Raw genomic sequence first — 144179 nt, 5'->3', positions numbered from 1 at the left:
TTGCAGCAGGAAATCAATCCATCGAGCTGTTAATGTGGGCCAGGTTAGCCCTATGCATATGTTACAGACTGCACAGTGAGTTACAATTGCATTTCTGATTGCTTTAGGTGATTGGATTGGACTAATTCCTTCTAGGGTAACACAGAGATGTACTACTATTGGGGGAGGAAGTAGTATGATTCCTGAATCACTGCTTGGTTTTAAATGGGCATTTAATTATGTTTTGGTCAGACATAATGTGAAATGCATTAGTTGTAATGTAACTTTTTTGGATAAGATTGAGGAAGGGAAACAAGTTGATTTACATGCAAATAAGTCCCCAGACTATATTCAAGCGGCATAGTTTTTGTCTTCTCAAAAATCTTTTTGAGAATGATATGCATATACATATAGATTGCATTAATAATAAAAAATTATATGTTGTGCGTAACTCATGCATTTCTATGCAGTCATAACAAACTCATCTGAAACTAAAGAGCTTTCCACTGTTTATAATCCACAGTACTTGTCCCCTGCCTGCCCTTCTAATCCCCTGGCATGTGTTAGTGACATCACATGGCCGCTGACTCCAAGTTCTCGTCCCCCTGCAACTGTCATTAACTCTGTGAACAAATGAAAAATGACTGGGAGACTCAATGACTCCCACCACTGACCTTGGGTATTATTAGAGTGACCTCTCTTTAGCTTGACCAAAAAACCTTTTTGATATCATTGCTGGAAGTACACACTACGAGTGATGGCCTGTCTGCCAGTGGGGGAAACAGAACATTACACAGGGGGACTGAGCCAGGCTGAGAAACCAATGTAATGTAAACGTATACCTTGCTTCCATTGCTACTTCATGAATACTTTATTAGGGGATATAACCTGAACTACTGTGCTCACAAGTTTCTTGACCTTCTTTACCAACAATGGACAATATTTGGGTTTAACATTGCGACAGATTCAGATGAAATTTTATACTGTAAAGCATTGTCATTTGGGAATTGTGTCACTGTTGGCGGTTTGATATCATCTCTGCTGCTAAAGAAGAAAAAACAGTCAGGCATGGTCATGAGAGGCTTCTCCACATGTGGTATTATGCCCCAGATTTAACCAGACGAAGAGATGCACTAAGTTCGTTAAAAGGGCAGTACATGAACAAGGCAGAAAAGCATCAGGGCATTGTTGTGTGAGATACAGAATCTGGCTCAGTGGTTGACTGTCTAGGAGGAATCACGGGGGTCACAGGGTATGGGTGGGAACCCTCCTCACAGAGCGGATGTTTTCAGCACTGTGAGGGGGTGCACAACATTAGTGCCAGCTTTTAGACACCTCCCACCTCACTGGACCATTGTTTATGTTCAGTGAGCTTCCTACATTTTAAAACAGAACAACAACTATCACAATAATTTCAAGCTGAAATAAAGGTATATTCATTATGACTCAATATGTATATTATAGAAAAGAAAGAAAGAATGAAATTCAGAGAGAATGGGGTCTTAGAATCCCCCCCCTCAAAATATGAAGTATATCAAAGACAGACGATTGTTAGCACTGGCTGATGACATCATCTCCACGGATTTGCAGGGAGGAGTCTCCCGCACTTGCACTCCACATCTCTGCGGGATGGGGCCATAGCATGTCAAGAGGAGGAGAGCCATGAACCAGAAACACACTGGCACACACAGACACACACTCATCACTCATTATAGGCTAAGTCTACTCTGATTCCATTAATATAATGGCATCCAAACGTTAATGTCAGAAGATAGAATAATACATTTGCATAGTATCAGGTCGTAAACAGCTCTCATGCGTTTAAAAAAACATATACGTCTTATAAAGACGATAAAAGTAAAGATGGAAAGACAAATTGGTGACCTGGGGAAGAAAGGGTCAACGGAGACGGGTGCAGACTAAAGGTTGTCCCGCGTTCTCATCTTCTGACAGTTTGAAATAGATCTGATGCCCTCTGGACTTTCAACTCTTTGCAGAAAAAAAGCAATTTTTTACAGGTTATGGCAGGCTGAGGAGGGACACAGGGTGCACGGGGATATTACAAGTGGAATAGAAATGCCCTAGATATTTAGGAAGCAGACCGAAGAGGACTGGAGATTTCATGACAGGTAGAGACGAGATTCTCTGATGTAATCAGTGCTTTAAGACGGTGGGTTTTCCATCATTACTATCTAGTGGGGTAGATTGGTATAAACGTCGCAAGTAGTACATTGACAAACTCAACCCGAGCCGAGCCGAGCCAACACGCCATCTTCTTGCTTGCTCCTGATATTGATCCATATCGAGATATCCCGATACAATGTTTTAGAATTGAGGCCTATTCGTTGAGTGGTCATGATGATGCCTGTAGGCATAACTGGTGGAGAGAAATGGCAGGTCCTCTCTCACATCTATCTGCACCTCGCTCGCTCACATGCACATGCGATTATGACGCAGAAATCGATAGGATATACAAAAGGTCTCTAACCCAAGGCAGTAGTGTTGGTTTATTTCGAGTGGGACCAAGGATCATGTGAGGGTCAATTAATCCGCTATTACCGAGCACCAATTAGCCGTTTTGTTTGGTCCCTTCTACCCTTTAGATGCCCTTCGATAAGGGGAACACGTCTGTCAAATATGAAGGTTAATGCTGAATCGATTTTATTCCGTTATTTTAATTATCATTAGCACAGTAACAAACATAGTGATATTGTCCTGTACATTCCTATATGTATTTCCTGTAAAGGTTGATGGATGCATTAATGCATTTTTCATCACAGATGTAGTGAGAATTTCTCAGTCTATCTCGACGTAACAGCCAATTAGACAGGTCATCTGCTTCCTGTTTCTTGAGGCAGGTGGATCTCGCCTGACAACTCCATTCTCTCCAAACGGGTGGTGTCAATGGGACAGGACACGTATGACACAAACAATGAGGCCATTGGGGATAAATAACAAACGGTGCACATTCACTAAGATAGCTATGGGTATAGTTTACTAGTCCACTTCCGGAAAATGTGTGACCATTTCGTGTTAAATACCATAAGCTATAGCACATCTCTATTTAGAATAATTCCACATTGCGTTTGGGCTTTTTGCCTTGACATGCAAGGTTATTTGCCCAGGCCTACTTAACTACTAGAATTAAGCTAAGCCTCTGTTGATGAGAGTACAGTTATAAATACATTTACAATATTCTTTAAATACAACAGTCCAACGCAGTTATTATTATTATTATTATTTTTAAATGTTGTTGCCAAATTTCACTATTTTGGGGTTCATGAAGACATTGGTCTTTGTTTAAAGGGCAAACCGATCAGAGTGACTCAGTCGATGTTTTCCAACCTCTTTAACTCCCTCTCTCCTTTCCTTCATGATTCTCAATTTGTCCTTTATTGAACCTTCGTCTCCGGTGCATCTGCTTGCAGTTAATTAAAATTTGAAGGGGTCACTGTTCTGAGTTCAGGCTGCTTGCCGCCAAGTGAAGAGTGCTTTCTCTCCTGCAGTCTCCACATTAGGAAACTTCACAGGTGTAATACTGTGTGTAACAGATGTTCGGGGACCCTTTAACCACCTTTAAGTACAAGGGACGGAGAGTGGAACACCTTCGCTTTCTTTTTACTCTCAACTGCGCAGCCTTTCATATAAACCCGCCACAATGTTAATAAACACACAGTTCATGCTTATAACCCTGCGTAGTTCACACATTTTCTAATATTATGTTGGTTATACTATGCAGAACATAACCATTGTTTGAAACAGATTCACATTGGGTTATAACAAACACATATTAATGAATGCATTATTTTATAATAACAACAAAAATAATAATTAATTTGAATAATAACAATAATAACAACAACATCAATAATATTTACAATAATAATATAGTAATATCTATCTTATATAGTGCAAACTTTATTTTAGATACAAAGGTATAGTGTATGACAGAAGATTAGTCAAATGAGCTATTTCGACGAATAGCATGTAGATCCCCAGAGATTAAATGTAGGTGTCGTCGGAAATTCTAGGATGAAAGGAAATTCGAGCCTAGTTATCGTCGGCCATCGTGCCCGAGTGCCGCGTGACAATTTTCGGAGAAAAATCGAACAGACAGAGCAACTGGAGAAAATTATAGAATGGGTACTAACACATAGTCAAAGTAATTCAATGCTATGCTTGTTAAATACATGCTTTTAGATGCTTGCAGCTGTACAACGATGGCAAGCTACACGACATATCTAGAAATGATCAATAATGTCAAATATAGAGCACAGGAAGATACCAAACGCTTTAGATTCATTTCTAACCACTTTTGTTAATTTGTCTTTCCAGTAGGAGCTATATACTATACATTTTCTATTCATGTCTGTTGTGAAATGGGGATGCATCTTCTTTTGGGTAGTTTTGTGTAATACCCCTGTTATAAAGACATACAGACAGAAACGTGTATGATATAGCCCACTGATAATGCCTTCTTTTGTTATTCTTTCGTTTTTGAAGCAGGCAGGGCGCTACGTATTATTTTGATATTTCCATCATTGTGCTTGTTTCGATGCTTGTAGTTTTTCTTACTTTGTGATTGATTAATCTACATATTACTGTAAAATGAATTTAAATGGCCTGAAAATAAAAGCATGTGGTGACCAATAGCCTTCAAGAACGATGCATAATATTATGGAGATTTTTTTCCTATAAACTGAATCACTGTAATAAAATAATTACAATAACTGCAATAAATTGACTCAAATACATTTTATAATGTATTATTAGAGTGAGAATAAAGCTTGTATGTCATGCATTTCAAACGATTGTTTTGATAACGTCACGTTTTAATTCCTATAAATAGGTAGTCATCATGGGAGTAGCCTATCATGGTCTTGTATCTACATCCAGCGAGTGAGTGCGTCTCTTTTTTATAAAACATAAGTCTCAGAGGCCTCTGTAATGGTACTTTGCCTGTGTAGTTAATGATTGTGTGATCCTGTAACAGCTCCATATGAATATACTCTGGCTAACAAAACGTTTCATGTTAATTCAGCAGACACTACTGTACTACACTATATACAGGTTGGTGATGATATTTTCAACAAGCATCATGATCTTACCTATTTCACTATGTTAAGATATATTAACAGATTGATATCAGTTTACCTTTCTAGAAAAGTAATCAATGTATCCAATTTAAAAGAGGATGGCTACTAAGGTGGTCAAGGTGATAAAAACTCTTGATCACCAGTAGAATAGTAATTATTGTGTGTGACTGCCTTGCCAAAAAGACAGTAATTGAATCATCTCTACAATTTTGCTGGATAGAGCAGGGAGAGATGGCTTGGATGACAGAGGGAGCTCTGAAAGCAGTGATGGATACTATTGTGCCAAATTTGACCCTCTATTAACACCGCTTTCCAGCATCTGGATCCTGTCACCAATTCCAGACATGGAGGCAGACAGGGCAACTCATTTTCTGAACATACCAAATCCCTCTCCTTTTTAAGTGTATCCCCAGCGCCACTAAATGGATGGAGAGGGCGACCCAGGCCCCCATTCTCTTCCTTCATCTCTTTCCACATTATCAGCCCTCCACTGGACCTATTGTTTAGCAGGGGCCTCCAATTTGCTTCTTATCTTGCCAACATTTGTGCAGCTTCATTTTCCTTATGTTAATGCTAATGCTCGTGGACTACCCCCTGAAAATGTGTCACGTTTTCTAAATTAAAATAAAGTAAACACAAACAGATAAGGCACTCATTTACTACTTAGACTATATTTCATAGAATAATAGAATATTGGCGTATTGGGAAAAGAGAGGGGTGTGGCTTTGTGTGATAGACGCAGGTCGGAGGTGGTATTTTATTGTAAGCTTCTTGGTGAAAAGGAAGAAAGCAATGGACCAGTCAATTTAACACAGAGACCAAGAGAGCAAGAGTGTTGCTAAGAGACAGGGATGCTGCAAAACTTCCACCAGGAGCTAGGTTCTGACCTTATGCAAATAGGGTTCTGATTAATCTTTTGTTGAAAGAGTGAAAATACCACTCACTCACTTTTACTAATACCTGCATTGAGAGACTTTGTACAATCCATTCTTAACTTAAAATAAATAGAAGGGGTATATGCAGTACAACAATTTAGTAATCATGTATTTTCCATTATTTTACAGCCATTACATGATAGTGCTATATACTGAAAATATCAAATAACAAATGACAGTATTTTGGGGTGCAGCTTGACTATCCTTCTCATATTTAGTAATATTCCACATCACTTTCACCATTAAGCGAAACAAGCTTTGAAAACAGGAACAATGAAGATAATATACTCATGCAGTGTGATAAAGCCAAGGTGATGTGATGGTGTCACACAGTGTAGATATGGCAGGCCTCGGGCCATCAGGGCCTTCTCTGGTCTCCAGTGGGCTTTGTTACATCAGTCCACACAACCCGCAACACTGTTTGAGCTCTGCAGCTGAGGTTCAGGGGTTATTTGTATCTAAAGTCCCAACACTACACAAACAAGACACTGCTAACCCTATCTAGTCAGACTCCTTTCTGTCCAACAAGCCCCTAGAGAGACCTGTAGGTGACTACACAGGTTAGAGCTGTGGAGCAGCTCACAAACATCAAAGGTAAGAAGTTGCTGCCTGATCTGCATTTCATTTACACTTAAATAAGACAGGAATGACAATGACAGAAAGAGTGGAGAGGGAGAAGGAGAGAGAGAGAGGGAGAGAGATGTTAAATAATGATGGCCAGAGGGGGCATGGAGGTTACAACCTCCTGAAAAGGTTGTATCGGGTTGTATCAGGTTATCTGAAGTGGTCACTGATAATAGCCCTTCACAAATGCCATGTTTGAACCCTTTCAGCAGCTAAGAAAGTGAGGTAATCAATAACGTGAGTGGCTCAGTGATATGAGGTTACTGTATGGCCAGCTTGGAAGTTGCCAAGCATGATCAGCAAACTGGCTAATTGAGACTTGTCTTTTCACTGGATCATCCATTTATCAACATGTACGTGTCAGAGCACAATCTATGTCATTCTTGAAATCCAAAATAACTGATCACAAAGTCCTGTCAGTTAAAGCTAATCCTCTGTGGTAACATTTTGTAAGAATATCTGTAAATCTCAATTAAACACAATAATTCCTACAGCAAATGATCAAAGTGAAAACAATAGGTCTACAGTGGGAATATATGTCTTCCCCAGATAATATTTCTTAGTACCTAAAGTTCAATCAATTATCCTAATGTTGTCATTCTGAAGTATTTAAACCCTGATCCATCTATAATTTGATATGAAAATTGTCATTTTCTACTGTATGCCTACTAAAGCTGTTTCTCCATTATTGGTTCTCGGTTTTTATACTCACTTTTTCAGTATGGTTCCCACATTGCCCACATATCACATTAGAGAGCGAGCGAGAGAGAAAGAGAGCAAGAGAGAGAGAGTCAGGGACTAATACACCATCATCATGTTCAAAGCCAACCTTGTCAATAGTGCTCACAGTAGGCAAGGGAGTGTAATAGCACTTTCCTGATTCTGCATTGATATCATATAATCCAGTGTGCCCTGTTTCAGTATCATATTTATCTAACCTGCTGGGGGACAGAGCAGGGGGGACAGTGTCCCTGCTGCTAGGAGCAGACACATTACACACTGCCCTGTGTATTCTTATTGATTACTCCCACCTCACGGACCATGGACCATAATTTAACTCAGCAGGCTCTACAGTAATACTGGAATTCAAACATTCCATCTACACTTCAAGAGGGAAAAAACAATTGACACATCACAAAAAGTGCAGCGCCTTTCTTAAAGGGAGGGATTTCCTCTTCCTGCACTATGGCTCCTCCACTTCTCTACATCCTATCAGTGCAGTTCACCATGTATGTTTATTCCACCAAATATGCTAGCAAAAGCACTTAAAAAGCAGAGTGCATTACACACTGATAAATTCACTCATGTAATATGCATCAAACTGAGTTTCTTTGATGGGTATGATAGCAGAAAGATGTCTTTGAGCAATATGCTTTTTCTTCTTGCAATGACCAGGTACCAAGTGCAGGAGTGAGGAAAATTGCTGATGAGGGGCACACCTGTCTAGGCCTATATCTATTTCATAGGAATAAACATAAAAACACAAGAAGAGAGAGTATGTGGCGGACATTGTAAGACATGCAATCAATAAAACCTATGTGTCATTCACAGGGGAAATAACACTGATATTGTTGCATGGATTTGAGGTTTTGTTTGATGCAGAATGTTTTATTTGGGATACATTTTGCCAGAGCGAGCCCCGACTGACATCAACAATTGCACAATCCAGGCTTCAAAGGAATTGGTATATTAATTCATAAATGTCTCTCAGTACCAACTGGTTAATAGTAATCTATCAAAATATGACTAGTTTGTTTGTAAAACACCTTTTCCATCACCTTGCTACATAATGCTACATCAGGTGCTACGGCAGTTATGGGAGGATATGGAGGATGTGGGCTGACTTCTTGTTTTTTAGTCAGGATCCTAACAGTATCAAATCAAAATCAAATCAAATTGTATTGGTCACATACACATATTTAGCAGATGTTATTGCAGGTGTAGCGAAAGTGCTTGTGTTCTTAGCTCCAACAGTGCAGTAATATCTGACAATTTACAACAATACACACAAATCTAAAAGTAAAATAATGGAATTAAGAAATATATAAATATTAGAATGAGCAATGTCGGAATGGCATTGACAAAAATACAGTAGAATAGAATACAGTATACAGTATATGAAATGAGTAAAGCATTATGTCAAAATTATTAAAGGGACTAGTGTTCCATTGTTAAAGTGACCAGTGCTTCCATGTCTATGTATATAGGGCAGCAGCCTCTAAGGTGCAGGGTTGAGTAACCGGGTGGTAGCCGGCTAGTGATGGCTATTTAACAGTCTGATGGCCTTGAGATAGACTGTTTTTCAGTCTCTCGGTCCCAGCTTTGATGCAGCTGTACTGACCTTGCCTTCTGGATGATAGCGGGATGAACAAGCTGTGGCTCAGGTGGTTGATGTCCTTGATGATCTTTTTGGCCTTTCTGTGACATCGGGTGCTGTAGATGTCACGGAGGGCAGGCTATGTGCCCCCGGTGATGCGTTGGGCATACCGCACCACCCTCTGGAGAGCCCTGCGGTTGCGGGCAGTGCAGTTTGCCATATCAGGTGGTGATACAGCCCGACAGGATGCTTTCAATTGTAAATCTGTAAAAGTTTGTGAGGGTCATAGGGGCCAGGCCAAATTTCTTCAGCCTCCTGAGGTTGAAGAGGCACTGTTGTGCCTTCTTCACCACACTGTCTGTGTGGGTGGACCATTTCAGATCTTCAGTGATGTGTACCGCGAGGAACTTGAAGCTTTCCACCTTCTCCACTGCGGTCCCGTCAATGTGGATAGAGGCGTGCTCCCTCAGCTGTCTCCTGAAGTCCACGATCAGCTCCTTCATTTTGTTGACGTTGAGGGAGAGGTTATTTTCCTGGCACCACTCCACCAGGGCCCTCACCTCCTCCCTGTAGGCTGTCTCGTCATTGTTGGTAATCAAATCAAATCAAACTTTATTTGTCTCATGCGCCGAATACAACAAGTGTAGACTTTTACAGTGAAATGCTTACTTATAAGCCCTTAACCAACAGTGTAGTTCAAGGAGAGTTAAGAAAATATTTACCAAGTAGACTAAAATAAAAAGTAATAATAAAAAGTAAAACAATAAGAATAACAATAACTAGGCTATATACAGGGGACACCGGTACCGAGTCAGTGTGCGGGGGTACAAGTTAGTTGAAGTTATTTGTACATGTAGGTGGGGGTGAAGTGACTTGGGGGGTCAATGTAAATTGTCCAGTGGCGATTTTATTAATTGTTCAGCGGTCTTATGGCTTGGAGGTAGAAGCTGTTGAGGAGCCTTTTGGTCCTAGACTTGGTGCTCCGATACCGCTTGCCGTGCGCTAGCAGAGAAAACAGTCTGGAGTCTCTGACAATTTTATGGGCTTTCCTCTGACACCGCCTATTGTATAGGTCCTGGATGGCTTTGAAGCTTGGCCGCAGTGATGTACTGGGCCGTTTGGACCACCCTCTGTAGCGCCTAACGGTCAGATGCCGAACAGTTGCCATACCAGGCGGTGAGGCAACCAATCAGAATGCTCTCGATGGTGCAGCTGTAGAACCTTTTGAGGATCTGGGGACCCATGCCAAAGCTTTTCAGCCTCCTGCGGGGGAAAAGGTTTTGTTGTGCCCTCTTCACAACTGTCTTGGTATGTTTGGACCATGATAGTTCATTGGTGATGTCGACAACAAGGAACTTGAAACTCTCGACCCGCTCCACTACAGCTCTGTCCATGTTAATGGGGGCCTGTTCGGCCCGCCTTTTCCTGTAGACGACGATCAGCTCCTATGTCTTGCTCACATTGAGGGAGAGGTGCTGTATACTTCTGGCCCTTCTTTGGACACCATGTTAACAAACCTCCAGACAAGCTTCAATGCCATACAATACTCCTTCCATGGCCTAAAACTGCTCTTAAATGCAAGTAAACCTAAATGCATGCTCTTCAACCGATCGCTGCCCGCACCTGCCCGCTCGTCTAGCATCACTACTCTGGACGGTTCTGACTTGGAATATGTGGACAACTACAAATACCTAGGTGACTGGTTAGACTTTAAACTCTCCTTCCAGACTCACATTAAGCATACCCAATCCAAAATTAAATCTAGAATTGGCTTCCTTTTTCAACATAGCATCCTTCACTCATGCTGCCAAACATACCCTCGTAAAACTGACCATCCTACCAATCCTCGACTTTGGCGATGTAATTTACAAAATAGACTCAAACACTCTACTCAGCAAATTGGATGTAGTCTATCACAGTGCCATCCGTTTTGTCACCAAAGCCCCATATACTACTCACCACTGTGACCTGTATGCTCTCGTTGGCTGGCCCTCGCTTCATATTCGTCACCAAACCCCTGGCTCCAGGTCATCTATAAGTCTTTGCTACGTAAAGCCCCGCCTTATCTCAGCTCACTGGTCACCATAGCAGCACCCACCCGTAGTAAGTGCTCCAGCAGGTATATTTCACTGGGCATCCCCAAAGCCAACTCATCCCTTGGCCACCTTTCCTTCCAGTTCTCTGCTGCCAATGACTGGGACAAATAGCAAAAATCACTGGAGTCTTATATCTCCCTCACTAACTTTAAGCATCAGCTGTCAGAGCAGCTTACTGATCAATGCACCTGTACACTGCCCATCTGTAAATAGCCCACCTGTCATGCCCTGACCTGAGATATCTCTGTTTTATTTATATTTTGGTTAGGTCAGGGATTGACTAGGGTGGATATGCTAGTTTTTGTATTGTCTAGGGGTTTTGTACTGTCTAGGGGTTTTGTATGTCTAGGGTTTTGTAGGTCTAGATATTTGTATGTTGATGGTGGCCTGATATGGTTCCCAATCAGAGGCAGCTGTTTATCGTTGTCTCTGATTGGGGATCATATTTAGGTAGCCATTTCCCCTTTGCCTTTTGTGGGTGCTTGTTCTATGTTTAGTTGCCTGTCTGCACTATCTATTATAGCTTCACGGTTCGTTTTGTTGTTTTGTTAGTTTGTTCAGTGTTCATTCTTAAATTAGAATGTACGCATACCACACTGCGCCACAAAAGGACCAAGCAGTGGAGGAAAGAGTGGAGGACATCCTGGTAATGGCAGGGGACAAGACCCTGCCATGGAAGTAGGTAGAGATAGCGCAGGAGGAACGTCGACTAAATGAGAGGACACGGTTAGCACGGAAGCCCGAGCGTGTGACTGGTCAGGCACTGTGTTATGCAGAGATGCGCATGGTGTCTCCAGTTCACATTCAAAGCCTGGTGCGCTCTATTCCAGCTCCTCGCATTTGCCAGGCTAGAATGGGCATCCAACCAGGACGGATGGTGCCGGCTCAGCGCTCCTGGTCTCCAGTACACCTCCTTGGACCTGGATATCCTGCGCCGGCTCTGCAAACTGTGTCTCCGGTGCGTCTGCTCAGCCCAGTGCGTCCTGTGCTAGCGCCCCGCACTTTCCGGTCTCAAGTGAGCATCCAGCAAGGACGCATTGTGCCAGCTCTACGCTCCAGATCTCCAGTGCATCTCCACAGTCCAGTACGGTCTGTTCCTGCTTCTCGCACTCGTCCTGAGGTGCGTGTCACCAGCCCGGTACCACTAGTGCCGGCACCACGCACCAGACCTCCAGTGCGCCTCCACAGTCCAGTACGTCCTGTGCCTCCTCCCCGCACTCACCCTGAGGTGCCTGTCTTCAGCCCGGTGCCACCTGTGCCAGTCCCACGCACCAGGCCTCCAGTGCGCCTCCAGAGTCAAGTACGTCCTGTGCCTGCTCCTCGCACTCGCCCTGAGGTGCATGTCTTCAGCCCGATGCCACCTGTACCGGTTCCACGCACCAGGCCTCCAGTGCGCCTCCACAGTCCAGTACATCCTGTGCCTGCTCACCGCACTCGCCCTGAGATGCAGTTCCCAGTCCAGAGCTTCCGGCGACAGTACCCAGTCAGCTCGGGGACTTGAAACACCAGGTTACCCTGTCTAGGGGGATTTTGTCTAGGGTTTTTGTATGTCTAGGGTTTTGTAGGTCTAGGTATTTGTATGTTTATGGTGGCCTGATATGGTTCCCAATCAGAGGCAGCTGTTTATCATTGTGTCTGATTGGGGATCATATTTAGGTAGCCATTTCCCCTTTGGTGTTTGTGGGTTCTTATTCTATGTTTAGTTGCCTGTCTGCACTACTCATATTAGCTTCACGGTTCGTTTTGTTATTTTGTTCGTTTGTTCAGTGTTCATTCTTATAATAAAGAAGAATATACGCATACCACGCTGCACCTTGGTCCGATTATAATGACGAACGAGACACCACCCAACTACCTCTTCCCCATATCGTTATTTTTTTGTTGCATCCCAGTATCTCTAACTTGCACATTCATCTTCTGCACATCTATCACTCCAGTGTTTAATTGCTAAATTGTAATTATTTTGCCACTATTGCATATTTATTGCCTTACCTACCTAATCTTACTACATTTGCACACTCGTATATAGATTTTTCTTTTGCGTGGTTGACTGTACGTTTGTTTATCCCATGTGTAACTCTGAGTTGTTTATGTCACATTGCTTTGCTTTCTCTTGGCCAGGTCGCAGTTGTAAATGAGAACTTGTTCTCAACTGGCCTACCTGGTTAAATAAAGGTTAAATATATATATTTTTAAATAAAGGTTGTTGTCCTGGCACCACAATGCCAGTTCTCTGACCTCCTCCCTATAGTCTCATCGTTGTCAGTGATCAGGCCTACCACTGTTGTGTCGTCAGCAAACTTAATGATGGTGTTGGAGTTGTGTTTGGCCACGCAGTAGTGAGTGAACAGGGAGTACAGGACTATGTACACACTAAGTACACACCCCTGAGGGGCCCCAGTGTTGAGGATCATTGTGACAGACGTGTTGTCTACTCTTACCACCTGGGGGCGTCCCGTCAGGATGTCCAGGATCCAGTTGCAGAGGAAAGTGTTTAGTCCCAGAGTCTTTAGCTTAGTGATGAGCTTCGTGGGCACTATGGTGTTGAACTCTGAGCTGTGGTCAATGAACAGCATTCTCACATAGGTGTTCCATTTGTCCAGGTGAGAAAGGAGTGGAGTGTGGAGTGCAATTGAGATCGTTATCTGTGGATTTATTGGGGCGGTATGCGAATTGGAGAGGGTCTAGCGTGTCCGGGAGGATGCTGTTGATGTGAGTCATGACCAGCCTTTCAAAGCACTTCATGGCTACCAATGTGAGTGCCACGGGGTGGTAATCATTTAGGCAGGTTACCTTCGCTTCCTTTGGCACAGGGACTATGGTGATCTGCTTGAAACATGCAGGTATTACAGACTCGGTCAGGGAGAGGTTGAACATGTCAGTGAAGACACTTGACAGTTGGTCCGCGCATGCTTTGAGTATACGTCTTGGTAATCCGTCTGGTCCAGCGGCTTTGTGAATGTTGACCTGTTTAAAGGTTTTGTTCACATCGGCTACCGAGAGCGTTATCACACAGTTATCCAGAACAGCTGGTGCTCTCGTGCATGCTTCAGCATTGCTTGCCCCGAAGCAAACATAAAAGGCATAAAGCTTGTCTGGTAGGCTAATGTCACTGGGGAGCTCGCGTCTGGGTTTCCCTTTGTAATCCGTAATAGTTTTCAAGCCCTGCCACATCCGACGAGCATCAGAGCCAGTCTAGTAGGATTCAATCTTAATCCTGTATTGACGTGTTGCTTGTTTGATGGTTCATCAGAGGCCATAGCGGGATTTCTTACAAGTGTACAGATTAGTCTTCCGCTCCTTGAAAGCCGCAGCTCTAGCCTTTAGCTCAATGCGGATGTTGCCTGTAATCCATGGCTTCTGGTTGGGATATGTACGTACAGTCACTGTGTGGACGACGTCGTCGATGCACTTATTGATGAAGCCGATGAATGAGGTGGTGTACTCTGCAATGCCATTGAATGAATCCCGGAACATATTATAGTCTTTGACAGCAAAATAATCCTGTAGTTTAGCATTCACGTCATCTGACCACTTCCGCATTGATCAGGCCTTATATGGTTGTGTTGGAGGAGTGTGTATTTGTAGAGATGTACAATTACTATTTCAAAGTTGCAAAATATTCCAGTATTGTGGTTATTTATTTTTACCTCACATTCATCCATTGTTTTCAAAATTCCAACTCAAGCAAGTGCTTGAACTATTTTCAACAATTAATAATCAAATAAACTGAAAAGGAATGAAGAAAAACAATAAATTCCATGAACCTTAAAAAACCTTAGCCACACAATCCTATGGATTTCTTGTTTAACTTCTCATTGCCAGCAAACTGACCTACTGATAGGGACCAGGCGTGAGGGCAGATATCCTTTCAAAGCACGCTTTTGGTAGCTACCTTTTCATTTTCACTTGACGTCAATGTTTTGTTGATCATTCACAGACTTGATATCAGCAAGATAACGATACAAGAGAGTATCATAATTTGCCCTTTAGCTTAGTTAGTGCATATCACTGCGGATGACACACAGCTGTACATTTCAATGAAACATGGTGAAGCCCCAAAATTGCCCTCGCTAGAAGCATGTGTTTCAGACATAAGGAAGTGGATGGCTGCAAACTTTCTACTATTAAACTCGGACAAAACAGAGATGCTTGTTCTAGGTCCCAAGAAACAAAGAGATCTTCTGTTGAATCTGACAATTAATCTTAATGGTTGTACAGTCGTCTCAAATAAAACTGTGAAGGACATTGACCCTGATCTCTCTTTTGAAGAACATATCAAGACCATTTCGAGGACAGCTTTTTTCCATCTACGTAACATTGCAAAAATCAGAAACTTTCTGTCCAAAAATGATGCAGAAAAATTAATCCATGCTTTTGTCACTTCTAGGTTAGACTACTGCAATGCTCTATTTTCCGGCTACCCGGATAAAGCACTAAATAAACTTCAGTTAGTGCTAAATACGGCTGCTAGAATCCTGACTAGAACCAAAAAATTTGATCATATTACTCCAGTGCTAGCCTCTCTACACTGGCTTCCTGTCAAAGCAAGGGCTGATTTCAAGGTTTTACTGCTAACCTACAAAGCATTACATGGGCTTGCTCCTACCTACCTCTCTGATTTGGTCCTGCCGTACATACCTACACGTACGCTACGGTCACAAGACGCAGGCCTCCTAATTGTCCCTAGAATTTCTAAGCAAACAGCTGGAGGCAGGGCTTTCTCCTATAGAGCTCCATTTTTATGGAACGGTCTGCCTACCCATGTCAGAGACGCAAACTCGGTCTCAACCTTTAAGTCTTTACTGAAGACTCATCTCTTCAGTGGGTCATATGATTGAGTGTAGTCTGGCCCAGGAGTGGGAAGGTGAACGGAAAGGCTCTGGAGCAACGAACCGCCCTTGCTGTCTCTGCCTGGCCGGTTCCCCTCTTTCCACTGGGATTCTCTGCCTCTAACCCTGTTACGGGGCTGAGTCACTGGCTTGCTGGGGCTCTCTCGTGCCGTCCCTGGGGGGGTGCGTCACCTGGGTGGGTTGATTCACTGTTGTGGTCGGCCTGGCTGGGTTGCCCCCCTTGGGTTGTACCGTGGCGGAGATCTTTGTGGGCTATACCGGCCTTGTCTCAGGATGGTAAGTTGGTGGTTGAAGATATCCCTCTAGTGGTGTGGGGGATGTGCTTTGGCAAAGTGGGTGGGGTTATATCCTTCCTGTTTGGCCCTGTCCGGGGGTGTCCTCGGATGGGGCCACAGTGTCTCCTGACCCCTCCTGTCTCAGCCTCCAGTATTTATGCTGCAGTAGTTTATGTGTCGGGGGGCTAGGGTCAGTTTGTTATATCTGGAGTACTTCTCCTGTCCTATTCGGTGTCCTGTGTGAATCTAAGTGTGCGTTCTCTAATTCTCTCCTTCTCTCTTTCTTTCTCTCTCTCGGAGGACCTGAGCCCTAGGACCATGTCCCAGGACTACCTGACATGAGGACTCCTTGCTGTCCCCAGTCCACCTGGCCATGCTCCTGCTCCAGTTTCAACTGACCTGAGCCCTAGGACCGTGCCCCAGGACTACCTGACATGAAGGCTCCTTGCTGTCCCCAGTCCACCTGACTGTGCTGCTGCTCCAGTTTCAACTGTTCTGCCTTATTATTATTCACCATGCTGGTCATTTATGAACATTTGAACATCTTGGTCATGTTCTGTTATAATCTCTACCCGGCACAGCCAGAAGAGGACTGGCCACCCCACATAGCCCGGTTCCTCTCTAGGTTTCTTCCTAGGTTTTGGCCTTTCTAGGGAGTTTTTCCTAGCCACCGTGCTTTTACACCTGCATTGTTTGCTGTTTGGGGTTTTAGGCTGGGTTTCTGTACAGCACTTTGAGATATCAGCTGATGTACGAAGGGCTATATAAATAAATTGGATTTGATTTGATTTGACTTTAAAGATGACCCTGGTCTTGTTTGCCATGTAGAAGGTCTGTTTGCTTCCATATGTCACCAGAGAATATAATGTGTTGGTTTGGCTATCCAGAAAGGGCCACATTCATGAAACACAGACCAGGGCAAGCAGAATAGCCCTGACACAACCTTACACCTCATTCCAAGCAAGAGAATAAGATTGACAAGGCAAACTGTTTGACATCATACTTTAGAAAGAATAGTCAGGAAAGATAGCTGTGAGTTATAATGAAGCCTTAATGATGGCACTATGTTTTACTATTACAATGCTCATAACGCTCAAATTGGCTTCATAAGGAAGGGATCACTGCCGCTAACTCACTTCCAACGAAGGTGCATGAATTGAGGAGCAAACTGAGCTAGAGAGGAGATTCAGCTCTTGGATGACAATGGAATTACATTTTAAAAAGCTTCTTTATTGTTAAATAAACATTGCCTTCGTACATAGAAAGTGTTAACCAACATTGTGTGGCACAATTCGTCAGCGAGAGTTATTTTGCCACCCACCCTTCCTTCCTCTAAACTCGCCCTCCACAGGTGAATCAGAATCTCTTAGCTTCCTGTATCACTGGTGATGTCTGAGGAGCAGAAGCTCTGATTAAGCCCCCTGTTTAATTAGCTCAGCAGACGATCAACCAAAAGGCTGACCAAATGTTTCACATTGAGGCCCCTGTGTGTGGTGCTGACAAATTCAGGCAACGCTCAAACTTGCATGTTTGAAATTAACGATTTTGAAGTCCAACCAGCCATGCTACGTTTTTTTTACGCTAAAATGAGCATTGGTGGGGATTAATATGCATTAATTAAATTGACTCTGTTTCTTTTAATGAGGGGGAAAGGATTTGATGTTAATGCCGCTGATCTCACGGAGGCTTCAACCTACTTAATTAACTGGTATTTCAAACTAAAATAATCAATAAAAATATATTTCATTCATACCAGTTTTTACTACCATCTTAAAAGCAACAAGTAAATATGTATAATTTTTTTGCCCTGGTAATTAAGGACAAATTTGCTATAAAAGTCCTCATACTCCATCCATTCTTTCCTTTGCCTTCTACTGGTATCGAAAATGTCACTGACCCTTTGTCATGTGTGAAAAAGGCAACAGAAAGAGTGAACACAATTTGTGCAATCCATCAATTTGTGCAATCCAAAGATTTATTATTAAAACACTATAATAGTTAAATAACTAACAACTGGCCTCCCGGGTGGCGCAGTGGTTAAGGGCGCTCTACTGCCACCAGAGACTCTGGGTTCGCGCCCAGGCTCTGTCGTAACCGGCCACGACCGGGAGGTCCATGGGTCGATGCACAATTGGCCTAGCGTCGTCCGGGTTAGGGAGGGTTTGGCCGGTAGGGATATCCTTGTCTCATCGTGCACCAGCGACTCCTGTGGCGGGCCGGACGCAGTGCACGCTTACCAAGGTTGCCAGGTGCACGGTGTTTCCTCCAACACATTGGTGCAGCCTGCTCCCGGGTTGGATGCACGCTGTGTTGGTTGGGTTGTGTATCGGAGGACGCATTACTTTCAACCTTCGTCTCTCCCATGCCCGTACGGGAGTTGTAGCGAAGATATTAGCTACTAACAATTGGATACCATGAAATTGGGAAGAAAAACTAAATTAACAACTACTTGTGGTGCGAGCTAGTTCATTGTCTGACTCATCAACTGTAGCTGGATGACACAGAAAATAGTCTAAAATGTATATAGTCTTATAAATGACTTGTATGTTCTTTTCTCTATCTATTTAGCATGAACATTTATTTTCCATATTTCCATATTTTTGTCACACTTTTATTATGTGAGTGCTGTGGGAACGTTGGCTGAGAAACCATGCACCTGTGTGCTGTTCTAAAGATAGGGTGGCTGTGGAGTGCCAGGGAGCAGACTCCAGAGGAACCATCCATCTCAATCTGAGGCTGCAGCTGACACCTTACAAAGAGGTACAATTAATAAGGACATTATCCGCCAGTAGGCAACAATGGAGTCTTAACGCAGAGACAGCAACCCCGGGAGACCCAGGGAGGACAGGGAGAGGGGAGGAGAGGGGGGCTTGCAGAGCAACCCTCATTAGGACCAATTTCTTCTGAAAAGGAAATACTATCCCATAATAGATGTATCTTTTAAAACCATTATCAGGTGCACTGTTTAGATGGGTAATTCTCAGGGATCAATCCTACATTCATCAGGCGCTCACTGACTACATGTTGATGAGCTTTGTTTCAGCCCTAAAGAAAATAATGTGAGATGAAAATTTTTCAAGTTGAGAGAGATACTCACTAGGTCCAATTTTGATAAATGTAAAGAAAAATATCTCTGAACCAGAAGTTGTTAGTCCAGCATTATTTCAAATGTCTTCAATAAAAATATATGGAAAACCTAATGCTGTCATTTCTTATGTTAGTGCTTGATTTATTAATGTATTTTAAAGAGGAGCAACAGGACAATTGACAAGAAATCAGACAGTCCTGATAAAAGGGGTGTCATGAAAGCCTTCCATTTGTGCAGGTTGAGCGCAGCCCTATGGTTCATATGGGATAGGGCGGAGACACCACTGCACTGACATTTACAGCAATCCAGGAGTTGTTTGTGGTCATTGGACTGGAGACAAATGTTGAACCCCAGAGGTGAAAGGTTAGGGCTAAATTTAATCCACAGAGGTGACTCAGTTGGAAAATAAAAACAGAAAAGACAGAGAGAGGTGAGGGGCTGTTGCTGTCATTCGGGAAAATCATACCGTTCAATGGATTCTCACCTCACACGTGCACTCCAACCCAGTATCACAGATTATTCTGAATTATACACACATTTTTGCGTGCAGTACACACTTTCATATACAGTGAATTACAATCAGGTCACTTAAAACAGAAATAATAGCAGGGAGGTTGTTTGGGGGAAATGGTTGGGTGTATAACATGAAAGGCTAGCAACCCAAAGGTTGTGTGTTTGAATCTCATCACGGGCAACTTTAGCATTTTACCTAATTAGCAATTTTTCAACTACTTACTACTTTTGAACTACTTTGTAACCATTTAGCATGTTAGCTAACCCTTACCCTAACCTTAATCCTTTAACCTAACTCCTAACCCTAACCTTAACCCTTTAACCTAAATCCTAATCCTAACCTTAACCTTTTAAGTACTTAGCTAGCATGTTACCTAACCCTAACCTTAACTCTAACCCCTAAACCTTAACCCCTCACCTTAACACCTAGCCTAGCTAATGTCAGCCACCTAGCTAGCCTAGCTAATGTTAGCCACACCATATTGGAATTTGTGTAATGTACAGGAATGTGCTATGAAGAAAGAAAATTGTGAGATACACACAAAATGTGTTGTGATGAAAATCGTGTGAAGCACATGAAAAAGTGGACTTTTCGGGTGCCCTAATTGGTGTCTATTTCACAATAAGCGGTGATAGTGTGTTGGTGCACTCACACATAAAAACACCAAGCAGTCATACAGTTACAGAGTTACAATGTTTAAGTGGATGAATAGAATACCACTACACAAACAAGCACAAACAAACCTACTCTGAAAATCCACAGGATTTTCTGGTCTGCCATGGTAAATCAAGGTCAGAATGTGCAAATGACTGACTCACAGTAGCAATGGTATGGGAGTATATTCTTAAACAATGAGCTCTAATCACTCCTAACTCTGTCCCACTTATTTTTAAAGTCAAGAGTTCCTACCCAATGATCTATTTTATTTTCCTGCTTGTTCCACGGGGAAGGGATGAGCTTGGTTATGGATTAACCGTGTGATCAATAGTGAGATAGGAGTGGTTCTCTAAACTGAGGAAAATTAATTCGAAATGCAGTCAAACCCTTATCGACCCAGAGCCAGGATTTGCTTTCATTGCAGGCGGTTGATAACCCACCAATATTGTGATGAGCAGCTAATCTCTCATTTTATATAACCTTCACCCCTCACATCCTCTGCTAGGAATGGCCGTCTTATTTGTTGTCCCAGTACTTTATTTGTTCTCCATATAGCTTTTATACGCTTAGTTTATATTTGTTTGAAACTCGGTTCAGTGAAAAATATTGTCTGGCCTGAAGCATATTCTTAATCTCAAAGTTTACAGTAAATTATTTTGGTAGATACTTCAGTTTTAATCATGGTCAGGAGTGTAAACCAGAGTTGTGAATATCAGACTTTAATATAAACTCATTAGTTTACAGTAAACCCAGTGAAGATCTGGAGCACTGGGGATGGCATAACTCATCATATCAAAGACTACATTCATGTATCAAATATAGAGCTGGCAATGCATTCATTACCTCCCAACAGACTGACTTTAGAGGACTACTAGCCTATACAACATGTGTACACTTACATAACCTTATATTACATTACCTTGCCACTTACGTACCAAGCAAAAAAAATGTCTAACTATGACTGTGAACAGCACATTGTGTTAACAATTCCTTTATAGGCTAATTGTTAAAAAAACATGTGGCTTTATAAAAACAAAAGTTTAAGATATACAACCTTCTGGTACTTTCTACACAGGTAGCTATATTTTTACCCATGCTACTTTGGTATAAAGCAAAACTTTTCTCCAAATCAAATCAATGCACAAAACCACATTGTATCACTTCCATCATCCAAAGATACAAATTGCAGGCTTGGAAAAGGGTCCTGGAAGGTGGATTCTATTCAAGTCATTAATCTACCACATAGTATTCTTAAAACTCACCTCACGCCTGGCAAATCCCATAATTATTTCTGGAAAGTGGTGATTAAAAGCAATTTAGAGAATGAATATGTAAAACAAAGCGAATACCGAGCTAATGGATTTATTATTATTAAAAGAGCAAGTCTAGTGTATAATTTGTGTATGATTAAGATGCATTTACTTTGAAAGACTGCATCAGAAAACATATAGCTTTCAAATCTCTGTAAAGATGCCATAACAGTTCACCTGTCAGGTCATCTTATGTAAAAGACTATTGTGTACTGAACAAAAATATAAATGCAACATGCACAATGAAAAATATTTTACTGAGTTACAATTCAAATAAGGAAATCAGTCGACTGAAATTAATTCATTAGGCCCTAATCTATGGATGTCTCATGACTGGGAATACAGGTATGCATCTGTTGGTACCTTTAAAAAAAAGTATAGTGTGGATCAGAAATCAGTCAGTATCTGGTGTGAACACCATTTGCCTCATGCAATGTGACACATCTCCTACAGATAGGTTTTGATCAGACTGTTGATCGTGGCCTGTGGAATGTTGTCCCACTCCTCTTCAATGGCTGTGCGAAGTTGCTGGATTTTGGCGGGAACTGGAACATGCTGTCATACACGTTGATCGAGAGCATCCCAAACATGCTCAATGGGTGACATGTCTGGTGAGTATGCAGGCCATGGAAGAACTGGGACATTTTCAGCTTCCAGGAATTGTGAACAGATCCTTCCGACATGGGGCTGTGCATTATCATGCGGAAACATGAGGTGATGGCGGCAGATGACTGTCACAACAATGGGTCTCAGGATCTCGTCAAGGTATCTCTGTGCATTCAAATTGCTATCGTTAAAATGCAATTGTGTTCTTTGTCCGTAGCTTATGCCTGCTCATACCGTAACCCCACTGCCACCATGGGGCACTCTGTTCACAACATTGACGTCAGGAAACCGCATGCCCAGACAACGCCATATGGTCTGTAGTCGTGATGCCGGTTGGATGTACATGCCAAATTCTCTAAAACGACATTGGAGGTGGCTTATGGTAGAGAAATTAACATTCAATTATCTGGCAATAGCTCTGGTGGACATTCCTGCAGTAAGCTTGCCAATTGCACACTCCCTTAAAACTTGAAACATCTGTGACACTGTGTTGTGTGACAAAACTGCACATTTTTAGATTGGCTTTTTATTGTCCCCAGCACAAGGTGCACCTGTTTAATTATCTTGCTGTTTAATCAGCTTCTTGATATGCCACACCTGTCAGGTGGATGGATTATCTCGGCAAAGGAGAAATGCTCACTAACAGGAATGTAAACAAATTTGTGCACACAATTTGAGAGAAATAAGCTTTTTGTGCATATGGAAAATTTCAGGGATCTTTTATTTCAGCTTATGAAACATGGGACTGAGGACACTGTCATTTAATTTCATCCTGACCATCGTGTAGTATATTTCAGTGATTTGAACAGCCATTACTCATTGCCATTGAATGTTATTAGCAGGAAGTAAGTGCTTCTCTGCTTCCTTTCTAACATCTTTGCTGTGCAGTTCCAAATGGAGGGTCTTCCACAAGGATAGGTCAATATCCTGAAGGATGGGACACCAGAGAGGGCGATTGATCTCTCCATATCTATTTCTAATGCTCTGATTCAGGTCAGATGATGGAAGCTATGGTGTCTACCCCTGTTATGTTCAAAAGGCTGCTCTCTCTCTCGCTCTACAAAGGCTCAAGTGTCATTGGCCTGAAATCAAATCAAAAGTAATTGCAGCCACATTACAAAGTTGTTGTATCATACAAGACACAGATTACCATGGATTTATGTTCTATTTGCTAACATAGAGCCACACATTGTCCATAAACCTTGTCATTCAGGAGCAGAGTAAAGCCAGTGTTCTAGAAGGCCTTAATCAGAAGGGAAACAAATCAGGTTAATTGGTGATCAACAGAGTGTTTCTGACTTTAATGAGGCCCTGTTGCCCATGGCAAGGCCCAGATCAGGATAAGGGACTTTCTCCTGCCTGCTTTGCCTCCTTTGATCTTGTTTGCTTTTCCACTGCTGGGATTCTCATTGTTGTTTTTAATTACTTCACCACCAAATGGTACAAATGAAAGATAGGTGTCAATTAATAACATTTCCATAAATTAGAATCGCTAACCACTCTCATTAGTAGCTAGAGGCTTTTGTTTTGACTAAAGTCTCATGTAATCTTTTTTCAACTCTAACTATAGAGACTGATATTTCACAGAGCAAGAAACCGCTTGATATTCACCATATTTTCTGGTAATCAAATTTCACTGTAGGTAATTAGATACAAAACACGTTTGAATGATTGGGGTCAACCTGTAAATGCCAATTGCTATATTAAACCTTAATAAAATTGGTAAGTCTATTCAATTAGTCAGCTCAGAGAAACACTTTGTGTCACCGAGCGGTTTTCACTCAGGCACAAAGACATGATCAAATAGTCGTACAACACTACATCTGTAGCATGTAATGAGGGTCAGGCTAGTTTACTTTATCTTGATGCTTTTCATTGGAGTTGCCGTTTTGTGTTTTTGATGGTGGTCAATATGTTAATAGGAGAGACATTCTTTTCACCAAGAGGAGGTGACATTGTATGTAAACTAAAGGAAAGAGAGGCATTCTGTCAGTACTCCTTAGACACTATGGATCATAAGGAACTACATTATTATTTTTCACTGTCCTCGTTTATATCATGTTGTTGCATAGATTCTGTGTCTCCAAATTCACAGACACCGAAAATATCACCTGTGGTTTGTAATGACCTATGATTAACAAGACACACTATTTATCTTATTATTAGCAAGTATTATTTTGTGCTATAATTTGTCATTTACCTTGAAACATATTATCATTATTATTTTCTTACATTGTTGTGTCTCAATGGGCCACTAGGCTATAAATAGGAGCAGGTCACTATGAAGAAGATGTCAGCTTGACTCTGAAATGTCAGTCACCGGTTCACATACTGTACAATTGTTGAGTGCTCCAACTCCTTTCTACCTTGAATTAGTCCCTTTGGAAGTTTTTCTTGGTAAGACCTTCTCAGGGTTTTTGTTCCCATTTCAATGAATAACTCAACTATAGGAGGGGATACAATTGTAGGTACTTTCTTTGAAAAACACCTGTCACCCTGGTAATAACATGTAACCCCCAGATTTGTCTGTAGTGCACTGCAGCTCATGCTTGAAATTGTATATTTCCTTCATGTATAGCATGTACAATGGCCTAACATATTTCCTACATCAAATGGATGTCTGCTGGCTGGTCCTCAGGGCTTACAATTGACCATTTAGTGGGCCATGTAACGCTAATATGGGGGGGGATCAAATATTATAATGTAAGCAGAAGAATATATACTCGGTATATGATATCAAATATATTTAGGATGATTTTTGAATAAATATAATATCAAATATAATATAAAAACATTATTTTACATTTAGAACTCAACGTTGATTGCATTGAAATAGCACAGCAATTTGAGAAATAGTTGGCAACCATTCATGCATTACTGTGTCCCACAAAAAAAAGAGATGATTTGAGAGGAAGTTTGAGAGGAATGACTCCTTCATCAATGTAATATATTCTGATTACAGTCCAGACCAGGTCACATAGAGAGATTCTACTCTTTGTTACTTTGAGACAGAGCACTATAATCTGCCAGAGGACAGCCTGTCATTACTAGAGAGTATGGTAATAGACAAACATTGATGCTATGGGGAACAATTGGTTTTACTGCATCAAACAGATCACATAGAAACTGAGCTAAATGATTAGGGAGAAGAGGCTTGTTTTCTGTCCCCCACATCATCATAAACGATAGCAAGAAGGTATCCGTACCTGAAGCATCTAAATGGATGGGCATCCAACATTTCAGCATCAGTGCACCAATCTCTACCAATATGTTAATATGCAAAAATAGACTATCAGAACATGTTCTACACCTGCTTCCATTGACATTCTTATACATATGTATGTTTGTGTGTCTTTATGAGTAAGTTTATCACCCTACTACTAAAACTATCCCATCAGAGTCATTACGTGGAGTGGACCCTGCTAAAATGAATTCATTCAATTATCTAATTTAATTAATGTCATCCTCTCTATTTTCAAGTTTTCAAACCGCCCCACTGACGTGACTATACTGTTAATAGACTAGTGGTTGTGCCAACACTGTAACAAAATGTCGAACCCAAATGACTATTAGTATTACTACTGGTCAGATTATGTTGCAAATGACTACTTTTGACTAACAAAACTAAATATGTAGAACTATAAGAATAATCATATTGTACATACCCCTATTAGAAAGTCGTATTTAACCAAAAACTGTCCCTCCACAATAAACAAGTACACAATTACAGGATTAACAATCTAACAGTATATTCTTCTCTGGACTTATGTATTTATGTAGTCCTTCTGGTCCTTCTGTAGCTCAGTTGGTAGAGCATGGCGCTTGTAACGCCAGGGTAGTGGGTTCAATTCCCGGGACCACCCATACGTAGAATGTATGCACACATGACTGTAAGTCGCTTTGGATAAAAGCGTCCGCTAAATGGCATATATTATATTATATTATGTACTTATGTATCCCTCACCAACTTCAAACATCAGCTATCTGAGCAGCTAACCGATCGCTGCAGCTGTACATAATCTATTGGTAAATAGCCCACCCATTTTCACCTACCTCATCCCCACAGTTTTTATTTATTTACTTTTCTGCTCTTTTGCACACCAATATCTCCACCTGTACATGATCATCTGATCATTTATCACTCCAGTGTTAATCTGCAATATTGTAATTATTCCCCTACCTCCTCATGCCTTTTGCACACATTGTATATAGACTCCCATTTTTTTCAACTGTGTTATTGACTTGTTAATTGTTTACTCCATGTGTAACTCTGTGTTGTCTGTTCACACTGCTATGCTTTATCTTGGCCAGGTCGCAGTTGCAAATGAGAACTTGTTCTCAACTAGCCTACCTGGTTAAATAAAGGTGAAATAAAATAAAATAAATAAAAATTTTGAACTCCCCCACATCCCCAGTTAGTAAGATGTCTTATTCAACCCTAAAATGGAAGGGTCCCACCTGTCAATGTGTGGCCTGATTAAAAAAGGGCAGGGGAAAGGCTTTGGCTGGCCAATAGGGGAGGTCAAGGACAGAGGAGGCAGTTCCACTCCCCCACCACATCATTTTTGTATGACAGCACCACCCCTAGGTTGAAGTTCACTGAAGCTTTTCATGAACACAGTGCTTAACGTCAAACACAAGATTAAAGCAGGGGTGTCGCATCTTGGCAGGCCCAAATGAAAATACCAAGAGCTAAGCCAGCCTCTGCAAAGCCAGGGGACAGGTAACTCATATTAGAGAGAAGGCCTAGTTAGTAGACTGCCTACTGCTTTCCATGTTCTCAGTGGTGGTCAAAAGGCCATGCTGGCTCTGGAGCTGCTTTATTGGTAAAATATATTACAGTAGAGGCCTGCAGAGCTGCCTTATTAAGAGGTGGGGGCAGAGAAGAGATGCCCTCATGACACATTTAGCTGGAACTGAAGACATCTCCATATTACTGAATAAATTACAAGCCACGATTGTATTTCATTGGCAGATAATATTAGGGTTATAAGGCATGTCAATATTGGATTAATTTGAACTAAGATTACATAGATGTTCATTGTTTAAAAAAATTAACTACATAATGAAATGTGGGAAAATATGAACAATTACAGCATACAGCAATACAGCTTTGGAAATGCTATAGATATACATGGTTTATAACATCTAAAGGGAGATGTACATTTATTCATACATCACATCAGTATTTCAGCATCAGTCAGCAGCAGCATACTAACACAAATTGTGCAATTTTCCTTACAACCATGACAATTCAACAATAGTGCTATCAACTGTTCTCAACTGATGCTTTCTAAAATCTCTTGTTTTTTCTCTCCATTTCAGTTCTTAGTGATGCAATTGCGTTTTAATGCTGAACAGATGCCACCCGGATATCCCTTACTGTCTATTTTAACAGGCTCCCTGCGTGAGCTGATGGAAAAAGCAGAGGGTAGCTTTGAGGAGAGTAGCTAAAGCTCATTAATAACTCTGAAGATCAGACAGCAAATGAAACCCAGTGCTGGGGTTAATAAAGAGATACTTGGGGTCACAAATATTGATGCAGATATTACAATCATGGCAGCATATAAAAAACAAGGCCTGAAAGACTAATAAGTAGTCAAAAGTTTATTTTGGTAGATTGCATAATGTGTTTTTATCAATAAATAATGGTTACATGATAGAGTTACATTGGCATATTTGCTTCAAATGCTTCAAATGTGCATGCGTATTCAATCAATATGTGGCTGATATGAATATCATCAACAGTTTGTTATATTAAAGTAACATATAATTCAACTTTTCCCCCTTAGGAAATGCACTTTCATCTATGAATTCCAAAAGCTTTCACAATGAGATCCTAACCTTGACAGCCACCCACACAGAGACACAGCATAACCTACGGTGGAAGGAGGTGGGGTAACAACAGTCATACCTTTTAATCAGTCCAAACCTCAGACAAATCTCATTGTCTGCACCAGATGTTGCTGCTATCTGGTATGACATGTGCACCAATCACGTTGCCCTACCCCTTTGGTAGATAACGGCAACGATAATGCCAGAAGCCATTCTCCCTAATCGTATTGCCCACATTGCCCACCCAGAAATTACAGGACATCAAAGAAAACATTTGCTGTCCAAAAATGTAAAACAACAGTTCTGGCACACCAGCTCTGATGGAGACTTCAGTTTAATGGACTTCAATTAACCATCAGAAATGGATGAGTAGCCTATGGGTACCATGCAGAGTTGAGCATTCAGAAATATTGCCCTGGGCATCCTGTTAACCATATTACTACCTCTTTTTTCTGGTATTGAAATGTTTTGCTTGAAAGACGCTAAGCTGGGATGGAGTGTTTTTTCCGGGCATCTATAATGAGCCAAGAAATCTACCACGGTGTCCCATGTTTGGAGAAGTGATAGGATTTTCACTCTAAATACCTCTGAGAGAGGTGGACAGTTCAGGGATGAGAAAGAAATGCTTATTTCCTCTTAAGAAGCTTATTTAAGTGATTTGAGACTACAAGAAGTTGCTACACAGTATAACTTTGGTGAGATTGTTGACAATAAACATTAGCTGGACTATGTTGGGACTGCCATGTTCTAAACCCGATTTGAAACCCCAAAACAACATTGTGTTCCCCTGACATAAAGTCCGTTGTTTCAGCATGTATTTGTGTAGCTATTGACAGGTCTTCAGTTCTAAGCATATTCAGTAACAGCATAATGGGGTTCAGGGAGAGTGATTGTGTTGCTTTAGGGTATCAACAACGCTGTTGCAACTGTCATTAAGACAAATCACCTGTATCCCATGTAATATACATTTAAAATCAGCACCAACTGGAATTGGCCCTCTTATTGTGTCTAAAAGCATCATTGGTTGAAACAGATTATTTGTCCAGGCATACTAGAAGACATCCATGCCAGCCTGGTTATGTAGTGTGTACATACTGTAGAATAATTTTAATGAACATGTCTAAGAGCGAAGCCATTTTGTAGCACAAAGATGACTTGCTTCTTTTCCCTCCTGTATAGCAACAGAAGCTGGTGCTTCAGATCTCTAAGAGGCTTGGGAAGCTTAAAAGGGGCTTAGCTGCCCTTCTCATCCCCTCCCAGCCATACACTGGCTGAAAACTCTTTAGAAAGAAACTGAAGAGAGGGAGAGGACTACAACTATAAGACCATTCTGGTAGTGTAAGCAGTTCCTACTTCTGTAAATTCAGTTGAAAACCATAGCTAGGAACAATTGGAAATTACATTCTGAATTAAATTAAAATACTAATGTTTTGTAGTTTACACAGTGCCAAAATAATGCAAATATATAGAATTCCTCAAACAAGTTAATATGGAATAAAAAAAAGTCTTATATAATCAATTGAATTATAAGCAATAACCCAGTTTTGCACAGTTTATTCTCATTCCTTTGTTTAGGAGTGATGTCTACCATTTTGGTAGCAGATGACAATTTATGATCAAAACTCCATGAAGGCATGAAGCTGATCTTTAAGCCTCTTCTCTAATCCCTACCATGGATGCAGTCTTAACTGGGAGACTAGTTTGTGATGGGCTCACCCAACAGCACAATGTTGCATGGGACACTACATTCAGCTTAAGCCAATTTATCATCTACATTCAAAGCACATTCATTGAGCTATTTGGATGGACTTTTTTTGCAGATCTATTAAACATACTCTTATCTGTATTTAGCATATGCTGTGTATGTCAGTGTTGGCAGCTTTAGACGGATTCACACTCAAAACACCTCAAGCCATTCTTGAGCTGAAACTACTGATAACATTCTAAAACTTCCTGAGACGAGCAGGTTTTCACGTCTAGATAAATTCATTCAGTATCCTGTTGTATCATTTTATTTATTTATTGTCATTTTAGTGTCTACAGTGCAGGATTTGGAATGCCATTTAAATGACTTTGTTGCTTTTCCAAACAGAAAGTATTCATTTTCAGAATACATTTTGCCGCTTGCCTCACAGTGAGAATGCAGAAAAAGCATGTAGTAAGTAACAAGGCTTTGGCTTCTTTAGTGTAGAAACACTACAGTGTTGTACTGATATCTTTAATTGGTGAAAAAGTCCACTGATTTGTCAATGATTTCAAAAATATTGTGAGGGAGTTATATCTATATAGTTATTTTTTAAATATTTATTTTACATAGAACCCTACAATGAAATTAACAAAGTAATGTTCTTACACTCCTTCGTGCACAGTTTGTTCGGAACATATCTTAGATGCCAGAATATTTTTGTGGTCAACTTGAGGGTGTAAAACCACCCCTCAAAAAACAGAAGCTTTTATGTTGCCCGGCAGAGACTGAGTCACACCACCACTAGAGAATCTGGAACAGGTCCAGGAGTAAGGCTGTCTGCAGACCACAGCGCGACATCATTCACAGTGAGATGTGTTCTAGCTGAAGTGCTGGGGTCGGGTGTTTAAAATGATGCATTCCACTCACATTTTCATAATCAGACTGTCCAAGCAGCTATCATCAAAAATGAAAATCAATGTCAGTGGTTTTGTGAGCAGACTATATCAGAGGTAAAAAAAAAGAAAAAAAAGTAGAAGTGACACATACAATTGTAATTTACCTAGGTATCCATTTTATAATTCTGTCCTCTGATAATTTTTATCACGTTTGGAGTTAAATCATGATAGACTCTTACTTCCAAAAGTAAGCTCATATTCACTTAAAACACATTTTGTATATCATGTGTACTTTGACATAATGGTCAAACATCTCTTTTCAGTTTGCATTGATGATTACTGCCTTATACTGTATTGTCTTGGTATGCTGTACGTCCGTACATTTGAAAATTGTCTGGTAAAATGTTTATTTAATTCTGCTCTCCACATGATATTAGCACAGAGGCTTTGCTTGTGAAGCAGTTGTGAAAGAGCACTGTGATATTTTTGCAGCAGTACTCAGTGCTTCTCATACCTGTTGAGAAGCCTTTCATCCTTAATGGGCTCATTAGCCACATTGTTAATTGAGTGCTATTCAGGGCAACATCAACGCAAATAATAAGAGTGTTCAGTTCCTTTATTTCTTTAATATCAAAATAGAGACAGAACAGTGCACTAATGTTGCTTTCATGGGGGGTGTATGCCTAAGGAGGCTTATTCATTTTAGGTTTATTGTTCACCATTACAGTAGGAACGTTGGCCACAATAACATTATCACCACTGAAGGCATTCTACATGGCAGCATCAACTCCACTTCAGAGAACTTCACTTCCATCTTTCCATTATAGAAAGCCTCTTCACCATGGGATTCCAGAGCATTGCCACGCAGCAGGACTTTTTGTGCTCTCTGTGCAGCTAATTCCAAAGAGTTGTTAGACATTTTATGAGTGCATTCAAGCTGGGTGGTTTAGACATTAAATACATAGGCACTCAAACTGACAAATGCATCAAAGACTAAACAATAATGAGGAAGATGGTGAAAAAGGACGATGCCTCATGTCTGTGCTGAAAAGGGTGATGTCAATATCTCTGGAGCCTATGTTGTTCCTGGTGTTATATGGATTGGTTTATGTTATGTCATTTACTTCACTCTTTAAATAACTAACGAACCAACTTACATCGACAATGATACTACTGCTACTACTACTATTACTACCATTACTACTAATACTCTTACTAGTACTACTAATCATAATATTAAACGTAAATAATTACATTTAGTTCATTATTCAAGTAAGATTTCACAAGGGTAAAAATAAAGTTAGTTGTTTTCTAAAACAGTTACTGTCTTGTCTTTCCTATCATATGCAAATTTAACAACACAAAAATCATTTTTGTCTGTTTTAAAATTCTATACCAGCTAAGTGGTCTTCTCCCCCATGATGCAATATTAGTGGGTAATGGGATCCGAAAATGGAAGCTAACTCATTGGAATTAAATGTATCAGCATGTGCTCAGAGGTAATAAGCTGTCGGTTATAAAATGAAGATTTGTATTTAGATATATGATAGGAAAGAATAATGAATAGGCAAAATAGATGAAGCTGCTTTACAACTAAATGAGTTATTTGGAACCAACAGACAAAGAAAATAATCATGATGACAATGATTATCGCAGATAATATGTTCAGTATGAAGGTGAAATTGGTGAATATGAAATCATATTGCTGTGCAGAACCATAAAGAGTTAACAAGAGGTAATATTTGTAGATATATTTAAAGAGAAGCAACCAAATCAAGTGCAATCATCAAACTTTTTAATGAAGGAAATCTAATTAGGATAAAGGGAGGCATCGCTCCATGGAGCATTGATCAAACCCAGACCCTGTGAACTGGAATCCCGGGGGGAAGGGGGGGCTACGGGGTGTGGGAGAAAGCAAAAGGATGACAGTAAAGTGTTATGTTCTTTTATTTTTAACATTATTATTAATAATAATAATATTGTTGTTGTTTATATTATCATTCACCTACTCAGGTTGGTAAATTACAGCAATGTACTCTGTCTGTCTTTCTTACGCATATCTGAGTGGCATTGAAGTCCATAAAACAACACAACACAAGAAACTAATATTGAATAAATAATGAATGTTGTTCCAGCAGTTATTTAATGATACATGGTGTTATCACTTTGTGCTATTTCTAAGTTGGGATTCTCATTTTCTGTGAATTTAATGCTGTTCCGAGGGGTACAGATGACTTTGCATTATTGATATGAAGAGGAACAAGGTGACTGCTGGAGTCAGTTTTAGTGAAGCTTAATTGAGGCAATTGAAATTTCGATTACTTTGATACTTATTAATATCATATATATATATATATATATATATATATATATATATATATATATATATATATATATATATATATGTGTGTGTGTGTGTGTATATATATGATGAAAGTGTTTCTATATGACACTAAAGGTGAAACATTGGAAAGAAAGTAATCTCTGTTATATGACTGAGTACATTAAAAGTGACAGGTACCAGATCATTAAATCAGATGAGAGTCATGAATTGCTATGGAGGAAATATGATTACACTATCTTGTCAAAATCACAACTTAAACAAAAACTGATAGCACACGTTCTATTTTTAGCAGAACTTCACAAATTCATTATACTGTATTGTTACCTTCTGGTTTGTTGCATTTTACAAAGAAACAACAAACCTTACTGAGTCGTTATATAGGTTATTCTGTGGTTATTCCATTTGTAATAAAAAAGTCATTGCACTGCCCAATATTAGTGTATTGTCAAATTATATATATTGATATATCTTTCAGTGTATTTAGGGATTCTACATACTGTATAAGATTGGTTGTTATTTGATAAATAGACTGTTTCATAAAGTTCAATGTGTCTTACTTGAACTGTGAAGAAAGTAAAAAACACAATATTGAGAAATGAGTGTTTGGCAGTCCAGAAAACCATCTAAACATTCGGAATATAATGCTATCTCAAGCTGTTTATAATAACACTAAGCACTTAGCAGATGGAATACAATAGTAATGTCCATGCATTAAAATGTTTATTATGAGTAGGAATAGCAACACATTGACATCACAGACCGTGCCGCGACGCCAGGTTTTAATATATATATATATATATATATATCACATTCAGAGAGGGAGATGGGAGCAGATATGTTGATTCTTCTGAACTGCTTGGTGTAAACAGGCAATGACATGAAGAAAAGTATATTAAAAAAGACTAGCGTGTCTGCAGGACTGTCGTCTGATGCCTGTCAAATCATTCAAAAGGAGAGGTGTCGTTATCAATTGCAGTTGATCAGTGATAGTGGTGGCACATGGCAGTGATGGGGGTATGTCTTCCACAGGGGCACTCTAGGGGCCTTTTGTGAATTCATAAAGTGAGATAAAATCAGCTTCATATTTCTCCACCAAATCGCCTGATGAAAGCAGGCTGGGAGAGAGAATTACATGGCAGGAGTTTTGTCACTAACCCCATAGGCTTTATGGGTTGGGAATGGAATAGGTAATGAGAAAAGCCAAGCCGCAGGTTTGCTCTTTTTAATAAGTCATCATGCCACTATCTATGGTTACCTGCAGCGTGCCCACCAACATAGTAATATAAATACACTTCATTCAGTCTAACTGCAGGCCTATGAATGGTTATAATGTTACTAACACGTTTGAGCAACCAAGCAGTTAGCCCCCCTCTTCTCCACCACAGACACCATTACACAGACTTCTGTGATGTGAATCATCTGAACAAAGTCGACAGAATGAGACTGTACTCTGGTGTTCTCTCTTCTCCAGAAATGTGTGATCGCAATTAAGATAAGACTCTTAATCTTAAACACAAAATGAAAATTAGTGGAATCTGGGACATAATAATTACTTACAGAACTTGCAAGTAAAATGCTTCCCCTAGATCGCGCAAACACACGCACATGCACACGCACACACACAAACGCAGAAATTCTCAGGCGGGCAGCATGATAAAAAGCTAAATTGTCCTGTCTTCAGGATAATAAGAATGATACTTTGGCACCAGTATTTTATTCTCATCTCATAACTCATCAAACACATTTCCTACATCTCAGTGAGTCCTTTCTTCTTTTCCCTGGGTTTCATTCTCCCAGTAAACTCTGTATGTACAGAAATATTCCTGCCTGAAGGAAAATGGTTTTTAATGTGAGCGGATGATGAATGGCCAAACTGATTCCCTGGCAGGAGTTAAAGCTTTGTGAAGACACTTGGCACAGATTTGATGAAGGCAGTTAAAACAAAGAGAAAAAAAGAAAGAAAAATATCCCAAATAAAAACTTTAAGTGCTACCTCTGACAGTTCTGGTCATGTGCTCAGTATGTACAGCTGAGAAACACAGAACCGAGGCATGTTGTACATTTGACAGCAGAATGCAAGCCCATTAAACATCCATTGTAATTAGCTGTCTTTCAAAGTATCCACTATAGCATTATTACCATGGTTTAGCATTCTCAGCTTGAATGGTAACAATTTTACCATTCCATCTCCTAACATGGGCAGATCTGTTTTAACAGACAGGCGAGTCACATGCTCAGATCAGCCATCCTCACTCAGAGGGATCTTTGGAGCGTGTGGAGTTTTAACATGGAAATTGGCTTTGAACCCCATCTGCACAGGTCGGCACATCTTTGGGTGAGGCACTGCTACTGCTGACAGGGAAAATGAACCATCAATTCCTTATAATGTGGCCTGATTATCATCCTACTTACCCCCTGCAAATTCAAACTTAGAGCATTTCACCACCATCTAGGAAATGACGTAACCTCAGAGAATCTGGTGTCCTGTGTCGATTTAAAATAATAAAAAAATAAAAACCAATATCTCCAAGTTACCAAACTCAAACGAATAACATACCTTTAACATATTGACAGGTCTGGAATGAGCTCTCCCTAAGAATATGCTGTTTTGAAGAGAAACAAATTCAAAATCCCATTCATCATTAGACATCTGGTACAATAACCAATATTTACAATACAGAAAATATTCTAAATCCTCAATTGAGTCCATTTGATGCACCTAGGGCTATTTCTTAGTCTATTGACACAAAAGACAGCAAGGTAAGTTGATCACTAGACCAGTTTTTGTATTTCAAAGAAGGAAGTAAAGGACTAGGTAAAACTACAGCACTAAACAAAGTAAAAGTTAAAACATGGTTCCTACCTTGGTAGCCCTGTTGTGTTCACCAAGTTAGCTATGATTTTTTATAAAGTTATCAAGGAAGAAAGAAGTCAAAACAACAACAAAACTACTGACCACTAGATTACATCAAACAGGACTCTGATGTAGAGCACAAATCGGACCAAAGAGCAAAGTTTCAATGTGTGTGATGTGAGTGTTCAGCAACTTTGGGATGGGGGGGATCTGTAGATGTCCGATGTGGGATGTCTTTATTTGACAGGATTGGTTTAGTTATTTCTCGGGCAGGCCTGTCCAGCCCGCTGGTGTCCCTTTCCCCCGTTAAGGCAGCTGGGGCCTGACCCTGCAGATCTGCCCCTCAGAGCAGGGCTCCTTTCAGCCCCCTGTGGGGACCCTCCCTGTCCCCTCCCACCAGCAACATCCCATTCACTCCCAGAGATAACTTTATTCATCTTGTGCATCATTGTATCCAATTGAATGAGGGAACTATGCAGACACTCTAGTGAATTGAACTAGTGTGCGAGTGTGTGTCCGGGGGGGAGTGATGTCTTAATTTCGTTCATTTAAATTGGGCGAAGAAATCCGTTTGTGCCTTCGAACAGAACTTTTCTCTCTCACTCTACTATAATCTCACACTGTGCTGAATTCTGCAATGCACTTCGTGTCCCTCACTCTTTTGTTTGCCAAGAATACAACTATTCTAAATTTCTTTAGAGACTTGTATTCCCCATATAAATGCTGTTTATTATTTCCATGTATCTAAAATGTAATACCTGTGGAATAACAACATCCAAGTCATATCATAACAAAAGCAAACATGCATTTTTTGTCATTATTCCGTAACACATGACTACATGAGACTTTATGTAAGAATGATTGCAACCATGACTATCCCTTCTAGAGTTTCTGGTAATGTTAGAATTTTGTTTAGCATATTTCCACATAGATTTCTCATCAGAGAGTGTTTCACTTTCTGATGAAGTTCCTATCACTGCATTTGATTTGACTGCTGAGCAGCTGGCAGGGACAGTGTGGCTGATTTTCACCTGCCTCCACCCACCCTAGCAGTGAAGACCACCCTGCTCTTCTCTCATCATTCATATTCAAGCCAGGGCCTCTTGACAAGTCTGCTGATCTCACTCAATGTTTTGTAATATGGACAATACGTTTTTTTTTCTGTGGAGAAAAATGCTGAGGCCATCACACTTCTGGGGGCCTGATTCAACTGAGGCAGAAGCAGTGGATTACTCCCCTCTGTGAGAGTCCTGCTTGGAGCAGAGCACGGCTCACCCAAAACCAAGTCAAACACTATCTAATGATGCACATAGAGAAAAGGTAACTGCCTCCTCAGTGTGTCTCCCTCATATCCTCTATATCAACACAACATCTGGCGCAGAGAGTAAAACAACAGGTGCAGCGGAGAACTCAAAAATCCACTGCACTTCAGGTTGCAATAGATACTGTATTTTCTGATGGTTCTCAATAAAATTTTACTGTGATGTATGGAATGGTAGGCTTTATGTTTATGTCTTGTGAATTACTAAACTGAACAAAAATATAAACACAAAATGTAAAGTGTTGGTCGTGTGTTTCATAAGCTGAAATAAAATATAAAAGATTCTGAATATATTTATATTGTCACATACACCAGATGGGTGCAGTGAAATGTTTTACGGGGTTAAGTGCCTTGCTCAAGGGCACATTGACAGCTTTTATTTTTCACCTTGTCTGCTCTGGTATTCAAACCAGTTACCTTTCAGTACTGGCTGTACGCTATTACCGCTAGGCTACCCGCCGCCCTTTAGAGTCTTTGGTAATCAATAATTTTCCTACTCAGAATTCAAAATGATAAAGATTTGGCTTTAGATTTGGCACACAAAAAGCTTATTTCTCTCAATTTTGAGCCCAAATTTGTTTTACACCCTTGTTAGTGAGCATTTCTCCTTTGTCAAGATAATCCATCCACCTGACAGGTGTGGCATATTAAGAAGCTGATTAAACAGCATGAACATTACACAGGTGCACCTTGTGCTGGGGACAATAAAAGGCCACTCTAAAATCTGCAGTTTTGTCACACAACACAATGCCACCGATGTCTCAAGTTTTGAGGGAGCATGCAATTGGCATGCAGCCTGCAGGAATGTCCACTAGAGCTGTTGCCAGATATTTTAATGTTAATTGCTCTACCATAACATGCTGACCACATCGCTCGCGTCACAAGTGTGAGCGTTGCAAAATAAATGTACACATACATGTTATTCAATCATTGCACCCACACCGCTCGCTAGCATCAGTGAGCGTCTGCGTGGCCAGGTGCTGAAAGAGAAATGTATATATATTATATTATATTATATTATATTTGTGACGGTCAACACACTGAAAGTCCGGCGTCTCCCATCTCCTCATTGGTTTTTAGGAGCACATACCTACGTGGGTGATTGAAAGATGAACTTAGGTCCACACTCTGGCAGGTTGTAGTAATGTTGTAAAGTTGGTTTGCCAACCTCCATATAATGCCCAAAGACGAAAAAGAAGCCTTAAAGGAAGGAGGAGACAAATTTGTACCATTTTATCTGTGGATTAATTGACAGAGTTGTGGACTTTATACATTTGAGGACCTTGTACAAAATAACAACCCAATATTTATATACCAGGACAAATTAGCTAGCAACAGCAAGCTAGCTAGCTAAATTGCCATAAATGATTAATGATTTTTGACCTGTCACCAAATTAACATATTTGGTTCAGAGTTTGTTGTGATATTTCAACCTGCGTGTCCTGATCGCTTCTGTTGTGGGTGAACAAAATCAACGTACGTGAATGCGATGGCGCACGCGTGCGTCCGGTTTGGTCCACATGTAAGTGTCATTCAACGTTGTTAAAGAGAATTTGGCAGTATGTCCAACCGGCCTCACACCGCAGACCACGTGTATGACATTGTGTGGGCAAGTGGGTTGCTGATGTCAACGTTGTGAACAGAATGCACCATGGTGACGTGGGGTTATGGTATGGGCAGGCATAAGCTATGGACAATGAACACAATTGCATTTTACGAGATCCTGAGACCCATTTATGCCAGCAGCATAGCACCCTGCAGCCCACTGCTGGCTTGCTTCTGAAACTAAGCAGGGTTGGTCCTGGTCAGCCACTGGATGGGAGATCAGATACTGCTGGAAGTGGTGTTGGAGGGCCAGTAGGAGGCACCCTTTCCTCTGGTCTAAAAGCCCCAGGGCAATGATTGGGGACATTTCCTTGTGTAGGGTTCTGTCTTTTGGGTGGGATGTTAAATGGGTGTCCTGGCCCTCTGTGGTCACGAGAGATCCTATGGCACTTATCGTAAGAGTAGGGGTGTTAACCCCGGTGTCCTGGCTAAATTCCCAATCTGTTCCTCATACCATCATGGCCACCTAATCATCCCCAGCTTCCAATTGTCTCATTTGTCCCCCTCCGCTCCCCTGTAACTATTCCCCAGGTCGTTGCTGCAAATGAGAATGTGTTCTCAGTTAACTTACCTGGTTAAATAAGATAAAATAGAAATTGTTGTGCCATTCATCTGCTGCCATTACCTCATATTTCAGGATGATAATACACGGCTCCATGTTGCAATGATCTGTACACAATTCCGGGAAGCTGTCCCAGTTCTTGCAGGGCCTGCATTCCCACCAGACATGTCACCCATTGAGCATGTTTGGGATGCTCTGGATCAACGTGTTCCAATTCATGCCAATATCCACAACTTTGCACAGCCGTTGAAAAGGAGTGGGAACATATTTCAAAGTGGCACAAAAACAGCCTGATCAATGAGCGAGATGTGTCGCACTGCATGAGGCAATTGGTGATCACACCAGAAACTGACTGGTTTTCAGATCCACGCCCATAACTTATTTGTTAAATATATCTGTGACCAACATATCTGTATTCCCTGTCTTATGAAATCCATAGATTTGGGCCTAGGGAATTTATTTCAATTGACTGATTTCCTTATATGAACTATAACTCAGTAGAATCTTTTAAATTGTTGCATGTTGCATTTATATTTTTGTTCACATTAAGTACAATGTATTATCAAGTAGTGAGTAATATGTGTTATTGGTGTGATCTTTGTCAAATACAGCGAACATAGTAAAGACCATCTATTTGGTTGATTTGTGTGTTTATTTAATTACAAAAAAGGGATACTTGACATTATCATTGGCATAAAACACCACAGCAAAAGACAATGTATGACGTGGAAGTGGAATTAGCTACACTGCTGCCTTTACTCCGGACCAAATTACAATCAGTCAGTCACTGTTTGGGAAGAGGAATCAGCAGAAACTCTAGGTGATAGTAGATTTTAGATTTTTCATATACCAGTTTAAATGTTTGTGTAGTAACCATTGGTAACATCCTTTTGCGGGGCTTTGGGATATCTACAAGAGAGAAGTTTATACATTAACGCTGTAGTTGCAAAACACTGTTGATATTCTAATGATTATTGTGCAAAATCTGGGATAAGCTTCAGTGTGAGAGCCCTTCTAAGTGCCTACAACTATTGCTAATTCCCCTCTCCATTGTGGGCTGCACAAAGGCCTTAATCCCATTTCACTTCTGCAGAAAGCTGGGACTATTTTCCCTCTCATAAACCAACAACACTCCCCCTGGCTGGAGCTGAGAGGCTCTAAGAAAGGAGCCAGTGTGTGTATACTTCAAGGCTTTTTTGTGTTACTTGGCCGGTGCTCTGCATAAACTTTTAAGTGGTCCCAGTAGGCCTCAAACACCTTTCGGCAGAAAAATAAGCCATCATAGACTGTAAAAAAGGAAACCAAACACTCTCTTAACCTAGACGATCTAAAATAAAATATATGAAGGCTTATAGAACTGAAATTGCGTTTGGAATGTAAAGAGTTAACTTGTCTTCTTCTTTTCTGGCGGTGAATTCATGCACTAGTAGGGGAACTTTCATTCTGTTGAAAAGCAGAGCTATTTCTATGCATTGTAAATCCTTTAATACATTATTTATAACTTGGTGGTCCACTATCAAAGCAACTGAAGTAGGACAGGATTCAATCCCCCTGCTTTGTAGTTTGGCAGAGGCTTGCAAGAGAAAAATACGACTCTCTCTTTACTTATTTAGACATCATATTTTCCTTTGTTATTAGCACAATTCTATTCTCCCTAAACTTTCCCATGTGTGGTTTACTTCCAACAGGGAATAGTTTCAAGGCCATTTCTCATCTAACTGGCATGACTTAAAATGTGTTTTATTGGAAATGTTAATACTGTGTAGAAGTTAGATCATTACTGTCATTGAAATTTAAAAAAGCAAATATTGCCTTTTTTATCTCCAAGGACAGCCTCTTGATTTTCTCAAATGTTCTGTGATTTTAATCAAAGCCATACCTTGACGATGAATTATACTTCAACAGAACAATACACCCCCAATAGCTGAAACACTCAACATTGTATTTTTTATTTCAGTTTGGTGATAACAATAGCAGCAGAAGCTCTTTGGCAGATAGATAGGAGGTCTCTTATGTGGCTAGGGAATTGAAAAAGCTCCCTGGTCTGGTTCTGAGATTATTCAATATAGAGCTATGCCACGCTGTGACAAACCCATCCTTTAATAAGTAAGTGATGGCTTTATTCAGTGGCTGTGTCATGTGGTGCATGTGAACATACACCAGCATGTGGCCTGTGTTCCTTCATGTTACAGGTGTGTGAATCGGGGGTCCACTTTTCTTAAAAAGAAGGGGCGTATTGTTCAGTAAACAGAGATCAGCTGGAAACTGACAATTGTTGGATTAGCTTTCTTCTTCTAATAGCCTTGTTAGTGTTCCTGTCAATCAGACCTCCAGAATTCCAGTTCACATTTCACTTCACAGTATACCACAGTGATATGAAAGATTAAACAATGTTATCTCTTTATTTATAAAGTAGTTCTGACACAGTTAAACCGTGACAGTTGGGGCTTTTGGTGGCAGTACAACTTTTATATTTCATATAATAATAATAATAATAATACATGGTATTTAAAGTGCATTTTAAGAAACCAAAGGACACTGTACAGCAAGAGAATAAAAAAAACAAGGATAAAACAATAGAATTCTTCAACTGCTCCATGCCTTTCCCCCCCTTTGTTCTGCTCTTGTGTGCCCTTTGTTTTATTCAAGTGCTAAAATGTTTCTCCACTAGCTTATTGAATGCCAAGAGTCATTGGAAGGATATACTCTCTCCACACATTTCATATAAGGGCCACTACTCTGAATGACATATTTTCAACTCCTATATTGTAGATACAGATAACTGCCAAAATACTTTGTATCCCTCATTTACTCCAGTCTGTCCATTATTTTGGTAGTTACCTGCATATATACCAATCAGAATGGACATATTCCCTGAGATTACACTTATGCATCTACATTTAATTTATTTCTAAACATTTAATAAATTGGTAGAAAAATAAATTGTGTCCATCCTTACAGAGCAATCGGCCTACTCTTGCCATAGGATCTGTATTGGCTTGGCTCGGTCTGTCCAGATTGTGAATATAAGTTCTCTCAAAGGTAAACTTTCTTTGCTATGAAAATAATTCTAATCTACCAATTAACCGGAAATGTCTGGTACAGCATAACATTTTTAAAGCAGGACATATTTGTACTTCATTATCCCGAAAGGTCAAACAGAGCATTTATTATATATATTTGTATTGTTTGTTTGTTAAAGTGGTTTTGCATTATCAAACAGCCATGTATTGTTGAACAACAAAAATGGTTGAATCTCCAACATCCATTTCAACTCCACTAGTGTAACCAACACTTATCCCATCTACTCCCCAATAACAACTTTACATTTCAATTCAGTTTTATTGTACAATAATGCTACAGTGTGTGACGGCAATATACTTACATTGGATTTCTGATTGACATGCAACCACAGTTCTCTATTATAAATGAAATCAAGTAGCCTCTAACAAGTCATTTCAGAGCGGGAACTGTTGAGTTTAAATCAATTACCTTGTCTAATTGCTGGTACAAATCATAAAAGCACTAAATTGAAAAACAGTTATAGAGTGAGTGAAATAAATTATGATGTAGATGATCACAGATTATAATTGACCGCGTTCACCTCCATATTTAGTTTAGATATAAATTGAATTAAGCAAATGTGTCTTCCACCAAAGAGGTAGATTAGTTAGTTATTGGCTTCATAGTCATATCTACACTGAATAAAACATATAAATGCAACATGTAAAGTGTTGGTCCCATGTTTCATGAGCTGAAATAAAAGATCCCCAAAATGTTTCATACGCACAAAAAGCTTATTGATGCACACATTGGTTTACATCCCTGTTAGTGAGCATTTCTCCTTTGCCAAGATAATCCATCCACCTGACCTGAAACAGCATGCTAATTACACAGGTGCACCTTGTGCTGGGGGGGCAATAAAAGGCCACTCTAAATTCTGCAGTTTTGTCACACAACACAATTCCACAGATGTCACAAGTTTTGAGGTAGCGTGTCATTTCCATGCTGACTGCAGGAATGTCCACCAGAGCTGCTTCCAGATGATTGAATGTTAATTTCTCTAAAATAAGCCGCCTCCAATGTCGTTTTAGAGAACTTGGCAGTACATCCATATGGATTCAGAATCTCAGACCACGTGTATGGCGTCATGCAGACGAGCGATTTGGTGAAGTCAATGTTGTGAACAGAGTACCCCATGGTGGAGGTGGGGTTATGGTATGGGCAGGCACAAGCTGTGGACAACGAACGCAATTGCCTTTTATCGATGGCAATTTGAATACACAGAGATACCATGACGAGATCATGAGGCCCATTGTGAGGCATTTTTTTTAGGGTGTCTGTGACCAACAGATGCACATCAGTGTTCCCAGTCATGTAAAATCCATAGATTATGGACTAATGCATTTATTTCAATTGATTGATTTCCTTACATGAGCTGTAACTCAGTAAAATCTTTGAAAATGTTGCACGTTGTGTTTCTATATTTGTTCAGTATATCTGTAAAGTAAATGGATCTCTTATGTAAGACTTTAAAGAAAGTAAAAGGCTAATGGCATTTGCTGAACAATTCCCTATCTCTATACAGTCAAAAGACAATATTGATAAACCTTCGATGTTAGAACTCTACTACTCCACTGGATACTACTACAGTGAGGTAACATTGTTTATTTTCTGCCCATTCCTTTCAGTTATGATTCCATTCATCCACTCATTATAATTTTGTACTGACACTCCACAGTCTGTTCAATGTAATAAAGAAAACACAGTAGCCTGCTCTGAGAAGGGTTGAGGAGAGCATTGATACCGTAGTATAAGGGTCTTTCTACATTTGATTGATTCCCTCGAGAGCCTGCAAAAATTGCACAGTATCTGTGATAACATGGTTCATCAGTCACCTGGTCTCCTCTTAAGCACTGGGATACACTGAGGTCCTCTGGATCATCCCCACATGACTTTGTCTCTTAATTTCAATTCCACAACCCTGTCAGCCCATATCCACACCATTATCCAGACATCTTCTTCACTCAACTACAGAAGGACTATAGGAAGGTGATACATTTGAGGTGTTTTATCTTCCTACAGTATATTCAGTTTGCGTATTCTTTCGCTGCCTTTGGAATTCACACAATTGAACACAATGGCACTTCGTTCTTCGATTCTGTTCAACTTAAAACTTAACCAACAAAATATTGTTGCAAATTCTTATTTATTTATGGAAATGTGGCACATTCAGGCTTGGGAATGAAATGCAATACAAAAGAAGTGCTAAGCCCCAGTAACTTCTTACATTTATTAAGGTGTTAACTAGTGTGATAAGTTGTAACACCCAGGTGGCAATTCAAATGGTTATCTTATCAGGTGTTCACTCTAGGAGGAATTAAGCTGGTGGTCTGGCTAAGAACTTATTCATCCTGGAGTTTAATTAATATTAAAGGAGTGGCAGGCACAATAGCCCCCAATAGCCCATTGCATTTGAATTCTTAACCCCAGCAACCCTCATTTGGAACGCCTAGCGTATCTCTATGCTCCACCAGCCTAATCTGAGGAGAGTCGGTGTGACCAGGTGAAAAGTGGTGTTAATTCCATATTGGAGGTGGGCATGTGTTGAGAGCAGCAGAGACAGGTAGAGCATGCCATGGGAGTCAGCTCGTGACCTGACAGCGATTACCAGGCAGGGTGTTAATTGGGAAGGTGCGCCAGCCCATTGGTGTTGGGTGTCCCATAGCAGAAACCATTGTACTTTGTATTTTTATATTTATTAAGGATCCCCATTAGCTGCTGCCAAGGCAGAGGCTACTCTTCCTGGGATACAAAAAAATTAAAGCAAAAATAAAACAGTACATATAACATTATTACACCACTAGATATCTACCATACACCATTTAGAATACCATCATTACATACAGTTGAAGTCGGAAGTTTACATACACCTTAGCCAAATACATTTAAACTCAGTTTTTCACAGTTTTTGACATTTAATCGAAGTAAAATTCCCTGTCTTAGGTCAGTTAGGATCACCACTTTATTTTAAGAATGTGAAATGTCAGAATAATAGTAGAGAAAATTATTTATTTATTTCATCACATTCCTGGTGGGTCAGAAGTTGACATACACTCAATAAGTATTTGATAGCATTGCCTTTTTCAATTGTTTAACTTGGGTCAAACATTTCGGGTAGCTTTCCACAATAAGTTGAGTGAATTTTGGCCCATTCCTCCTGACAGGGCTGGTGTAACTGAGTCAGGTTTGTAGGCCTCCTTTCTCGCACACGCATTTTCAGTTCTGCCCACAGATTTTCTATAGGATTGAGGTCAGGGCTTATGATGGCCACTTCAATATCTTGACTTTGTTGTCCTTAAGCCATTTCGCCACAATTTTGGAAGTATGCTTGGGATCATGGTCCATTTGGAAGACCCATTTGCGACCAAGCTTTAACTTCCTGAATGATGTCTTGAGATGTTGCTTCAATATATCCACATAATTTCCCTCCCACATCATGACATCTATTTTGTGAAGTGGACCAGCCCTCCTGCAGCAAAGCACCCCCACAACATGATGCTGCCACCCTCATGCTTTTACGGTTGGGATGGTGTTCTTCGGCTTTTCAAGCCTCCCCATTTTTCCTCCAAATATAACAATGGTCATTATGGCCAAACAGTTACATTTTTGTTTCATCAGACCAGAGGACATTTCCCCCGAAAGTATGATCTTCGTCCCCATGTGCAGATGCAAACCGTAGTCTGGCTTTTTTATAGCGGCTTTTGAGCAGTGACTTCTTACTCACGAAGCGGCCTTTCAGGTTATTTCGATATAGGACTTATTTTACTGCGGATATACTGTAGATACTTTTGTACCTGTTTCCTCCAGAATCTTCACAAGGTCCTTTGCTGTTGTTCTGGGATTGATTTGCACTTTTCCCACCAAAGTACGTTCATCTCCAGGAGACATAACGTGTCTCCTTCCTGAGGGGTACGTCGGTTGCGTGGTCCCATGGTGTTTATACTTGCGTACTATTGTTTATACAGATGAACGTGGTACCTTCAGGCATTTGGAAATTGCTCCCAAGGATGGACCAGACTTATGGAGGTCTACCATTTCTTTTCTGAGGTCTTGGCTGATATCTTTTGATTTTCCCATTATGCCAAGCAAAAAGGCACTGAATTCGAAGGTAGGCCTTGAAATACATCCACAGGTACACCTCCAACTGACTCAAATCGTGTCAATTAGCCTATCAGAAGCTTCTAAAGCCATGACATCATTTTCTGGATTTTCCAAGCTGTTTAAAGGCACAGTCAACTTAGTGTATGTAAACTTCTGACCCACTGGAATTGTGATACAATGAATTATAAGTGAAATAATTTGTCTGTAGACAATTGCTGGAAAAATGACTTGTGTCATGCACACAGTAGTTATCCTAACCGACTTGGCAAAAGTATAGTTTGTTTAAAAGACATTTGTGGAGTGGTTGAAAAATGAGTTTTAATGACTCCAACCTAAGTATGTATGTAAACTTCCGACTTCAACTGTACATGTCTGCTAGCCTGTGTGTGCCTGTGCTTTCTACATGTCTGTAACCCCCAACTTTGAGCCAGGAAAGACTAACACAAATGTCATTGATGTTAGCTCTCCGTGTACATTTAAGGACCAATCTTACTGCTCTGTTCTGGTCCAACTTTAATTTGCCTATGTCCCTCTTTGTGGCACTTGACCATGTATATCATTGGGCAGTAGTCCAGGTGCGACAAAACTAAGGCCTGTAGGACTTGTTTTGTTGATAGCAATATCAAGAAAGCAGAGCAGCGCTTTATCACAGACAGACTTCTCCCCATTTTAGCTACCGCTGCATCAATATGTTTTGACCATGACACTTTACAATCCAGGGTTACACCAAGCAGTTAAGTCCCTACAACTTGATCAATCTCCCCATTATTCATTACAAGATTTAGCTGAGGTTTAGGGTTTAGTGAATGATTTGTCACAAATACTGTCCTCTCAACCATAACATTTTCAATTCCTTGTCAATCTACAGGGATTTCATTTTCGAGGATGGTTGAAAAAGTACCCAAAGTCATACTGAGTAAAAGTAAAGATACCTTAATAGAAAATGACTCAAGTAAAATGGAAAGTCACGCAGTAAAATACTACTTGAGTAAAAGTCTAAAAGTATTTGGTTTTAAATATACTTAAGAATCAAAAGTAATTGTAATTGCTAAAATATACTTAAATATCAAAAGTAAAAGTACAAATAATTAAAAATTCCTTATATCAAGCAAACCAGACGGCACAATTTTCTTGTTTTTAAAATGTACGGACAGACAGGGGCACACTCCAACATTTACAAACAAAGAATTGTGTTTTGTGAGTCTGCCAGATCAGAGGCAGTAGGGATGACCAGGGATGTTATCTTAATAAGTATGTGAATTAGTCCATTTTTTGTCCTGCTAAGCATTCAAAATATAAGGAGTGCAGAGAAGATGTATAGAGTAAAAAGTACATACATGTCACGCCTTGGTCATTGTATTTTGTGTTTTCGTTATATATTTGGTTAGGCCAGGGTGTGACATGGGTTTATGTTATTGTATTTTCGTATTGGGGTTTGTAGTATTTGGGATCGCGGCTGTTGTATAGGCTTGGCTGCCTGAGGCGGTTCTCAATCAGAGTCAGGTGTTTCTCGTTGTCTCTGATTGGGAACCGTATTTAGGTAGCCTGGTTTCGCTTTGTATTTCGTGGGTGATTGTTCCTGTCTCTGTGTAGTTTCACCAGATAGGCTGTAAATAGGTTTCACGTTCCGTTTGTTGTTTTGTATTTTGTATCGTTATTTCATGTGTCACTTTTTCTATTAAAGTCATGAGTAACCACTACGCTGCATTTCGGTCCGACTCTCTTTCTACAAACGAAGAATGCCGTTACAATACATTTCTTTAGGAATGAAGTGAAGTAAAAGTAGAAGTTGTCAAAAATATAGATAGTAAAGTAAAGTACAGATATCCCAAAAAACAACTTAAGTAGCACTTTAAAGTATTTTTACTTAAGTACTTTACACCACTCCATTTTCATAATGTCCGCATGATTTTTACAGTAGTAACTGGAAGAAGCAATTTCATAACTGCTTCAAGTGGCGGCAGGTAGCCTAGTGGTTAGTGTGTAGGGACGGCAGGTAGCCTAGTGATTAGAACATTGGGCCAGTAATCAAAAGGTTGCTAGATCAAATCCCTGAGTAGACAAGGTAAAAATATGTTGTTCTATCCCTGAACAAGGCAGTTAACCCACTGTTCCTAGACTGTCATTGTAAATAAGAATTTGTTCTTAACTGACTTGCCTAGTTAAATGAAAGTGCAGCATCTGGTTGCTCCTTATTACAGACCAGCAAATATTCTTTACATCTTCAACATGGGAATCACTACAGAACCTTTTGTATGATCTCGTTTACACAATATTAGACCCAGCCATTAGAACATTGTTTTTCCTAGATATGACTAGTATATTATGATCACTACATCCAATGGATGTGGTTACTGCTTTAGAGCAGATTTCTGCAGCATTAGTATAGTTGTGATCAATACTTGCCGTTTGTAAATACCCTGGTAGGTTGACTGATAACCTGAACCAGGTTCCAGGCACTGGTTCCAGTTTGAATCTTGATGAAAACCAGTCAATATTTAGGTCACCCAGCAAATATACTGTTGATATTGCATAAATTATAAAGCATTTCACACATGTTATCCAGATACTGACTGTTAGTACTTGGTGGTCTATAACAACTTCCTACAGGAATAGGGTTCGGTGAGGCAGGTGAACCTGTAGCCATATTACTTCAACAGAATTTGACATGAGATCCTCTGTAAGCATTGCAGAAATATGGCTCAGCAACACCTCCCCCATTGGCATTCCTGTCTCTTCTGTAGATGTCATAACCATGTATTGCTATCAGTGTATCGTCAGAGGTATTGTCTAAGAGAGTTTCAGAGAAAGTCAAGATTTTATTTAACCCTTATTTTACCAGGTATGTTGACTGAGAACACATTCTCATTTACACCAACGACCTGGGGAATAGTTACAGGGGAGAAGGGGGGTTATGAATGAGATAATTAGAAGCTGGGGATAAAAAGGTGGTCATGATGTATTTTAATGTTATCTGCTACTAGTAAGTTATCAATTTCATGAATCTTGTTTCTTAGACTACATACAATACAGTATGGTGTGACTTGACAAGTAACCGCACTCATCATTAAGTGGCTAAGGACATTATGAGTGTATCATATTCAGTCATACAGTCATTCAGAGAGAGAGAGAGAGAGAGAGAATAGACCAGAGAGAGAGAGACCATATTGAGCAGATCAGATCCACAAAGAATTCGAAAACATATCCAATTTTGAAAACTCCCATACCTACTGGGTGAAATTCCACAGTGTGCCATCACAGCAGCAAGAGTAAATACAACCCATATTTATGCTTATTTATTTTATCTTGTGTCCTTTAACATTGTGTATATATATATATATATATAGAGATTGTGATGGAAACTGAGAGAGACAGAGAGAGAGATTACACCCTCAAAGTCAAGCATGTCTGGGTGAAATTCCACAGTGTGATAGTGCATTGTGTATATATATATATATATATATAATATGACATTTGTAATGTTTTTCACAAGTGTTGCTTTTGTGTGCTCAATAAAGCCCAAAGACAAAGTCAGCATACGATATCTCTGCTCACCAAAGACCACATACTATCTCTCCTAGTTTAACAGCAATAACCAGTGTCTAACTTTTATTAGTCTGATTTTTCTTTTAGGAGCCATTCAGCTTAATTTATAAATATAAACCAATTAGCACACAAAAGTGAATAATGTGTTTGTTTACCAGAGTAAATAAACATTTTGAAGTGATATTGGGTACAAGAGAAGAGCTGTTGTTGAGAATAAACCCAGACCGTACACTAATAACCTACATTTCCAAAATATGATTTAGAGACACTACTGCTCAAACCTGGGTCTTATGACAGTTGACAACATGTACACAACTAAATGGAAAGCTAGCAACATTGATTCAGTATAGATTATAGTGAACAGAGTAGAAAATATGTTTAGATTAATATATTATAATTTAGATGTTTGATTGATGATATATTTTGCTGTAGTTAAATTATTTTTTTGACATTTTCACGAGGAAGAGAAGATAATCATCATTCCTTGCATTTTGTATTGTTAGCATGCACATTATACACTATTACATTTAGCTGGAGAGTCTGACTAGCATCTTTTCAAGGATTCAGTACATGGCTGTCTCTATCTATTTGAATATGAATACATCACCCTCTGATACAGCAAAGGCTGTTCTCCCCAGAATCACACAACCTTCAATTTAACCTCAGAACCATCATGTTCAATGGGGACTGGCCTTTCTATTGTGAAAGATGCAGCATCGTATTTTTTCAGCAAAATGATTTAATTAAGCCCAACACATTCCAAAAGAAACAGTAATTTTGGGACACAATCATACAAAATGTGTCTGGCAAAGATAATTCCACTTAATGGAAGCATTTAAATGTGTTGGCTGAAGCCTCTACTAGACCTTGGATAATATATCATGGCTCTTGTGTATTGCTGTAGATTATCTTTATAAACACGACTAAGCGAACACAGTCAATAAGGCTGTTTACCGTAATTGTTGCATTATAGTTTTGAATGAAAATCCTAAAATACTATTGTGAATTAAATAAACCATATCTACTGAACCATATCCAATAAGACATCTTAACATACCAGATTGATAATCATTAAAATAAAATGGGAATACCATATCAAGTATGGTATGGTATATCAAGAAGTAGATCTTCACTCTCATTGGATGTAGTCAATGTACGTCATTTTTACTTACATTATACTTGCCTGGATTGTTTAGTTCTGTTGCCAATTAAGATACTAACTTGTCGTATTACTTTATGTTGGTGTGGGTCATTTGTTCTGATACCAAAAAGGTCTACACATCTCAAACAAAATGCAGCTCAAATCTACCAGAGTCATCCCAGCTTCAAATGAGGGCTGGACCCGCAACGGGAGTGCTTGCCCGATCTGTCAAATTTGCTGTTGATATCTTAATCAACAGAAGTAGGATAAACTATTGTTAATGGGGGTGTGAGGGTGTATTTTCAAGCAGCAAGCCGAAAAAGGGGAGCGAGGATGTGTTCGGTCAGCTCAAACAGAAGAGAAATACTTTGGGGAGGACGCCTCCTTTGTGACATGTGCAGCGTAGACATAATGAATTATATTATAATTACAATGCACGGTCTGTAAAAAGGGACAAAACAGATATTTGACCGGGGGGTGGAGTGTGCTGCACCATAGAGACCCAGGCCAATACAGAGCACAGTCCCGACTGCAGTTCCATTCAGATCACTTTAACTTAGACAAATCTCAATACGAATGCACACAACAGACATCTCCAGTGAATAGCGCTTTGTTCCTGAAATAAAAAGATTTGAAAGAGGCCCCCATATCGTCTCATACTTCTCTGAACAGTCACATCAGGCATGGAGAGAACATACTTCTGGCAGCGCATGTGACCAGTTTAACTGGGCTATAGTTGTATGGCTTTAACTGATAGTTATCGTACTCTTCTCATTATTCGTTTTTTACATTGTGTGAATGAAAAGCACAGACAGCCGTTATGGTTGACAACTGGAATGCTGCCTTTTCTCTCTACATATTCACTCCCATAGGCGACAAAGACAATAAGCGTTGCAGTGAATGTGGGAAAATGTGAAATGCTAAACCTGTGTGTGTGTGCACGCATGGAAATGTGTGAGTGCGCGTGCGTGTGTGTGTGTGTGTGTGTGTGTGTGTGTGTGTGTGTGTGTGTGTGTGTGTGTGTGTGTGTGTGTGTGTGTGTGTGTGTGTGTGTGTGTGTGTGTGTGTGTGTGTGTGTGTGTGTGTGTGTGTGTGTGTGTGTGTGTGTGTGTGTGTGTGTGTGTGTAAGGGCAACGGAGGGGTTCGAAGGCTGAGTTTGTGTTTGGTGATGGTGTGGTCTAGTGGTTGTATAGGCATGTGGGGGAAGGATAGAGCAAAGTGGAGAGAGAAAGAGAGAAGCAGAGGGGAGGGAAGCTGGCAGTGACTGAGAGGATGAGGATTTGACAGCGAGGTGACGGAGAGTTCAAACAAAATGAGGCTTGTAGATTAGCAGCGCTCCCCTCTGTGACAGGTGTCATCTCTTGGGGCAGTCTGTCACTCTGTCTACTGCCACTCTCTATATAATACCTAGAGGGAGAGGAAAGGGAGAGGGGAGTGGCAGCACCAGTCTCACCTCACCAGGCACGTCCACCCGGAGTCTCCCTGCCAGTCACCTAGATTAAAGTGTAGGGAAGCACCAGGAAGAACAGAAGCCAAGCTAAAGGGAGAACACACAATTAAAGCAATGCCTTTCTTCTGTTAAAACAACACTATTAGTACAATATTCGAAGGAGGATTCAGGTCAGGTTAACATGGAATTGTTTAATTTAGTCCTACTCTGATAAATATTTTCATATTCAGAATACATAAGTAATGTGGTGATGATGGTTCAATTTTTTGATAGGTTGGGTCACCTTTCCATTAACTTGACCAAGTGTGATGTAACATAGAGATGAAGTCGGTCATGGACAATGCCCCAGGTTACATTGAGACTACTATCCACAATAAATAAATCCAATTAAAAATATATATACAGTATATGTGAATACTACTATATTATTATTATTACTACTACACATATTAAATCTGTGTCACATCAATCAAACACCCTTTTCCATAATTAATTGCATATAATTCTCAAATTAGATTTCTATTAAGATATCACAGCCACAACCAGAAAACGTAAATAGACTATCCTCTAAATACAGTGGTTGCTACTCCAGGCTCACCTCCATCCACATATATTAACTCCCTATTCTAGGGAGAGTCAGTCGTTTTCTTGGTGTTGGTGGAGAATGAGCGAGTTTCCTACTGTCCAGTGTGAGTGAGGCCCTTTCACATGACTCTAACCCAGGAGGGTATTAACTAAAGCTGGGAGGGAGCCCACATCACCCTTCCGGTGACACCCAGGGTGAAACCTGCTGCTCCCTGCCCAAGACTCCAGCCATCTGCTTCCCAGATTGGACCGAAATACACACAGCCAGTGCTGCCTCCACCCCTCCAGGTTACCGAGTCAGGGGAGGGTCAGCTATTTCTTCACCAATTTGGCAAAGCTGCTACCTTACATTTTGAATAAGATAACCATGGATTTGGCATGATTTACTTTAATTCCATACAATTTTGTTGCTTGCCGTTTTTATGTTGATTATATACAACATCCATTCATCTCACTAAAATGACAAAGGGAACATCAATTTACCAAGGGCAACAAAAATGTAAAAGACAATGAGAAATCAAGATGTATACAAATACACACCTTATTAGTATTCTGCTGTTTGTCTTTCGACAGATGAGGGATGCCCCCTATTGACTTTGTCAGGGAAGCCAGTCCAGAGGGGAAAGCAGAGATGAGGAAGTTAAACCACTGTGCGCTGCTGCCTGCAAATTGTGTTGTAAGCCATGCCAAGTCTCAGCATTCCTGGCATTGCAGTTACAACCGCGATAGCAAAGAACAGATCCACAGATTATGTGGACAATGGAGGGACTGTATTATGTCTTACGTTGAAACTCAGATGGCCAATATATTAGGGTTTTAAAATATTCATTGCATAGTTTGGAGGGGACAGAAGGTTATGTATGTATTTGGTACTCTCGCGATTGGAAAATTCTCACTGCATAATAATCAGTTGGAATGGAGTCAGAAACATAATGAAAACGAAGATGAGCTTCTGATGCATAAAACAACTTTCTAAAATATTATAATAATCAATTCATATTATTTCTCCAATATATTTGTTTGGTAGTTTTAGTACATGTACTATACATTTGTTATTAGAGACTAAATATAGATTTCTAGCTTCGATAAAGAGTAGCTTCATCTTAAATGTTCTTGTCTTAATACATTTTATTGATTTGAATATTCACAAGTTCTTGAAAGGAAGATGGAACTTGATCTCCCAAGTATCTCCCAAAGTAGCAGCCTAAGAACAGCTGTGATTTTGTTCCCCGTGCATTTAAAAACTAGTACTATTCTTCACACTGCCTCTCTGGGTCTGTGAAGCAGCGTACATTGGGGAAATAGACCACCTTCGGCACAGTTGTGCTAGTCTGAGTAATGAGACAGGGTTTCCATGGCGCTGATAGAGGCTCCCATTAAAAGGCGTGCTCCGGGGTATTCTCTCTCTCTGCATTCTGGGGAGGGAAATGGGATCTGATACAGACATGTATAATTTGTTGCCACATCAAAGTCACACTTACTGGGTTTATTTTTTCCATCATTGTTACATCTACCTCCAGGTCAATATAAAGTTAAAAAGACTGACAAAGGCAGGGCCTTGATACTTGTGTGTCCTACGTATTTTGGGGAAAGTTTAACGCTTTACTTATCACCTTATTTAATAGAATTTTATGAAAATGATTAGTTGTAGTGCTGGTACTGGTAGTTTCTTACTGAAATATTTGCAAATGTTACAGCATTACAGTAGCATTTTAAGAAATCAGATAAATTCAAATAACAGGGCTCTTTCACCTCATCTCAAATTTTCTCTATAAATAAACCAGACACCCACATCCACTCATTCACCTGTCCTCCGTGATGCAGTGACAGGAAAATGGATGTAAGCCCGAAAAATATGATTTTGCTTTCTTTTACTCTTTGAAGTATTTTGCAAACGCTATGTCATTTAACCTTCAACATGAATACACACACCTTGAACATGTACACAGCAAGCATACACACAACCAGGTTTTTCATTAAGCTCAAAACTATCCTGAAGAGGATTATTTTGAATTTGTCAGACAGCCCTCTTCATATCTTTGAGACATTATATTGGGATGTCTTTGGATGTGCCTCCTATCAGTGAATAATTATTTCCCCAACTCACACCGAGGGATCTGTACGGCATGGGGCTGTATTTTCTCATTGCATCACTAGATGTGTATAACTCATGAATGGCACCTCATTTCACATCCTCTAATGGCTTGACACTGGGAGCACACCAGGGTTCTAGCCAGGGAAGCTTCCCTTCAGTGTTTTGGCGGGCGTATACAGTGTAAGGGAAGGAAAGAGATGATGAGAAGATGGACTGTTTTATTATTTTCAACTCAGCAGAATGTGTAGAATATTTAAATACCAACACCTCTTAAAATATATACAGCGAAATTGCTCTGTATTGTACTGTCCACACACACAGGACTCTAATACTGGAATACATTGAATTTATAAGATAAGATGAGATTGAACACTTTAGCTGTTTGCTGTTCTCTGAAAAGAACTCCAGCGGTCTATGCTGTGATGTTTTGATAGTGTTAGATAAAAAGCAGTAGATAGGGTGCACAGTGCAGTCTGAGATGAACTTATCTAGCCAGGCTCCGGCTGGATGACAGACATTTTAGCCCTCCAGCTTACTTGTCATACAGCAGCAGCCAGCCAGCGTGAGGCAGGTAACATGACTGTATAATTGTATGATGACATTGTGAACCCGCTGGTGATATATAACCATGTTCATTTTCTGATAGCGCAAGGCTGGGCGTTTGAATCGGAGTTATGATGGGTGTAATTTGTGCCTCCTACACCACATTGAAAAGAGCAGGTCATCGCCAGGATAAATACTAATTAAAATTGATGCAGGTCTCATTTCTGCTTGACCAGTTCGTATGGGGAGGCTACACAGAGGCAGACATGGTGGGTTTGTCATTTGGTCTTCTGTTTCACACCATAGCCATGACGGCAAAAACTGCAGATGAAATGTAACTGCCCAGAGTTATATTATTGGAAACATTCCTTTGACATAGCATGTTTGATATAAAGCACATTTTCACATTTATCCGTTTATAGCATTTATTCACTTTCATTGCTGATGACATTGCATGATAAAAAGGCCAGGATGAAGACATATTTTACCTTAACATTAAAGCGCAACCACTCATTGAGAAAACACAAAATGTAGAAACCCAGATACTGCAGGCAGACTAAGAAGTTGATTGTGTTTTTTTTCACTGGAAGGACATTGATGGTTGATGCAGGTATACTGGAAATGAAAATCTGCTTATTTTTGAGAGATTCTATGAATGGCATCCTCATTTTGATCCCAGGAACATAGCTAAAGGTACTATAAGTGTGTGTGTGTGTGTGTGTGTGTGTGTGTGTGTGTGTGTGTGTGTGTGTGTGTGTGTGTGTGTGTGTGTGTGTGTGTGTGTGTGTGTGTGTGTGTGTGTGTGTGTGTGTGTGTGTGTGTGTGTGTGTGTGTGTGTGTGTGTGTGTGTGTGTGTGTGTGTGTGTGTGTGTGTGTGTGTGTGTGTGTGTGTGTGTGTGTATGAGTGTATGAGTGTATGAGTGTGCATGTTTTTGTGCGTGAGTGTGCTCCTGCACAGTGGAAGGGGCCACAGAGGCTGTCCTCCTGAAACACCGTCACAGCTTGTCTGACTGGCAGTTCAAGAGCTCTTCATTAGAGCCCCACTGTGTCTAAGGGAAAGAAAAACAATGTGCCCAGCCTGGGACCTGTAACCTTTCCATTTAATCAGGAGTTCAAACTGCATTGTCTCCCACCACTGCGTCATTCAGTCTCTGAGGCTTTCGAGCAACTTTAAGGCAAATGGCTTCATATCAAGCTAGGCAGAAATATCTCTCACTGCATCACACTAGACTAGTAAATGCACTTAGGTGATGCAGGTATCCAGCAGCCTATCAATGTATATCAATATATACCTATTCAATCAGTTAAATGTTTTAAGATAATGCATTTTAATTGGTTGTCTATATGAAATGTATGGCGTGATCAACAGTCAACATTGTAATTGGGAGAATTTTAGAGAACACTTCCCAGTGTTAAACATGTCCAAGGCACCCCAGAACCTGCGCTATCATAAGGGGTGATGTGCTATGATGGTTGCTAGCATACTAAAAACCTAGTAGAAACACTCTGCACACATGACACTCGTAACGGTGCACAAACAAGCTAACAACACCAGCAAATAAACATTAGCTAAACTACTAGCTGTTTTAGCGTTGTCATTCAACTTATTGTAGCTACGTATGTAGCTAGCTAACCAATGTACTCCAGGCTAGCTAGCTTCAAGATACACATATTCTATAGGTCTGCAAAGACAGAATCACTTTATCATAGGGTTTGGGTCCCCAAATCAGATCTTGTTACAGCCCCCAAAATCACTAAAACCGGAACTGCTCAAAATGCTTGTAAAGTGGGCAGTGTGGACAAAGCGTGACTTACAGAATGAATTATGTACGACTTGTCATCTATATTTATGATTCAAATGTTTCCAGATTCTTTTGAATTCATAACTTTTTCACAGACTTTTTGCACCTAGGCTTATGGTCTAGAGTTACAAATAGTGCCTTGGCCTGGGCAGGCTCAGTGCCCCACAGATATTACTGTGCGTCACCTTCAGTACTACACAGCAAATTCGATTGGTACAGGGGGATTTAAGCTATGTCCAGTCCTTGAGCTGGAACACATTGAACATAACATTGATATTATTGCTATTCTTTTTCGTGCTTAGGTGTAATCTCTATGCTTCAGAATTACCCTCTGACTGCATGTTTTTTTGCTGATGATAGTTATAAATGTCCACACTTTCTATTCTTCCCATGCACCGTTTCAGCACATGATTTTGACCCATGCTTATGTGACAAACACTGTACTTGCAGTTTCTGCGCCCTTAAGTACCAAATTAATTGACAAAATTCACATTAGCTCTGTATTACATTGACCACATGCTGATACAGTGAAAACCATGAATATGGATACAGACAACTAAGACAGTGTTTCATGATAATGGTAAGAAGGCTAATGTTGCACATGATTGCAAAACACAACACCTTAGTACTTTGGTAACAAGGTGATTTGGAACAACACATTCAAAATAGTTTGTCCTGACAGCGGCAAGCAGTCACTCAGATAGTTGTCTAAACATACATATTTCCATCAAGAAAGTTCTTAAAAAAATAAAGAGGTGATGAAGAGGGTATGCGTGAGACAGAAACTTGACGATAAAGTTTTGCTGAAAGGCATATATTACAAATATTAATACCATCTCTACCTTATAGCAGAAAGGTTGACTTTGTCTTGCTGTGAGCTAAAACACTTAATTGTTGTATGCAAATGAGAGCAATTACAAAGCTTTTAGGTGAAGAGATGACAGCTGAGGTTGGTTTCATTGCAGGCCTCACCAAACAGTTGTCATGGAAACAATGTAGAATAACCTCACTGCCAAATAATTGAGGGTATTATTGTAGACATAGCATCTCAGTATGGTTACGTTTGTAATAATGTCTATGTATTTAAACATCTGCCATATATTCCGTACATTTTTTTGTTGTAAATAGTGTAAATAATGAATGGTAACACCATGATAGTCTGGGGATATGTGATTGAACAATGCTAGATATGTAGCCTGCTTTACGCCTTAACACATTAGTGTCTGTTAATGATATTTATTCTATTGTATCTATTCATTATAACCTGGTAAAAAATGTCCAATGGAAATGTCACATTTATTGATTAGAGAAGGGAAATTAATATTGCTATTTGTGCTGCCTATTAACAACTCCTACAGTTCCAATTTAAATTTTGTTGTGTAATCTCTGGATCCTATAATACCAATCATTGCAATGATAATGATACCATCAGTATCATATTGACAACCATCATCATCTTCACCATACACAACACTGGATGACCAGACTGTGAAGTGGTGATGGATTCAAGGCTTTAACAGGCAATTTTCAATAATATTATTTGAGATGATAATGATTTCTCTCCAAAATCAAATGTATTCACTACCCCTTTCTTTGTTTACGGCAAATTAAGGGGAATTACCCTATGAATGCCACCAGCATACCAAATAAAAATTGTAGACACAAATTGATATTTCTATGGCAATTTATATTACAATTACTCTTGTGGAGGCTTTCATGAATTAAATATGAGTTCTGTCTGAGAATTAGATGTTATGAAGGTAAATGACAAGAGGAGCCTGTAATTGAGGTGGCGGCAACATGGGCCTACTGAACTAATCCCTGGCTGGGTCATGTGATAGGCTGTCCTCCAATGGCAGGAGTTCTTTTTGCCACAAAGCCAGGGCAGCTGAGAAAATTGATTTCTCATCTGAGCTGTATTTGATAGCTTTTGAAATCAGAAATTGAAATTAAGTAACCTACGCCCCGTCATTACAAAAGAGCAGATTAACATTGCAACAGTTTTTCATATTGGCAGTGCAAGCCTGCCAAGGTACATTTCTAAATAGATCTCTCTCTCTCTCTCTCTCTCTCTCTCTCTCTCTCTCTCTCTCTCTCTCTCCTCTCTCTCCCTCTCTCTCTCTCTCTCTCTCTCTCCCTCCCTCCCTCCCTCCCTCCCTCCCTCCCTCCCTCGCTCCCTCCCTCGCTCTCTCTCTCTCCCTCTCTCCCTCCCTCCCTCCCTCCCTCCCTCCCTCCCTCGCTCCCTCCCTCCTCCCTCCTCTCTCTCTCTCCTCTCTCTCTCTCTCTCTCTCTCTCTCTCTCTCTCTCTCTCTCTCTCCCTCTCTCTCTCTCCCTCCTCCTCTCTCCCTCCTCCTCCCTCCCTCCCTCCCTCCCTCCCTCCCTCCTCCCTCCCCTCGCTCTCTCTCTCTCTTTCTCTCTCTCTCTCCCTCCCTCCCTCCCTCCCTCCCTCCCTCGCTCTCTCTCTCTCTCTCCTCTCCTCTCTCTCTCTCTCTCTCTCTCTCTCTCTCTCTCTCTCTCTCTCTCTCCCTCTCTCTCCCTCCCTCCCTCCCTCCCTCCCTCCCTCCCTCGCTCCCTCCCTCTCTCTCTCTCTCTTTCTCTCTCTCTCTCCCTCCCTCCCTCCCTCCCTCCCTCCCCCTCCCTCCCTCCCTCCCTCCTCTCCTCCCTCTCTCTCTCTCTCTCTCTCTCTCTCTCTCTCTCTCTCTCTCTCTCTCTCTCTCTCTCTCCCTCCCTCCCTCCCTCCCTCCCTCCCTCCCTCCCTCCTCCCTCCCTCTCTCTCTCTCTCTCTCTCTCTCTCTCTCTCTCTCTCTCTCTCTCTCTCTCTCTCTCTCTCTCTCTCTCTCTCTCCCTCCCTCCCTCCCTCCCTCCCTCCCTCCCTCCCTCCCTCTCTCGCTCTCGCTCTCTCTTTCTCTCTCTCGGTAAAGTTGATTGAAGTGCCTGTTTGAATCATTTATAAAAAGTCCATCAAAATAGGAGTGAAAATAATGCATTTCTGACTGATGGTGCAAATAATGCTTGTCTTGTGATGCCTCCAAAGCACAGAAATTGTTTTACGTGAGAAATGGACCACACACTTAATTTGAATGTGAGTAAAAAAGTATGCTTTTTTGATTCTCAAATGAACATGGCTTATCATACACCCTCATTGTTTGGTAATAGTTTTTTGCTTTTACATTAACTATTAGCTTTCAATGATGCACATTTTCAGGCAGACAGTTTCTTTGAAACGGTTTGATTTTTTAATCACAGGGGTAGAATAATGCATTAATATGTTTAGAGAAATAGATAGATTTGTTCTCATGCCAGATCAGTCAACCAAGAGTGCATGTCTTAGGGATGCAATTGCTTTTCAGTCTCAATGGACACATTTCAGTAATCAACTCAAAACCACAAACTTTGGCCTTTGCAAGTGCGTGGTGCAAGCGTTATTAAAAGTAATTGTTTATTCAAAAAATCATTTTAATTTCAGAAAATAAATGTTATGGTTAGTTGTAATATTGGAGAAAAATAGACCAAAACACTTTCTCTCTTGTAATTATTATTAGCTTAAAATACAATTATATCAAATCTCGATAATTGATTCCACTCAATTGTTTAGATATAGCCTACGATATTGATTGGCTTATGAGTATTGAATGAGCTAAACAAGTTAGTGTGTGTTAGTGAAAGTGAACAAGGTAGTTGATTTATTTGACAAAAGACACACTGAAACAGATGTTACTGCAGGTGGACAAGAAGATCAATAGACGGTGGAGAGCAGCTAGATAGTTACCTGAGATGGCAGAACTTGTAGCAGATGTTAAACAGACTGATGCTTGGGTAGGCAGATCAATGGACAGGAGGCAGATGGAGGAGAACATGTAGGAGCGTGGGGAGGAAGTTTACTAGACAGAGACATGAAATAATGGGAGTCACATTTGATATGCAGATGGGTGCCTGTCCACAAAGTCTCCCATCTACAAAACAAGGAAATAATAGGTTGCAACTTGGGAGGAATATTTTTGAAACCTTTACTCTACCTCCTCCACTGACTACAGTGTCATAATAATTACTGCTAGATTTAGTCCTTCACTGTCACTGTCAGGACTGTGTGAAATCATTTAATGTCCAAACTTTATTCCTCCCAACAACTTCCCCATGATGACCATTAATAGTTCTGTGAATTGTGAGACTCAGCGATTTCTGTGCTTTAAAACGGATCTAATTAGCCACTGGTAACGAGTATCACGTCAAGCTGTGAAAGAACCCACTATCCCCTTTGACTCCTATTAGTTGCTCAAAGACTCAAGACCCAGGATATATCAGGTCCCAGGATATTTCAAGTCCCAGGATATCTCAAGTCCCAGGATATCTCAAGTCCCAGGATATCTCAGGTCCCAGGATATCTCAAGTCCCAGGATATCTCAAGTCCCAGGATATCTCAGGTCCCAGGATATCTCAGGTCCCAGGATATCTGAGGTCCCAGGATATCTCAGGTCCCAGGATATCTCAGGTCCCAGGATGTCTGAGGTCCCAGGATATCTCAGGTCCCAGGATATCTCAGGTCCCAGGATATCTGAGGTCCCAGGATATCTCAGGTCCCAGGATATCTCAGGTCCCAGGATATCTCAGGTCCCAGGATATCTGAGGTCCCAGGATATCTCAGGTCCCAGGATATCTCAGGTCCCAGGATATCTCAGGTCCCAGGATATCTCAGGTCCCAGGATATCTTGTGGACGTGAGTTACATTCTACACTTCTCCATTCAGGTAGGCAATCCATTGCATTTGGCTCGATAATCATATTGTCTCAATATTGTATTATTTGCCTAAAAGGTTGTTTGCAAGCATAATGCAATGGTTTGATTCATTGACAGACTCATGGTAAAATGTAATTATAACACTGTATATCCATGGGTCAACTAACAGTCATCAGCCGTAGGTCAAAAATGGACCTGTCGCATATGTACTGTATTATGCCATGCATTTACTTGACACAATGAGGAATATCTCTGCCATATTGAACTCACAATTCAACATAAACAGGCAGTTTCAGTCTCTCTCTTTCATACTCCCCCTCCACACATACGCAGTCACTCAAACACGGATCCCCTACATGCCATGTCCCAGTGGCCTTGCTGTCCGAGAAGCAACTTGAACTAGGCGATAACCTGACAGACTTTATCTTGTCTTGTCTGGGTCTCAGTGAAGCCTGAAGAAGACACTTCAACTGTAAGGCATCCCCCCAGAGTCCTAACCTTCCCCTCATCTCCCCTCGGCAGCCTCAGTGGCTGGGAGATGTCAGCGGCCTGTTGCTTATTGATGTTTCTGCATGTTTTATGTCTATCTGAGATATGACGGCCCTGACACAGTGCTGATTTCAATCAGCCTGCCACACCGCACACAGTCTGACAGCTGGAGAAAGTAAGAGAAGACATAATCTATGGGGATGTCATTGGCTCAGATCAAGACCGGCCTTGTCTCTGACCAGGGGACTCTCCTCCCTTCTAATGAAAATGTTTCATTCACATCTCAAATGAACGTGCTCCATGCCTCCCTGGCTGATGAATTCAATAGAAGAAAAAAGAGAAACGAATAGGGAGGGAAAGAAATGCAGCTTTTGTCAGATTGGAGAGGCAAGAAGAGAAAATGACCCCTGAGCCAAAGGTTCTGACACTGCATCAATCCCTTTAGGGGTGAGGCCTGCTGGACCAGCGCAGGCTGAAGATTACTTCAGCACATCTGAGGGATGACTGCTCTATCTATTTCACACATCATATGCAGACAACAAGCTTGTATGGTCTGGATCCTGAGATGCCCACTAAATTCGGGTCTGAGATCATTCCATGGAATGAGGGAACCCATCCAAGGCAATTCAGTTCCAAACCATTGACAGAGAGCCCAGTGAAGCCTTGAGAAAAGAGGCTCATCTATTCCCTCATTTTTCTTTATAACACAAACTAGAATAATATACCATTGGTAATCCCAATAAATCTCCTCACTCGCATATTGAAGCACATGCACACATATCCCAGTAAGACTCTCCCATGCAGCTTTTTCACCTCGATTCAAATCACCTTACGTTGCTGTTAATTGTGACTGATTGTTGTTATCAATAAAGTATTATTAACTCATACCAAAAAATGTGGTGTGATGCTGGGGTTTGCTTTAAAGCAAAACTCAGTGTCAGTCTCAAAATTAAATGCAGACTGAAAAAAACGTATGTCCCATATTCTGTATATTCCCATATTCTTGTAAATGAGAACTTGTTCTCAACTTGCCTACCTGGTTAAATAAAGGTGAAATAAAATATATAAAACAATTCTGGGCTTGTCTTTGCACATTTCTGATCACTTTTCTTGCAAACTATCAGTATATGTATGTGTGTTTATTTAACTTAGTATATTACCTTTGTACATGTATGTGTTAACTGTTTGTTATGTTTTTTTTTAACGCATTTGTATGTTCACCATCTAAGAAACGTATTCAAACAGCAAGAAACTGGAATGATGATATTGCTTCCTGAATAAGTACGGTCATATAGGTTACAGAGGACATGTTTTAATACCAATAGACAAATAATATCTGCTCGGCAAAACTTATTATTGCTATCACAGTTTATTAACACTTTCTTTCTGCTTGAAAAACGACAACTGTCTGAATTATAGAGATATAAAATGAATAGTATTAGCCCCAATACTTCATGTTGAGTGTATTTCACTTCCAGGGTTTCACGGACCAAATTTACTATAATGAGATTGCTACAAACAAAGAATAAATTAGCTGTCATTGAATTACTTAAATTTCCTTATTCTAATAGAAAACTGTGACAAGTGTCGTGCTTCTCTCTATGTTTGGTTACAGGCTTCACAACATGTTAGAATGGATAATTGATCCATCAAAAAACATCAAGCAATGGCATTAAACGCCTTGAGACTACAGCACTGAACATGCAGAAAATCACATTTAACCCCATGTTGACTAAAACACTCCCTTGCACTGTCGATCAAGCATGTCTCTCCTTGACAGCTCTGTTCGCATGTTGTTAAATAATCTAAAGGAGAAAAAAAAGAAACATGAAAGAAAAATCTGTCTCAGAGGAACTGTCACAAAGAAAAGAAAATGCCAAGGGGGGGGCGAGGAATGCCTTCAGTCGCCCAGCTTTTCACATTTTAATTTCAGTCTTCAGGACTGACTCATGGTAGCGCCTGAGTGAGCGGGGCCTGGGAGTCAGGGCCCTGTGCTGACCCCTGTGCATAGACAGACCCAGAGAGATGTCAGACGGGAGCTCCCGAGGATCACCAGGCTGCCAAGCGCTTTGAAAGCTGCTGCCAATTCAGCCTAAGTCTCAGCTGAATGGCCGCCACAGAGAAGGGGAGCGACAGCAATAAAAACAGGTTGCAAAAGGAAGAGAATTCGCTTTCAAAATGTATTTGGCCTTTGACCTTGCATCCAACCCTTCGCCCACTGTCTTTGAAGCTGAGCAAATTTTTTGAGGGACATTGAAAAAATTGAGGGTTTTGGGGTTGGACTTGGGGCCTGTCAGTATACATATATTAATAATCTGACAGCTACATCTGCTTTTGAGGGCCAGCCATGACAGCTACACAATGGCCGTCCTCGTACATGTCTAGCCTCCCTGTCTGAACAACACAGAGAGTTTATTAAGACATCACAGTCCTGTGAAGTATGGATTTAACACCAGTCTCTGTCACTTACTGTATTAGCCATATCAAAGTTCCCAACTAAACAATGAAGGCTTCACATGCAACCTGCTACTTTCGTTTCTCAGGAAGTGATGTTTTAACGCACATTATGCAATCTAATCTTTCATGTCTAAATGTTATGTGATCAAAACTACCTCTAACTGATTTATGGATTTTTTAAACGAAAATGTGTCATCAGAAATGCTGTATCATTAAATGAAAATGCTTATAATGTAGCAATGAAAAAAGGTATTAAAGAAAATGTCCAAAAAATATAGTCAAAATAAAGGGCTTGCTGGCCCAGAGAGAGATAGAATACTAAATTGCTAGAGGAGTCTGTCTGTCTGTCTGTCTGTCTGTCTGTCTGTCTGTCTGTCTGTCTGTCTGTCTGTCTGTCTGTCTGTGAAAGTCCTCGCCTCAGACAGTGGATCAGTCCATTGAGAGACACAGGGAGAGGGGTCAGAGGGAGCGCAGGTAATTGAGGTGTCCCCTCCCCACCCTTTTTTCCAGGGCTCCTCAACCCATTCTCTCACCCCGGCCCTATCCACACAGCGGGCACAATTACGCTCCCCATCACCCCTCCAGCTGGCCCCCATGATCCTGCACTTCTCACTAAACGCGGCTCCGCTGGTCCCCTCCCTCTTAACATCGCAGCACCCGCTCTAGGGGAATGGGGGAGGCTGCACATTAGACCATGGAGAAGGAACTTAGAGTGCTCTGTTTTACAGGCAGCACATGGCAAAAACAGTGAGAAATTGAGCTACAATGTAGGTAACACATTGAGTATCGATAAATGTCTGTTTGCAGATGTTGGGACTTGTGTTATTGGAGAACCAACACAGATACACAAACATATGTCTGTTGAAAAAATAAAATGGCATTTCTTATAACAGTGTCTTACAGTTTTTCTCAGTCGCTTTGGTGCATTTCTTAGATCAAAAGTGCAATTCTTGAAACTACTTGTACAAATTCCAAATCATCTAGTCACTTGTGCACATCATTAAAGCAATTTCTTATTCCTTTGAACAAATTGCAATTGATAATGTACAAGTGTCAGCTTTTTTCCACATTATCAATTGCTCATGTCATGTTGATCAAAATGTAGTAGTAGATGGTTCTCTTTTGAATAGTCTTACCCCTCAAAACATCTCGGCATTAGTTCCTTGCATAAGCCATTACATGCAAAATTGTTGAACTATTTGTCATAAACTGTCAAGCATAGTTTTACACATTTCTTTTAGACCTTTTGTACAAAAACGTGAATTGATGAATCGTGCAGGTGAAATTGACCCTCACTCATGAAGGAATGTAAAGTGTTAGTTCAACCAACAATCAACCAGTTGTCTAAATTTCTCAAAGGTGCATCTCATGAAGAATCAATTGGCAAGCATATATAGACAGACCAAAAACACAGAGTTGCAATTTTCCAATAATGGATGGACTAGGAAATGAACAGGGTCAACAGCCAAGAGGAGGAGGAAGAAGAGGAGCAAGGATGCATGGTGGAAGGCAAAACAGAGGAAGAGGCAGAAGAGGACATAGGCTCCACCCGGCACAGCCAGAAGAGGACTAGCCACCCCTCATAGCCTGGTTCCTCTCTACCCAGTACAGCCAGAAGAGGACTGGCCACCCCTCATAGCCTGGTTCCTCTCTACCCGGCACAGCCAGAAGAGGACTGGCCACCCCACATAGCCTCGTTCCTCTCTAGGTTTCTTCCTAGGTTTTGGCCTTTCTAGGGAGTTTTTCCTAGCCACCGTGCTTCTACACCTGCATTGCTTGCTGTTTGGGGTTTTAGGCTGGGTTTCTGTACAGCACTTTGAGATATCAGCTGATGTAAGAAGGGCTATATAAATACATTTGATTTGATTTGATTTCGGCGCATATCTGATGACATAAGGGCCACTATTGTAGACCATGTTGTCAATCATAGCCTTACAATGGCTGAGGCGGGTCGAAGGGTGCAGTCGAATATTGGGAGATCAACCGTGTCCTCAATAGTTCAAACGTTTTGAAGAGAGAACAGGTATGTCCACCAATGTACAGTGCAATGTTACTGTATATAAGCAGTATACTGTATACTTCCTACAATGCTTCATATTACAGTAGTCCACTTGTATTTCACAGCATACAGAAATATACTCTATACAGATACATACTGCACCTTACATGCACCCACCTGTATGTTTTACAGTAAAATGTGTGTTTGCATAGTTTTTGTGAAAGTGTGCGATGCATCACTGTATTTTTCCCCACATAGGATTGCAAGATTACCTCAAACCGGTGGCAGAGGACGCCTTTTCACACCTCAACAGGAGGAGGCTATTTGCACCATGGTTCGAGCAAACAATGCCATGAGACTCAGGGAAGTACAAAGGACCATTATAGAAGACAACGATGTCTTTGAAAACATCCATACGGTTCGCATCTCAACCATCGACAGGGTGCTGCATAGAAACCAGATGAGTATGAAACAGCTGTACCGTGTACCATTCCAAAGGAATGAGGACAGAGTTAAGGAGCTACGGTACCAGTATGTACAGGTAAAACATATATCTATGTAACTACTTTACAGCAACATTTTATAGAGATACATAGTACAGTAGTCATGTGTGCATAAACTGCACACATTTCCATTGCTGTGGAAGGAACATGCAATATATGTACATTTTTATGTCATGCTCTTCCTCCTTACCAAAACAAATTCAACTGTGTGTTCTGGGATATAGCGTATAATGGAGTTGGAATCAAGTTAACCCTCCCACATGCAGAAGACGGGGTCGGAATATCATCGGTCACAGAGCTACTGTGGATTTGCCAGGCCAACGGGGAGGAAATATCACCATGTGTGCTGCATGGTGATATTTCGGAGCATGGTGTCCTAACCCATATCCCCCTTATAGGGCCATACAACACCCAGCATCTACTCACCTTTTTAGAGACTCTCTACAGGGCTCTCATCCCTGATGATGAGAGGGGTCTTTTTAGAGAGGATTTGCCAAAGTATGTGGTCATTTGTGATAATGTGAGTTTCCATCGATCAAACATAAGGCAATGGTTTGTGACCCACCCGAGGATGCTCATAAAATTCCTCCCACCTTATTCACCATTCCTTAAGCAAATTGAGGAGTTATTTTCAACATGGAGGTGGAAGGTGTACGATCGTCAGCCACACACATAGATGACCCTGCTGGCTGCAATGGATGCAGCATGTGAGGACATCACAGTAGATGCCTGCAGAGGATGGATAAGGCATTCCAAAAGATTCTTTCCACGTTGCATTGGAAGGGAAAATATCCGGTGTGATGTGGATGAGAATATGTGGGTCGACAGACAGGAACGTCTGGATGTGTAGAGACAGCACAACAGTGCTGCAGGCAAAGTTGTGCCTTAGGGGTGGTTTCCGGTGTTTCTTTCTAATTTAGTTTTTTTTTTGTGCCTCTTGGGTTGTCCAGTCTCTTTCAATCAATAACCCACATACAGTAATAAGTAAATAGTACTGTTGAAATTGATATATGCCATAGAAGTGCAGCCTTGTGCATTTTCAATATAGTAGCAGTCATCCAAACTGTAGCCTAAGTTTACATCAGGTAATACTGTCAAAGTACACAGTTACATTGACAACATGCCTAAACATTTTGACGACCTTGTTCGTGAACAATGACTCAATGACTTCTTCATTCTGATGACACTGACATGATCATTGGCATGAATATTTACTTTTGAGCGATGTACTAAGGATTTTTAGTGACTGACTAGTTTTAGAAACATATCTATTGTATGTTGCAGTTTGTACAAATTGTTCTGAGAAATGCACTTATTATTTTGCACATGTTAGGGATGATGTGAAAAATGCACCAAAGCGACTGAGAAAAACTGTAATACAATAAAAACCATATAAACAGCATAACATATGCTAATGCTAAAGTGCCCTTTTACCCATATATATTTTATCATAAATGTAGCAGCAATCAACATCTTGGCTAATTGAGTCACAACAAATAGATTTCAATGCCCATGTGTCCATTCATATTTCTCCAACAATCTCGACGTGTCTCTAGATAGACTTCAGCTTACAATCCCATCCCTTCACATTAATGAGAGGGAAGCCTCTACTGTGCATTATTACCTGAAATAATACCATATGGTAAAATGTAAACACATCTGCATATTCATGTCGTAACTTCATCTGTTTAATTAGTTCCAGCAAAGCAGTTTAGCCTCCTTGGCCCTCCCTGTCAAAGCAGCGCTGCTACAGCCGTGCCCGGCTGTCGGCCCTGACAGTTCTTCATTGTTCAACTGACGCTCACGCCCTGCCAGTTTAATGCCAGGTGCTTTCTTACAGGCCATGGATCAGGTGGGCAGAGTGTAGGGGGTGCTGTCACATTGATGGCAGACCTGACACATTCCTCCCTAACAAGGAGACCAGATACCAGTAATTTCACAATGATTTTATTATATCTCAACATGGCTTTTTTAAACACCTAGGTACAGTACCTTATACCAAAATGATATAGTTTTTTTTGCTGACATGCATCAGATTTCAGTAACATGTCTCACAGGCATGATCAAATGCATGTCTCAACTTTGAGGAATCACAATGCAAGATAGCACAACATACTGGCAATATACGGGGCAGCAGTTATCCTAGTGGTTAGAGCGTTGGCCCTGTAACCGAAAAGTTGCAAGATCGAATCCCCGAGCTGCCAAGGTAAAAATCTGTCATTCTGCCCCTGAACAAGGCGGTTAACCGCCTATTCCTAGGCTGTCATGTTAAATAATATTTTGTTCTTGACTTGCCTAGTTAAGTTAAATTAAATATAACATATACTGTGTATTAATTTACACACATATGTCCTCTGAATACTGGAAGAATACCTTCAGGAGAATCTAAAGGGTTCCTGCTATTTCATCAAACCGACAACATATATTTGATTTGAATACAGGAAAAAAATTAATATACAGTTGAAGTCGGAAGTTTACATACACCTTAGCCAACTACATTTAAACTCTGTTTTTCACAATTCCTGACATTTAACGCCAGTAAAAATTCCATGTCTTAGGTCAGTTAGGATCACCACTTTATTTTAAGAATGTGAAATATCAGAATAATAGTAGAGAGAATGATTTATTTCAGCTTTTATTTCTTTCATCACACTCCCAGTGGGTCAGAAGTTTACATACACTCAATTAGTATTTGGTAGCATGGCCTTTTAAAATTGTTTAACTTGAGTCAAACGTTTTGGATAGCCTTCCACAAGCTTCCCGCAATAAGTTGGGGGAATTTTGGCCCATTCCTCCTGACAGATTTGGTGTAACCGAGTCAGGTTTGTAGGCCTCCTTGCTTACACACACATTTTCAGTTCTGGCCATAGATTTTCTGTAGAATTGAGGTCAGGTCTTGTGATGGCAACTCCAATACCTTGACTTTGTTGTCCTTAAGCCATTTTGCCACAACTTTGGAAGTATGTTTGGGGTCATTATCCATTTGGAAGAACCTTTTGTGACCAGGCTTTAACTTCCTGACTGATGTCTTGAGATGTTGCTTAAATATATCCACATAATTTCCCTCCCTCATGATGCCATCTATTTTGTGAAGTGCACCTGTCCCTCCTGCAACAAAGCACCCCCACAACATGATGCTGCCACCCCCGTGCTTCACGGTTGGGATGGTGTTCTTTAACGATGGTCATTATGGTCAAACAGTTCCATTTTTGTTTCATCAGACCAGAGGACATTTCTCTAAAAAGTATGATATGTGTCCCGATGTGCAGTTGGAAACCATAGTCTGGCTTTGTATTGGCGATTTTGGAGAATTGGTTTCTTCCTTGCTGAGTGGCTTTTCAGGTTATTTCGATATAGGACTTGTTTTACTGTGGATATAGATACTTTTGTACCTGTTTCTTCCAGCATCTTCACAAGGTCCTTCGCTGTTGTTCTGGGATTGATTAGCACTTTTCGCACCAAAGTACGTTCATCTCTAGGAGACAGAACGCGTCTCCTTCCGGAGCGGTATGACAGCTGCGTGGTCACATGGTGTTTGTACTTGCGTACTAGTGTGTGTACAGACGAGCATGGTACCTTCAGGCATTTGGAAATTGCTCCCAATGATGAACCAGACTTGTGGAGGTCTACAATTTTTTTTCTGAGGTCTTGACTGATTTCTTTTGATTTTCCCATGATGTCAAGCAAAGATGCACTGACTTTGAAGGTAGGCTTTGAAATACATCCACAGGTACACCTCCAATTGATTCAAATGATGTCAATTAGCAAATCAGAAGCTTCTAAAGCCATGACATCCTTTTCTGTAATTTTCCAAGCTGTTTAAAGGCACAGTCAACTTAGTGTATGTAAGCTTCTGACCCACTGGAATTGTGATACAGTGAATTATAAGTGAAATAATCTGTATGTAAACAATTGTTGGAAAAATGCCTTGTGTCATGCACAAAGTAGATGTCCTAACCAACTTGCCAAAACTATAGTTTGTTAACAAGAAATTTGTGGAGTGGTTGAAAAACAAGCTTTAATGACTCCAACCTAAGTGTATGTAAACTTCCGACTTCAACTGTATATACTGCGTACTGCATAAATACTTCACTGTGGGTTTGGGCCCTTTGTATAAAAATAAGTTACGCTGTTGTACCTTACGTTTCAGTCTCTACCTATAGAGTTGCAGCTATGGGTCCTGTGTAGTCTCAGTGCTAACAACTAACTGCAACAGAGTTCTTGCTAGCAGTATTGTTAAGGAGCAGTGCAAGGTAGCATGGAGGGCTGGAGGCTTACAGGGCATTCATTCTCTCTAATTAAATTCCCCTTCATCAGGCACTGGTTTGTGCACAAGCATTAATACTTTTGACCCCATGTTGCCCAAACACTAACGTGCCTGGGGAAGGGAAAAGACGAGGGAAATGAAAGAAAAAACATAAAGGAATATCTTATTAGGAGAGTCAGACATGTTTTAGCCTTCATTTCTTGATGGCTGCTCCTGGTGCCGCGACCTACTGGCGTCTAGCTAATACGGCAGTACGCACCAGGCCATTGTTCTCAATCAATAACTAATTATCATAGTACTGGCTCTGACTGGTATTGTCCTCCTTGCTTGGAACCCCTTGTTGTGGATTGGAAAACCGAGAGGGAGGAGAAAGGGGAGAGAGGGTGGCTTTTGGCTTCATAGTGATGCTGCCGCCACAACATCCTCGCTAGCCTTTCAAGATACACTGTGCCGTCAGCATGAATTAGCATCCCCTACTAATTGATATAAATTAGAACAGAAGAATTCTTGTTGCTGCTGAATGTCATAATGATATCCTCAAAGTAATCATGGGACACAAAAAGGGAACAGTACAAAACACACATGCAGACCCAAAAAGAAAAGAGAAATTAGTCTGACTCCTGCTAGGGACTTTGCAAACGAGTCTCCAAACAAAGGAAAAGGAGAACCAGACTGACGCCAAAATGTACGTTTCATTATTTCAATCTCATTTGTCAGTGTGAATCAGTGTTAGTTTCTAAAATATGGAAATATTTTCCTTACTTTTCTTAGCAATTCTTGTCTTTCCTTGGACAATCACATAACAGTCCTACAGATCCAAATACAACAATGTATATTTACTGGTACTATTTTCCTTTACAAACTTTTCATTGTTTGTTGCCTTTTGCAAATGAGCTGACAGAAATAGAGGAGCCCAGTAATTCAAAGTTGGCAACATGGAGGATATTCTGTTCTGGTGCCTGGCTGTCTGTGTGCTTCTGAACAGAGAGACAGAGAGCTGAGGCTGCTGTCATCCCACGTGGCAACACAGTTCACTTCTCCCTAGTCCTGTTGGTGCCACTGGCTCCAGGCCTGGGGGTTGAGGCCCCAAGGAGCCCTGGGGTGGCTGGTGTCCCAGTGGCAAGGCAAGGGTCAGCCTAGTAAAAGTGCTGCCCTCAGGACGGGGAGTATAATCCCTGTGCAAAACCCAGGCAGCTGGAGCAGCCCGCTCCGCTCGGCCCATGTAATGATACGGGTTGCACTGGAGCTGATGTCTGACCTCATTATCAGAGTTTAATTGCGCTGTTACAGAGTTTCACTTCTTCTTTTCTCTGGCATCTTTTTCTTTCTGACAGCTCTCCAAAATAATTCATAGGTTGCTGCAAAAGTAAATGAATTACTTGTGTATTTTGTACCTTATATACATCTGTGAAAGTTGTATTAGGACTCAAACAAATGGGCTATTATAATTCTCATTTCATTTAATGGTGCGGTATTCTGTGCGATCTAAGAGCTGATGTCTTTATTAACTCACTCAATAGTTACTAGTAATGACGGCTGTCTATTGATATGGAAATGATTTGAAAAGGAAGGAGAACATTGAATCAACAGTTCATTAACACCTTCTCTAAAATCGTACCTGTTCCTCATCAAGTTGTGTTTATTAGGAACTGGTGTGAAACATGTTTGTGAGTTCACTACATATGTAGATAAGTGTGGGGTTGTTCACACTTATAATTAATTAAGATTTCTTTACACATAATGCACAATTATAACCAATCATTTAAAGGTGATAAAGACATCCTGAAATGCATATTTCATTTGATTGAATAATTTGTCATTTATTTTCCACCTAGCTCTAAACATACACTACAACAGAGTAGAGGACTTAAAATCTCAGCGGTTACCAGTCCATTCTATACAGACAGCACAATGTTTTGCTGCTTTGAAGCCAGAAAACCTTTCTACTTGCAGCAAGCCTGGTGACCTGTGAGCCATGCAGCAACCTGCCCTCCATCACATCCTGTATACAGCTCTCTTTCAAGGCATTATACCACATCAAATATGAATTCTGAAAACTGCCAGTGTAGCAGTGTAAATAGGAAGCATGACTGGTGCTCAGTTCTGCTGTAGGAGGCTCTGCTGAGCTCACCAGACCTTTTCCTCCAACCCAGCTGAAGAACCAATGTCATCTCTATTTCCTGCTCCGCGTCCCAGCTTCACCGCTCTGTAACCCCAACACCGGCGCAACCATGACTGGGTCACAGGCGAATGGGGCACCGCGGTAAATGGGGTTGCTCTTTCAAAACATCAAAACACGAGTAAAAGGATCGCTCCTCTGTGTATTATCTGCAGGGAAACTTTAAGTAAATGTATCAAAAGGCTGAAAGGTTAGCGGCTGGGAAGAGTTTGGTGTGTGTGAGTGCATAGATAGACGAGCATGTGAGGATGTATGGAACTATATGACTTGCTCCTGTTCTCTTGGAATCACATCACAATACATCCTTGAAAGTAGCTTCCAATTTAAATCCATGCATTGTGTTTGTGGATAGATTTTCCTGTGTTCTCATCATGAAAGTGCAATTATAATTCCACGATGTATGAACACACACTCCATGAAGAGTGCCCATCCTATTCCTATCCTATTGTCAGTTGTCAGTTGGAGGATAAATGTTGAAAAGGCCTAATCCTGAGATGGGCTGGGCGGCAGGCTTTAATGAGGAGCCTGTCTCAGAGCCTGTCTTAGGCAGAGCCATGTGATATCCCGACTGGGGCTGGGGTTGGGGTTGGGGCTGGGGCCGGCCCGGTGTGGAGTGGTGGTCAGGTCTTAATGGAGGGGTCCATGGCTTCCCCTCTGGAGAAGGGCGGAGCCCACTTAGGTTAACACATTAAGTCAAGTTGCTCTCCTCTGACCCTCCAGAAGATGCCTAGTTGTGGGAGACCATCAGGCGAGCTTCAGCAAACAGATTGGCTGCCTGCAGGCAACGGGGTACAAAAAAGAGCCATGAACAAGGGAGGCTGGAACCTGTGAAAGATGTAAATTCAAAGTAAAAGGAGCCGAACTTTAACCTATGGGCTATTATACAGCAAGTGAAACAGAGCTGCCGCTTGGAATTAAGAGGACAATAGAAGGTTTAGGCCAGGGGCATTTAACCAACGGGCAGCTACTGTATCAGATCCCAGTCTTAGTGACATTACTGGCCGCAGCCTCGCATAAACTCTGATCTCTGGTGGCACAAAGGAGGGGTTGGCTGCCAAGTGGGATTAGGACAAAAAACCGAGGGAGAAAATAAAAATATACATTAAAAAATATGGAGGGAGAGAGAAATAGAGAGAGAGAGAGAGAGAGAGAGAATGACTACATTACTGCTGGACTTCACAGTGATCCAGACGGGAGAAAAGCTGTGCAAACAGTCACAGGATCGCGCAGTCAATAATACGTGCAATCTTCAGAGACAGAAAGCTATAATCAACAAAAATCCATATTGAGGGTGAATGCCAGAGTTTTTTTCAAATGTCAGCCCAGTGTGTTTGCAGAAGGGCAGGGATGACAGCTGAGGAGCAGTGAGGAGCAGGGGTGTGAGCAGGCGGGGACAGGCGGGCTCTATGCTGATGAGGTCCTGGACACGGGGGCCAGCCAGAGTGGAGTGCTGGGCCAGGAGGACATAGTCCCACTCCGCCTCAGCCTGCTCCCACATGATAAGGCCAGAGGGATGCTTTACACTGTTGGTGCCTTCACTCACAATACATAATTATATTGATTGTGATAATGATCTGATACAAACATAGTACATGATCTGTAACATATTATAAAATGCATCTGTATATTTTTTCATACAGTGGTCAGAAGTGTTTGGAAGTACCAAGCAACTTGGTTTTGGAAAAAGTGTTACGATTATGGTACATACAGTACATGAGCACTTTTGTTCAGTTTACAGGGTATAGAAACATTTTCCATTTGAACTTTTATAGAAGTGCAATGAAATGTAGGTGTTTTTATGTCCGAATTTCACTCTCATCCACCTCTTTCAAAAGCAATGTCTATTCTTTTTCTGAGGTCTTTTAAGTAATTCTTATTTTTTTCATTTTCTTTTTTTTCAGTCTTCTTGAATAAAATAAGTGCAGATTTGCTGAAAATCAGGGTCTTTTGTGTGTGGCTGCAGGAGCATGGTGAAATGTTTGGACACTAATACCTATTCATTTCGGTAGCTCCATAAATAAAAGCGGCCAGCTATGCTGCTGCCGTGAAGTGGTATTTTTTGGTGCCCAGCAGGATGTCCTGTTCACATTAGCACAGCGGGGGAAACTGTCCGGAACAGCCAGACAACTAAATCAAGACATTTTCAACTTCTGACAAAATTGCTGTAGGGGGGGAGAGACAGTTAAAATAGGGATGTGTGTTGTTCTGTGCATGTCTCTCAATGTGTGTGTGTGTGTGTGTGTGTGTGTGTGTGTGTGTGTGTGTGTGTGTGTGTGTGTGTGTGTGTGTGTGTGTGTGTGTGTGTGTGTGTGTGTGTGTGTGTGTGTGTGTGTGTGTGTGTGTGTGTGTGTGTGTGTGTGTGTGTGTGTGTGTGTGTGAGAGAGAGGGATCTTTAAAAATATATATATTCTAATACAATGGGAAACTCCATGTGGTTGACATGAATGAGGAAGTACTGTAGTGCTAGAATGAAAACACAATGCTAAGACCAAGCAAAAACCCCTCAACAACACTCCTCTCTTTTTGTCCTGTTTCCGTTTTTATGGCCATTTTTAAACTATCAAAGGGATTAGTGTCAACTAGGTATTGTAACAAAAATGAAATTGCTAAGGATTTAAATACTTTCAAGCTTACTTTCTTGTCATAGTCAAAGACACCTCAGATGATGTACTTCATAGATAGATAGAAATTAAATATTTGATGTCATCTCAATATTACCAATGCATTCCAATCATGATGTTCATGAATTGTTGTGTGATGTACACTACCATAGACAAGTTTTGCTTCAGTTGTGCAGAAATAATTATGTTGCTTATGCTCACAGGATATCCCATTCCACAAAGTGTTATCATACGTAAAGCTGCTTTTCTGAGTTCATCTTGTTCTATGTCTGACAAGTTTCTTGCCCCCTTCATTCTGGAGCACACAAATAAGCACCATAGTCTATTGCCTGTATGTATAAACTGGACTATTCCCAATGAAAAAGGATCGGAGAAATCTCCAAACATTTGTGGTAAAATTACAAAAGGTCAGAGAAAACTGCACATGCGGTGGCAGAATGTCACAAAGGATGCACTTTTAACAGAATCACAGCCCTGAGTTACATTTGCAGGTGGTCGATTGCCTCGTCTTCACAGAGGTTACCTCTTAAGGAGTGTTAAAAGCTGCAGGTCTGAAAGAGAGGCCTATCATCAGAGGAGACTGCAATAGTGCCAACAAGACCCAGATAATGACAATCCTGACCTCAGTTAAGTATATCACACAGCTAGGGCTCTTGGATGTGATGCCCGGAACAATGCAGGGGGAGACAGGACCAGCCACGCCACTTGCCAGGGCCACAGCTGGGTTTTACCATGCCAATGGACCTGCCATCTTGATTAGGGAGCAAGTTAACCTTTCAACTTAGTGAAAGGGGAAAAAAAGGTTTGTGGTCTGATTCCTTTTGCAAATCCTACTTGACTAAATGTGGTTCAAAACATCATTGCATATGAAAAATAAACCAATACTGTACATGTCACTGCCCCCCAACACATATTGAATATTGTCTGGGGAAGAGCAGATGAAAAAAGGTTTGGCAGTGCCACCGTGAGGTTGTGGCTGGATTTTGTTTGTCTTGGGGCAACCTGGACCCCATCCAGACTAGCCTTCTTTTGGAATTCTGTGAACTGGAGATGAGAGGAGTGCTCCCTCTTTCTGTGGGACCTGCGTCTGAGTCTTTGCTGTAGGGTTCAGTGGACTTTGATAAAACACCAGCAAATCTGTCCCCCCCCCACTCCCCTGCGGGGCCAAAGTTGGCCGGCCACTTCTGAAGCTTCAGTGACCCAAGGCCTGAACCCTGCTGCACTCTATTCCCTGTCCTACGCAGCCACTGGGAATCTATGACCTCGAGTTCATCAAGAATCACACAGTCACATGGCAGCATCAAAAGCCATGGCAGTTACTGTCATGTTAGTAAAGTACGCTGGTCGCAACGTTGGCTTAATTCAAATGTGCAACAAACATTTTTTACTTACAAAAATCAAATCACTGCCTGAATACATTAGAATTTCAATACAGACTTTTATAAATAAAATATGATTATTCAATCTTTTTTATATAGGGTATGATTTTATCATATTTATCCTATTTCGTCCAAGCCCTGATGACCCTTAATGTATTGGCAAAGGGAGCAAGGGGTCTGCTTTGAGGCGAAAGTGTGTGATTATTGCTGTTGAATTGCTGCTGTGAAAAGCTGGCTGCATGATGTAGAGATGGAACAGTGTGAGAACAGGTTACACAAAGGAACCACCAGCCAAGCGCATGGGGGGCTAGCCCTGAAGAAAGAGAGACTGAGTTGTCAGGATCAACACAATCCATGACCAAAAAATGAAGACTACATGTGTGTGGGCATTTATCCATGGAAGGTTTCAGAGAGTATGAAGTATCATTAGTCCATCTCCACTGGCTAAGCTGTCATGTATGCTCAGCTGTTCTTTGAAGTAGAGAAAAAGGAAAATAATGGAAATCACTAATATTCCACAATCCTGGAGTCTATGTTTAGGACCAACGGCAGCCCTGCTACTTGGTTTGGAACAGGACAAGCTACATCATAGAGAATGAAAGCCCTCTCAAATTCATAGACTGAGCTAGATGCAAAAACAGATGGAGTTAGTACTGTAGCTGCTATTACTACTTCAACTATGACAACTACAGTGGCGGTCGGTGCCGTTTAAGATGAGGGAGGATGATTATTTTTTTATGAGCATGGCCTTATTCTATTACAGCATATTGGATGACCGTCACTCATATTCCATTCACCCAGCTCAATGTAACATCGATAGGTTTAGGCTACTACATGATACTTCAATATTCCCTATACCCATCATGAGGTTTCTACAACCTAGCCTATGAATGAAAGTTTACAATGTAAATGCACAGGTCGAGATCATTTTGAGTAATCAAGGTGACAGACACTGACATTCAGTACGCCTTGCACACAATTGCCTGCATCTAGCTGACCTAGGGTTGACAAACTCAAGTATGTTAATTCCCGTTTTGTTCCTTTTACTTCCGTTTAAGAAAAGTTTTTCAACAGAGTCGGCAGAATGAGTGATCCTTGATCACAAGGAAACAGTTAACTTTCATAGCAGCCACAAAAAAACAGCATGATTGCTTTTCTCGTTGTATATATCATTCTTTCTTGCAACTATCTACATGCTCTCTTCCTCTCACCTTTTCCCTTCACTTGTGGACAGCACATCATCAGTCTGTGACCAGGCGAAAAAACCTTTTCAAGCTAAACCTTCATATCATGACTGCTAACCGCTACACACATCCTACATTGTTGTCATGTCATTGTCAAGTAGAACTACTAAGACTAACTTGTTTGTAAACCCGCTACAATCATACAGTACAGTGTACAACCAAAAAAATACAAACAAATATAGCTAGATCTCTCTGTCTCTCTCTCTCTCTTGCTTTTCCTTCATTTTGAAATATATTTTTATTTGTTATAAATTATTGTCTTTCTCTGTCTTTGAGTCACCTACTCACCACATGTTATGCACTGCTAGCTAGCTGTAGCTTTTGCTTTCAGAACTAGATTCATTCTCTGATCCTTTGATTGGGTGGACAACATGTCAGTTCATGCTGCAAGAGCTCTGATAGGATGGAGGACGTCCTCCGGAAATTGTCATAATTACTGTGGAAGTCTGTGGAAGGGGATGAGAACCATGAGCCTCCTTGGTTTTGTATTGAAGTCAATGTACCCAGAGGAGGACAGTAGCTGTACTCCGGCTACACCATGGTGCTACCCTATAGAGTACTGCTGAAGCTACTGTAGACCTTCTTTGCCAAACAGTGTGTTTTAATCAACTATTTGGTGACGTGAATATATTTAGTATAGTTTTATCAAAAAAACTATTTAAATGTTTATGAAATTTGTTGAGGAGGACTATCCTCCCTTTCCTCCTCTGAGGAGTCTACACTATGTGAACAACTACTAAAATACTACTTTCTAAAATGTTGTCTAAAATATTGACTTGATGATTCTTTACAACAAGCACTACATCTCAGAGTATCTCCATAGAGCCACATGGATCCAACACCGGTTTCCCCCACACCTTTAATCACAGACATGCACGTATGTTTTTACAATACATTGCATTGAGCTGTCTTAGGTTAATATGACACTGCTTGGTCCTTATGCTCTTTGAGGAGAGATATGACTGAAAAAGATGAAGACCTTACACATGTGCAACACTTGCAAGACGATGTCTTTAAGAGCAAGGGGCAAAATTAACCTGTGTCAAGTTGATAGGCCATGGGAGAAGTTGAGCCAGCCATCAAATCAACGGCGGTTCAATACAGGATCCCATTATTAATGACAGTAAATGGCTGGCCTTGGCGAAAAATCTCCAGTGCCCGAGAAGTTCAGCTGTTACTTGACTCATTAGAGCTTGTGTCTCAGCCAAGGAGACCGCTCTTCTGTTGTCCTGAGCGGGGTGGAAACGGGAATGTATTTTGATCCTGCCAACACTGTCACTTTAATGTATTATTCTGATGCCCAGTCTTGACACCTGGTAAAGGTTTGAGAGAGAGCGGTAGGAAGGGATCATAAGAGAGCCCTATTTAAAGGGAGTGGTTGACACTAGTGACATTTCTTCCTTCTCCTTTGCAGCTTCAACATCCTCTCCTTATTAAAAAGAGAAAATGTGTCACATTAAATGCAGAAATGTTGTACATTCTTTGAAAGTGCAGATAATGATCAGTCATAACTCAATGTTCTTTTACAATTTGGTCAGGCACTGACACTATCACCTGCATGTTTAAAACTGATCACAAATGGCCATAGGGATGATTGTAGATATTCAAATATCCCTGCAATAATTAAAATTAAAGATCCAATCTCTTACAATTTATTAGTGACTCAACTCCAAGGCAGAATGATATTTTATTATTCATATAGTTGGAAACACACTGCACTCAAAGACTATGCACAATTGGAAAATAATTTGATGTTTTCAGAATAGTTTTTGCATCATGTTTTGCATCTCACTATTGAAGTGGACGGACAGACTAAACTAATGTAGCATAATAGCTGTCAATGGCTGTGCAGTGTTAATAATGTAACATGCCTCTCCCTTAGGGGGCTGATCTCCTCATCTGGGTCATGGGGAGTATTAAAAGGTTTAAGGGTGCACAGTAAATATATTGTGGTTCTTCCAGCACCAACGGGCCAGAGCACTAATGGATGACCTTGGGGTTTGGCTGCTCCAGACTTGGGGAGATCATGTCTCACCACCCTCCTAGAAGCAGCATGACCCCATCCCTCTCTGCCCCTGGCCTCAACCTTTAACTCGCTGATCTTTGACCAAATTATTAAGCAGACACCTGCTTTCCGGTGTTTGGTCAGTGTGGGGGATGGACTAGCCCAGGCTACTCTAATTTGATGTAAATGTGTGGTGTGACAGTATCCACCTCTCCAAAGACATCCCATCTGTTTGACTTTCTAACAGTATGGTACCACTGTCTCTAACCCTGTGTTACTTTGGGGAAATCTTGCTTGTATTCTCCAAAAGTAAGGGTTGTTTTCAATAATATAACAGAATAAAACATTATATCTTATATAGCTCATGGATATATACTGTGTATGTGTACTTTGTTACCTGCAAAATAAGTTCACTGGCTTTTAGAATGTAGTGGTATTATGAGACACACATTCATATGTAGTTTCACTATGACACATTGTATACCCCCACCAAGCCATGCTCACACAGTGCAAACTGCTCACACAGTTTTATTTGTTTGGACAGGTACACTGTGGAGGGGACAGGTATTTATATGAGATAAACTGTGTCCCCATGGCGGTTGGCTCCCAAGACATTATTCCCTGCTCTGTCTAATATGTTGTGAGAGGTGAGTCTGCTTTCAGGACTGGACTTCAGGTGTGTTTCTTGGGGGGAAAGATGCTCACTGTATTAGAGCAGCTCCTAGTGGCTCATAACTGAAGTAAGTAGGTAAATTAATCACCCTCATTATTTAATTACACTAATTTAGGGTTTGTCATAGTTCTGAGGTTTGTGGGCTTATTGGTCTGCCTGTGCACTCTTTAACTTGTTTATGGTAACATAATATCAGATGCATACATCCTGCAATATTTGGTCTATTATTTAACTAGCTAATTATACAGATTTTTATTCCACAAATTATTGAAATTAGGGGCACCGTTTTGTATTTTGGAGTGGTGATTAAAAACACTAAAATAGCACGTGATGATGAAATGGTAAGAGAAATTTGGTAATAGTGCCATTATATCCACTGGACAATGTAGTCCTCTGTCAAGGGCACGTAGGTAGTAACTCAGACCCCAAAGACCCTTCTGGACCTCAGGGACTCATATGCGTCAAACTTCAGAAAAAAACCTCAAGCCATTAAGGTATAGCTTGGGAATGACACTGACCTAGGTCTGCCATCTTGCATTGTCCCACCATCTGCACAAACGTGAACTTTGCCTTTAAATCCTGCCTTCTCAATTAACATGTCCAGCTGGGTGGAGAATTCCGTCAGCTCCCTAATATCATTACTGCCACACCAGACTGAGATATTAATATTAAAAAAGTGCCCAGAGCTCTTTCCCTTGCTATGGGAGAGCTTCTGTCTTTAGTGCAATAATGAGGTACACAGACAGCAGGGTAATTCTAGAAGCCATGGTCTGATTAGGGTCTGTACAGGGCAAAAACGGGGAGAAGGTGAATGTCTTGGGCTGGCTTTGTTTGGGACTTCTCCTCTTCTGCTCATGGGAAGCTCAGACACAGTGGAAGCACCTATATGGCAACTTGATTATAGACAAACAGCATCATCCACTGTTCTCTGACACTGAGTCTCAAGCCTTGTGAGAGATACACCGGTGGACACAGACAAAGAGGGTTTAGAATGTATCATGTCTGCTTCCAAAACACTGGCTGTATGGTCTTTGTGATAGCTCCATTTAAAGCATGAAGGACACTTCATTTTTCCTGTCTTTCTGGGCTTGTGTCTGTCTGTGTTTGCTTGTGAGGATAACTGCATCTCCCAGAGAAAAACCCTGAGATCTTAAATTTAGGGAAGTCTTTGATTGTCGGACACTGCCGCTGTACTGGTTAATCTCCCCCACGGCTTTGTAGATGGCAGTGGATTTAGGAGTTGGCATCATAACTGACCAGTGCTGTTTGATTAGATAACAGGGGCTCTACTGCAGGCATCAATGGTCCACCATGCTGAAATGAAACGGTTCACGCAACGGTCCCCGTCCATACTGCTTAGAACACGATGGGGGTGACTGTTCAACAGTCTGACGCCATGGGCTGCCATGGGCTGCCAAGCAGCGTTTGCCATGGTGATACCACGGAAGGCACCAGCTTGCACCAGATGCTGGGAATTAGCTGTCCCTATGACGGTCAGGGTTTGTGTCCGGAGCGTCTTCTAGGTAACAGATTGGATGGCGTTGCAGGTTCTGCCTCTGTGCCAGAAAGGCCACAAACACAGTGAGGATATACTTACTTACTACCCACATGTTAATTTAGTGTCGTCCTTACCTCATGATTAACACTAAGATGTACTGTATATGGAGGCCATGTGTGTGGTACACACAGCACCAGGCAGGAAGTGTGGTTTCTTGGCTTTGGGGACACAGTCACTAGGTGGCCAAATGATGCAGACTGACTCATTATGCTTGGTTAACGTACTGACCAGATGAAGACCCTTTTCTCTTCTTTTGTTGCCAAGAGAAGTCCAGCTACACATGGAAGGACACCAAGCAGACAGACTACAGAGCCAGGGAGCCCACATTTGCCACCAAAATATAGTGTGTACAACAATCTCTATGACAGTGAAAACCAATAAATACTAGCTATAAACCCCACAGTTTGATGCTTTAGGTCACTATAGCAGAAATGATAGAAATAATTGTTTTCTTGGACTGCATGTGAAGGTCATTCTAGCCACCATGTTCTAACTACGCAGCTGTAAATACAATGGAAAAACTGCAGTAGTTGTTTTTTACTGTTGTAGTTTTTGTCACGATTAAGTTCCTTAAATCTAGCCACTTGTGAATAGCAATAACCCATGTTACAGGCAATCTTGTTCATTTTTCTATTTTGCGACATAGGTGTTGAACTTTAGCTGTTCTCTTTAGAGACTGACCTCTTTAAAAAGTGACCCCTACTCTAGGTGAAACAGGAAGGCCATAGAATGAACGTTCATACTGCATTCATGGGTTGGATCCAACATCTGATAGTCTTCATACTCAGTCCAGTACTCTGCTGTATTTAATGGAAAATCACTTAGAACCATATCCAAGAGGGTACAGTATATGGATTTTATTCATACAAAACAAAAGGTTGGATGTGATTTCAGCAGCACGGCGTTGACTGGTAATCTTAGCCCAAGATGTACAGTAGAAGTGGCCCTCCCTTAGACCCCTAGAGGCAAATGCAGTCTGTGTGTGTGGGGGTGGTCGTCACTTTAGATAGACATGCATTTAGGGTCTGCATGAGGGGAAATAATGTACAATGATATATTTGATTATTGCAAGAACTCCCCAACACAGGAACTGTGTCGAGTGTGGTTATCATCAACCTATTTTCTATTCCCCCCAGCACAAATCATTCCATGGCTCCTCCATCCCCATGCGCTAGAGCTGGGCTTCAAAAGCAATTTCAGCTGAAAAATAAGGTGCTTTTCTTCAATTTTCAAGCCATTTGTATCGGGGTTAGTGTTGTTTACCTAGCTAGTACACTGGTATTTACATAGCTCTTTAAAGAAAAAAATTGCTTGGTATGATTTATGGACTGCTGCAAGAGCACAATTTTCCATGTTGTGCACCTAATCTGAGAGGGTATGGAGAAAGGTCACATTGACCATACAAATACCATGGCCCTTCCAGGGAGACTGGCTGGAGATTCATTCTACTTAACATTATGTCAGGTGGGCCTGCAGTGTGAGAGTATTATGATATGCAATGACTAGGGATTTGAAAATATCTTTGATTCGACTCTACATGGCACAAAGATGACAAATATTTGAATATTCAAACTATTATCTCAAATACAACTCTTAGATTATTACTTAATTACATGGATATTATTGTCTCCTTCACTGCTCTTGAAACTATGTTATGTTATATGAGAGAGACAGAGAGAGAGAGAGAGAGAGAGAGAGAGAGAGAGAGAGAGAGAGAGGGAGAGGGAGAGGGAGAGAGGGAGAGCAACAGAGATATGCTGTCAGGTGTTAGGATCAATCCAATGTTTCATAGTTGTAACCTTAACCCTGTCCAATGACTTAGAAGGTATAAGATACCATGGGTATGAAACAGAGAAGAAAAGTACATTTAAAAGTACTTAGCGAATATGATACGTCTTTGGGACTTTCTGTCTATTTCTTCATTTCCCAAACACATTGGGTGTGAAACCTATCTTTCTTTCGTTATGTTCTATCTTGAATTGTATCTGCTTGGCAGGGAAGAACAACCTACAGTCAAACCTCTGTGATTTATCAAACTGTCATTGGCTAACAAGATGGCATCCTGCCTGCCTGAGGTAACACTCTTTGAACATCCATAGTTAACAATAAATGGGAATGCTTTTTATTTATTATGCATTAAAGGCTGACATTGTCTATGTACCATCATAAATGTTAACTTTGTCTTCTTGCTCTGTGGTGTGGTATAACCATGTGGCATGGACTTATGTTTCTGCTAGACGGAAAAAAAGAGAAAACTCCTGAAAAGGTCACATGAATCACAGAACTGCAGAACAATGGGCAAAATAATAAAGGGCATCACAATCAAGCTATCATATCGGGACAAGCCTCTGGTGTTGAAATGACAGAGAAGCCCGATGCATTGTAAGCCTGACAAAATGCATGAATTATTTCCAATGAAAAGCATTGTTTGCTGGAAACTACATTCCATGCCATTTTAATTGCTGGGTGGAAACTGTAATAATAATTGGGGTGCGTTTAGATCTGGGATGTAACTTTTATTTCTATAGTTAATCACAACTAACAGCTTATATCAGATAAGGGTGCATAAAATTAAACTTTTTGTGATTTATTTTAAAAGATGTTACTTATGAAATGCTTTGTTTAACTGAGATACAGACAAAAAAGCTAAAATAGTGTACTTTCATATTAACTGGACTCGCCAATTCAGCTTGAGTTTCACATATAGCATAATTGAATGATATTACTACAATAGTACATCATATGACTAGATTTACATTGTAATACAAAGTGTCAAGGTTATCTTCCTGCCTTGTGTTTAACAATTCTGATAGGTCTACCATTGCTCATTATTTAGAGTGAGTGCAGTGCACCCCCTCTTTAGAATGGCCGGACCATTTCATTGGAAAGCAGAGGATCAAGTTCAGTCCTAATGACAACCCCTCGCTGACCTCCAGAGAAAACAAATGGAAACTCAAGGTGATGTTTCAATTTCACTAACCACTTGGGTGTCCTGGGGAAAGGAACAGATGTAGCCCTGAGGATGGGGAACGGGTGAGGTGCAGGTCAAGGTCACCATACGCCAAGGTTAGGGTCAGATAAGCACGGCTGGTTCAGGGTCTTCAGATGTCCAAAGGCCATGAGAGGGAGGGGGTGGAGAGTGGCTCAAGATTCATGGATCAAGTGTTGCTCCTCTGAGGGTTTGAGAGGTGGGTGAGGGGTGGGTGAGGGCAGGGCAGGGCCACCAGCGTTCACCACTGTCATCTGCATAGGGCTATACAGTTGTCCTAGGAGCTATCATCTGTTTTGGACAGTAGTTATCAAAACAGCTACCATACAACTAAGTTTTTATTGTGTATTTAATGACAATACTTTACAGCATGGAGCCTTCAGAGTAAAACATGATACAACACATTAACATGTCAAGGCAAAACTGTGGCCTAATATAATTAAATATAATTAAATATAATTTGAGATTTCTACATAAAACATGTTTGTCACAGGAATAACCATTTACAACGTGTTGAATTATAATAATTCAGAAAAGAAAACAAAAATAGACAAGGTTTCGACACCTTTATCAAATTGCTTATTAGCAAAACATGTTATCTATCAAACTGACTTGATAAAAATATGTTATTATTAAAATCAATGGTATTTAATTGCACAATTAAAATATGTTAGCTCAATATATTTTTTAAGACAGTAAAATGCCAATGTGAGCCACTAGTTGCAGTAGGGGATCCCAGGGTATTTTGGGAGAATACATGAGATCTGGCACACTTATTTTGACTTAATTAATAAGATAACCTATGCGATTTGTTTGATTCCCTAGTCTGTAAGGTGCAATAATAACCTATGAGTGAAATTTGCTAAATGTGTTCAACTGCAGAAAGAAAACAACGCTGGAGTGAGACTGCAATTACTGTCATATTCATGGGGAGGAGGATACTAATAAGGAGGTTTTTGCTGGAGATCAAATCAAACGTAAAGGTATCCTGGCAGGGTGTGCTTCCCTTAATTAGAATAGGCTAGTTATTTGATAAACTATTGAAGATCCTTAGTATAGGTTATACTAGTTGTCATTCATGGCTAATACACTTATTCTGTAGCTATGCACACAGTATATGATTATATTTTGTAATATCATGTTATATTGTTTTACATTGTGTAATTTGGAAATGATACACCCACTACAATTGTCTTGAGGGTAGAAAATCTCGGAAAGAGAAATTCAATACCTCTATTCATCAACTTAAACTCAACGGAACAGTGAATTACGCTTTCAGAAGAATGTTGATCCTCCATTCATCTATTATATAGTGTTCAGGAGACAACAATGACTGACCTCCATATAACACAGACTAGATGAAAGAAGACTAGACAGGATAGCATTAATCCGATTTGGTAAGATATATATCTGTGGTGCTGAGGAAAACTGTATATTGAATGAAAAGAATTGATACTGGAATCCCATCTGATTTTCTCTCCACACAACATAATCAAAAATGTACACTTTGCTGAGTTTACATAGAAACTAAACGATCAGCGGATACAAAGCTAAAGTGGGAAAACAGGTCATCACAAATGTTCACATATTTCCATCGTGTCCATGTGATATGAAGCCTCTGAAACCCATTGTATGCTGATAAAGCTATAATAGTGGCATGTTCACGAGTCACATGCTGGTTCAACTTTATTGTCCTCCTGCTGGCACTGGTAATGGAGCTGATCAGAATTGACACAGAAAGGTAGTTTTGTAAGGGAGTTCATTAGCCTTATTATTAGCTTAATTCCATACATTAAGCCAGTGAATGGCAACCATATTTGAGGAAAGTGGGATACAAACTGCTACCACAGATCACCATGATGTGTAAATGGAACATAAAGTGCCCAAAAAATAACTCACCATCACGTAGGACTATAATGGAGATAATGACGAATAAAGAAGGCAATGGAGAAGATAAACAATGTACTGTTTGATTGGGTGAGTGGGATATGATATCTTTACATTAAAGACAGAAAAATATGATAAAAACAAAGCATTGAGGAACAAATGCTGCAAATAAATTAGGAAGAGATGGAAAGAGTGAGAGAGAGACAGAGAGAGGAAGAGAGGGAGCGAGGGAGACAGGGAAAGGAGGGGCAGAGAGAGAGACGTGCCTCCAAAAAGGTCAGTACTTCTTTGTAGTCAATAATTGACATTTAAACGTGCATTTCAAACGTCACTGATAATGTTACGCGAGATAATGGAGAGAGACCTGCTTCCACTGGCATGCAATTATGAGCATAATGAGATGCAAAAATGCAAATGTCTTTGTGCATGCTCCAGCCTCCTTTTGTGGGCTGCCGTGGCGTCTGTGGTGGATGATAGATGCCACGCTGGCGGTGGCAGACAGAATGGTGACATGTGGGAGTGGGAGCAAGCAGAGAACAGAATTGGGGCAAATATGCCACGCACCCTCTGAAAAAACAAATCCCACTACTGCCCAAGCTAATGCTTTCCTGAATGCTCTCCAAACCTCCACTTTGCTGTTGATTAATTGTTACAGACAGACAGCTCTTTGAGTCAATTTATGACATGCAAAAATATATACATCTTACAGCGTTTCATTTCTGCATGTTCACATGTGACTATGGAAAATCGATTACACCTATCATTCCAAAGCAATATAAAAAAACAATAATAATTGCAAGATACAGTAATCTTCACCATAATTTGCAAAACAACAGATTTCTGGTCAATGGTTAGGTCAAAAAGCAAATTTTCTGAATCCCTGCCAAAATGTCCTTTCCTGGTCACTCTAATTGGGATATAATGTATGCCTATTCTGGATGAGGGCCAGAGTGACAGCCTGTGTGAGGCATACAAATCTGCCTTTCTAAACTTGACTAGATGTGTTTAGTTACATATGGGAATACAGCAGCTCAACATTAAATTTGATCTAAAATTTGGGTGAATTTCCTGTAAGCTTTGTAGCTTACGTGATTTTGTATAAGCCATTGTTAGTTTATGAGCTAACGTGGCACTTTATTTTTTAATTGATGATGGACCAGAAAAGTGTTCCAGAATTACTGCAAATGCATATGACTGAATTAATTAAGTGTATTAGTTTAATTTGCACAATATTAGTTCAATAATGCACAATATATTTCACCAGATTTATCTACACTGTGCTAAACAATGTTGCTAGCTAACTAACTATCTTAGCACTAGTTGGGTCTTCTCCAGATAAGTCTATGAGGGTTTGTCCAGATGACTCATGTAAACCATGGCCCCTTGGCATGTTGTGATGACACTTTTGATCAAGAATGTCTAAAACATATTGCCATGACTCCATCCTGTATCCCCCCTGCCAGACCTTGCCTCGCTCCGACCTCCATCTTGGGTGGGTAACTGAGTGGCACACAAAACTTGAGCAGTCATGCTGTTTGTTAGAAGCAATTAATTTCTCTGGGGCCTTCGATCTATTCAGAGTAAGCTTTTGTGCTTAAATCCTGGAATTCTAAGCTTGTCTTTTGCCACATAGAGGGAGATGGAGAGAGGAGGATAGGGTGAGAGAGAGAGGCTGCGACAGAAAGCTTTGGATGAGAGATTATCTTGGGCCAGTTAAGCATGTAATTGCTCAAATGAGTTAAAATCCCTTCAAATATCTGTCTATGCACCTCATCACACAACTTCATAGACTCCAATATTTGACAATTGACAAAGATAAACTTAAAAGGGATCTTCATTAGTTGCCAACCACCATGACAAGATTCTCTCAGCCAACGAAATACATTCACTGGATTTGTAAAAGCCACAAAAAAACTGCTGGAAAGAAAAATAGATTACTGTCATCTATAGATATTCAGACTTTGGTCCTCATTCAACCGGTGTTCTTCCTTTTGTATGTATGGTCCCAAGATCATGTCCCTGGTTTTGCCACGCCCTGATCTGTTTCACCTGTCCCTGTGATTGTTTCCACCCCCTCCAGGTGTCGCTTATTTTCCCCAGTGTATTTATCCCTGTGTTTCCTGTCTCTCTGTGCCAGTTTGTCATGTATGTTTCAAGTCAACCAGTGTGTTTTCCCCGTGCTCCTGATTGGTCTATTATCTTTTGTTAGTCCTCCCGGTTTTGACCCTTGCCTATTTCTGAACTCTGTACCAGCCCGCCTGCCACACTGTACTTCCTGGACTCTGATCTGCTTTTTACCTTTTGCATGTCCACGACCATTCTCTTGCCTACCCTTTTTGGATTATAATAAATATCATATAATAAATAATAAAGACTCAAACCATCTCCCTCCCGTGTCTGCATCTGGGTCTCGCCTTGTGCCCTTATAGGTATTCAACTGACTGCTATATCAGGTCAACAGAAGTATAGTACACAAATTAACTGTCAGTATCAGTGACTATTTGACAACTTTACTAATTTATTACAGTATACATCTTTTATTATACAGTATACCCAGAAGGATGGCTCACTGCATTATGTTTGTATGACCACAAGGAGCCTTACTATTAACCACGTTGGCCAGTCTTTGAGTAAGCACATTGCAATTTGATTTCAATAACTGTAATCGAAATAGTAACTTTAAATCAGTCATGCAGAAAAACAACATTTCCTGTTTTCATATAATCGCCTTGTCTGTGACTGTAGTACAGTGTTCATAGTGGTATCAGTGTGAACTGAACAGATTGGAGAAAGCTGAGCAGTGGTGTTAGAGATCATGTAACAGAATGGATATCTTAACTCATGAGACAGAGGGATTGTGACGTACAGTGACAGACACAGAGGTCCACACACTGATCTGGATAACATGTGCCTTGCTCTTGCCAAGCCTTTACACATAGCTCCTGTTGCTCCAGGCCTTGGCTGGTTGATCCATGGCTCCTAGTGAATGCCTGTTTCATGCCAGTGCTTCTGAGGGACTTGTAGATATCAGAAAGTATTGTTGCCATCGAAGAAATATCATTATTTGTTGTTTTTTGCTCTTAATGTAATCATTATTTTGGTAATTTAACAATACTTCTATAGGTTGTTTTCTCACAGTTCAACAGGGTAGCAGGGTAGCCTAGTGGTTAGAGTGTTGGACTAGTAACCGGAAGGTTGCAAGTTGCAAGTTTAAACCCCCAAGCTGACAAGGTACAAATCTGTCGTTCTGCCCCTGAACAGGCAGTTAACCCACTGTTCCTAGGCCGTCATTGAAAATGAGAATTTGTTCTTAACTGACTTGCCTGGTTAAGTAAAGGTTAAAAAAAAAAAAAAAAAAATTAAAAAAAAGGATAATATTGCAGTGCCTTACTCTCCTACATTTCTTGTGGCGTCTGTATTTGATAAAACCTTCACAGCTTTATAGCTTAATTACCACTTCTACTACCTATAGTGACGAAATCCATGTCAAACACACCGCTTCAATAAAAACGTTTTTAACATGTCGTATTATGAAGACAACACCTCATAGATTTAAAGCACATACATACTTGAGTTAGGATGAAAAGTAAACATGGTGACTATGATGAACTTGGGCCAAGAGTTTTGCCAGGTGTATCTGGGTCTTGCCAAATCCCACCCTCAGAGCAGTGAGGGTGCGCTGCTTTGCTTCCCTGAATGAATGTTAATGAGGGCTTGTGTGTATGTCTCAACGTTATTCACACCAAATCAAACTGTGCCTGCAAGGAGGTGCAAAACTGGGCCTGGCAAACTCCCAAACCAAAACACCCTGGAAGAATGTCAGTACATTATATGGGTTTAGCACATACACGAGTGGAACCTGTCTACTACAATGGAAAGTTGCTGTTTTAACAGTGGTCCAACCATCAATGTAAACTACAAATCTTGTCTACTCAGGAAGTTGCTTGATTTCACACACTTTGAATGTATTTTGTTAATTTGTTCAAATTGCCAGTTGGTACTGTTGCCACAAAGGAAAGCCAGAAATTGTGCAATCCAAGCAAATAAGCACACCTCTAATATCTGGCTGTACACTATGTGATATTCTCACCTCCTATCTTCTCTTGGAAAAAGTATTATTGTCAAATGCATCTGCAATTCTGGAGGTTTGACTTGTCTTGTTTAAAGCACAGCTAAATAGTTATTTGCATAATTTGACACCACAATGAATTCAGTGCAATGTCAGTATCATCTGAAACAGAAAGCCCTGCTGTGCCTGCTCTCAGAGATGGCATACAACCGGCAAGGTTCTAGTCTCTATTCAACATTAAGCTTAAATGAAAGTAAATCTGTAAATCCTTAAAGGTGTACTATGCAGAAATTGCTCTGCCATTTCATGTTGCTAAAATTCTAATACAGTAGTTGGCCTAATTTCCGTTTATGTGACAAAACAAGCAAAGTATAGTATAGAGAATCATTGTATGATCTAAACCGGGGTGAAAGATCTTTTTAATAATCAAAAATTGTGTTTTTTCAGCTTTTTGAAGCTGTTGTACAAAGCCAAAAGTAAAAGAAGCAAAAATGAAACATAAGAATGGGAAGCACAGAAATAGCGCACATAGAATCGATCTACCACTTCTTGCTTTCAGACTTGCTTTCAATGAGAATGACAAATCTATAACTCACATTTATATCTGAATTTGGTCGGGTCGCCCAAAAAGTGACCTATTGCAGCTTTAAATGTGATGCTGTTTAGAATGTTCGTCAACACTTGTGAAACGTTTCCTGTCTCCATATCTCTTCACCTACTACTTAAACATACAGAGAAAGTGAGGCAGAAGGAAAGTTGTGCAAAGAAGAGTAAAGGTTGCTGAATTTGCTCATCAAGTACTGCACAACTGGGTGAAATAATATCAATGAGAACTTCACATTCCTTTTCATCATAATATACAAAAACTTAATGGGAGATTTTTAAGTGGAGTTATTAAACTGAATTTGAATCAACCTGTCACCATACCTTCAATGGAGATTAATACAATTCAGGAAAGTATACAATGAATGCTTTTGCAGAACTTCAGACCAGCTTTGACAATGCAAAATGTAATACAAAAGCAATCAAATACCGATTAAAGTCATTTCTTAAAGAGGGTGTGCTTCACTAATGTAGAATATACCCAGGATAGGGTTCATTCTTCAGTATTCCGATTTAGTGACAACTGACAAGCTGACAAGGTCATTGGATGTACAAGCTCTCATTTAAAACATAGACATGAGAGCAGGACTGGGGTTAGTTGGGTCTATCAGAGCTGTCAATCAGTTAATGACAATTATTGAGCAAGGACGCCCGTGGATGGCGAGAGGGGGAATGAGAATGACCGTGGAGGAACAACACAGGGAACAGGATAAATTAAGGAGATTGGAAAATAATGACCAAACCTGAATGATATTACCAGCCCACACATGCAGATCTCTCACTTCAGAGTCTCTGCCAAATGGGACAACAGAGTGTCATGACAATAATCTTCCTTTTTTATTTCAATCACACGCAATAACAATGTGTAACAACAGCACAAACTTGTACCAGAATGATTTGCAAACCAAATCATAGCCAGGCTATTCACTTGAGAGAAACTGAATCAAATGGCTATTCTGCAATTAAATTTGATAGCTACTGTGCAGCAAAATAATCCTACAGCAACAGGATTTGAACATTTAGTCCATAATGTTGCTTGATCGTGGTTAGGCTATTAGCTGGGAAAAATGAGGCTACATGAAAAGTGCAATACTGTTACTATAACCGTGCAGGTTTTTATCTTTTCAAATCAAGAAGCTCATCTGCATTTTCTGTGGCACGGGAAAATTGTCAGCAACAAAAGAGTGATCACATTACAATCCTACATCTGTATGTATGTCGACATTAGTTAAAGTTTACAAACCAAGTTTATCGTGTAATTGAATAAAAATGACTAATGAAGTTGAGATGGAGACAAAGGTACAGAAACAAAGATAAACTGGCACATATGACAATCTATACACTTTAACATAAACAATAGAAATGCGACATCTAAGCAACCTTAATAGGTTATGCAATTGTAACCAGGGGGATCATGCATAACCATGTAAAATACATACCCTTTGATTAATGAGAGGGGCTACTATTGAAAACAGGTTAGTACATTTTCATGAATAAAAAGGACACCAAGGAGACTATTTGTGGGGGGAATAGATAGTGGAGGGATGTGTGGTGCTCATATAAATAAATAAGGGACTGCACATACTCAAATATAAGGGGAGTGAAAGAGGAGGGAGACAGGGTTTTGAAATTCTCCAGCTGGCAGGCTTTAATTTTCCACCATTCTAATTAAAATGCAAATTAAATTTATAATTAGCAACCACAGTTTTTGAGAAACCACCTTGTGTGCAGCCCAAACATATGGGGCAACCAGCGGTGGGCAGCACCGTCTCTCCGAGGCAGTGGGGGCGGTTGGTTGGGTGGGTGGTGTTTCAGCCTCCTCCACTCAGAGGGGCTGTGCTGCTGGTGATCATGGGGTTTGGCTGGACACTCCCAACTCTGGATCTAGTGGTTAACCTAGCCTCCACAGCTGGAAGCCCTCTGAGCGCTGTAGGAGACAAGTGGCAGGGGAGCACGGCACAGTTTACTCTGCTGTCACTGTCCATGTCACAGGTCATTGCCTCTGTCACCTCAGCTCTGGCCAAGTGCACTGGCCACTGCTACAGGGGTCAGATCCTCCAGATCGAAAGGTCTCGGACCAAAATGAACCTCTGCAGACTCACAGATTATTAGGGGGATTCATAGTAAACAGCTTGCTTTGATGGATCTGTCACCATTACCTGTCAGATATAGAGGAGGATGCCAAACAGCTCTTTTACATGCATACTTATGTCATTAAATAGCTGGAATCATAAAACAAGCGTATGCGATTATTTGGCACTGAACAGAGGCTTGTTGTGATGAATATGGTAGTTAATACACAATATTTACTCACAATGATAGTTTTCTTTCGAATACTTGTTTCGATATATCACATATAGGATTTGCTCGGCGGATCACTTATGAAGAGACCAATCACACAACGTATGTTGGAGACAGATAGGTCGAGTGGCAAATGAGGTGAGCCCTCCTTCCTTATAAGGCTTCACTCCCACGTCCTCTAGTCATTCCCACCGCTTTTCCTTGTGGAAGTATCCCTACAGCTCCTGAAACTCTCTATAGGCACGACTTGAATCCTATTTTCTTAACAGTTCTCAGGCAAGAACTGCCGAACATAGGACCTCAGCTCCTGTTTATACTTTTTAGTAATCGGTGGTAGCTAGTGTCACACGGCTAGCTATTGAGACTTGGTTAGCTCACACCGCAAGGCTTAAGTTAACTTGGCTGCCCGGTTTAGCCTCACAACTCCATGGCCGTGGGAGAACAGCTACCCGAAGCCATACCTTGCCCCTTCGCCGTCCTCTTCAGCTAGCACTGTGCTAGCTACAGCACACCTTAGCCACAAGGTAGCTGCTAGCTAGATATGTTTTTTAATATATTTTTTTATTTCACCTTTATTTAACCAGGTCGGCTAGTTGAGAACAAGTTCTCATTCACAACTGTGACCTGACCAAGATAAAGCAAAGCAGTGCGACACAAACAACAACACAGGGAATAAACAAACATACAGTCAATAACACGATAGAAAAAGTCTATATACAGAGTGTGCAAATTAGGTAAGATAAGGGAGGTAAGGCAATAAATAGGCCATATTTGCGAAATAATTACAATTAAACACTGGAGTGATAGATGTTCAGAAGATGAACGTGCAAGTAGAGATACTGGGGTGCAAAGGAACAAAAATCAATAAATAATAAATAAATAACAGTATATGGATGAGGTAGATGGGTGGGCTATGTACAGATGGGCTGTGTACAGGTACAGTGATCTGTGAGCTGCTCTGACAGCTGGTGCTTAAAGCTAGTGAGGGAGATATGAGTCTCCAGCTTCAGTGATTTTTGCAATTCGTTCCAGTCATTGGCAGAAGAGAAGTGGAAGGAAAGGCGGCCAAAGGAGGAATTGGCTTTGGAGGAGAGCAGTGAAATACACCTGCTGGAGTGCCTGCTACGTGTGGATGCTTCTATGGTGACCAGTGAGCTGAGATAAGGTGGGGCTTTACCTAGCAAAGACTTATAGACGACCCGGAGACAGTGGGTTTGGTGACGAATATGAAGCAATGGCCAGCCAACAAGAGCATACAGGTCGCAGTGGTGGGTAGTATATGGGGCTTTGGTGACAAAACGGATGGCACTGTGATAGACTGCTTCCAATTTGCTGAGTAGAGTGCTGGAGGCTATTTTGTAAATGACATCGCCCAAGTCAAGGATTGGCAGGATAGTCAGTTTTACGAGGGTAAGTTTGGCAGCATGGGTGAAGGATGCTTTGTTGTGAAATAGGAAGCCGATTCTAGATTTAATTTTGGATTGGAGATGCTTAATGTGAGTCTGGAAGGAGAGTTTACAGTCTAACCAGACACCTAGGTATTTGTAGTTGTCCACATATTCTAAGTCAGAATCGTCCAAAGTAGTGATGCTGGACGGGCGGACAGGTGCGGGCAGCGATCGGTTGAAGAGCATGCATCTAGTTTTTCTTGCATTTAAGAGCAGTTGGAGGCCACGGAAGGAGAGTTGTATGGCATTGAAGCTCGTATGGAGGTTAGTTAACACAGTGTCCAAAGAAGGGCCAGAAGTATACAGAATGGTGTTGTCTGCGTAGAGGTGGATCAGAGAATCACCAGCAGCAAGAGCGACATCATTGATGTATACAGAGAAAAGAGTCGGCCCGAAAATTGAACCCTGTGGCACCCCCATAGAGACAGCCAGAGGTCCGGACAACAGGCCATCCGATTTGACACACTGAACTCTGTCTGAGAAGTAGTTGGTGAACCAGGCGAGGCAGTCATTTGAGAAACCAAGGCTGTTGAGTCTGCCGATAAGAATATGGGGTTAGCCAGGTGGAAAGCATGTCCAGCAGTAGAAAAATGCTTACTGAAATTCTCGATTATTGTGGATTTATCGGCGGTGACAGTGTTTCCTAGCCTCAGTGCAGTGGGCAGCTGGGAGGAGGTACTCTTATTCTCCATGGACTTTACAGTGTCCCAGAACTTTTTGTGCTACAGGATGCAAATGTATGTTTGAAAAAGCTAGCCGTTGCTTTCCTAACTGCCTGTGTATATTGGTTTCTAACTTCCCTGAAACATTGCATATCGCGGGGGCTATTCGATGTTAATGCAGTATGCCACAGGATGTTTTTGTGCTGGTCAGGGGTAGTCAGGTCTTGAGTGAACCAAGGGCTATATCTATTCCGGGTTCAACATTTTTCGAATGGGGCATGCTTATTTAAGATGGTGAGGAAAGCACTTTTAAAGAATAACCAGGCATCCTCTATTGACAGAATGAGGTCAATATCCTTCCATGATACCCGGGCCAGGTCGATTAGAAAGGCCTGCTCGCTGTAGTGTTTTAGGGAGCGTTTGACAGTGATGAGGTGTGGTCGTTTGACCACAGACCCATTACGGATGCAGGCAATGAGGCAGTGATCGCTGAGATCCTGGTTGAAGACAGCAGAGGTGTATTTGGAGGGCAGGTCGGTTAGGATGATACCTATGAGGGTGCCCGCGTTTTCACAGATTTGCCTCACTAGCGTCAAAGCTATACAGTTCTTATACTTCTCACCCTAGCTAGCTATTAGCCTTTTGTCTTTTTACTTGGCTAGCTCACACCTATTCAGAGCCTCACTGGCTATCTCGTTGCTTTTTAAAACAGGCATCTCTTTATGAGCAAGCCTTCTTCTTTATGGCCACTGCTACCCCATCCCAGGGAGAGTCGTGACCAGCACTTGAAATCACACGTTCTTGTGTTTACAGCTCCATGATTGCGGGGAACGATTTTCACCTTCTATCCATCAACTGCTTGGGAAGGGAACACTCAACATCCCTGAGTATTGTGAATAGTGGCGGTTCTAGCTTGTATGGCTTCCTGGGCGAGCCCCCCTTCCCCTCCAACTTGTAGTATATAAATACAATTAAAGAAGTGAATATAATTTTTACACTATTACTCTATTGCTAACAAATACACACAAATAAAACACAATTATTCAAATCCTATATCACACAAATACACAAATAAAATAACACACTTATAAAGAAGAGAACCTGATTATTACACTGTTGCACTTCAAACAAGACACACATATACTGAATTGCACAACTAATTGTATTAGTACTGTACAAAGTTAGAGGTGAGCTATTTGATAGATTAACCCACTCCCCCTACCTCGGGCTTCCAGTGGGGATACCTGAGGTCAACCTACCCCCGCCCCCTCCCCGTCTCGTACTTCTGAGTGGGAGACCTTTCCAAGGTTTTCCTTTATTTGTACTATTTTCTACATTTTAGAATAATAGTGAAGACATCAAACTATGAAATAACACATATGGAATCACGTATTAACCAAAAAAGTGTTAAACAAATCAATATATATTTTATAGCCACCCTTTGCCTTGATGACAGCTTTGCACACTCTTGGCATTCTCTCAACCAGCTTCATGAGGTAGTCACCTGGAATGCATTTCAATTAACTCCACAGGATCAATGGGTTCCCCACGGGACGGTTGAGCTAATATAGGCTAATGCGGTTAGCATGAGGTTGTATGTAACAAGAACATTTCCCAGGACATAGACATAGACATATCCTTCTGTAGCTCAGTTGGTAGAGCATGGCGCTTGTAACGCCAGGGTAGTGGGTTCAATTCCCGGGACCACCCATACGTAGAATGTATGCACACATGACTGTAAGTCGCTTTGGACAAAAGCGTCTGCTAAATGGCATATATTATTATTATATTATATTATGATATTGGCAGAAAGCTTACATTCTTGTTAATCTAACTGCACTATCCAATTTACAGTAGCTATTATAGTGAAATAATACCATTATATTGTTTGAGGGGAGTGCACAGTTATGAAAAGTGAAAAGGAAAAGTTATTAAATAAACCAATTAGGCACATTTGGGCAGTCTTGAGTTTGAACAGAAATGCAATGGTTCATTGGATCAGTCTAAACCTTTGCACATACACTGCTGCCATCTAGTTGCCAAAATCTCAAATGCAGCTGGGCTGAAATAATACATTATGGCATTTATCTTGCATTTCAAAGATGATGGGACAATTATTATTGATTTAAACACAAAGTTTTTTCTTTGTATTATCTTTTACCAGATCTAATATGTTATATTCTCCTACATTAATTTCACATTTCCACAAATATCCAAGTGTTTCCTTTCAAATGGTATCAAGAATATGCATATCCTTGCTTCAGGTCCCCTTGCTACAGGCAGTTATATTTGGGTATGTCATTTTAGGAAAAAATTGAGGGGGGCGGAGTCTTGTTAAAAGTAATTTGTGGAATGTCTTTCATTCTTAATGCGTTTGAGCCAATCACTTGTGTTGTGACAAGGTAGGGGTGGTATACAGAAGATAGCCCTATTTGGTAAAAGACCAAATCCATATTATGGTAAGAACAGCAAAGAGAAACAACATTCCATTATTACTTCAAGACATGTAGGTCGGTCAATACAGAACATTTCAAGAACTTTGAAAGTTTATTCAAGTGCAGTCGCAAAAACCATGAATGAAGTGATGAAACAGGCTCTCATGAGGACCGGCACAAGAAAGGAAGACCCGTATCCCGGGAAGACCCGCCTCCCGGGTGGCGCAGTGGTCTAAGCTGTGCCATCAGAGACTCTGGGTTCGAGCCCAGGCTCTGTCGCAGCTGGCCGTGACAGAGCCTGGGGGCGTGGAGCGACGCACAATTGGCCTAGCGTCGTCCAGGTTAGGGAGGGTTTGGCCGGTAGGGAAATCCTTGTCTCATCGCGCACCAGCGACTCCTGTGGTGGACCGCTGTGTTTCGGAGGACGCATGGCCCTCAACCTTCGTCTCTCCTGAGCCTGTACGGGAGTTGTAGCAATGAGACAAGACAGTAACTACTAACAATTGGATACCATGAAATTGGGGAGAAAAAGGGGGTAAAAAAACAGGGAAAAAAGAAAGGAAGACCCAGAGATACCTCTGCTGCAGAGGATAAGTTCATTAGAGTTAACTGCACCTCAGATTGCAGCCCAAATCAATGCTTCAGAGTTCCAGTAACAGACACATCTCAACATCAACTGTTCAGAGGAGACTGTGTGATTCAGGCCTTCATGGTTGAATTGCTGCAAAAAAAACACTACTAAAGGACACCAATAAGAAGAAGAGACTTGCTTGGGCCAAGAAACACGAGCAATGGACATTAGACCGATGGAAATATGTCCTTTGGTATGATGAGTACAAATTTTTGATTTTTGGTTCCAACCCCTGTGTCTTTGTGAGACGCAGAGTAGGTGAAAGGGTTATCTCCACATGTGCAGTTTTCACCGTGAAGCATGAAGGTGATGGTGTGGGGGTTGAATTCAATGCATAGCTAACCAGCATGACTACCACAGCATTTTGCAGCGTTACCCCATTCCATCGCCATCCCATCTGGTTTGCGCCCAGTGGGACTCACCTGCTTGGTAGTTGGACTACCAAGAAGGAGAGTGCTCATGCTCCATCAGATGACCTGGCCTCCACAATCAACCGACCTCAACCCAATTGAGATGGTTTGGGATAATTTGGATCGCAGAGTGAAGGAAAAGCAACCAACAAGTACTCAGCATATGTGGGAACCCCTTCAAGACTGTTGGAAAAGCATTCCTCTCGAAGCTAGTTGAGAGAATGCCAAGAGTGTGCAAAGCTCTCATTAAGGTAAAGGGTGGCTACTTTGAAGAATCTAAAATATATTTTGATTTGTTGAACACTTATTTGGTTACGACATGATTCCATATGTGTTATTTAGTAGTTTGGAAGTCTTCACTATTATTCTGCAACGTAGAAAATAGTAAAAAATAAAGAAAAACCCTTAAATGAATTGGTGTGTCCAAACTTTTGACTGGTACCGTACTCCTTGTAAATAGCCATGTTATTGTTATTTTATTGTGTTATTATATCCTTAGTTTTTTATTTATTTTACTTTTTTTGAAATGTTTTAACTCTGCATTGTTGGGAAAGTGCTCATAAGTAAGCAGTTCATGGTAAAGTCTACACCTATTGTATTCGGCGCATGTGACAAATTACATTTGATTTGATTTGATCTACAGTGAAGGGACTCTGAAAGCAATTATCAGCCAGAATGATGACGGATGCAACCTGTAGTTGTCATTAATCTAGTCTGTCCACGCAAATCAGTCAGGTCAACACAGGTCAATATGCCATCCCTTTGTACTGACACTGCTGAAATGGCACCACCAATCATCCATCAGCTGTCAGATGCTGAAGTTGAGGTCACAGCCAGTCCATGTCAAAGGAGAGGCCACTTCACGTCTCCTCGTCTGCTTTCACTGTGGACAGTCAGTCTGGTGACACTGTTCTGTGGGACCACTCATCTAGAGGTCTAGAGCTACTCTGTGATGGACTGGCCAGTGAGAGGGTCTCGGATGACCTCTTCAACATCTGTATCCCTTTGTCACCTGAGTGGGACACCTACTCCTGTTGCACCAGGGAAGCCAGACGTATCTTGAAACCTGTCAGGTGAGTTAACAAGCGGGCCCAAGCTTTGTGTGGACACTGTGATGTGGCCTGGTGTCACGGGTGACAATGTTTCCTCTCAGGTTGCTCTCTGAGAGCCATTCCTCCCCGCTCAGAAGCATGCACTGACACTTTGTCCACCACAATGATAGTGCAAGAGAAGTGTGATTTTGCTTTGCCAAGCATTTTCAACTTGACAATTGTTTTGGCCTGGATGTAAACAAAACTAAATCCTAAACCAAACTTTCACTCCCAAATGATCAAGTATTATGTTAAATCTCTCAATACCATTATCAATATTCAAAAATCCAATTACAAAATTGCAAATTATGGATGTGAACTCCAGGGATGGGTTCAGCACTATTGAATTTAACATTATCTTAACTAAGTAGAAGAGTTAAAGAGTTGGACCCACTGAGTAAAGAGGTTAATGTATGTGACTCCTATTGACACATCTCTCTATAGAGTACCTTAAAGGAAACCTTTCAACATGTCCTAACAGCGATATCCAGACTGCATTGCCATGCAAAAAAGTCAAGATGATGTATGGTTGAGCCAAGGTGGAAGACATTTTAGGACAAAACCTAGCTCCCCAATACAATCGTTCACATTGTTTCCCTCTCTCTCTCAGAAATGTTTCTCCATAGCTGCTTGGCTGTGCCACCTGTTGCCTTGTTAATCATCAAGATACTCATAAATCATAACATTCTGCAATTAATCAAGCTGTCAGCTCCCAGGTCAGAGGGCATGTGTGGAGAAGCCATAGGTCATCTCTGGGATGTGAAAGGGTCATGGTTGTGTGGCATCGCTTATTCTTGGGAGGTGTCAGGAGAGGAACCAATAGAACAAAGGAGAAATCAAAGTCCAGGGGGTGGGGGGAGGGGAGACAATCACACCAGGCCCAGAGAGGAGAAGCTGGGTCCAGAGCACAAAGCCAGTCAAATTGACCTGTCATTACATCAAGAGAGCCAGACTGCAACACTATCACACTCCACCATACCCTTTCAAATGACAGAGTTCCCGCAACCTACCAGCTTCCCACAGCACTCTATTTGCATAATTAACAAGTCATTTCTCTTCGTTCATAGGACGTTCATTCATTTGTCGAAGACTTCAGATGAATTGGCAGACGGTATATCAAGCATCTTCAATAGCAAAAAGAGCACCATTTAGAATCTGATTTTAATAACTAGAAATCCCACCAATTAAGGTCTACTAAGAAAAATAAAACATGTACAATCAAATCTTTTCAAAATTGTACAAAGCCAATTGTGAAAGGTCCCAGGTTCAAATCCTGGACGAGCCTTCAAATAAACCATTTTACTTAGTACTGGCCATTTGGCCACAACAATTGCATTGTGAATGTGTGCTTGCTTGCATGTGTAAATGTGTATTGTTGTGGCTACAGCCTCAGTCTGAAACACTTTAGGTTGACTTACCTACCACCATTTCACCCCTGGCAGACTGAACTGTTATCTGGCACAGACACATAAATGGGAATGTGGGTTTGCAGATGGTGGCTTTGGCATGGCTGTCAGTGAAATTAGCCCACATCAGAAATCCAGCATGCCGTTTTGCAAAACTGGCACTTTCCTGGCTCCAGTAACATTGTTGGGTGAAGGCCTGTCTGTCGCCGAGCAGAGTTCAGGAAGAGGCCCTGAGATGCACTGTTACCACAGATTCTCAGAGCTGCAGCCAGGCCTGAAACTACCTGTGTTTTCCATGCTCAAATCCTCATCAACAGACATTATTGGACCAGCCCTGGCCAAGTCATAGGGGTCCAACAGCACCCACGCAGGTGTGAGGTCTATAACGAACCCGCGGGTTGTAACGAGAGCCCTGCAGACTACATGAAGGCAGCTGATATAAGTGTCCTTAAAATTCAATTCAAATGTTTTTCAACACATTTGAGGTGCAATAGTGCGTTAATGTGAATTCATACAGTATGTGTGAAGTGATCATTCCATACACAGAAAATAGCTCCTAGAAAAGATTTATCTTTTGACCACCTTCACTTTCCATAAATGTTGCTATTGTCAATTTCTTGAAAGACATAGCTTCTGGAAGTCATTTTTTATTTCTTATTTCTTCCCAACAAAAATGTTATCGGAATGCATAATTCAGAATACCTCCCTACAATCAATAGCCCTCATTCCAACTACAGTCTGTCTTTCTAAAACAATAGAATGTGTCAGTGTATGCCAATGCCAGGTTTTTATGCAAGGCCTCTGGAAAGCAAAGTACATTAAGTCTGATATTCCCGTTCCACTCTTAGTGTGAGGGGTCATTCATAGATGATAATTAGAACATCCATAAAATCTCAATCTTAACGTACTATACATCAAGGCTGAACCTTAGCCAGCTCAGCACATCAATCAATCTGCACTTTGTCATTGCATTAGCAAGCCTGAATGACATTTAAGTCCTACAAATGTTGTTGTTAGCCTTTCAGTGCCTACTTACTTACTTCCCCTTAACTGCCATGTGATTTAGTCATTGATTGGCAAGCATTTAGAAGTCTAGTTATGCAAAGGTTGCTGGGGGAAAAAAATCACCATGCATTTACAACTATTTAGGGTCAATTGTGAGTAACACTTTTTATTTCAATGACATTATTAAGCTACTGCAACAAACTTTACTTGACAGACTTAGCGAAAACCATACATTTTAAAAATCATACTTTTTGTTTGAGTATACGGTGTATTTTATAAAAAGATAAAGGGTTCTAGAACTAGGACCACTTTACACCTTGAAACCACATAACGAGTTTATGCACCAGTGCCAATAGCGCCTGTTTAAGAGTTTGATTAAATGCTTTAATCAATCACTATCCCAGTCTGTGTATTAATCACTTTATCAAGCAGTTGATGCATTGCTGCTTTTAATGGACTTCATTTATTTTGATTTCGCCCCTCTTCATCTTATCGGAGGGGCTCTCTGAATCTGGACAGATAAAAGAGGGATGCAAGGATGTCTGGGGGTAGTGGTTAGAACACAGGCTGGAGCCCACTCGCTTAACTTCATTATCATCGCAGTCCACAGACTTAACCAATTTATTAGTGGCAATATGTGCCCTGAGCGATTGCTAGGTAAACCACACAGCTTAGCTCAGATAAACAGGCGGCCATTCGTTTGTCTTCTCACCTGACACAGTGGTGATATATGATCCTAATAAGATTAATATCCCCTCGTTTTATTCCTGCTCTGTCCCCGTGGGCTGCTTTTAATGTTCCTCCTTACTGATCTCAGTCTGTTGCTCAGATGTTGTGTGGAGCGAAAAGCTTTTGAAATATATATACAATTCTGCTACAATACATTTTGCTGATGTGGAGCGAGATATGGGCATTTCTGTGTTTTAACAATAACACAAAAATCTGATATGGTCAGAGAACCAATGAGGTTTGATAATGGAATAACTAAAAGAGGCAGCCCAAACAAACCACTTTATTGTTAGAGCTGAAAAATAAACCTGATCGTCTTCTTCTTTTTTTTACCCCTTTAGTGGGATTGAATTTTTTTTAAATGTGAAAGCCTCCCTTAGAATTTCATTGAGGTAATTCTTTTTCATTTTATAAAGCTTTAAAGTAGTCCTTGAACTTGCCATGTTCTGTTCAGAAATGGCCACAATTAGCAAACAATCCATCCCCTTTTAAGCCTGCCCCCCCCCCGCCCCACCCCCACCCCCACCTACCAAACCACACATTCCCCCTTAACACCATACAGATCCACCCTCAGACCCTCTGTCCCATCCATATTTCCCTCAGTCTGCCCTTCTGCTTTTCCTCATCTCTCCGTTGTGTGCTAAAAAGCTATTGTCTGCGTCATCTGAAACTCTGCTCGCTCTTATAGACAACAGTAGAAAAAAAACAGAGTGCACAGGTTTGGAACACTGAATAGAAAATTGCACTTAAGTGGTCTTCTTTTGCCCATCACCCCTAGCCTCCACCCCTCCTCCTCATGAGAAGAGCTGCAGGGGTGGGCTGCAAGGGGACGCCAGCGGGGCAATGGCAAACTTGAAAACAGCCAACATTTGCAGCACTCTCGAAAAACAAGCATTTCACACCTGAAGCCTTTCATGCAGGGCCTTGAGGCATCCTCTTTAAGGCTTTTAATTGGCTATTGCTTCAGAGCTCGTTGAGCGCACCCATTACGGAGAGGCGACAAGCAGCCAAGTATGTCGAATGAAAAGGGTCCTTCTCCCAGATGGGCCCAGTGGCATTAAAACTGCTAGATCACTTCTTGCTGTAGTAGTTCAGATGTATACACAACATCGCCTAATACTTCATTTAAACAGGGAATTTGGGATAAGTGGGAGAGGCAAGAGTGTGATGTCTATATGAAAAGGTTTCAAAAGGTTTTGTGTGAGGTAGTTACAGTATATTTGTCACACCCTTGTGAAATCTAAAGACAGCATGTGTAGACAAACTGCTGTATTGCCATCAGAGTTAGGAGGTAGTGACAGCTAACATGATGCTCTACGTGAGATCCACTATGAGACTTACGGAGGTGGGCTGAGTGAAAGGTGTAAGAGATGACACTGTTACACAGATGCATTTGTTTACGAATGCTACCACTGAAAAACATTGCCTTCACTTATTGTTCTCAGGCTGACTGATAACTCTTTAAAGACACATTGCCTACCCAGATAACATCAAAAGCTTTAAATAATGATGTCTGTAACTAGTCTTTCTCTACACTTGTACCCTGTAATCTTAGCTCTAGGATGTATGTTCCACTTCTGTTAAGCAGCTCTACCTTCAAGATATGCACTTTTATCCTCTCCTCTGCCATCTGCCTCTGAAGTTTCACCCGCCTGAGGCACTACGAACCTTGGATGGCATTGTTTTTAGGGCACGCTGACTCCACGGACGGCCTTGGGGGAACCAGAGAAAGTAGGTGCTAACTCTCTGGGCTGCTGATGAGGAAGGGATTGGCAGTGAGCTGGGTTGGGGCTCATGGGAAATCTGGCGTGCAAACTAATTATGTTGTGCTGCCAAACTGCCTTTGATTACTAAATGGGGAGGGGGCAGGGGTGGAGCTTAACATTTATTAATTTCCTATTTATTTTATTTTAAAGAAAATAAAGCGGTTCAAATTAGGGTTCTTTTGTAAGAACACAATTTTATTGTAAAGTAATTGCTTCTGTGGAGATGCATTGATATGTGTTTTCAGTTGATAATGTAACCACTAAAATGAGTGGATTTCTAATGTTTAAAAAAATAACACCCACCATTTGTGAAAATATGTCAGTTTTCTAATCTCACATTTTCTAAAATGTCCATCCTCAAGTCACAAACTATCTGGCTGCTCCTCTAAATCAGGACTATATGACAGCAAATATCTAATTATTAGTTCTATGTTTCCCCACCTGCCACTCACACTTTTGGGGAATGATGCTTAAAACAGGTTACCTCACAAATGATCTGCTTTATTTGTATCAACACCTCAGCTGGTGGCACAGACGGCCCCTGGAGGTAAGCAATAATCCATTAGAGGTATAGGATGCTTGTCCAGTTTCTCAATAATGGAGCACAATACAATTTAAAACAAAAAGAAGCATTAGACCTGAGTGAAATACCTATTCCTGAGTATTTTTTATATTATAATTAATTCTATTTGAAGTATTTTAGATGAAGTAAGTCTTTGTTTTACAAGGAATAAGGTATTTGACTCTTGACGTTCAACTTTTCCATATTTCAAAAATGTATATATACTGTATACTGTGTGAGTTTGGGAATTCATTAATAACATATATCAATATTTAATGCCCAAATAGTTTTTTAAACCTAAGTCATAATATAATTATAATTTTCAGTGGTCGGTGTGGCTTCGTGGGACTCCTGCAGTCAAATGACCTAGTATCCTCAAGAGTGGAATGTTATTCATATTTTTCATAATTTCATAATTAATCAACATTATCTAAAAAAAACGCAGAAAATCTGGTGTTTCTATTTCAAACTGTGTTGTTATATTTGAGTCTTCTTTGAAGAATATACAGTGTAATATCTGACATTGTACAGGTGTGATCTTTTTTTAAGACCATAACCATGTGTGTGAGGTGTATAATTTTGTTTCAAAGTAGATTTATTTAAGACTATCAAGATACACTCTGTGTCACCCTGATGCAGCCCACTGCAGTAAAAGGTTATAAGAAAGTACAATACACTGTAGAGAAACAGTGTTATAGATTTGGTCACCAATTGTCTGATTGTATACTCAAATAACTGATATAACAATACATTATAGCTTGCATAAAGAATACATAAACAATGTCATTCAACAACTTGTTTTCTAAATATTATTTCAATGTAGTTGAAGCATATGCAATCAAACCTGGAACACAGGATAATCGGCGATACACTGTATGAGGGTAGATGCTGCTTCTCCATTTAGCCCAAATTTATTTTTTAAAGACACAGGTGGAAGGTTGCAATAAAAGGTAGCATGGATGATTATAATGGGAGATACATCTTCTATGTCCCCTGCATTCTTTGTATTACATTATGTCTCCTTATATGTAAACGTGCCTAGCAGATGTCTCCATGCGTTGTGACTTACATTTATATTTTAGCACATCATCCATTTACGCAGTGCTACATGTCACCTGTTCAGATTAAACACATTTTGTTAAGGGTACAGCGGGCAGAGTATGGCAGCATCCCTTCTTACAACAACCTCATCTCTCTCTCTGGACTTATTCTCAGCATTTCAAGGGTTAAAAGAATGGATCTGATTTTCTAAGGGAATTGGAGGCACAGTCATGGATCTAAATGTGTGGGAAGGGATGCAGGTAACATCAGTCACTGACATAGAGACACATGATATCAGACACAGAATAGATCACTGGCTGTGTGGTATACTGTACATACCCTTCCAGAGACCTCATCCTTCTTCAAAGGGGCAGACTGGTTGTGGTTAGGGAACTGAACTTGGGACTAGAGGGCTGCAGGTTAAATCTCTCCAGTGAGACACTGAGCAAGGTACTTAACCTGAGCTGCTTCAATGAACATCCCGCTTAATAAATAGATGGCATGTAAAATGTCACCACTGCATGCTGAAGTAGCAATGCTCTGGCAACATAAAAAGACAGTAACTGTAACCTACAGCTTATGGTTCATATTGCAGTATGTAATAGCAAGGTATTCCGTTACAAACAGTCAATTTGAGTGTGGAGAATATTGCTCATAGAAAGATGTGTAACATTAGTCGAAATAGGCCAAATGATGTAAACTCTCGGCTTGCTGGATGCTTGCTCAGAGCCCTTAGGGCAAGGCATAGGGGTCTATGTCTGCCCTCTTTTCGGCACCTCAGTTCTCCAGTTTCTGTCGCAGGTTATAAAGCAAGGAGAAAAAATCAATAAACCAACAAGACAGTGAGTCTCAATGGATTTCACTCCGGATTAGGTGCTGCATTGAAAAAAGCGGTGGAGAATGTAATGGTGAGATTGCATTATGACATTATTATCAAAATCCACATTGATTATTGAAGTACAAAAATAAAGGGTAATCCTACAAGTAGTAATTGAACCTAAATCCAAAGGCTCACTGTTCGTCCAGCAATGATAGCCAATGACATGACATTAACCAATGAGACAGGGGCCACTGGTTTAAGTGATCTGGAAGGCGGCATGATGCCCTCCCTGTCAGGATCGATCAGTCTTGCTGAAACTAAGAGCAAGTCTGTAAATTGGTCATAATGTTGTGTTTCATCCTGAGTCTCCAACACACATTGACTGGAGGCTGGTGTCCTTCATCCCGCTGGGTCCCTGCCCTCCCCTCCTTTCATTCTGTGCACACGGCTGATCTCCGTTCTCTGAGGGGAGGGAGCCAGTGTGCCAGGGGCCAGGCAGCACCCACAACCTCTCATGGCTCACATCGCACCGTTGCAGGGAGCACAAAACAAGAGACAGGCACTAACACTGGGGTCCCCTTCAACATTCTCTCACTGCATAAAAACATTGTCCAACAATGATCAATGTAGAATGCCAAGCCATTTCACTAACAAATCCATTTTTATTCTAGTTTTTGATGCTTTTTAGACGTATACATAAAGACAGAACATAATTGACAGTAATAAAACATATATACAGCAACAAGTACAGAAACTAAATCCCCCTGTTACATTTAGACATATACATCAATCAAGTTACATTGGTACCACATCCATTTTTAAGTATTCAACATTAGAAATTGAGAGTGGCATTGATAACCTCACAAAGAGTTGATGTGCTATTTCTCTAGAACTACAGTATAGGGGTGGCCTCTGTCTCCAGTCCATAAAGAGTTGATGTGCTATTTCTCTAGACCTACAGTATAGGGGTGGCCTCTGTCTCCAGTACATTAATGGGACAGACTTGAAAGGCCCTAAAATCCACCCTCTCTGCCCCTTTCCCAGTCTGTTGGAAAGTAATGTGCTTACATCATTAGGCTAAGCTTGCTAAAACTAATTACCAGATGTTGTGTTCCTTTTTCTCTCCTCTTTTTGGTCAGCTGTTAAATACCCGCCATCATTTTCTCTCACTAGCGCCCCCTCATTCTGTGGCAACTCTTACACAATAAAGCCATTTGGAAATAACAACAATTGAAAAAATAAAACTCCCTCCCGCTATTCAGAAGACCTATCATGTGCTGTTCACCTTCCTCCTCTTTCAAACTATGCGGTCATGTAGGGGCTAATAACCTGAACTGAGAAAAAGAAAATACCTGAAAAAAAATGAAAGCAGGATGAACCGAGGCAATTGAGGTCCACCAGTCGCATTTGCACTTGGTAGGGATTTTTGAGGGCCTATTTTAGCTTATCACATTATTACCCATTTAGAGATAAAGAAGTGTCCCAGTGCTTATTATGGCTACTGTAGCATGCTGAGTGTACAAACACATATTTCAATCCTCCTCTATAATTCTGAGTACTGGTGTGCCACAGCACACAGAGAAGAGTTAAACAAATCCTCAACCAAATCCTGGCCATGAAGATTTATGCCATTCAAAAGACTGGATTTAAAGGTTGTCTTTGTGATGTGTATTTGTGTCAAAGGATGTTTTATTTCCACAGTTGTGTCATTGTCATTTCCTGTTCTTTATGGGCTAATGTACAGTAAATTCCCCGACGAGCTAAACAGTATATTTGCTGTGACTCATGTTTGGTTTCCCTCAGCAAAGGACAGAGATTTCTTTGTTTTGCAATACACAGCAAGAAAGTGAGACAATATTATACCACAACCACCACTACTACTACTAATAATAATAATAATGACAATAATAACAACACTAATAATAAAATAATAATAATAACAACAATAATAATAAAATAATAATAATAACAACAATACTAATGTTGTTGTACATTAAGCCTAATTATGTGTCCTACCTTTGTTATATTTTCTATAGTCTAAACTGTTATTATATTCAATTGTACTATTTAATTTGACAGAACATTTCTGTTTGGAGTTTTGACATTTGAAAATAACTATTATAAGACACTTTTGCGATGAACTCAGATATAAAACAGTGCTACATATATGACCGTTGAATCCACATCACCCTCACACTATAGTTGTAGTAAATAAATGCATGCCTTTCCAAATCACGTCACAGTGCTTTCTTTACAGGAGTAATGATGATGGTGAGCTGCAAAAAAAGCATTCTTAAAAACAAAACATTTGATTTAAGATTGTATTTTACTTTTAATGAAACTCCATACAACTAAACAGAAACAACATTTATAATATGGTGACCTCAATAAACAAAGAATGAAAACATAGACATGTACTTTATTTTTTTAACACTAGCTTGTGTATTTCCCTCGTATCAACAGTCTGGCAGCGATTGTGATTCATAGCAGTCATTTAAGTGATAATGCACTCATTCACTACACTAACAAACACGTACCTCCTGGTTATCTGTGTGGCACAGTCGGTCCTGAAGCAAGCCGCTGAACAGGAGGCAGAAACTCAAGATGGTGTTGATTGATAAATTGACAGGTTAATTTTCGTGTGGATAATGAGAGTAAGAGCCAGAAAGACGGTAGAGAAAGTCTCTGGCCCTTTGCTCTAGCTTGCATGCAGTGCCATCTATCTATTGCTGCCAGTACAGCAAGCAGAAACAGGTACGCACTATGTCAAGCAGTTTTGACTATCTAGGTTAAACTTGTATTCAACATCCTATCTTTAGTTTGCTGGCATTTTCTCTGCCATTTCCTATTATTATCACATGTCACTTTATTCCTTTTGCGTAAAATAAAATAATTAAAATATATATATACATTTCAGTGGGGATCAAGTTACTATATTACTTGTGTCTACTATACCAAGTGATATTGCAAACAATTGTATAACCAGATAGGACAACATACATTATGAGGTTCCTTATTGCATGTTTTACTCTGAAGTCAATGAAATAAGAATAAGAAGACCTTCTGGTAAAAAAAGCAAGTTTACGATTAAAAACATAGGGGTTACACACCGTAAGGATATGTGTCCTGCAGTAAAATATGTACATGGCCATATAAAACAGACATTACGCTATACTATATTATTTGTTTTCACTTTACATTGTATTATTTCTGAAGTTTGTAATAAACAATTATCCTTGCCGACTGTAAAAGATAAATAAAAATGATCACAACCTCCAGACAGATGCAGAACTTATTATAGACTTCAAGTTGTGTATCTAAAAAAAAGTATTTCCAAAAATCTATTCACATTATTTGAAGCACGTCTACATGCATGTTCATGGTATAGCATTAGGCTACATGCATGTTCATGGTATAGCATTAGGCTACATGCATGTTCATGGTATAGCATTAGGCTACATGCATGTTCATGGTATAGCATTAGGCTACATGCATGTTCATGGTATAGCATTAGGCTACATGCATGTTCATGGTATAGCATTAGGCTACATGCATGTTCATGGTATAGCATTAGGCTACATGCATGTTCATGGTATAGCATTAGGCTACATGCATGTTCATGGTATAGCATTAGGCTACATGCATGTTCATGGTATAGCATTAGGCTACATGCATGTTCATGGTATAGCATTAGGCTACATGCATGTTCATGGTATAGCATTAGGCTACATGCATGTTCATGGTATAGCATTAGGCTACATGCATGTTCATGGTATAGCATTAGGCTACATGCATGTTCATGGTATAGCATTAGGCTACATGCATGTTCATGGTATAGCATTAGGCTACATGCTTATGACTGGTGTCATTTCTCATCTCACCTTTTGATTTGAATAGATACAGTAATGAAAGATTGCGGACAAGATTTCCAATGATCGATTTGACAACATTTTCTACAGTAGTACTGGATTTGATTTGTATACGAATATCAGTTTTTACTAGTTGCAATTAGCACAATCTTACTTATATGAGTGTTTTTACAAAGTAGGCAGAATTCCAGCATAGAGCTTAATTAGGGGGCAAATTCTTGGAATGGAAGAAAGGGTTTTTCTAGGGGTTAGAAAGGTTGCTAAATCTGACACACATGTTTCTGCTGCTTGTCACTGCAATGTGTCCAGTCTTACAAGCCCCTCTAATTAACTCTCTGCTAACATTATTCTGGAGCACTCCCTATATGAATCAGCATTCAACATCATGCTAATCATCTGTCACTTTTTATAGTCGCAAAGCCAATGTCCTTCATTTATAACTTTGATAACTAATAATGCACTTTTGGGGTGTCTGTATACGCCTAACCCTGTAGGATGATGCAAAAGGATTGAAAAGATTACGGGTTGATCTGAATTCATATAGTTACATGTTTTTCCTTAATAAAGAAAATAACAGTTTTCTTTATTATATATTATGTATAAATAATTTTCCTTTAAAACTTAAATGATACATACATATTTTTTTGCACAAAAATTCTGGAATTCAAAATCTGAATTATAGTAATAAACAGCTTTTTATCAACTGGAGTACAAAACTCTATCAAAATTGGTGCTAGTGTGGTCATGGGCTATGACAAGTATTGCTTGAAAAGGTAAAGAAATCTGACCCAATTAAAGTACTTCTCTGGAGCGTGTTTGTTGTACAGCTCCAAGGATATCCTGATCCCATTGGGTTTGTCTGAATTGAATTTGCTGGCGTGTAGTTCCGGTTGTATCTCCCTATAGTAAAGCAGTTGGCAGGGAAACTACAGTTTAAAACTCACAATTGTGAAGTTGCTGGCTCGTTAGCTATGCTATAAATCTGTAATCTTTCGAACAAAACATCATATGTCATCTTGTTTTTCTTTACTTCACTCTACATGACATATCTCTACTAAATACTGTTTTATTTTCACATTTTATACATGACATCTTGTATGGTTGAGAGTAAGTTTGCAAAAGTGTTAAATGAGAAGCAATATACTGCAAATACATGCCTACAACTCGTTTGTTGCTTATATCATATCAATATGGAAAAATGCAAATAATTCAAACATGAAATGTTTTATATAAAGACTTTCCTTTAATTTGGTCCTTTGTTTAATTGTCTTCCTATGAAGCATCATCTGGTACCCAAAGGGGAAATACAGGCATCTGAACAATTTGGCATGATTACAAAGTGCAGCTAGCTACCTGCTTAGCTTCTGTATTCACACAGACACCGGCCCTGTCTTGTAGGAACAGTGTGTGTTCATATAACAATGGAAGTCTCCCCTGAGTGGGAGTCTCACTGGGTCCACAAAATAGGATGCACTCAAACCTTATTTTCACAAAACTTTATAAAACACAGCAAATGCTTTGTTGTTTGTTGTAAACATGTAGACAAGGTGGCAATAAAATATAATTGACTTTTTCCAAAGGTTTGAACCCCCACAATAGTACTCACCGATAGATATAAATAAATGGCAGAAGCCTAACCTTATCTATGTGGCAGACTGGGATGGGGCTGAAGTGGGAGAAATCATTGACCCTACACTTTGACTGACAGCTACAACACTGTGCCATACATGCTGAGTGTCAAAGCATTGATGTCAAGACACCTCTAGGAAGCTGATGACCCACTTCATCCTAATGTAGCTACCATGACTTCAACTTCTAACATCGGTTGAGTTCCTATCAAGAGCTGTAAAAGGATGACTTGCTAAACTGATTATTCTTCAGCTTCTAGTAGTGAAATAGCTTGTTGAAACTCAGTATTCATACAAGTCAGGTTGAACAACACAATTACTTCAAGATAAAGAAGTTGAATGTGATGTCTAACTTTTGTAGGTTGTTACTTTGCTCTTTCACAGGAACAAACTTTCAGAGATCAAAGTGAATTTTATTTTGTTTCTGAGTACTTTGTTCCTTTGTTGCATTTTCTTTATTCAACAATGCATATTCATGTCATTATACGAACAGTGAATACATAATCAGATAAAGGAAACTGACAAACATTTTGAAGAAGATAAAGGAAACGGACACACACTGACACACAAATATAGAATATTATTGTCTATCTTCATATTTACAATATTTTAAAAGATCAAACTGGACTGAGAATGTCTGCTGTGAAAAGAGGGATGAGAGGGATTGTTTGAGGTGCCGCCATATTGGTGTCAATGCTCTTCACCAATAACAGCATGGTAACATCTAGGGGTGCCTCACCCTCCCATTCACTCCAGCTGTACCCTGAGGTCTGACAAACAGACAGCAGAACAACGAGAGCTGTTGATGATGCGGTGGTAAAGGAAGGCTGCAGAGGACACATCGTTGGGAATTCATCCCATCCTGGCCTCCAATGTACCCAACAGCTTGATCCTGTGTCACTCTGAGGGCATGGCTTGGCACTCTCATGATTTGCTTTTGAAATCTAAACGGTTAATTGTGACAGATAAAAAGGGTTCAACCAAACAATGGGTTAAATAAAGTGGGTAAAGGGAGGGACCTTTTTAGAGAGTCAGGCTATAAAATGAAGTACATAAAAAGCTAAAGAAAAAAATCAAGAGGGAATAATGAAATTAGGGATGGGGCGAGAGAGAAAGAGAAAGCGAGGGCTAGAGAACTTGAAGCGCTGACCCCTATCGTCCATGGTGAAAAGCAGGAGATTAGAAAGCGTTTCATGCTAATTTCCATGGAGATTTCTGTAATTTCTCCAACATTACTTCTTCCTGCTTTGATTTCTCTGTCCTGCCTGCCCCCCCACTAGTGTCGTCAGGGTGGTCCGTTTCATCATGCTGCTGCTCTCGTGGGCCCCGAGATGGCCCCTCGCTGCGCCCAGGCGTCGTGAGATTACTGAAGCGGCGCTGACATCTCTATCAACTTGCGTCACCACTGTGCCCTCTCCCAACACCCCCCAGCCTATCCCCCATCTCACCTCACCCACCACCCACCCTCACCACAAACTCTCACAGATCTGTCAGATGATGGCTTCATCGGTTCACGTTGCTCCCTGCAAACTCCCACCAGTCTCTTTGCACTACCCCCATCCCATCATTTATTCCCTCCCAGAACCCCCCCCAAACACACACACACACACACACACACCACAAGAATAATCTTCTCCCCTCTTTTCATTGCAGAATGTTTCACCTTTTGCTATTCCTCGCCTCCTCTCTCTTTCTGCCTCAGCCTGGTTTGTGCTTCTCCGCGCCACATCAAAGAGAACCAGGGGTCATGGAGCCACAGGCATGGAATATAAATGCAACCAACTGCGTGGCAGTATGGAAAATCAATCCTCTAAAGATAGCTCCATCCACTTCATGAACCCATCATCATCCTCCATCACATATAGTATGATATAGGAATAGTTTGTGATACCATACTCTAAATGGGTTATTGTGCATGGGATTATGTGTTATTGGGAAATGTTTGTTGTCCATCCATAAAAAAATATATATACATATTTCAGAGTTTGTTAGCGTTAATCTGCATACTTGGTGCATATTTGAAAATAAGTATTAACTAGACTAGACTATGTAAGTGAATTATTGAGAAATACGCACATACTGTACGTAGACTGAGGAGACCAACACTGCGAATGCTATTCTCAAACAAAGACGTTCTAGCAATATGTTCTTCTCAAAGGGTAATAAAGATAGAAGTGTAAATAATCTAAGTATAGATGTATATGAGAAATGCAATGTAAAAAAGTGTTAGCATTGAGAGAGGAATGTGATAAGCAAAAGAGACAACTTCTCTATTCATCCAACAAAAGCTTCGATCTCACATGGGGGTGGGGGCATTGTGTTGATTCTGGAATCCTGGGAAAAATGTCAGACAGTTTATTGAGCAAAACACTGCAGCAGAAATATGTAAACAGACTTTGTTGGAAGCCCTCTACCAAAGACCTGCCAACAGAGAGTACTAGTCATGCTTCCCAATGTACGTCACTATAATGCTCCACTTTGATTTGAAAATACCTGTGAAATATGCTTGTATCTTTTGCCCAGTCAGATTGACTCCTTGGATATTGATGAGAACATCCTGGGTATGATTTACTCTAGGAGAAATGTCTAAGCAACATTCCATGCAACAACCATATTGTACTGAAGACACCAAATCTGGGTGAAAACAACTCTTGTGATTGATGAATCCGTATTCACTGCTGAGTGATGAGCAATACATGTCATGATGAAAATATGGCTTTCACCAGTGTTCAGGCATTCCTGTTTAGGATAGCATGTGATAGCTCCGTGTGGGGGCCATTGGCTCCAGTTGCTTAGTGTAAGCATCAGATGAACGCTCTGCCGGAAGATGTCAATGTCTCCATTAATGCCAGGCCTGCCACACAGGCAGTGCTTGAATGCCACAGGGTTTCGTGGAGAGTGATGGGGGTTGTAAAATGTTAACTCTCACTGGCTGGTTGTCCCAGCCTGGTGGTTACATAGCCTGGCAACACCTATAAGGAATATAAGACAACATTTTAGGTGAACATGTGTCAAACCCTGACCGTAGAGATCCTTTTTATGTCTCTATTTTGGTTTGGTCAGGGCGTAAGTTGGGGTGGGCATTCTATGTTTTGTGTTCTATGTTTTCTATTTCTGTGTGTTTGGCCGGGTGTGGTTCTCAATCAGAGGCAGCTGTCATTCATTGTCTCTGATTGAGAACCATACTTAGGTAGCCTTTTCCCACCTGTGTTTTGTGGGTAGTTGTTTTCTGTTTTTGTGTCTGCACCAGACAGAACTGTGTTGGTTTTGTTCGTTCTCTTTGTTATTTCAGTGTTCAGTTCAAATAAAAGTATGAACACGTAACTTTCTGAGCTTTGGTCCTCTCCTTCCAACAGCCGTTACAGAACTACCCACCACCAAAGGACCAAGCAGCGTGGTGTAATGGACTTCTGGACATGGGAGGAGATCCTGGATGGGAAGGGACCCTGGAGGCAGGCTGGGGAGTATCGCCGTCCACAGGAGGAACTGGAGGCAGCTAAGGCTGAGCGGCAACATTACGAGGGAATACGGCTGGCAAGGAAGCCAGAGGCAGCCCCCCCAAAAAAATGTTTGGAGGGGCACACGGGGAGTGTGGCAGAGTCAGGTTTGAGACCTGAGCCAACTCCCCATGCTTTTGGTGGTGACCAGTTTCCCCAGTTCGCCAGGAGAACCCAGTGCGGCCTGTTCCAGCTCCCCGCACGTGCCGGGCTAGACTGGGCATTCAGCCTGGAAGAATGGTGCCAAGGCTACACACTAGATCTCCAGTGCTCCCACACAGCCTGGTCTATCCTGTGCCTCCTCCACGGCCCAGGCCTCCAGTAGGGCTCCCCAGCCTGGTGAGTCCGGCGCTGCCAGTGTCGCCCTCCTGTCCAGCGCTGCCAGTGTCGCCCTCCTGTCCGGCGCTGCCAGTGTCGCCCTCCTGTCCGGCGCTGCCAGAGTCGCCCTCCTGTCCGGCGCCCGCTGCTAGGGTCCCCAGTCCGGGGTCGCCGGCAAGGGTCCCCGCTCCAGAGGCGCCACCTAAGTGGGAGCAGGATCCACGTCCCGCAGCAGAGCCGCCACCGTGGATAGATGCCCACCCAGACCCTCCCCTATAGGTTTAGGTTTTGCGGCCGGAGTCCACACCTTTGGGGGGGGTACTGTCACACCCTGACCTTAGATCCTTTTATGTCTCTATTTTGGTTTGGTAAAGGTGTGAGGTGGGGTGGGCATTCTATGTTTTGTGTTCTATGTTTTCTATTTCTGTGTGTTTGGCCGGGTGTGGTTCTCAATCAGAGGCAGCTGTCATTCGTTGTCTCTGATTGAGACCCATACTTAGGTAGCCTTTTCACACCTGTGTTTTGTGGGTAGTTGTTTTTGTGTCTGCACCAGACAGGACTGTTTCGTTCGATCACTTTGTTATTTCAGTGTTCAGTTCAAATAAAAGTATGAACATGTACCACGCTGCACCTTGGTACTCTCCTTCCAACAGCGGTTACAACATGGGCGGCTGTATTTGTTTAACCATACCGCCACATTGGTTATAGAGTAGTAGGATTTTCAAAAGGAAATACTACAAAAATATCACCTGTGTGTGGGGGGTCCATGTCATTGGTATGTTGAGTAAATACGTAGTTGATTAACTACATCTAATTGAATGATTCTGATAATATAAATAATTATATCCAAACTAGAGTGCATTTGGCGAATGTTTGAGTATCTTTGAGAAGCATGTTCCATGACTATGACATGAGTGATAAGAGGCATTCAATCTACAGTGCATTTGGAAAGTATTCAGACCCCTTGACATTGTCCATATTTTGTTACATTGCAGCCTTATTCTAAAATGGATTAAAATGACATTTTCCTAATCAATCTACACACAATACCCCATAATGCACCTGCATTGTTTGCTGTTTGGGGTTTTAGGCTGGGTTTCTGTTCAGCACTTTGAGATATCAGCTGATGTACGAAGGGCTATATAAATACATTTGATTTGATTTGATAATGACAAAGTGAAAACAGGTTTTTAGAAGTGTTTGCAAAAGTATTAAAAATAAAAACTTATTTACACAAGTATTCAGACCCTTTGCTATAATTGAATTCCGGTGCATCCTGTTTCCATTGATCATCATTGAGATGCTTCTACAACTTGATTGGAGCCCACCTGTATTTATTTCAATTGATTGGAGATGATTTGTAAAAGCACACACCTGCCTATATGAGGTCCCACAGTTGACAGTGCATGACAGAGCAAAAACCAAGCCATGAGGTCAAAGGAATTGTCTGTAGAGCTCCAAGACAGGATTGTGTCGAGGAACAGATCTGGGGATGGGTATCAAAAAATGTTTGCAGCATTGAAGGTCCCCAAGAACACAGTGGCCTCCATCATTCTTAAATGGAAGCAGTTTGGAACCACCAAGACTCTTCCTAGCAATCAGGGGAGAAGGTCATTGGGCAGGGAGGTGACCAAGAACCCAATGGTCACTCTGACAGAGCTCCAGAGTTCCTCTTTGGAGATGGGATAACCTTCCAGAAGGACAACCATCTCTGCAGCACTCCACCAATCAGGTCTTTATAGTAGAGTGGCCAGACGGAAGCCACTCCTCAGTAAAAGGCACATTACATCCCATTTGGAGTTTGCAAAAGGAACCTAAAGAAATGTCGGACCATGAGAAACAAGATTCTATGGCCTGATGAAACCAAGACTGGTGGTGGCAGCATCATGCTGTGGGGATGTTTTTCAGCAGCAGGAGAGACCAGTCAGGATCGAGGGGAAAGATGAATGGAGCAAAGTACAGAGAGATCCTTGATGAAAACCTGCTCCAGAGCGCTCAGGACCTCAGACTGGGGCGAAGATTCACCTTCCAACAGGACAATGACCCTAAGCACACAGCCAAGACAACGCAGGAGTGGCTACGGGACAAGAGCCCGGACTTTAACCTGATCGAACATCCCTGAAAATAGCTGTGCAGTGACGCTCCCCGTCCAACCTGACAGAGCTTGAGAGGATCTGCAGAGAAGAATGGGAGAAACTCCCCAAATACAGTTGTGCTAAGCTTGTAGCCTCATACCCAAGAAGACTCAGGGCTGTAATCGCTGCCAAAGGTGCTTCAACAAAGTACTGAGTAAAGGGTCTGAATACTTACGTAAATCTGATGTTATTAAACAATTTTGAATTTGCAAACATTTATAAAAACCTGTTTTTGCTTTGTCATTAAGGGGTATTGTGTGTAGATTGATGGGAGGGGGGACAATTTAATCCATTTTAGGATAATGCTGTAATGTAACAAAATGTGGAAAAAGTCAAGGAGTCTGACTGCTTTCCGAATGCACTGTATGGCCACTTATCATGTTGTGCCACACTTGCTATGAAAAGATTATCCTTCTCCAGTGGCGTGCCTACACCAAAAGGCTTTTCCATGGTCCTAAAAACCACAATATGGAAGCTGTGTATTCAGCACAAATGTAATGCACTTAAAGGATGCCACAAGTGTGCACACCCAGCAGCACAATGAACGGGTTATGGGTTTTTCCACACTTTGATAAAGTGGACAGAGGAGTTTTTCCAGTCAGAAATGGAGCCATGATGTCTACATATCGGATGTTTAAAAAAAAGTGCTGTAGAGTCATTTTTTCAAATTAAATCTCAGCTGAATTTATGACCGTTTACCTTGAAATAATGCAAACACCAAGGATTGCCAGAGAGTCTGTATAATGACACATTAACTGTTTAAGTGGCACTGCATGTTGGAGTACCATGCCAAATGCACATTTTTATTTTTATATATATATATTTTTTCACCTTCATTTAACCAGGTATGCCAGTTGAGATCATTTACAACTGCGACCTGGCCAAGATAAAGCAAAGCAGTGTGACACAAGGAATAAAAAAACGTACAGTCAATAACACAATGGAGATGAGGTAGTCGGATGGGCTATTTACAGATGGGCTATGTACAGGTGCAATGATCTGTGAGCTACTCTGACAGCTGATGCTTAAAGTTAGTGAGGGAGATATGAGTCTCCAGCTTCAGTGATTTTTACAATGCGATGCAATCATTGGCAGCAGAGAACTGGAAGGAAAGGCGGCCAAACGAGGAATTGACATTGGTGGTGACCAGTGAAATATACCTGCTAGAGCACGTGTTACAGGTGGATGCTGCTATGGTGACCAGTGAGCTGAGATAAGGTGGGGCTTTACCTAGCAAAGACTTATAGATGACCTGGAGCCAGTGGGTTTGGCGACGAATATGAAGCCAGGGCCACTGAACTCTGTCTGAGAAGTAGTTGGTGAACCAGGCGAGGCAGTCATTTGAGAAACCAAGGCTGTTGAGTCTGCCGATAAGAATATGGTGATTGACAGAGTCGAAAGCCTTGGCCAGGTCGATGAAGACCGCTGCACAACACTGTCTTTTATCAATGGCGCTTATGATATCGTTTAGTACCTTGAGCGTGGCTGAGGTGCACCCGTGACCAGCTCGGAAACTGGATTGCACAGCGGAGAAGGTACGGTGGGATTCAAAATGGTCAGTGATCTATTTGTTAACTTGGCTTTCGAAGACCTTAGAAAGGCAGGGCAGGATGGATATAGGTCTGTAGCAGTTTGGGTCTAGAGTGTCTCCCCCTTTGAAGAGGGGGATGACCGCGGCAGCTTTCCAATCTTTAGGAATCTCAGATGATACGAAAGAGAGGTTGTACAGACTAGTAATAGGGGTTGCAACAATGGTGGCGGATAATTTTTATAAAGAGAGTGTCCAGATTGTCTAGCCCAGCTGATTTGTATGGGTCCAGGTTTTGCAGATCTTTCAGAACATCAGCTATCTGGATTTGGGTGAAGAAGAAGCTGGCGAGGCTTGGGCAAGTAGTTGCGGGGGGTGAGGAGCTGTTGGCCAGGGTTGGGATAGCCAGGAGGAAAGCATGGCCAGCCGTAGAGAGATGCTTACTGAAATTCTCGATTACTGTGGATTTATCGGTGGTGAGAGTGTTTCCTAGCCTCAGTGCAGTGGGCAGCTGGGAGGAGGTGCTCTTATTCTCCATGGACTTTACAGTGTCCCAAAACTTTTTGGAGTTAGAGCTACAGGATGCAAATGTATGTTTGAAAAAGCTAGCCTTTGCTTTTATAACTGCCTGTGTATATTGGTTCCTAACTTCCCTGAAAAGTTGCATATCGCAGAGGCTATTCGATGCTAATGCAGTAAGCCACAGGATGTTTTTGAGCTGGTCAAGGGCAGTCAGGTCTGGGGTGAACCAAGGGCTATATCTGTTCCTGGTTCTACATTTTTTGAATGGGGCATGCTTATTAAAGATGGTGAGGAAAGCACTTTTAAAGAATAATCAGGCATCCTCTACTGATGGAATGAGGTCAATATCCTTCCAGGATACCCGGGCCAGGTCGATTAGAAAGGCCTGCTCGCTGAAGTGTTTGACAGTGATGAGGTGTGGTCGTTTGACCACAGACACATTACGGACGCAGGCAATGAGGCAGTGATCGCTGAGATCCTGGTTGAAGACTGCAGAGGTGTATTTGGAGGGCAGGTTAGTCAGGATGATATCTATGAGGGTGCCCGTGTTTACGGATTAGGGGTTGTACCTGGTAGGTTCATTGATTATTTGAGATTGAGGGCATCTATTCTAGATTGTAGGTCGGCCGGGGTGTTAAGCATGTCCCAGTTTAGGTCAGCTATCAATACGAGCTCTAAAGATAGATGGGGGGCAATCAATTCACATATGGTGGCCAGGGCACAGCTTGGGGCTGAGGGTGGTCTATAACAGGTGGCAACAGTGAGAGACTTGTTTCTGGAAAAGTGGATTTTTAGAAGTAGAAGCTCAAATTTTGGGGGCACAGACCTAGTATGACAGAACTCTGCAGGCTATCTCTGCACTAGATTGCAACTCCGCCCCCTTTGGCAGTTCTATCTTGTCAAAAAAAAATATAGTTAGGCTATGGACATTTCTGGATTTTTGGTGGCCTTCCTATGCCAGGATTCAGACACGGCTAGGACATCCGGGTTGGCAGAGTGTGCTAAGGCAGTGAATAAAACAAACTTAGGGAGGAAGCTTCTAATGTTAACATGCATGAAACCAAGAATTATACGGTTACAGAAGTCAACAAATGAGAGTGTCTGGGGAATGGGAGTGGAGCTAGGTGCTGCAAGGCCTGGATTAACCTCTACATCACCAGAGGAACAGAGGAGGAGTAGGATAAGGGTACGGCGAAAGGCTATAAGAACTGCTTGTCTAGTGTGTTAGTAACAGAGAGTAAAAGGAGGGTATGGTAGGATGTGAATACAGTGGAGGTTAACCTAGGCATTGAATGACGATGAGAGAGGTTTTGTCTCTAGAGACACCATTTAAACCAGGTGAGTTCACCGCATGTGTGGGAGGTGGAATAAAAGGGCTAGCTAAGGCATATTGAGCAGGGCTGGTGGCTCTACAGTGAAATAAGACAATAACTAACCAAAACAGCAATGGACAAGGCTTAGGGAAAGGCATGTGTAGCCGAGTGATCATAGGGACCAGTGAGTAGCTAGGCGAGCTGGAGACATTGCGATTCAGACAGCTAGCGGGCTGGGGATAGCAGAAGGGCCTTAGGGGGATGTCGTGACGGAAGAGTCTTTTGCAGCCCCCTCAGACGGTTACGTCGGCAGTCTGTTGCTGCCCAAGAAATTGGCTGATGGACCTCTTCAGCTAACAGTCCAATATCCTCTAGATAGCTAGCAGGCCGCGGCTAGCAGGCTAGCGGATAGGCCTTCAGGGGACATCGTGATGGAGGAGCCTGTTGAAACCCCCTCGTGCTGATTACGTCGGTAGACCAGTCGTGATGGATCGGCGGGGCTCCGTGTCGGGAGTAAGAGGGGTCCAGGCCAATTGTCAAAATAGGTATTGTAGCCCAAGGAGTGGCTGATGGGCCTAGCACGAGGCTAGTTCCAGGTGAACTGGTGCTTGCTTTGGGACAGAGACGTTAGCTAGGAGAAACCACTCGGACAGCAGCTAGCTAGCTGCGATGATCCAGGTGAAAATGTTCAGAGCTTGCGGTAGGAATCCGGAGATGTGTAGATTTGGTGGAGAATACGGCAGTCAGATATGCTCTGGGTTGAGTCGCGCTGTGCAGACTGAATGGAGTTAACCGGGCTAAGTTCAGCTGATGACCACTAGTAGTGGCTGACTGACTACTAGCTAGTAGCTAGTTAGCTGGCTAGCTTCTGTTGGGGGTTCCGGTTCTAAAGTATAGAAAATAGCAGATCCATACCACATTGGGTGAGGCGGGTTGCAGGAGAGTATGTTAAAATTGAGGTTAAAAATATTAAAAATATATACAAAATATATACAAAGAAAAAAAATACGTATACACGGGACACGACAAGACAATGACAAAGACGTCTGAACTGCTACACCCTCTTGGATCAAATGACACAAATCGCACCAGAGAATTCCACACATGCAAAGTATAGAAATCATGATGTTATTAAGGCTGGAGATAGAATTTCCAAGAGCAATATGTAACAATAATGGGTTAATACAAAAGCCAATTCTTGGAGGAAGAAGGGGAGGATCATCCTCCTCAGTGAATTTCATATTTGTTTTTTTACAGTGAAACATTTCAAAAGTGATCCTTTTTAGAATAAACTATACTACATATACAGTACATTCGGAAAGTATTCAGACCTCTTGACTTTTTCAACATCTTACAGCCTTATTCTAATTCAATTGTTTATTTTCCTCATTAAACTACACTCTCCCAATCTTTTCTGCAGATTCTCTCAAGCTCTGTCAGGCTGGATGGGGAGTGTTGCTGCATAGCTATTTTCAGGTCTCTCCAGAGATTTTCGATCGGGTTCAAGACCGGGCTCTGGCTGGGCCACTCAAAGACATTCAGAGACTTGTCTCGAAGCCACTCCTGCATTGTTTTGGCTGTGTGTTGAGGGTTGTTGTCCTGTTGGAAGGTGCAAGGAAGGTCTATAGTAGCCTCAACGGCACTCTGTAGTGTAGCACCATTACGTACCCAGAGGACAGCTAGCTTCCGTACTCTTCTGGGTACATTGACTTCATTGCAAACCTAGGAGGCTCATCTCACCCCCTTCCATAGACTTACACAGCAATTATGACAACTTCCGAAGGACATCCTTCAACCTGTCAGACCTCTTGCAGCATGAAGTGACATGCTGTCCACCCAATCAAAGGATCAGGGAAATAATCTTGTACTGAAAGTATAAGCTACAGCTAACTAGCATTGCAGCACCTAAAATGTGGTGAGTATTTGACTCAAAGAGAGAGAAAGACAATAGTTGAACAGTTTTGAACACGTTAATTTCTTCAAAAATGAAGGACAAGCAAGAGAGAGAGTGAGAGAGAGAGCTAGCTATATTTCATTGTATTTTTTTTCACTTACTTAGCTAGTGAATGCAGCTAGCTAGTTTAGCATACTCAATCAAACTGCTAAAGAAATAGAGGGATGCTATGTTAGATAGCTGGCTATGGCTATACAACACTGGAACTCTTCCAAGTCAAGGTAAGCTTTTGGTTTTGTTAATTTATTGCCAGCGGGGCCCGCCAGTGTAACTGCTAAACTGCTTGGTGACTGTACACTGTACTGAATGATTGTAGCGGGTTTACTGATGTGTTAGTTCTAGTAGCTATGTTGACTATGACATAATCCAATATGATGACAACAATACAGGATGTGTGTAGCGGTTAGAATATGAAGGTTTGGCTTGGAAACGTTTTTCCACCTGGTTACAGATGGAAATAGTGAGAGTACGTTGTACACGTTGTAAACTTTGTTGACTTTGTAAACTTTCATTCATATGCCAGGTTGTAGCAACCAAATGATGTGTACAGGGAAGATTTTAGTATCATATAGTAGCCTAAACCTATCAATGTTACATTGAGCTGGGTGAATGGAATGTGAATGTCAGTCATCCAATATGCTGTAATAGAAACAAGGCCATGCTCATCAAAAAATGATCGTCCTCCCTCGTCTTAAACGGCACCGACCACGACTGTCAGGTACGTGAAATACAGTCACAAACACCCAATCATAAGCTTAGTATTATGGGTTCACATAGAAATACATTTATATCTGGAAACTGCAAAAGCATCAAAATTCTTGAATCTTCAGAATGCTCAAGCAGCAACAGGAATTGTGGGAACATTTTCAGTCTCTCTAACCTGCCTTCAGCTCAATATGACTAGCTGTCTACTGTACACGCTGGTTTGTTGTGTTCTAGGCTGGAGGGCTGGACAGGGTAGTGTACTCTTCCCCCTAATGCCCTGTTCATTGATCTTTCCCGTAAGTACAGCTCCCTACACAAACCCACACAATCTTGGCGGAGGAGTGCTCCCAGGCACTCCTCACTTCAAAGGAGCATATTTACTCTTATAAATTTAGAGAAAGTGCAGCTGTGTATGCATCCTGCAACCTCAATCAATGACGGGGCTGGTCCTCCTGACCCCCCCTGCTGGCTAATAAAGTGCTTCTTAGGCTTGGTGGTTTCAGTCTTTTGGGGTTGGCTCAAACTAGCACTTACAGTATGTTACAGCATGTTTGTTTCCACTGCCTCTTCTCGTAAATACATTTTCAGGTAATACTTATCTGTCGTTTCAAACACAATAGTTTAGTGGGGGTTGGTCGACAAATTATTATTATCCCACATTAATTGTATTGTAACTAACACTTCAGAATTTGTGTAGTAATACAACAACAAAAACCTTCAGCAATATGAATTCAATGTCTTGTCAATTGGTAAAAGGAGTCTCTGTCTAATTAAAATAAAGATTTGTCTAACACATGATATAAATGTAAAAGTTGGTGAAACCTGTTTTCATGAGTTTTATCATCATATTATCTAAAGACAAAGCTAAATAGATCATTACAATAGCTTTAATTTGTTGTTTTAAGGAACTAGATATAGGTATCATGTCTACTTAACAGATCTCTTTTTCTGTTTTCAACAAAAAAGTTTCATGCTGGGATGCAGATTATCATAATTGTCTTTCCCACTCTTCTAAAACAAATGTGTATTAAGACAGAGGCTAGAATGGGCCTTCCACCGCTGCGAAAATGAGACAATCAGAATATTTTGTAATTACGTGCAACGATATTCTAATTACTGATGATTTAAGCTCCTCCATGCTGCTTCCTCTCCCCCTTGCTACAATTAGAAAAATATAAATGTCAGCTGTGTTTTTGTCGATCATTTCACTTAAATGTAAGTCTCCCAAGTGGCACAGTTTGAGATTTATTTTAAAAGAATGAGAATATGCTGTAATTCCCCTCTATGAGAATTGCATGTGTCTTCTGCTCACCACGTAAGGTTTAAGTGATAGAAGTGGAGGTCTGCACAGATTTGCATATCTGCAAATTCAAAAGGGGATACAACTTGTCACATGTTATCTTGCCGTCTTGCTGTATTTGGACAATTAAGCATGCGAAATGGGACTAATTTCTCTTATAAAACTAACTAACTACAGGAAAGTTACAGTGGTTTTGCAAAAGACAAATGCACTCAATTAAGCAGCATACATGAGCACGGACACACACATATACACCATGTATACACCATGTACACCATGTACAACAAAAACACAGCTGACATTTATAGGATCTTAAATTTGACATGTATTGTCACAGCAAAATAATCCTGCAGCAACAGGATTTGAACATTTAGGCCATAATGTTGCTTGATTGTGGTTAGGCTATTAGCTGGCCAAAAGTAGGCATCAAAAGTGCAATATGGTTAATATAACCATGTGTTAGTGTTGGTTTTCAGTGAATCACAAAGCTCATCGCATTTGCTGCGGTGCATGAAAATTCTCAGCAACAAATGAGTGATCAAATGAAGATCTTACATTTATATTAACAAGGTGAGGACTGGGCCAAAATTACCTAAATTAAAACAAATCTTTGGAGAGACCTGCTTAGAAATGTCCTTTACTAATACTCATCACCTGAGAGGATCTCTGTTGGAGGCCACCTGTCAACCCAGGCCAGCTCCTTCTCCACTTGACTGCACTCTGTGTGTCTACCACAACTGTGACTGAACAGCACAGACTCGCCTCCCGATCATTAATCCTGACTGCCTTCTTCGACTTCTCCTCCCTCTTAAAGAGCACCTTTCTTTCTCTCCCACTCTCCGTCCTCTCTCTCCCTCTCTCTGCTCTGCTAACATGTTGACAGCCGTTTGTTAATAGGTATCAGTTTTCAGCGAGCAGGATGAGAGGGATGGATGTGGTAATCATCTTTATCTCAGGCCGCTTGGCAGCGCTCCCCTCCACATGCTGGCGGACACTTGCCATTGAGTGGCTGTCAGGCAGAAAGGGTGTGGGATGCGGGCTCAGGCTGCACAGGTCACGGTCATTTCGCACCAAAAGCCACTGAAGCTAAAACATTTGAGCTACCTGCACTGTCAGTCCTGACACTCACAACACTAACAATCAGACCACCAGTACAGAGGAAAACTTCATTATTTCTCCCAGGTGGATTTCACTAATACAACAACTGTCACTCTGTCAAGATCCACGCTGATGCATGCACCAGATATTGAATTGGATGGTAATAAGAATTGTAGCCACCAAAATTGTTTAAATGCACACTGTCTACACCCATTTTTTTGACAAGGCAAGTCAGTTAAAAACAAATTATTACATACAGTAATGGCCTACCAGGGAACAGTGGGTTAACTGCCTTGTTCAGGGGCATAACGACAGATTTGGACCTTGTCAGCTCAGGGATTCGACCCAGCAACCTTTCGGTTACTGGCTCAATGCTCGAACCTAGGCTACCTGCCACCCCTATGTCTTAAGGTGTCCGCATGCTTCCCAGCCGAAACAGTTCTGAAAAGTTCATGCATATACAGTGGGGCAAAAAAGTATTTAGTCAGGCACCAATTGTGCATGTTCTCCCACTTAAAAAGACGAGAGAGGCCTGTAATTTTCATCATAGGTACACTTCAACTATGCCAACATATGCAGCATTTACTGTCAATTGCCTATAAATTTCAATCAAGATATAACGCAGATCTTTTACTTCAGCGGATTGAATCCAGCCCTTAGAAAATACCATCATATCAGATAAATGATCTTTGTTGAAAGACTAGAAGTCCGTTTTCATGTAATGTATCTGCCTACTGACAGTCTCCATAGCTGATGGATGACTAATTGTGAGAAAGAGAACTTGCTGACAGCTGCATTGACTGCCCACTTAGGTACACATTTTTTAAATTTAACTAGGTAAGTTACTTAATTAAGAACAAATTCTTATTTACAATGGCGGCCTACCCCAGATGACACTGGGACAATTGTGCGCCACCCTATGGGACTCCCAATTATGGCTGGATGTGATGCAGCCTGGATATGAACTAGGTACTGCAGTGATGCACTGAGATGCATTGTCTTAGACCAACGTGCCACTCGGGAGCCCCTGTTGTAAAAATAAGCTTTCTTTCCTCAATTGCCGTAACCGCTTAATGACTTTAGGATAGATAGCTGTCCACACGGCATAAACTTCATACAGTATGTACTTCCATCCCTTTTTGTAAAGATATGACATCTGCTACAGGGGTGGTTTTCATTGAGTCCTTCAAGCAGTCAGTCTCAAGGCATGCGTGGAAGCAGTAGTGGATGAGCATTGAGTAAGCTGTTATATGGCACAATTGGAACCACTCTGTCCTCGTTCTCTCTGTTGCGGCAGTGACGGATGAACTGTTGAATAGGTATTGGATTTGGTTAAACACAGAGCAGTGAAAGATTTACAGCCACTGGTCAGTGGGTTTACAGAAGTCCGTCAATGCTCCACTGGTTTGTTTTGAGGTGCACTTTGTGTAATGTTAATGCCCAGGAAAAGCACTGAGGAGGTAATAAGCCCTGAAAAGCCCCGGCAAAATGCTGCCTTTGAAGTGAAAAAAGGCCATTTATTAGAATGACATTTAGACTTTTTTTGTTTAGGGCAGAAACTCCTTTATTATAATTTTCTTGATGAGGTAATGGAAAAAAGAAGGCCAAAAGAAGTTACTATTTAATTTGATGGGTTTTGTCCTTTTCTAAATATTTAGAGATAATGTGCAGTTTCAGGGCCAGGTGGGAAACGACTAAAGGAGACAATTATATTCCAGAACTTTTGTTATCAATAACACAGCACTATTCGTCAAATAAAAGGTTATTTCACTGGGAATACACTCTGAAGGTTGTGCACCAGGATAGTTTACCATGTCTTGCTCTTTTTTGTGACAATTATTCTGCATTAATGCAAGTTCCTGCTTGGTTCAACAACCAAAGCCCTTTTAGTTCACGCTGTGTTATTTGGCAACAGAACTAATTAGCAATCAAAATCTCAAGTTTCACAAAGAGGTTATCTCCCTAAACAAAACGACATACGAAAAAGAAGTCTTACTTGTGTGGATGTGAATTGGATCCTGCTCGATATGTTACAGGCTCTCATAACCTGGACCCATGATCTTTTGAGGGAAGCCCTCAAGTTCACAGCAACAAATGCACTCAACCACTCAGGGAGATGCAGACTCTCTCTGTTGGCCAATTACTGTTTTTTAAAAGCCTGAGGTGCCCAGGAAACTTTGACTCTTGGAAATAAAGTCCAATCTTAGAAAGGAACATAGCTGCTATTAAAATCTTTATCATTCTGTAAATCACAAGTGATTCGTTCTACCCCATGGCTTGTTGAGATACATCCTTGCTGCTGTTGCAGAGGTTAAGAGGTTACTGCAATTGAGGAAAGAAAGCTTATTTTTACAACTGGGCCTGGAAGAAAAGGCAAGTCTTTTGGCAAGTCTTTTTTGGGGGGTGGAGGGGTAGGGGCACTGAACAGCCAAAGATCTCCTCCGTGTCATAATTGCCTGAAGTGAGTGAGCAAAGGCCCTGGACTCCTGATGTTATTGTGGGTCTTTCATGAGGGGTTTGGAGTCAGAGCTTCTTTAAAAGATCAGTGTCTCTGAAGGATAGTACTGTGTGTTGTTTATGTAATAAAAGCATTTTGAAAGAGAAAATAAAATAAAACAATTAAATGTTTTATCTAGTGTTCCGACCAATATGTTTCTACTACTTGAGATGTTCAATCTGGACTATTGTTCTTCACCATGCAGTTGTTCTCCGTGAATTACAGTTATACATATTGTATTTCTGAATACTAATAGTGTGTATATTGATTCATTTTGACAATATATTACGAAATGAGTGGACACCAAAAGTGGCAGAGAGTAGGATCATGTAATTATCACTCCAATTAAACATCTCCATGTTAACTTTTAGAGAGCACACACTCAGCTCTCAACTGCACATAATGTAATGACAACATTTTGAAATAATACCTGAAAAAGAAAACACTAAAATTAGGGTATGAAAATTAACGGCAGATGGATTCTCAAAAAGCTGTTCCTGCCTCTGGTGCTCTGGGTTAAGAATGGCACTCTTACTCTTACTGTAGCTGCCACCCCCACTGCCACCCTGCCTATTGAGAGCTGATAGGCCCTCTGGTACTAGACAAGGGCTCTGACTAAGGACGCTTTGATACTCCAGCCTCTAATCACCAGTGTCCCTAGTGCCCAGCTGATGGACCACATGGGTCGGAGGGAGGATGTCCCAACCATAAATCAGACTACAGGGGTGACAGCACACAAAATAGGTGGATTGTCCTTGGGTTTCCCAGGGCAGACGGCCACCCTTGTGTCCCCGAATCACACCACCCTTTTTATTATTTGGGGGTGAGTCAAACGGATGCCATACCAGCTACTCTGCCCTCCCCCATCTGCTTTCCTCTACTCTCCCAGGCGCCTGGGCCCAGCTATGAACTGCTTCCAGAGTCAGTTACCGGTGTAATTGAAAGTGCTTTGTCATCGCTTTCAGCCGAACACTGATGGATGTGAAGTTGAATGAGGTTTGGGTTTTAGTTATACAGGGGAAGTCTGGTGGAGATTTATCACTGGTGGCTTCAGAGGCTACAAGAGGCCATTTAAGCAGAAACCCCATCTACCCCTCTGTGATCTGTTAATTATTACTTATTAAAACAGCACAACTTAAATCAGTCTAGTTGAACTTGGACCTGAAAGTTACTGCAGTTGACATGAGGTTTTACATGGGGAAACTTAAATTAAAACAGGGTTGATTGTCAAGAGCTAACTACAATAGACACAATTCAATGTAACTCAATATTTTCTATAAAGAATGAGTATGCACTAACTAATAGTCAACCCACTTGAATTAAGTAGTGAGCAAAAGAAGATATCATGCCCACCTTAAAATTAAAACATGACACTAGCTGTGTCAACTGCTCTTTTAGAGAATAGATTTACTGGGGCTCCCGAGCGGAGCAGCGGTCACTACAGACACCCTGGTTCAAATTCAGGCTGTATCACAACCGGCCGTGATTGGGAGTCCCATAGGGCGGCGCACAATTGGCCCAGCGTCACCCGGGTTTGGCCGGTGTAGGCCGTCACTGTAAATAACAATTTGTTCTTAACTGACTTGGATAGTTAAATAAAGGTTCAATCAAAAAATGTAAAATAATAACAAACTAAAACACAAATACCATTTCCATTTGACTACCAAACCAAACTAAAACACAAATATCATTTCCATTTGACTACCAAACCAAACTAAAACACAAATACCATTTCCATTTGACTACCAAACCAAACTAAAACACAAATACCATTTCCATTTGACTACCAAACCAAACTAAAACACAAATACCATTTCCATTTGACTACCAAACCAAACTAAAACACAAATACCATTTCCATTTGACTACCAAACCAAACTAAATTGTACAAGTGTTGTCAGATGTCACAGCTAGCTATGTAGTAACCAATTAACAATATCAGCTATGTCAGTTGGCAAGGTGCTCATCAGAAACAAACCAGCCATAACCATGAATTTGAAAAACAAAAAAACAACCATAACATCACACATTGATAAATTGTATTCAGGATCAATACATAATGTAGTTAATAATTTCAAATTTTCCAACTCTGTCATGTCTAATTACCTAGTTTGCTACAAAAACACAGCAGTTGAAGCTATATCTTCTGTATCTTGTTGGTGGAAACAATGCTCCTCTCCAATATGCTTGTACTATAAGCCTTTCAAAATCAGACACTTCTGAGGGCTGAACCAGCAGGCTTTAAGCCATCTAAATCGACCTGAAGTAGACTCAAAAGTAAACGGGAACACAAGAACTCTGACACGGTTTGAGACGTAAGTTGAAAAGAAGGTCTGTCATGTCTACGCCCATCAGCATCAGAATCACCTTTATTCCCCAAGTACATTTACACATACCTGGAATTTGACTTAGTGAATAAGTACTGCCAGCAATAGACAATGTACAAACAGAATACAGACACAAAGTCAACATACAGAATATACATTTATCAGATCTTAATAGTTTTTTGAATATAGATTGTCCGGACCAATATATACTGTATATGAAAGCAATATTAAAATAATTCCACACACTCCCTTTCTCTCACACACACCCCTAGAGTACGTGCAGTATTTCCAAAAGTCAATGGAGACTGGAGAGAGAAACATTTTACAACGTTTTCTCTCTTTCTCAGATCTTAAACATGTTCAGATGATAATAATGTTTGGTATATAGATTGTCTGGACCAAAATATAGATTGTCTGGACCACATGGGTGTGCATTGATGTCTGTGATATGTGTGCTTGTGAGAAAGGGCGAGAAAGAGGGAGAATGCTGTAGCAGGCCTCACTCGCTATTGACTTGCATTGGATTGGCTTATGCTGTATAATATACTCTAGGAGTATGTGTGAGTTTGTGTGGAATTCTTGAGATATCGTTTATATATATATATATATATACATATATATATATATATATATATATATATATATATATATATATATATATATATATATATATATATATATATATATATATATATATCAGACAACGATTGAGATCTGAACCTGTCTACGATCTGAGAAAATGCTTATTCTGCATGCACTCTAGGGGTGTGTATGTGTGAAAGAGAGCGTGTGTGGATTTCTTTAGAAATGGTTTTCATATATATATATATATATTCGTCCGGACAATCTAAACTCAGCAACAAAAAAAAACGTCCTCTCACTGTCAACTATGTTTATTTTCAGCAAACTTAACATGTGTAAATATTTGTATGAACATAACAAGATTCAACAACTGAGACATAAACTGAACAAGTTCCAAAGACGTGACTAACTGTTATGAATTTGATGTATAATGACTAAATTATGTATACATTTAAAGTAATGATAGGACTATATCTAACAGACTTCTACCCTGTCTCTGTATAATGATGAAGAATGTTTGTCCATAAGAAAAGAGGAACTGTTAGCAGGCAAGGAACTGTGGCAGACAACTTGTGACCACTGTGAAACTGATAACAGTGAAGGAAGTCTCCCCACCCAGGGAGGGGAGAAACCTTGGGCTTGCAGTAGATTGTGTAACATGTATGCATAGGAGAAGACTTGTAAACTATATTGTCATTGTCTGAGAGGAGGGGGGACATTTATGATGAAATGGGAGATATATAAACCAATGTACATGATATGATTGGTAGAGCTCTCGTAAATAAACGTTGCTGAATCTTGTAGACTGGCCTCTGTCACAGAACGAGAAGTATGGCTTGTGGCATTGCCATGCTGGAGGGTCATGTCAGGATGAGCCTGCAGGAAGGGTACCACATGAGGGAGGAGGATGTCTTCCCTGTAACGCACAGCGTTACACAGATATTCCTGTCTTGCAGGATATCACGCACAGAACAAGCAATATGGCTGGTGACATTGCCATGCTGGAGGGTCATGTCAGAATGAGCCTGCAGGAAGGGTACAGACATGAGGGAGGAGGATGTCTTCCCTGTAACGCACAGCGTTGAGATTGCCTGCAATGAAAACAAGCTCAGTCCTATGATGCTGTGACACACGACCCCAGACCATGACGGACCCTCCACCTCCAAATCGATCCCATTCCAGAGTTCAGGCCTCGGTGTAAAGCTCATTCCTTTGACGATAAATGCGAATCCGACCATCACCCCTGGTGAGACAAAACTGAGACTTTTTTGCCAGTCCTGTCTGGTCCAGCGACGGTGGGTTTGTGCCCATAGTCGACGTTGTTGCCGATGATGTCTGGTGAGGACATGCCTTACAACAGGCCTACAAGCCCTCAGTCCAGGCTCTCTCAGCCTATTATGGACAGTCTGAGCACTGATGGAGGGATTGTGCCTTCCTGGTGTAACTCGGGCAGTTGTTGTTGCCATCCTGTACCTGTCCCGCAGGTGTGATGTTCGGATGTTCGCAGGCTACATGTGGTCTGCCACTGCGAGGTCGATCAGCTGTCCGTCCTGTCTCCCTGTAGCGTTGTCTTAGGCATCTCACAGTACGAACATTGCAATTTATTTCCCTGACCACATCTGCAGTCCTCATGCCTCGTTGCAGCATGCCTAAGGCATGTTCACGCAGATGAGCAGGGACCCTGGGCATTTTTCTTTTGGTGTTTTTCAGAGTCGGGAGAAAGGCCTCTTTAGTGTCCAAAGTTTTCATAACTGTGACCTTAATTGCCTACCGTCTGTAAGCTGTTAGTGTCTTAACGACCATTTCACAGGTGCATGTTCATTAATTGTTTATGGTTCATTGAACAAGCATGGGAAACAGTGTTTAAACCCTTTACAATGAAGATATATGGAGCTATTTGGATTTTGTGTATTATCTCTGAAAGACAGGGTCCTGAAAAAGGATGTTTCTTTTTTGCTGAGTTTATATACCAACAGTTATTAAGTTCATTTGAACATGTATTCATATATATTCATGTATTCATGACTTGATTCATGACATTTGTAAAACAGTAACCCCATGTGTCCAAAGACTAAATATCTGTCACACTGTCACAAACTCACGTTGTAGGCAAACACACATCTCTTCAGATTTGCCCATTAGTAAGCTCAAAGAAGGAAATTATAACATTTCCGTTTTCGACATCAATGGGTTAATTGGTAAATTATGAAAATCAATTGGGCTAATGTTAACATGCTCTATGTAAATGCCATACTAATGTGCACATCATAATGTGCATTACACACAGCTTCCATAGCAACATTTACAAGACCTGTGGAAAAACCTATGAAACCTCCTAATTTAAACTCTGATTCGACATCCAAATGTAAAGCGTAGGAGGTGAGAAAGTTCTCATTGTCTCCCCCTTATTGAAGCACGCCCCCAGCTGCATGGGCTGTCAGGGCCTGGATCCTGGCTCCCATCCAGCACTGCTCTTATCTGGGCTTCTTTGTGATTTAAAGAGTATGGTGGTTTGCTGAGCTGCTGTCCTAAAGCCATGTTGGAATGCTAGAGCGGCAGTGGAGGTGCAGAGGAGGGAAGTGACCTCACTGTGTGATGTTTGAGAATGGGCCAAGGGTTACACAGCGAGGTTGGCTGCCTTATAAATAAAGCAGAGTGTGGTTTCCTCACTGAGATAGGGAGATGGGTAAAGGTGAATGCCAGCGTTCACAGCACAGTTGTAAACGGTGCCCTCTCTAGTAACTCTGGCTCAAGGCAGCCAAAATACCATGGCCACAAAATAATTGAGAAAGAATTGAGAGTTATAAACCCCCAAATATACCATACGCTACCTATCACAATATTTCAACATTTTTCACTGGTCTCTTTGTTCTGACTCTATTGTAACGTTGCAACATGGCAGATTGACAAAAAGTTTGACAGATACAAAAGTGCCTGACAAAAGCTTTTCCAAAGACTGTCAGACAATATCACTAAGATGCTTATCAGACAAACTATGAGGTTTTGTGAGAAAGTAAAAAAACACCATTCTTCTTTCACTACAAAAATGCACATTAACATTTCATAAACTCAACCAAACAATGTTTACAATGTGAAACTACAATAACATTAATTTAATATTTTGCAGCAGGGGAAAAAATGTTTTACTTATTCCCAGAACCCTGCTATCAGTTTCTGCTTGGATCGAACCCTGAGTTTACATCGTGCATGAGAGAATCTATTGGAATGTAGAATGTATACTGAAGAGTGCTCATGACTGACCTGCTTGGCTGGGCTTCTGGGTGTCTGGTCTCTCTCACGTGTGAATGATGGAACAAAGGACCAGGACCCTGCCTTCCATAGGCACAACTACCACAGGTACCAACACCTGGAAGGAGAGACAAAGACAGACACACTTTAGCAGGAAGCACAGTTTCCAGGGTAAACAGAGCTCACCTAGATTCATTAGAAATAAGTGAAACGCAATCTGACTTCATTTTTTTTTTTACTGTTGTCCCACTGGAACCAATAACAGACCAATATAATCCACTGGGTGATGGTTCTGCTCTGTCGTTTATTTTGGTAACATGTAGAGAAACAACTTACCACCATCAGAATTCAATATCACCCAAATGTTTTAACTCGCTTGGACCTTACAGTTCAATCCCACACAGATTAAATTACACTAAAGGCAACCTTTTATTTATTTGGTTAAAACATTTCTCCTACAGAAATCATTTCATAGTTTGAAGGGTGGATGAATCCCCCAATAAGAAATCAATATAACAACTGTTGCCTATGGGAAAATTAGCAGAGTAAATTAATATTAACTTGCAGATGGTTGGGTATAGGGAATCACTGCGGCTCCTAACTAACAATTGATTAACTTGTAAATTCCCATCGCCCAGCTGTTGTTCAGGCTGTTTACCATAAATAAAAGAGGGGGAGAAGAGAAAGGATCCAGATGCTTTGAGTGCAGAGGAAAGGCAATCTGTCATTGTTCTGAACTAACACTGATGGATTCTGCTTTGAATGGGTATTGGTTTGTAGTTAAACATGACAGAGTGAGGGATGACACATCATTGGTCACAAAGGTTTAGGAGTCCGACAACGCCTCAGCAGTTGCTTTTTTCATCCAAGGCAACCTCTTGTGCATGTACCAGCTGCTAATTAAGGGAAGAATTTGTTGGGGTATTTTTTTGGTTCCCGGTCCCGGCTAAATGGAAACACAGACTAAACCTCCCACATATCTGTGTAAGGTGATGTTTAGAGTCAACTAAAGGTGAATTAAATAGAGTGGTCCACCAAAAACTCAAGGTCAGAGCTTTGCACTGCAGACGTAGCCTGCAGTTCTCAGTTGAAAATTCTCTGTTGGATATCACTGAACTCACTTGTTACAACTAAGGTAAAACTAGTTATGTCAATTGATCAATAGTATTGCATTTAAAGAATGTTATCACATTCTGTCTAGAATTGACCTGTTTAAGGGTGTCAATGGTTTATGCCAGGTTAGGACAGGTCCTTTCAGTATGCCAGGTGACTACCAGATGAAGCAAAGAGTGTCATCAAGAAAAAAAGGGTGGCTATTTGAGGAATCTCAAATGTAAATATATTTTTCGTTACTACATAATTCCATGTGTTATTTCATAGTTGTGATGTCTTCACTATTATTCTACAATGTAGAAAATAGTTTAAAAAATAAAGAAAAACCCATGAATGATAAGGTGTTCTGAAACTTTTGACCGGTAGTGTGTGTGTGTATATATATATATATTATTTATTATTATTTGTATATATATATATATATATTTTTATATATATATATATACACATTTCTGATCAATTTGATGTTATTTTAAAAGACAAAAAAAATGCTTTTCTTTAAAAAACAAGGACATTTCTATGTAGCCCCAAACTTTTGAACGGTAGTGTATATACTGTATATATAATACAGTTGAAGTTGGAAGTTTACATACACTTAGGTTGGAACTCGTTTTCAACCACTCCACAAATGTATTGTTAACAAACTATAGTTTTTGCAAGTCAGTTAGGACATCTACTTTGTGCAACAATTTTTCAAACAATTGTTTACAAACAGATTATTTCACTTACAATTCACTGTATCACAATTCCAGTGGGTCGGAAGTTTACATGTACTAAGTTGACTGTGCCTTTAAACAGCTTGGAAATTATGTTATGGCTTTAGAAACTTCTGATAGGCTAATTGACATAATTTGAGTCAATTGGAGGTGTACTTGTGGATGTATTTCAAGGCCTACCTTCAAACTCAGTGCCTCTTTGCTTGACATCATGAGAAAATTAAAAGAAATCAGCCAAGACCTCAGAAAAAAAATTGTAGACCTCCACAAGTCTGGGTCATCCTTGGGAGCAATTTCCAAACGCCTGAAGGTACCACGTTAATCTGTACAGACAATAATACTCAAGTATAAACACCATGGGACCACACAGCCGTCATACCGCTCAGGAAGGAGACGCATCCTGTTCCCTAGAGATAAACGTACTTTGGTGTGAAAAGTGCAAATCAATCCCAGAGCAACAGCAAAAGGACCTTGTGAATATGCTGGAGGAAACGAGTACAAAAGTATCTATATCCACAGTAAAACATGTCCGATATCGACATAACCTGAAAGGCCGCTCAACAAGGAAAAAGCCACTGCTCCAAAACAGCCATAAAAAAGCCAAACTGCAGTTTCCAATTGCACATTGGGACAAAGATTGTACTTTTTGGAGAAATGTCCTCTGGTCTGATGAAACAACAATAGAACTGTTTGGCCATAATGACCATAGTTATGTTTGGAGGAAAACGGGGGAGGCTTGCAATCCGAAGAACCCCTTCCCAACTGTGTAGCACGGGGTTGGCAGCATCATGTTGTGGTGGTGCTTTGTTGCAGGAGGGACTGGTGCACTTCACAAAATAGATGGCATCATGAGTAGGGAAAATGATGGGGATATATTGAAGCCACATCTCAAGACATCAGTCAGGAAGTTAAAGCTTGGTAGGAAATGGGTCTTCCAAATGGACAATGACCCCAAATATACTTCCAAAGTTGTGGCAAAATTGATTAAGGACAACAAAGTCAAGGTATTGGAGTGGCAATCACAAGCCCTGACCTCAATCACACAGAAAAGGTGTGGGCAGAACTGAAAAAGTGTGTGCGAACAAGGAGGCCTAAAAACCTGACTCAGTTACACCAAAATTCACCCAACTTATTGTGGGAAGCTTGTGGAAGGCTACCCAAAACATTTGACCCAAGTTTAAATCGTTTAAGGCAATGCTACCAAATACTAATTGAGTGTATGTAAACTTCTGACCCACTGTGAATGTGATGAAAGAAATAAAAGCTGAAATAAATCATTCTCTCTACTATTATTCTGACATTTCACATTCTTAAAATAAAGTGGTGAGCCTACCTGACCTAAGACCTACTCATTCAAGGGTTTTTCTTTGCTTTTAATAGTTTCTACTTTGTAGAATAAGAGTGAAAACATCAAAATTATGAAATAACACATATGGAATCATGTAGTAACCAAAAAAGTGTTAAACAAATTCAAATCTATTTTATATTTGAGATTCTTCAAAGTAGCCCCCCTTTCCTTGATGACAGCTTTGCACACTCTTGGTGTTCTCTCAACCAGTTTCGTCAGTGTGCAAAGCTGTAATCAAGACAATGGACGGCTACTTGGAAAAATCTCAAATATAAAATATATTTGGATTTGTTTAACACTTTTTTGGTTACAACATGATTCCATATGTGTTATTTCATAGTTGTGATGTCTTCACTATTATTCTACAATGTAGATACTAGTCAAAATAAAGAAAAACCCTTGAATGAGAAGGTGTGTCCAAACTTTTGACTGGTACTGTATAATATATACTATTCATTTATTTAAAAAAAAATAGGTATGCCTCTTGAGCCCCCACAGGCCTGGGCCCAGGGGCTTCAGCCCCGGTAAGCCCCTGCATTAATCGGGTCCTGTCCAAACTGGGCTGCTCAGTCCTCTATCTTAATAGGTGCTGTTACATTAGTATTTTATTTTTTACAATTGCAGTTTTGATCCAAATTTTCTAAACCATCTCAATGGTAGCTATTGATTACAACTTTGAGTCTAATAAAAAAGTCTAACAAAAAGTGAAAACTCTGTTTTGAGGTTTGGCCAGCCAGATAAAAACCTTTAAAAATCTAGACATCTGGGTTTAGTCAAACAAAAAGAAAACCTTCAAAAATACATTTGATGGCCTCAGTTAGACGGTGATGTGTATGGACAGGAGGCTCCAATGAGAAAGCCAGTCTCTAAGCGGACCTGAGCCAGATGTGACGTCCAGATGAGACGTGGTGTGGTGAATGGTCCACTGCACCCTGCATCTCAGTGCACCCTGCCTCTCAGTGACCCCCAGCTCCTCAGGGTGAGGCGAGGTACATGTGGACCTTCCATCCAGCTCCAGCTGCAGAGGACCACATGTGTTCAGTGTGAAGTCTGCCACCAGAGACCAGGAAGGAACCAGCCAATCCAGAGCCCCCAACTAGACCCCAGGTGAGCTCTGGCCAGCCAAACACTGGGGTGAAATCTGGAGAAGGTCTCACAGGGATCGTATACACAACACTTCTGCAAAACTCATCACTTGCTGCCAAATATTGTTAATCTCTCATTCAATCTCTCATTCATGCATTTTACGGACTATGGTATTGAGTATTGCTTGATATCAATACTTATGTCAGTATATTGAGCTATCACTGTCTGTATGTACAACAAATATATATTTCAAATTAAACCCTAGCAACATCCATACCTGACCACATTTAAAATATAAAATATAACATTAACAGTTGAACAAAATATAAAATTTAAAAAATCTGATCTACAATAAAGCAGATTGTGGGATCAGCATCTTTAAGGGTTGCTGTGGTGCTGCAGTGAGAGGTCTCTAGATTGAGCCCATGTAGCCAGACTTCTCACAGACATGACCACTAGCTGAAGCCAACTGTCTGAATGAGGCAGGAGAAGACAGGACTCCCCACATGGAGAAAAAAAAAGAAAGAAAGGGAAAAAAACTAGTGGAAGGTTTTCAGCAGGCAGCCTTCAGACAGAAAGGCTCTGGAGAAAACACCAGAAAGCCATTAACTAACCACAGTATTATCGTGATCTATTTGCTGGAATGAGCTACAGACAGCTAATGAACTAGCTTTAACGTTTTTTTCATTTTCTTTTCAGAAATGCACCAGTGAGAGCTCATGCTTGTACAAAACAGCATGACAGATCAATGGCTAAATTCCTAAATCAAGGGAAAAGGTTATTCTTCGTCTGCCTGGGATTCCACCCCCCCCCCCACATATCGAAAACCCTCCCCTACCAATTTAAACCAAACAAGTATCTTTTCCCCCCACTCCTAATTAAGAGAGAGGCGATAGTGCTTTTTTGTCTTCTTGGTTATGCTTGCAATGTTAGTGTGTGGAGTGTGAAAACAGATCTGATGGACTGGTGCCCTCAGCTCTCCCTGATCAGGCTCCAGCAGGTATCCTCAATGATTGACAGCCCACAGGTCAGCCGCCCATCTCTCAGACTGTTAGAGGGTGGGCGTTAAAGAGATTTGGAATGCCTGGGACCCTGATTGCTTTATTGCTTGCCTGTCAGAACCATTGTACAGCTCTGTATTATTAGGGCTTGCCATCTCTCACCGTCTGGAAGGCGTCGCGTCTCAGCTCTGCATAAAGAACCACCGCCACACTATTCAAAATCCTCTTTCTCTTTGGCTCAAAGAAAAAAGGCACAGATTTTTCCACAGAATTGCTTGTGTTGGTTTGTCAGATTGTGTCACCAAAGTGTCTCCTGGGAATGGGTTTGATGGCAATGTGCAATATCAAACTGAGATGCAAGATTCTGTTTTGTTTAATTCATCACAGCCATATCTACATTTGCGTTTTCCAAAATGACAAACTTGAACGTGCCCATGACTTACCTGATATAATCTCTGATTACCTCAAAACGAAGAGATATGCAATTTGCTTTCAATATAATATTTACATGAATCCATGAACTATCAATATTACAATAATTTTGCTTTTATGCACGATCAACAAAGACTATCACAAAATCAACATTGTACTATGTGATAGCCATGTTGCCATCCAATGCCAAAACACATATGACTTAAAGGAAGACTATT

Source organism: Oncorhynchus keta, chromosome 17 (genome assembly GCF_023373465.1).
Source record: "Oncorhynchus keta strain PuntledgeMale-10-30-2019 chromosome 17, Oket_V2, whole genome shotgun sequence".
In the NCBI taxonomy this organism is placed as follows: Eukaryota; Metazoa; Chordata; class Actinopteri; order Salmoniformes; family Salmonidae; genus Oncorhynchus; species Oncorhynchus keta.
This window is presented reverse-complemented; position numbering follows the sequence as displayed.